We start from the raw sequence: 144,179 nt of genomic DNA on the forward strand, positions 1-144,179 counted from the left end.
ACACTGTCATTACTAGATGATAATGAGTGTTTGCAGAAATTGGCCTTAACTGTCTAGGAACAACAAAATACATTTAGTAATCATGTGTCTGGAACTGCAAGGCAGCAGGAGCCACTGTGTGATGTTGGCTCTCACAGCAGGTTTTTCAAAGGAGTAGCAGCTGCCTAAGCCAGCATCTCTGCTGAGCTCTTCAGCATTCCAAACAGGGAACTAAAGTGCAGCTGGACAAATAACTGCCTAAAGTAGGGAGAGTGGGTCAGGATCTCCAGGGACATGCTACACACAATCTGGAATGTCCAACTGACAGTCATTACAGTGCTCCTAAACATACACAATCCAAACATATGTATTACACGTAGCTAAAAATGGGAGAACCAAAAGATTCTTTTTCTCTTTTCCCCCAGCGGTGATGCTGCATTTCAGGTCAGCTCTTAAAGAGAATTTCAGACTTGGCCAAGAGCATGACAAACCAGGGTACTGCTACAGCCTCCAGGATATTTGGTTCAGTTTTAAGAATAAATGTGTCATTAGGGCCCTCCCTTTAGACAATCAAATAGGCCTCTGACAAATGGCAGCATTCATGGAAATGGGAAGGAGAGAAGAGAAAAAACAAGCATTAAAAAGACAGCTATAGATTAAAAGGTAACAGTGGATAAAAATTCAAAGCAGCAGTGGTCAGGAAGCAAGGAGGAAACAGAAGGGGAAGGATGTCGTAGCAATTGCTGCAAGAGTGAGCTCCTGATTTCACTACAACAGCAGTTCCCCACAGCTGGGCCCTCAGACACAGCTAAATTTCAGCCACTACACAACTAGACCACTTTGGGTCATCACAGAAAATAAAATATAAAAAAATCATTCCCCTTGCTTTGGTCCATGCAAAAGAGATGAACTCAGAGCACACTCCCCCAACACTGTTTTTGCTAAGTCTCTATCCAACACCTATTTCCACCATCCCATCAGCAGTAAAATCTAGATTTCATTAAACAATTTACAAGTTTGGCAAATGCCTTTGACCAGGCCAGGTTTTCAACCACACGGATGCCCCATGGATTTGTGGTTGCCTGGACATTATTAACCTGACATATTTCCCCAAGTAACAAATTGCAACCAAGCTATGTTTATAAATGCAAGCTTTCCTCCCTGATGTCAATTAGCCCAGCTAGGTAATTTAGTTAGGATGCCTTTTCTTGTTCTAAAAGCAACTTTTTTGTTAATAACAGTGCTTTTTGTTCACAAAGCTTAAAATGGTTTGTTGCTTCACTCATTTTCAGTGATGTATACTGCTTATTGCCCTGCAGCCCCATACACCCCTCCCCAATGTTTCAGGAACTCTAGGATGCCAAGGTTTTCCTTCTGAGTCAGTCGGGAAACACCTTTGCAAAAGACTGGCGAAAATTGCTTTTTAGATATGAAAAATGCTAATAACCATTTTTGCGAAGTTTGTTCTTTGGTGTGGGGTTTTTTTGTTTAATTATTCAAGAATTTCCAATTGAAAATAGAAATTAATGCCTGTGTGCAGCACAAGCTGCTAACTTGTCCTCCAAAAATGATGCCACTAACAGTCATGTGAAAATGAGGCAATGCAAAAGGAGACAGACTTTGCTGTATGAGAAAAGGTCACATTTTGACTATTTGCTTTACTGAAGCCTTAGCAATTCTAACACTATTTAGGATACATCATAACTCTTAAATGAGAAGGAGGAAAGATTAGCACTACACAGCAAAGCTGTATAAGATCTGTTCTTTCTCTTCTGCTGGAAATGTCACAAGCATGACCCCATGGAATGAGCTTTGCAGTAGCTGTGAAGGCTTATCAAGACATCCTCAAGAGACACGCTGTCACATTGCAGAGAGCTGTAACCATTGAGAAAGGCCCAATATCACAAAAAGATGGTACTGTTTGCTTTCTGAAGCAGCACAGGATCTTTCTGATTAGGAAAGATTCTTATGCTCCCAAAGATGTGTCTTCAAGTCTGGTTGACTTTAAGTGACTACTATGTTGGTGCTTCAGACAATGACAGTGACTGCAGACGTGAAATAGTCACTTGGCATGCTTAAAATGTAGACACTAACAATTAGATCCAGCTGCACCTTCAGAAACAGAACTAATTAACTGATGCTGAAGTAAAATATGTAAATTGAAATGTATCAAAACAGAGACAACACAGGAATTTCCATCAAAAATCTCAGGGTGCTATCAACAGAATTAATTACAGCATCACTATTTTCCAAAAAGGGAACCAAAGCACTGCATGGCTCTACGACTTGTAAGTTGGAATCTAATGCAGGTCTGCTCAAGTCCTATCAGAAGCTCCATACAGAATGCAGACATCAATATAGAAATAAAAATGGATATAGACATGACTTAATAAAGTGCAGAAGTATTTGCACTTGCTTTATTGTTTTTAAGTGCTTGATTCCTAGTTACTAACTCATGCTTACTCTACAGATAAAAAAACCTGCAGGCACATCTCAGCTTCTGCTTAGTAATAGTTCTGGGTGTCCTAAAGTATGAGCTAGCCCCTGGCAAGTAGGGAGACAGTTTTTTGAATGCTCTTTTAGCAGAACAGAGGAGAGTGGAATTCAACTTGGCAGTTTTACCTCCCAGAGGGAATCCCCTCTGTAAAATGGTAGATCACTAGTTGCCTCTCAAGGGTAGGGCTAAAGGGCTAAACTGAATTGAACCTGGGCAAGATTCTAGCTCAGAACTCTTACTGCAATGATTTAAATAAAGAGGAAAAACCAAACTCGCTTCTCCAAATCAAGCACTAAAGCATTTAATTCTGTTGCTTAACTTCTAAAATATATATCAAAAAAATAAAGTTTATTTTTAACTTCTGATGGCATCAGTGTCTTGGAGGAATTTCTTACACCCCAACAATCCTACTAGAATTAATGTCAGCATCGAGGCAGACTCCAGAATTCAAATGCTACGGAAGCTGTACTGCTTCCTGTAGAGTTTAATTATTCAGAGATGTCAGATGAAATGGGCCTATTACTGTTAGAATTGACCTAAACCAGTTACTTGACTAAGCCCTTCCAGCCCTTACTGACCACAAAAATTCTGTTTTCTTATACAGAAAGAGCCTATTAATGTGTTTTTGTGATTATTAAGTCCCTTTGCAACCTTAAGTTGTAAAATGGAATCTGACTGTACTTGAACGTTTGGCAAAAGCTCATCATTTAACTCAGACTGAAAAATATGCCAGTAGAAGAGTTTCTCTTAACATGCACAATAATTTATGAAGATGGTAGTGAAAAAAAGGGTAGGAGAAAAAATTATTTTTTCCTCTTTTTATCCTTTTGAGACCTCCTGTCCTGGTGAAATAGATAAATACTCACCAAAATCACATTTGCAATAGATAGTGCTTTACTTAATCATATCATGAACAAGTTCTTGGAAATCAAAAATAAAAAAGTATTATTGAAAATCTTTTTCCTCTCCTTTTCCTGGGAAGACCCTAACATTACAGTTTATATTCAGAATACTGTATATGAGTGCTGAAAAGGTTTCAGTATATTTACTTTTTCTCTCTTTTCCCCTTAGAGTGTAGCCATAGAGGCTGAAAGGACTTCTGAATTAAACAGATTAGCTAAAATTGACTTCCTCTGTCTTTACCAGCACTTTTGGTGCAAACACAGACCCACCAGTGTCAGTGGAGGAAGAGTTGGTGTGTGAACTGTTACAGGAGCTTCACCCCTACCCATTGATGGGCCCTGACAATATCTGTCCAAGGGTGTCAAGAGAGCTGAATGACGTTGTTGTGAGGCTGTTCTTCACGAACTTTGAGAAGTTGTGGAGATCCCAAAAGACTACAAGAAGGCTAATGTCACCTCTGTCTACAAGAAGGGCCTAAGGGAGGATGCAGGAAATTACAGGCCCATCAGTAACACTTCATTTCCTGGGAAAGTTAATGAAAGAACCCTCCTGGGGGCTGTCACAAGAAAAATGAATCACGTGATTAGGAAAAGCCAGCATGGATTCAACAAGGGCAAATCGTGCTTGGCAAACCTGATCACCTTCTATGGCAAAGGAACCTGTTTGGTCCAAGTGGGGTGAGAGGTGCACAGTGTCTACCTGGATTTCTCCAGGGCTTTGGATAGTGTTTCCCACAGCCTCCTCCTGGACCAAGGTAGGTGTTACGGTCTAGACAAGTGACTGATGTGGTGGGTGGGAGCTGTCTGGCAGGCAGTACCCAGAGGGTGCTGGTAAGTAGCTCCTTTTCAGACTGGCAACCTGTGTGTGGGGTGCCCCGGGGATGGATACTGGGCCCAGCACTGTTTAGTATCTTCACAAGTGATCTGGATGATGCGATCAACTGCACCCTGAAGTTTGCCAGTGATACCAAACTGAGTGGGGAACTGGACACTTTGGAAGTGAGAGGCACCCTGCAGGAAGACCTGGAGAGGCTGGAAGAGTGGGCTAACAAAAGTTCAACAAGGACAAGTGTAAGGTCACAGAAGCTGCTTGAAAGTAAGGCAAGAGCTAGACAGAGGAGGAAACTTTTTAAATAAACATTACACTTTGACTAGACTCGTCATAAGTACTTTGTTAGAATTATGATTGCTCGGCACAATTCCCTCTTGGATTCCTTTCCTGGATGAGCTGATTCATACACAGCAAGTGAAGCAACTTTATGTTCCAGAGGATGGGGGTCATTCTGCTACTTTTGAAATGCCCTTTGTAGAACCCACCTTTTTCCATTTCAGCCTTTCTGCTGTGCTTTCAAACCACAGCTCCTTTGGGCTCAAAGGTGAATTTCTACAAAAAGAAACTGACTGGAATGTAATATAATCCAAGTCTCCACATACATCACATGAAAAATTTCTCGTGTCAGGTGCTGATTTGTGTTCTAACCAAGCGCCAAGAACACTGGCAAATCTCAACAAATTAAGTGAATGAGACAAGTGGACAACATGACGCGGTCAGACTGCACAATAAATTGTGCTAGGGGAGCCAGGAGATCTTGAATGATAAGGCACCTATGTGCTTCCCTTTATAGTGATTTCTGCCCAGTTCCATAACCTTGGAGTGCAAAAGAAGGTTACTGTATGCCTAGGAGCCTCTGATACCATGCCCAAATCCAGAAAAAACTCCAAGTTCTGAAAATTGCATTATCCCCATGTGCTATAAACCATCAAGTCACTGGTCACACAAGAGACATGCAAATAATGTCTGTCTCACAAGAGAATAATGAAAAGAGAAAGAAAAAAGACAAACTAATTTGGAGGCTAAGAAGGTAAGTGTTCTTGAGGTAAAAAAAGCAACTCTTCCTACTAGTACATCCATGTGGCTATACTAGTCACAAAAATCCCATTCAGCCAAATGTTTCTGTTGAATCCTGCCCTAAGATAATGGTCATTTCTAAAGCAACCATCACCATGTCAGTGCTACACACCACTAGACAAGGAGCTTATATCCAAAGTCCTGGGACCAGAAGGCCCAGGGCAAGTAGCTGAGCTGCTGGGAGCACAAAACAGTCATGGTAAGGACTTATCACAGCATACAGAAATGCTGAATGCTTACAGTGATACAGGGATTTGAAACAAACCCCCCAAAATTTAGGGTCTGCTGGGAAGAGAAAGCAGCTGTACATGAAAAAACAGGTTACAGAAAGGGAACGAATGCAGATCATGTGAATGGACATCCTAGCTTGGCCCACATAACTCCTGCCTAACCTAACCTTGCTTGCTAGTGTTTTATGATTCACTGAGAAAAGTGAAGCAAGTAGCTGTGCTTCAGGAACTGTTTCCTTTAGGTTACTGGGTAAGATGATCAAATTGTGCTGATGGGAAGACTGGCAGCACTCTAGGAACACTATTGGTGAGGAAATGTCTCCTGATAACCACTCACTCCCCTATTGTCTGTAGCATCAGCATGATAATCTTTTCCACAGTAGAACTGGAAACGGTGCCTTTGTGTCACTATCCCAACAGCCAGCTTTAGGATCTACCAGGCAGTGTTACTGCTGCTTCAGAGCATTCAGCACTTGTTAAAGATACTGAGGGGATTAACAGACTTGACCTTACTTTATCATTTCATTTAGTGTAAAGGAAGATTTTTCTCATGGATGCATCAAAGAGATCCAGACCAGTTATTTTAATTACCGAGTCAGAGGTCACTGGTCTTTGAGACATTATTATTTGTTGTTAAAGAACTAACTTATAAAAACCCTTGTCACATAGTAAGTCTGTACTGAACAATGCCAAAATCTAAAGACAGATTTGAACACAAGAAATTTGCAACTTATATATTAGGAGTCAACAGAATGACAGCAGATAGACAGACAGCATAGGAAAGCAACCAGACTACACACGCCAGGCTGACAGTCCCTATTTTGAACATACTGATGCCTGTGTGGCATCAGAACAAGGGTAAACTATAGAGATACAGACAAGGTGATGGGCTAGAAAGGTCTGGCTTCAGATGATCCTGCAGTGACCATATATTATAGGCAGTATCCCTTCTCTTTCTTCCATGAAAGACCACACACAAGAGATACAAGGAAGTGCAAGAAACGTTCTGCTGCACTCCCCAACACTTGACCACTCAAGGCCAGGATATTTTTAAACCCATAAATGTTTGACAAGAGAAAATTTATTTACTTGACAAGTGCCAAAGTAGCTGTGGAGAAAGTGACCCCCATTTTACAGTGCATAGTCAAGAACTCTCTTGCTTTATCCTCCACCCTGTCCAGCTTCCAAAACACTACTGCAGGCTTCCTCAGCACATCAAATTTGGCTTACTCATCTCAAGGAGACAGAGAATTGTTATTCACAAAATGCTCAACACACTCGGCTCCAATTTCAGTGGACTTGGCCTGAAAGCTCCACACTGTTAGAGGTGGAACTGAAAATCAAGCTCCTTTACTGAAACTTTGACTTCCACCTCTGACTAGACTTCAAGGCAAGAACAATAACTTGAGGTGTTGACTGTTCTTCGTGAGTGATCTGCTCCTTGCAATGACAACTACAGCATGCACAGCTGAAGGCAGAACTGCAGCTACAATCACAGACATCTGCAATACTGGGAAAATAGGAAATCTAACCCCCAGAAATCCTTTGCATACCTTCTTTAACCAAATCTGTATATTAAGGTAGGTTATTAACTGTACATTCAGACTTAATTTTGCTGTTTGCAAAATAACCTTCCAGTTTTGAAGAAAGCAGTGGGTGGAGCAAAGGCTTATCTCAGACCTCTGTGAGATTCACCCATTATCAAAGGCACAAACAATGTTCTAGGAGCTGGAACAGAGAGCTGCAGTAAAAGGAGATAAGAAACAGAATAGGACAAAGAGGAATGGGAATATCTTCTGGCCACATGACTAACACCTGCATTTGGCCTTGCAGTATTAGTCAGAGCCATGGAATACATTTTGAAGCCTGCACTGAGTCTGCCAGTTCTCTGCGTGGTGCCGAGACCACAGATGGTCACATCACAACACACCTGCACAACACACAGGGATATTCTGCTGCTGTGAGCAGGGATTCCAGCAAGCCACACTTCTGCTAGACTGAGTAATCCATGTGGGGTTAGCACAGACACCGTACCTGTTACCATGAGGGACAAAGGACTTCGCTTTCCAGAAAATTTCCACTCTGTCAGATTTTCTTTAACCAGTTCTCAGTTTGCCACATATGATATCCAAAGCATATTTGCTGTCACCAATACTACTACACAGACAATTCAATCATGGGAGTCCTGTATGGTTCTTTCATGTATGGTTTGTCATGTGTACAAGCAATCAACATACATGTGATATGAAAAGTGAAGGGAAACTACTGGTCTTTGTCAAGTGCTTCAAAGGAACAACAGATTTCAAGGGCAGCAAACAGCACTGCTGCCTGAGGAAGATGGAAAGAACAGTGCAACTCAGATTGACAGCTGCTCAAAAGCAGCCCTAGCACAGCTGGACTCCATTGCACTTCAAGGTGCAAAATTGGCTCTGAAAGGCACTTGAGTTTATTTAAATGACATACATAAGAAAATGGAAAATGAGAAATAAGTGTGGTCTGAGGTAACACTGAAAGTTTTTCAATGACCTAAAAGGAGAAAGCACTTTCTGAGGTGGTTTTCGTGCTTAGCCTTCAATGGGCTACCAGTGATGGCCTACACAAGTTAGTTATAATTTCTGTCCCAACCTTCCCAGGGATCGAACAATCCTGTAATTCTGACTGACAATACTAAAACCATTACTGATGTTGGGGTACCAATGGGCAACAACACACAAGGTGCTGACAGAGAGAGTAATTCCTTGGGAAGGCGGCGCTGCGATTCTGAGTAATTTGGAAAGAGTCATCACGAAAACCACTTGAACTCGTGTCTTGCCTGACTACAACAATCCTCTCCACAAATCCATTGCTGGATGAGGACCAGACAATAACAACTCCTGTTCTGGATTCACCACACTGTGGGGATATTTTGACTTTAACTGATTCTGCTGTCACTTTAGCACCAGACACTGACAACAGCTCATCAACAACCACCGGCCATTCAGACCCACAGTGCTCAAATTTTAATGGCCAAGTTTTATTGGCAGAATCAGGTTGTCTCTCTTACCAGAGGTGCAGGTACCCATTTGACTTCCAATATTTGGACAGCAAAAGAAATCTCCCTGGCATCTCTTGGCATTGCTATGGCTACAACCAAACCCAGAGAGACAAATAATCCAGTACTGCTTTAAAGTATCATGATCTCTGGCAAGGACAAAACACATAGAGACAACATGCTCCAAGTCATGATGGCCAGTGAGAATGAAATTAAAGAAACAAATGCAGTGGGTTATGGAGCATTTGGAAATTCAGTCACCAATGTCCACAGCAATACAAGACTGCCCATGATGGCTACCACCAGTTTTATCAGAACCTGGCATGAACTGGATGGATCAAGATGTGTATCTGCAGAGAACCCATATTGGCCAAAATTCCGGACACAGATGGACATTTTCATCCCAGCTCTCATGGGAGAATTTGGTCTCAAACATCCCCCTCCACAAATTCTCCTGAAAAACACACCAGTGCTCAGAAAAAGTGACAGATTCACCATTGCCAAGCACAACACGTTAATCAGTCAATACTTCACTGTTGAAATTGTATGGTAACTACAGGAGGAATTTTTCTAAAGATGGAATCCAGAAATTTAGTTTACCTCCAGTTCCAATTCAGTGGCTGCACTCCAGTTTGTTTAGAACCACATGCCACTGGAACTTGTTATCCTACCAAACATTTGTAATGCTACTCTGTCTTTTCAGTATATTTGTTTGTCTGTATCATTCTTTCCCAGTGTTGAGTTGGCCTTTTCTTCTCCAATGGCTAGTTCACTTGCTGGACTTTGCCCAGCCAGGTGAATGTCATTCACTGAATGAGTATTTGGTGAACACTTAATTATTCAGAGCCTTTGCTACACTGTCCTCTCAAAGCTGCTTAAACAGTGAGTAACATTTCCCTGAGTTTACCCTTCACCTGGCTGAGATCATTCCACTAACAAAATTTGGCTCATAGATTTCTGTACCCTTGCAGAAAAGACATCACAGACATCATGAGTATTAAAAGTGGGTTCACTTACGTGAGAAATACTGAGAAGACATAGACCAGAAAGTTGCTAGCCTACACAAGGAGCCAAGCTGCTCTGGTTTCTCAGTGGAAGAGAAGCTGTTTTCCTGTTCGTTTTGGGTTTGGGTGTTTTGGTTTTTTTAACATGGAGGAAGTCAGAACCACTTTGTAAGCATTTTACCACCTGCAAGTCTGCTATTTTTGAACCCACAAAGCTTAGATTAAAATTTTATTCTGCACTGTTAACAGTATGCACTACTTACCCTGGCCCAACTATTATCTTCTGCCTTCATCTAAGAGGCTGGCAGGAGCAGGTATTACACTGGCCTCTGCCACACATGCAGAGTCACTACAGAACACCTTTGCCTACCATGTAGGTCACCACACAGAAGAGCTGTCCAGATTCAGTGTCAGCTTTCATTGTCCTCCTATATCCCACCTCATCACAGAGACAGAAAATTTTTTGCAGCTGCAGAAATCACCTGAAGATCCAAGAGAATGGGCCTCTGTTTGGGCTTGTGCCATCAGAGGAATATGTACAAGTGTTTTACCAGGAATACAGGCCCAGTTATGAGACTCCACTGCTTCTGTTTCACTTAAAGGAGACACTGAAATCTTTTCCTAGCACCTTTCAGGATCCTCCTGCAAAACACTGGACATGTGGTAAAGGAAAGCATTCCCCATATAATCGTTCTTTCAATCCTTCTAGAATTCTTGTTTTCCCCAGATAGCTAGTTTTAGAAGGACTTAAGTCGTAAGGAAAGAGGCTGCTTAAAAGTATGCAAGGAACAGTAATGAACCCTCAAAACAGTTTCCAAGGAGCAACTGGAATTCCTCCTTTGTAGATCGTTGCCCTTCTCTTGCATAGCCAAAGACCAGCAAGGAAAAAAAAGCATGATAAACTACTAATGGCACGGGACTGCTTATGTGGCAAAGCTTATATGCTTCTGTCAGCTAATTCTGGCTGGAAGAACAAAAGGATCCTTTCTCTCTTGGGTTAACACATGGGGTCAGTTCTTTAATTAGAACCATAATGAATTATATATCAGTTTTTTCCCTAGTCTGGTAAACTTCCTGCTAAAAATCAGATACCTATAAAAAGGAAAATCCCTCTCAGCTGGAGCATGTCCTGGATGCTTACTCAGCAAGGCATCACAGTTCTAAAAAAAAGTCACTCAAGATTTTATTCCCACTGCAAACCATATAGTCAGCATACCAAGAAAGCACACAGCATTTTTTCCATTCAAAGAACTAGGCTTCTCAGTCATTTTACTTCTCATTTCTTCAAAGATGTTAGGTAATCTAATCCTTTAGAGAAAAAAAAAAACAAAAAAACATTGGTGGATATTTCCAAATAGATTTCCCATGGAAACCAAATTTAAGCAATTACATTGTACAAGCACATCCATTTTCTTGTAATGAGTTTTGAGCTGTGGGATCCAATTTCATCCAACCTGACCACATCAAGTAAAACAGATGGGAAGTTCCACCTGCTTAGCAGAAAACAGACAACCTTCCAGTGCCCAGTGTGTCAAGTGTTAGACTAGAGAACTATTCAATGTTTATTAGATATCCAACTCTTAAGTGTTGAGACAAAAACCCAAAGAAATTCAGACCACTTTGCAAGAGAGGCCAATGCCACCTTTCACCACATGTGCCTGACTTCCTTGGACTCATCTATTTTATCATAAAGACAAGAGTAGTCAGGAATTCAGCCAAGAAAACTTCAGTGTAGGAACTCTATATTATTCCTGTTCGACCTTGTTCTCAGCTGCATACTGATGCTACTGGGAAGGATGATTTCGGATGGAAAGAAATGGGTTAAAGAGATTGAAGGCAGATATAGAAAAACTACATTTATCATTTTTTTTCAAAGTTGCTATGCTCCACAAGACCCCCAGTTTCTTAAAAATTATTAAAATAGTAAGTGAGTAGGGGTACTGGGTTTCCCAAGTGGGCACCTGGGGCTGACGGTTGTGGTTCAGTACAATACCTAAATATCAGTAGGGTGAATAGACAGTTCTATTTATTCCTTAATTATGTCTATTTATTCATATTCCAAGGGTAATCATCTGAGAAACTGAAAGGGAGGTGTTTGGTGTGTGTGTGTCTCTCCTTTTTGTATATCTTCTTTTTTTAAATTTTTTTTGTGCCTCTGTGTGTGTCCCTTTTCTGAGGATGGGGAAGTTAGCTCAAGTTAATTATCCTCTCCTTTTCTGTGCACCCATTATTAAAAGGAAATTCAGTATAACATCCCATACCACAAACCATCATATTTGTAAGGACAAGCAGCAAATCTTGGAACTTTTTATGATTTGTGTTTCCCATACACTGTAATCTGAAGCAAATTGTTTGTGCTGTACTTGGCTTCATGTAGCATACTATACAAAAATCTGTTGCTGTTTCTACATTATTTGGCATGTATCTCAAAACATTTAAAAGAAGAATTCAACTGCCTTAACCATATTTGCTAGTTACCATAACATTTTTTTTTTGTTTCTAAAAACCAGACATGCCCAAATCCTCTGAACTCGCTATTTATGTTAAAATAACAGCAGCAGTGTATCAACTAACTGCATTTACTCACTTTGCCTGTTGACAACCACAGTCCTGAAAAATCTTCTGCCTTCAATTTAAAGCTCCTTCATACAAGTGTGCTGTCAACACAGCTGGTCAATTTGCCTCTGCTTCTACCTACACAGAAATAATTTTCCTTTCTCAAACTATGCTGCTCTGAAAAACACACAATTATGCTGTTATGCTGAAGGGAATAAAAAACACAGTATTACTCTGACAAGTGAAAAAGGCTCTTCTCCTTTTTTAAGTCATACTATTGACAGCTAGAATACCATTAACCAAGTAAGACAGTGGTTGTTTCAGTTCTGGGACACTGGAACACTGTGGACTACTATCTTGAAGAGTCAAAACCTTGGATAACCACAGGCCTCTGAACCTTATTTCCACTACTTCAATGCAGAATGCTGTTAAATTAGTACTCTTATACCCTTCCTGATAGCACAAGTCAAAAGCTTCTCTTCTGGCAAGGGTTGCTGGGACAGGAATACTGCTCAAACACGAGGCTGCTGTGTTGGCTGATGGCAGTTATTCACCATCCAAAGTTCCTACAGAACCTAAAATGACATTTTCCTTTCAGAAAAGTTTTGACTGTTTACAGTATCACTAAACCCCTGAGCTACTTAGAACCCAGACATCCTGCCTCTCACCTCAAACCTTGTTCCTGTAAGCAGAGTAGATTACACTGTTGTAATCACTGCAATCATGTAATCATGTCAGATCATTGCTGTAGTGCAAACAAGTACAAACACACCCCTCCAAAAAAGTGAAATGGTCTCAATGCCCAGGTATGCTGAAAAACAAGGAAGGAAGGAAAATATCCTCTTCCTTTCACCATAGTGGGGAAACTCTTCAGAAAGGAACCCCCAGTTCTGTGACTTTTTCAAATGCACACAGAAGGATACTGAAAATTTACAACGTGCACAGACCCTTCTGTTGCATATGTCTTAAGAAGGGCAGCCACCACAATGAATGATGCCATGTAAGGCCAAGGAAAATCAGTCACAAGGACACAAAAATACCCAGACCCACCGATCAGTGTACATTAGGTATATTATTTATTTACAGAGTGGAGATGCCTAATCAGTTATAAGGTTAGACACCCAATAATTCAGCCTTTTTTTTGTAAAAGTATATAAATATATACATGAAATTCTATGAAGTAAACATTATTAACTGTGATACAGTTAACATTCACTACTATCCTTATGCTAACAGGCATCTCTTAAAGCTTAAATGCTGATTTCAAGATACCCTCTATAAAACAGCTGTAATCGTACTAAAAGGGCAAAAATTCTGTGCCATATACAAGCTTTCAAAGGGAGACTAGTAAAATGTCTTTGTAATAAAGTTTGCCAGGACAAAAATACTGCTTCATCCCTCCCACTCCCCTACTCTGTAAGAAAAAAATACCCCAAAACAGTTGCAGAACTGCAGGAAGTACTATAAGATTACCTTTCTTTTTTCTTCTTGAATTCTTTTTTAAATTAAAACATTTTTATTTTTATTTATTTATTGTATTTTTATGACATATTAAGGAAGCTGCAAAAAAAATGCAGCTTTATTAAATATTGTTATACAAAAATCTCACCTATGTGTCCATGTGGCTGAAGACATTAGTGGTATTGTACGAGCTATCCCTTTCCCTTGTAATTATATACCTTAACTGGAATGATGGAGAGACTTTATAGAAAAGACATCTGACAGCAACTGAAGAAAGGGACTAGAAAACTATTGGCAGAACAAATAAAACACTTGAGAGCTTCTTGACCTCCTTGCTTCCTTATTTTATGAGCGCTTCTGCTTCAGTATTTTATTTGTCTCTCTGCTGTTCTTCATGTTGGAGATGATTCAGGACATAAAGGATAACTTGATAGCAGAAAATGTACTGATCCTGCAAGGGAAATTACAGAAATGTGAAAAATGCCCGCACCACCTAAGTGCTCTCATGTGCACTTCACAGTTGTACAGCACCTGATTTCGACACTTATTCTACTATTAAATAATAATAACAACAACAATAATAATAATAATAAACAACACACAAAGAAAACAAAAAATCCCGAACAAACAAAAAGGCCACAGTGGAGAAATATTCAACCTCAACTTAAACCAAATACAGATACTCCTCTGCCACTAAAGATATATTTTTGTATGGGACATTTATCCTCCTTTCATACCAAAAACACCTAAAGGAGAGTAGAAATGAAGACAGGAAGTGAATTTCAATGTCTTGCCAACTAATACAGAACTCAGACAGTGCAACTTCTTATCTTAATCTCAGTGATATAGACGTAGAGGTTAATACATGTTTTGGGCTTTGAGGTTGGGATGGGGCTGATAATTTAGTGGTTTAATTTCAGGGGTTTTTTTAAACTATGACTTCATAATTCCTTCATATTCAAAGAAAAACTGCAGATTTTAACAAGACCTTGTGATGACCATCTCTCATGTAAAGTTAATTAGTTCTAGATCTAGATTTTTCTTAAAAGGTTCATTTAACTTCTGGTTGAATATCTCCTCAAAGTAGATTTCAAGACATCTCTGGTAGTATCGGTGATTCATAGCAGCTATAGTTAGGCCTTCTCTTCAGTTTGTAATGCAGTTTTTAGCCATAAAAGGTCAGCTATAAACACATGCTTTTGAAGATGAAAACTTGCTATTATTGTTTTTTTTTAAACACAGATCAAAACAGTACAGCATGTTAAAAATGGCTTGTGTTTCTAACTGTTAAATATATACTGCTACTCATGGGATTTAATTCCTGTGACACAAACGTTGCATTAGAATGCACGAAGACAATCACTGTGTGCATCACAGGAAGTTCTCTGGCTTGTCAGCTGGTTCAGTGTGTACCTGGGGAAGCCAGACTCACCTCTGTCTGAACCATTCCGTGTCTCTGCAGACGCATCGTGCGCACCAGGTCTGAGATGTCAAACTACCAAAACAAGCAGCAAGTTAAGAACTTGAAAAAGACATACATGCATAGAAAAGAAACATCCCCAGCATCAAGCCAAGGAGTAGAACCAGGTGCATTAGTAGTGAAATAAATGATTCACCGTAGCCTATGCCTGCTTGGTAGAAAACCAGCATGTGCTGTCTCTGGGCAATCTGGATGTTGCCCTCCTACATCAGACACTATCCTTCTCTTGTTTTCTTTCTCTGTGCACCGGTCCTCTTGCTTACTTTTATTGGGAGCTGAATGTGCAGAAAGTTGAGCCCCTTGGTGCAACCTAACAAAACTCTTTTTATTTCCCCAGATCTATAAAGTACTAGACATTTAGAGGGTACTTAGTAACCTCACTAAGCTAAGCATGACCGTAGTTCATCTTCTCTACAAGTTCACCAAAAGATTTGCTACATCAGGCTGCTGAAGGACAGAAACATAAGGAAGCTGGCACCCTCCTGTGGATCATCCTAGAAAGCATATCCCTGGTTGTGCTGGAGAAGTTAATTTACATACCCTCATCTGAGATGTTTGTAGTACACTGAGTTTTTGATTCAGTTGCCTAAACAGATACTCTAGTTAGCTTCTAGCTGTCCTGAAACAGTCCATGGATCTCTGACTGACTGAATGCCACAGTGCTCAGCCCCAGTGCTATTTAACATGAAAGTTCCACTGAGTACACACAGTCAGGTAAGGCAGGCATTTTTAACTTTTCCATCTATTGCCAAAGCCACTTAAGATCCCCTGAGCTAACCCAAGGACCAGTGGATATAAGAGCTCTTCTCTCTTGGGGTCATCAATGAAGAAACATTTCATAGGTTTTACACCCTGCTTTATGACACATTAACACATGTCCAGTGTGCTACTGCCAAAAGTATGGCATGTTCTTTAAGCAACTGAATAGCTTCAATGGAACATACTTCCTACAGGTCAAAAGCACAACTGAGCCCATCCTCTGGGATACTCACATCGAGGTCTCTGCTGATTAACCCCAGAACAACATCTATACAAATAAGGGTCCCCGATCGCCCGATGCCTGCACTGCAGTGAGTTATAATGGGTCCCGACTTGTGGACGTGCCGCATGTAAGAGATGAAAGTGAGCAGGTCATCTGGCTGAGAAGGGGTGTCATGGTCAGGCCAGGCGATGAAGTTCAGGTGGGAAACGTGCCGTACTTCACCTGTCTGAGGTTCAAAAACAACAACGACAACATGTAACACATGGCAAGAATAAAAAGAAAAGAGAAAGTTCCCAAAGAAAAATCTCAGAAGAATGGGACTGGCCCAAAGAAGATGTTCTGTATTGCGATAAGAAAAGAGAAACAACGAGCTAAACTGAAAATAACTAGCAAGTAATTTAACAGTATAACGTTCACTGTGCAGACTGAGCTGATCACACAGAGGAATCAACCAGCCAGACTGAATTATCAGTGAATTTCATATCCCTATATATGTTTCTGTGGCCAAACAAAGCCAAAATTTAGAGTCTCATTAGCATAATGAAATCATCTCCTTGCCCAACTAAAAGGTCACGCAGTAGCACAAGCCGCAATGAGGAAGTGTTGCCCAGTCATGCAGTCCTGTTTGACCTCTTGATGTAGACAATGCAGTTGACAGCAGGCAAGCTAGAGGTATAAGGATAAATATGCCAACAACCAGAAAAAGCTCTAAGCATGCAGAATTAGATTCACTTACCTGAATCTCTTCAAGCTCCAGCACTCTAATGATAAAGCCCTTCAGCTGCTGATGTCTCACAAGAGCAAGGCGTAGTCTATCAGTTATCATGGTGGTTTTATTGAGGACATCTGGCCAGTAACGTTGACATTTTATCTTTTCTCCTTCGACCTCCTGAGTCATCATGGCAATCACAGTACAGTTTTGTTCCCAAACCATTTGCCAGAAATCCGCTACAGTAGTAGGAAGAGGTCCTTGGCATGCAATGTAAACGAACTCCTCATTCCCCACCGGCATGCGAATGAAGCTGGCATTGATGTATCCACCTTCAATCCCAAGAGGTACTCTAGTGGTGTCATCTGCAATTCCCACACAATAAAAAGACCTCATGTTATGTGTGCACATAATTAGACCTTCAAACAATAGAGATGTGAGCTTTACACATTCACATAGAACTTATCTCCACAGATCTTACTCAAAAAAATAAATCACTTAAATACTTGATTTAGGATATTAATCAGTACCTCGAATAAAGAAGACATCTAGAGGAGAAATACAAATCATCAGACAGGCAGGATGCATGATTTGAACTGCAGCACCTCTGAAAAACTGAGGTTAATATTTCTCATTCAGAACTAATCTTTGTCAGTTCTTACTTCTTGACACATCTCACACCTAACAATATTTTATGGCAGGAAATTTAATGACAATAGTATACATGTCTGGTTTTCCAATTTTACATGGGTAAAGCTAAAAAAATCTTATCTGGCTCCCTATGTATGCATCACTTAAGACACAGGATCTGCTGACACAACAGAAAAGTCTGTGAACATCTATCCCTAACTACTACAATACAATAATATATTATTCACTGATCTCAAACTGCTTTATAAATGCTTGCTTTAATTTTTTCCCTACTAGGATGGAGAATCAAATCATCTGACTTCTGATCTAATCCATCTGACCATAGAGCTGGTAACAGAATATCAACAGTGAACTTCAGATTAGTTAGGACTTACAAGGAAGTATGTTTTTATATCTGTTCTTTTTCCTGTTCTCCTTTGCCTGTCCTATCAAACACTGATCCAGAGGTTTTAACTCCTGAAGGTTCTGTAAAGAAGAAATTACACATGCATTAGGAAAACACTGAACAGTAACAAGTGTTAAGAGGAATTATATGATGAAGTCATTAACAAATAGAATTGTTAAAAATCAAATCCTAATGTGGCGATGCAAAATAATGCAGTTGTAAGAAGGAATCTAATTTTACACTGCTAAGAAAATGAAACGAAACAAAACAAAACCCCCACCTACTATACAGTAAATATTTTATCTCATTCTCCCAAAAGAGAGATCATATAACATAGCTGACTTAAGACTTTGGAAAGACTGGTTTCATGTTCAGCAGCTAGGTTTCACAGCCTTTATTTACTTGTCTATGCCTGTTAACATCATATTCACTCGGCAATTTACCAGAACCAAGAATGATGTAAACATACTTTTGAATTGAATTGAATTCAAACTAATCTTATCTCTCAGCAGCTAGTAGGGGGAAGGGAGAGAAGTCTTTGGTGTTACTTCTTTTCATGCCTTTTGAGCTGCCAATTAAAGAGCTGTGGTATTCAAGGCAGTGAAGATCCAGCCATTCTATTCTTGTTTCATACATGAAAAAAGGACTTTAAGGGACAAGTAGTTACTCACTTCAATCTCTTTAGAAGGGACTCCCTGTTCCAGCAATCCACGCAACATCCTGATCACTGACTTCAATTTGGCTCCTGAGTACTTGCCTCCAGGGAGCACATTCACAGTTGGGAGTGCAGAGATCTCTTCGTTTGTCACTAGAGGGAAATCTAGCAGAGGAACAAGACTGATTGATATAAATATAAATAAATATTTAAAACTAGGAAACAAGCTGTAGTGCAATGCTGGATTTGCATGTTTCTGTTCACCACTGCACTACAAATGCCTCCATACACCTGAGAGAATATACTTCTCAGATTCAGAGGCAAAACCAAATTAACTAACAAAACCAGTATGACACAAAATCAGCTCTGGTGAATCCAGGAACCAAAGGGAATTTTTTCCTGAAATTCCAATAAATACATTGAAACAAACTTCAAATACATTTCAAATCTAAGTTCTTAAAAAATTGATGAATGCACACAGGCATGAATTCAGATCTCTCCACTTAAGACAGTACAGCCTGTGACTTGGTTTTCAGCACTTATACTCAACATGTATGTAACACATCTGGTTATCACCTGAAAGACAATTTTTTCCAATACAGATTGCCTTCCATCAGGCCTTCAGTGCTTCTCTGAAGAACAATAAAATATACCTGGCATTGTAATTCAAAGTGTTCTAACTCTACTGACAGGCTGCCCAGGGAAGTGGTCACAGCACCAAGCCTGACAGAGTTCAAGAAGCATTTGGACAATACTCTCAGGTACACGGTGTGAATCTTGGGGATGGTCCTATGCAGTGCCAGGAGCTTGACCCAATGATCCTTGTGGGTCCCTTCAACACAGCATATTCTGTGACTTTGTCTGAAGTATTATACAGATTATCCTTTTTTTTTTTAAAATGAATGCAAAGGGCTGCTGTATACGAATTTCAGGAACTGACATTTCTAATGCCATCTCAAAAAAGTGAAGACTAGAGTCTTCCAAACACATCAAACAGTGTAGAGTTACACTCTGCCACATTGAGCAGCAGTGGAGGAATGACAGTCAAGACAAAGAAAAAATATTGCCTAATTTGAGCATGGAGTAGTTGGTATGTGAAGCATCAATCTGATCACAGTCAAATATCTATATTGTTACAGCTTTTGTCAAATAGATACTAAGGAAGAAAGCATCTCAGCTGGTTCCAACTCTTCTATATCTACAGATGCAAAGTTGCCAATACTTGCTCCCATTAACTCTCACACATTTATTACCCAAAGCTGTAGAGATCCTTTCCAGGTGGCTGCTAAGCTGTTTGAATTCTCATTATACCTGCCTTTACACCCTCAAAACAATATCCAAAACACCTTAATATTCACTTCCATCTATTTAATGTGATCCTCAGTTTTCTATTGATTATTTGCTAAATGTTCTTGCCTTTATTTACACGTTCCTGGCTGACTGATTCAATCGGCAGTTCATCACTTCCCCACGTGATTTCATCGTCATCTGCTTGGCTCAAGGAGGGTTGTGGAGGAGATCTGTAAGAGAACAAAGTATGGAAGTAAAAAAGAACACCTAGAAATAACCAACACATTTGCAATCTAGTAAAAAAAGTCTCCAGAAAGTAAATTATAGCTACAAGTATTTCTGGACTAGACCCATACAAGTGATCTCAAAAACCTAACTTCTTTTTTTTTTTTAATATCCTCAGAGGGGACCTAAAAAAAAGTAACAGTGGAAAAAGAGTTGGGAATACATGACTCTAGTAATAACTTTCCAAAGGCTAAGCAACTAAATAGCATCCAATAACAGATTTTTATCATTCATATACTTCAGTACCTACACACTAGAACATCTATTTTCAATTGGAAGTTTTCTAGCTTTGTTGAAGATGGTGATAAACGTATAAAGTATTGGAGGTCATAATGTCACTGCTTGTGCTAAGTCTCAATCCAAAACTTCCCACAAAGTTAAAAACATAAAAGCATAAAAACTTTGACTAAAATTTCACTAAGACTAAGGACTAAAATTATTTCACAAAGAAAAACAATCTTGGGAATTCATACAGTTCAAAGTGGCTCAAAGGGACAAATAGTAACTTGGTCAGGTATGTCCTTAGTACTCCATGTAAAATAAATAAGCCCCAGGCACCCAGTGGGAACCATTGGAAGTATACAGGTGAGTTACAGTGCTCTAAAACCAGAAGAAGTAACACTAATGAATCTTATACAGATTTGAACTGAAGACAACATTGTTTGAATGTTTTCTTCACATACAAGTACCAAATAGTCAGTACAATGCAAATTATGTTATTTGGAGGCATCTGAACACAGTCCAGTGGTTTGCTATAACCATGTATCAAAGAACAAGTAAAACTAGGGCATAGTAAACCACAAAGCTGAATAGTATTCAGGCAAATTATAACCTTTCAAATAAGGAATAGACAGAGAAAATTCAACAAGACATTGCATAGATATTTTACTAGGTTTGTTTTGGTTTGGGGTTGGTTTGTTGTTGTTGCTGTTTTTCTCTTATTATAACATATTCCACTTCAGAGTTTCAGACTCCATAGGTTTGCTTTCAAGCAACACTGGAACAGAAATCTTACCTTTCTGGCACAGCTTTTGCTTCACAATAGTCTTCACAACCATTTACATGCGTTGGCTAGTAGAAGAAATATTTCAAAACACATTAAAGGACATAGTTACAACATCCACCCAGTGCAAACTTTAAACAATTAACAATTACACGGACTATTTCTGAAGGGTACTAAGTTCAAAGCAGCACATAATGAAAGACTTTCCTCTTTTAGACATCTCATTAACCCAAAATAACAGAGGACAAGAACACTAAGCACTTGGAAAAATACTGTGCTGTAACAAGGCCAAAAAACTATGCTAAAATCAATCCTGACTCACAGCAGCACTAGAGCCACCTAAGTTAGAGTCATTTAATTTGACTTTTTTTGGTTTTAATACTTAAAAACCCTTTATGAGATAAGTTTGATAGTGAAAACTGCCTTCTGTCAAGCCATAGTTCCTATACAGAACAGAACAGGGCTTGACCTCTAAATGACACATACTCCCATATGCACCTTCCTCAACAGACACGAAGACTCAAAAGACAAGGTGACATTTCTATCCTTCTCTCAAGAAAAATGCCACAAAACAATTTATACTTCTTAGGCCAACTTGCAAGTTTCCACTGCCAGACTTGGAGAGTTTTACTCGTGGCTCTCCTAGAGCACACTGACACAGAGCCAGATTCCTGATTTGATTTTCAGCTCTACTAACTGGACAGGAAGCTGCAGCAGCGAGGATATGCTGGATAGACAGAGTTCTGCTGATTTGAAACATGAGACAAAACCTAGGCATCTAGTGATTGATGTAAAACAGGACACATAATACTGTAGGGTAAACAACATATAGAAGCTATTCAAGCTAATGAACTTATCCTAGCAAAAAACAGTAGAAGAAATTTCAAATACATGTTTTGGATAGTGAAGTTTACACAGCATTCATTGTGACTGCTTTCCTTCTTTGAGCAGGAAAATCTTAGATTAAATGCCTGAAGTAACATTAACAAGGTAGTTTATTACCACTCTTTTTGAAAAAAATAGTTGCTGGACTTTATATGACAGCGTAAAATAACTATATGCTTTGTTCTTTTATATAGTTAATTTATGACAATCATTTGCTATTTAAATAATAAATGTTTGTACACCATTTAAAGCTACTACTGACAATGATGTTCTCATTTAAAAGACATGTAAAGTTATTTCCAGTAAGGAAAATAAATTCAAAGGGTGTCTGAGAAACCAAAATCGGCAAATGTCTGACAGCTTCTTGCCATCCTACCTCTGAAAAATCTTCAGGTAAAGATGAACCATCACAGTCTGTGTCTTCAGACTTATCTTCTGTCACCTTTCCATTCATCTCTATTGAATAAGAAAATCTGGAGATGCAGCATAAACATACCAAAAGATGTCCAGGAGCCACTCCCTCACAGATGTGAATCCTGTTAACACCTCTCTGGCACTACACAGGGAATACAGGTGCCAGAATAACCAAGAAACATTTTTTAAGTCCCTTTGCTACCAGCATGTTGGAAAAGAGCTCTTACTGTACAGGATAATCAGATTTTAGGCTCCTTTATTTTATAACTGGAACAGCTTTCATGGTATATGAGCTGTTTGCACAGCTAACAGAATATCTGTGTCACAGCATAAATGGATGGACAGGCTGGTACTACTAAGTTATCATATTCTCATGTCAACAGTTTTTCTGCAATTCAGTTACTTTTGGACCAGTGTAGATCTAAATCAGGATTCTACTTGCTCTTTCTATTAACAAAACCTAATTAGGATGTGCCAGATAAAATTTGACTTGTGTCTGTCTGCTATGGTAGCACCCCGCTGCTGTATCTTATGGATTCAATTCACCTTCAGTTGCAAAGGACAGATGCCAGCTACAAGAAATTGGAAGTGGTGGAACTCCAGTGATATTCCTCAGCTGGCACAGCCAGAACCTCAGTAATCCCTGATTTCCAATGTAATAACCAATGACAATAACCCAATGATCTTGAGGTGCATCAAAAGTGCTGAAATAATTATAATTTTGGAAGGTATATCTTGAGTTTTGGAAGAAATCTTTACAGAAGTAGCAAGCATCTCACCTGAATTTTTGGAGCATGCATACATAGGGTGATACCACAAAGGAACTACAAATCCTACTGCTTACTAAATTTCAGGTAATAACAAGTGGAGTTGAGGACATGGAATGAAGGAAGAGAAAGGTGTACAGGCAGAAGTAGGTACTGAAATAAACCCCAGTCATTCTAAAAGAGACAAAGCAGGTTGGAAAACTGTTTGGTTTTCAGAGATCTCAAATTTCCAAATTGTGCAATCTGCTATCAATGAAACATTGAAATGCTTCAGCATTCCAATACAACTGTAGCTGCAGGACCAGGTACCTAAACATCAATTTCACTCAAGAGACAAGAATGCAGAATGGGATTCATTTTCCCAGACTACTTAAAGCAAAATCAAAACAGATTTATCAAACCAGAACCTGATTCATCAAGTTGCATCTGAATCAGCAACTATTTGTCTGTGTTCAACTTGGGAAACTTTCAGTTCACACATCAATTCAGTGTCAACTCTCCCTCTGGACAAATCAACTACTTACTTGGTACCTTCTTTCAAAAAGTGTTTTGCTATTAGTGATATGTTTTTTTAATGGCTCATGTTACCTGGCAGATGATCTTCTGATGCAGCCTTCTTGAGATGCAGAAGACTCTGAGCATCTGAATTTGCATTATTACGATTTAGGAGGTTCTGAGCTTCCTCATCTACAACATCCAACAGATATTGGACAACTTCATTGTGATCATCCTCATCATAATACTCATCATCTGGAATCTCTGTTCCTGAAGAAAAATAGTACAAAATTACAAGTTTTCCCAATATAGGATGGCTTGGGGGAAAAAAAATTAAAAGGGCAGGCACCATGGCATTATCTCTAGATGTTACCATGGCTTGTCTTCATTTCTCTCTAACACAGAATCCAATTTCCATAAATCTACTTTCAACATCAACTAATCCTCTAAAGCAAAGCACACAACTTGGAGATGATCTTCCAAAATTGACTGCCAGCCCAACATTGACTTATTTCAGCATATTCAACAATGTTGTGATTCTCTTGCACACTAAAGACAAAATAATGCTGTCCCCACCTCACCTTCTCTTACCTGATTTGTCCATGTGCTTAGAAAAATCTGATATCTGATTGGTAAATCCTAGGGAAGGTGCATCTCCTGGTCCTGAGAGGTTCATTAGTCCCTTCGTGTGATGGATATTGTTTTCTGTATTTCCCTGAGAAGGTCCTAGGATGCCATTGCCATTTATCTAAGAAAGAAAAGAATAGTTCAAACTAGCTCTTAAAGAGTCTGGCAGTTTGTTGAAGCAGAAACCAACCACTAAAAAGTTCTCTTCTCAGCAACAAAACAATATAATATGAATCAGAGTTTATCTGAGATAGCTGGGTGATGGGTGGGAAGCTTTTAGGTGTGTTAAAATTTGATATGAAAAGAGCAAATAAAAAGATTTTAAAGTACTATGAGAAAAAGAGTACGTGTTGATGAAGAAGCAGCTTCTACAAGAGAGCACATAGTAGTATTTAACATTATTATAAGCTCTACAAAACATATGCAGGCTTCAATACTTTTGGTCCCACAACACAGCATTTCTCAGGAAAAACGAGGGGAGGAAAAAAGAAAACCACCCAGCAAATGTAACATGCAAGCATCTGCATAAACTGTGGGTTGAATGGAGTTTTCTGGATCATAGCCTTGCATCCTTCTCATATTACCACTTGTCTTTCAATAAAGCTGTTCCAAAGAAAGAGCAGATCAATTAAAAAAGGTTTGCGTATTTATTATGATCACTGCTTATTCGTATCAACTGACAATAGTGGGTTTGCATACTTTGATTAATGGATTGTTTAATTAATTTATTTATTTTTTTAAAGTGTGTAAAGTAGATCCTTTTCTCTGGTTAATAATAATAGGCACAACAGAGGAATAGTTACCTTAGGCCCGTAAGTATCAATTGTCTTTACTGTTTTATCACAGGGATCACCACAGGAACAGCCTAAACAAAAATGGGTAAAAAACAACAACCTCACAGCAATTTTTCACAGAAACTAAATTAGTCCCCATCAATTATTTTATGAAAGAAACAAGGTATTTAATAGTATGTTATGACATGAGTAGCATTTCTGCCTGCCTGGTTTCTCAGCACTGCCAAACATATATCTGATTGATTATACTCCATAATGCTTTTTGAATGTTATATTTAATGGGATCAGAAAGCCTGAATGCTAATACAAGTAAGCAACTCTAGGCAAAGAGAAATGTTGATAAATAGTTTAACGAAGTACAGTGGAAATATGCACCTTTGGGAACAGGGTTGATTCCCTTTCCCTTGAAATGTACAAAATACAACCCCACTGTGACCTGTCAATGATTACATGTTTTTTAAAAAACATCATCTGACACCTGGGTCTTTGTTCAAAGGTACCCTTCCCTTCTTGGTAAAGAAAAGAGTGACACCATGACGTCAGAGACCACTGCCTACCCCAGAGGTACCATTACTAGTATTACAAATGAGACCAAGTGGAAGCAGTAGATATTATACACCCAGCTATTAGTGAAGTTCTGGATCTTCATATATTTTATGCTTTTATAAATAAAGGAACCAGTAGATGAAATAAATGAAGACTGAGAGTAACCTTATGTCTTGTCATGACCTATAGATGACAAGTCATCTACAGGAAGGGGGTTTTAAGTGGGATCTTTCAAGATTTGGTTATAGGATTTGCTCCTAATGAATATCTTGACTATGTTTATTGAAACAAAATGAGTAGCATGCTTGGAAAATATGGGGACAACACTACTGTTAGAGTTGCAATAATTTCATTAGGTGAGATCAGTACTCCAAGTTATCAAGATACACTAAAGGAAGCATGAAAAACAAGACTACAATGAATCAAGTCAAATGCTACGGGTCACATTTCAAAAAAAAGTTAATGGTAAATAACTGCATAAGCAGTTGCTCTGCACAGAAGTGCAGGTGGTCAAGGACCCCGAGTTTAAGAAAGTGAACAAGGAACTTGAAGCCCTTTCCAATGTAACAAATTGGTATTTTTATGCCTGAACAGAGGAAACAACATCAACATCATCGCTATTATTAATAACAGTTACAATAATCAACTGATTTTTTTTTAACTCCTTGAAAGACTTAGGCTTGATACTAGAGAGAATTTCTAAACTACATGAGAAACGGAATCATAAAGTAAAGAGACTATTGTTGAATCTCTTTTCATATAGCTTTTAAAAGAAAGATCAAGTAAACAGCTGTTGGAGCTGATCACAGTAAGTTGGACTAGGATAGTATCTTAAGGCCCGTAGCAGTTCCTTCGTTTTTATAAACATGTGCATTTCACTTGCAATGAGAAAGAGCACAAATCTTACCATTAGCTTTAACTGGCCATGGATTTGAGTTTTCAGGGCTTTTGGATTTTGGGAGCACTGCATGACCATCTCTAAGAAAAGAAATATTTACAGAAATCTTTATTAAAAATAAATAAATAAATCACAGTAATCATCACATATCAATGTAAACAGTACTATTGGTAAAATTGCTAATCATGCTTTCCATTATAACAGTTTTGGAACACTTAAGATATTCAATGACAGAGAATAAACAGTGATAGCTAGGTAATTTCCTACTTCAGGGAGCACAGAAGAGTTCATAAGAATTAGACTTTCCCTCTAGATTCTGACAAAAAGATTCAACCCTGCAGCCCCAGGACTTTGTAACTCCTTCCCTTTCTGGGATAAAACACAGTGGGAAGGAGAAAGGGAGAGAAGAAGCAAAGAACAGCAGGCACGGCTGGAAGACTTAAAAAAAATGAAGTGAATGTTTCAGTTTTAGGTAAATATTGAAACAGAGTAACGTAGAGAGAGTTTTTTTTACACTGTTGCCATAAAAGAACAGCAGGGGTCAGTGAAAACACAGCGGCACACTAGTTGTACCACAGGGTTTTGACATTCATCAGTGTGCTGCGACAACCATGTGACAGTAGAACTATTTAAGCACAAACCAACATTTTATCTCATTTTTATGATTATAGAAATCTCAGTAGCAGCTTTAAGAAAAAGGAGTATTTGTATAACCATTTTCATATTTTGAAAACGGTATTTTCATAGAATCATTAAGGTTGGAAGAGTACTCCAAGATCATCAAGTCTAACCTTTGACTGACCACCTTGTGAACTAAACCATTGCACTAAGTACCATGTCCAGTCGTTTTCTGAATGCTTTCAGGAATGGTGACTTCACCACCTCCCTGGGCAGCCCATTCCAATGTTTAACCACCTTTTCAGTGAAAAAATTCTTCCTGATGTCCAACCTGAATCTCCTCTGGCACAGCTTGAGGCCATTGCCTTGTGTCCTGTCACTAGCTTCCTGGGAGAAGAGGCCAATCCCCACCTTGCTATAACCTCCTTTCAGGTAGTTGTAGATAGTGATAAGGGCTTCCCCGAGTCTCCTTTTCTTCAGACTGAACACCTCCAGCTCCCTCAGCTGCCTGTCACAGGACTTATTCTCTAAACCTTTCAGCAGCTCCATTGCCCTTCTCTGGACTTACTCCAGCACCTCGATGTGTTTTTTGAAGTGAGGTCCCAGAACTGGACACAGCACTTGGGATGTGGCCTCACCAGTGCTGAGTACAGAGGTACAATGACTTCCCTGGTCCTGCTGGACACACTTTTTGATCCAGGCCAGGATGCCATTGGCCTTGGCCACCCGGGCACACTGCTGGCTCACATTCAGCCGCTGTCAACAAGCACCCCCAGGTCCTTTTCCACTGGGCCACCTTTCAGCCACTCTTTCCCCACCCTGTAGTGCTGCAGAGGGTTGTTGTGACCCAAGGGCAGGGGGTTTGTCTGAACACTTGTAGTTCATAGCTGGACACAGCCTTGTGTTCCCAAGAAACACAAAGCACAGCAAGTACCAAGTACCCTTCTGCTCCGCTACAGCAAAAAACAGTGAACATACAGATCCTCTCTGTGGCATCAGCCCTCAATAACATGCCACCTGGTATCACTGGGGTGAATTTCCTGTCATATTGGGAACATGTTTTACCCATATACTCATACAATCATGCAAGAAAAATAAAACCTACAGGGAAGCATTTGCTTCCAAAACACACCTGGTTGCTTTGAGTACCACTTTTGGAAGGTATGTTTCCAGCATTCTTCTGGCTTCTTTCAGAGTCATTCCCTGTGTGCTTACTCCATTAATGTAATGGATAATATCTAGTACATGGAGACTCTCATCTCTGGCAGCAACCGATTTGGGAAGAATGTCACTAATATACACAACTTGATAAAGGCTGTCATGACCTCCTGATAACAACAAACCTATGAAGGAAAAGAGGGAGGAAAAAAACCAAATCAAGTTTTCTTTGTAACTGAAGGGGATAACATTGCTTTAGGCCCAAAAGCAGTGTAATTGTGTGTTACCTAGCTCCTCCTTATGGCACATTAGTGTAATATCAGGCAGTAAATGAGGCAACACTGGCATCTTTGGTAACTCCAAAACACGCCCTAGCACTAATCTGACAGTCCTTGGGGCAGCACGGAGAAAGTTTACTGCATCAGTATGGCTCATGTTGGTGACATCAATGTCATTAACCTGCAAAAATAAAAGCAACAGAGATCTCCTTGTTAAGTTCCAAGTAAGACAGCATTGCTGAGGAAGCATTTACTGCTGTTCCTCAACTGCTATCAAATTATGCCTCTCAGAAGGTGCATGCCTTTGTTACTTAACTACATTTGATTTTTTTTTTTGACTCAAAGTTGTCCTTTTCATGCATCTGAAAACATTAATTCTCTCACTTTTATCAGTCGGTCTCCAGGTCGTAGTCTCCCATCACTTTTGGCAGGATCCTGAACAATGTCATGAATGTAGCAGCCAACATTATCATTACCTTTGGTCACTGTGAAACCCAGACTACCCTTTTCTGACTTTGTCATAGTGACTCGGAGCTCTACCTCCTAGGGGAAGAAAACAGCACTTTACAATGCAGACAGTCAGAAGTAACATGAACATTTTACTGAATTTAAGACAGTTAGAAACAGACAACTGATTTACCTACTGATTTAAATGACAGAACCAAATAATGTTCTGTGTGGAGTTAACCTTGGGCCAAAGGCCTATGATTTAAACAAAATTGTGAAGGCCCATGTCAAAACTGCCACCCTATTTTACCTTCATCTAGTTCCATATATAAAAAAGGCTCTGCGTTTTTAAATAACACATCAGGAAGTATTCAGAACAAAATAAGTGAACATTTCTACAGTGAAGTGAACAATCTCCTATAGTGAGATACAATACTATAGCTTATCTTGGAACTGAACACATGGACATGTTTGGCCTGTTTTAATTTGCATTAATTTTGATTTGAAAGATATGGATCTGCCTCATTTGCAGTTAAAAAAAAATCACCGAGCATCAGGAAGGTTTGAGAAAAAGTTCTGAAGGAGGGACTAAGAAAAATACAACTTGTTTCTTGTCAAAATGGAGTAGAAGCTAGAATAGCTTTGTAACCTGAAAGACCTTCACAACTGAGGCATATCAAGGCTCAATTTTAATTTTTTTTTCAATCTTTGAATAGGTTATGTGAGGATATAGAAGCAAAAGTCCCTTCTGATACGCAAGACACTTCTGGGGTGGCAAGAAGCTATCTCAGGAGAGCCTCAAAAATATGCTGCATTCTACAGCAGAGCATAAAGTCTTTGAGATTCATAGTTACAAATACAGTAAAGAAGAGGGTCTACTGATGCCCCTGCTGCCCAAATTTATCCTCTGATATCTGAACAATCAGAAAACTAGAAGTGCAGAAGCAAGATATCTGCCATTTCGGCTTCCTGAGTATGTGGTTTAGAGGTAGATAAATATTTAATGCCAAGGTTTCCAGCATGAAATGAGGCAGGAAATAGACACATACACATCTACCTATGTACACATGGATGCCTCCACATTCACAGAGGGAAGGGTACCAACTCAGTGCCCAGAAAGAAAATGCCTGCAGACATTGCATGAGCAGCTGCAGTTCACTGGTTACAAATGGCACTTTTAGATGCCCAGGACAGTGCAAGTATAACCTGCAACTATCCCATTTGTAAATCAATGTGCCCAACTTCTATCCAGTCACTCTGAATATCACAGCTGAAACAACTTCCAGTTGACCACAGAAGTACAATCTATGGTACTGAAAGACAGAAATAGGAAATTACCGGTTCATATTCTTCAGCATTTTTTTCCAGCTGGGTGAGTAATGAATCCATTCCTCCCAGGTGTGGAGTCAGCTCAGAGGCAGGAGTAGCATAACAGTCATTTATTAAAATGGATGTGGTAACATCAGGTACAGTTCTACAGGTTGGGATCTCTTGCAAATCCAATGGCATATTACTAGAGATAAAATAGAAAAAAAAAAAAACAAGAATAAGTACAACAAGGCTGTGACTCATAAATTAATATATGGACCAATATGGACTTTATGCAGATCTAAAAAGCAAAAAAGTGTTTCCATGAATAGGTCCAATAAAATGTTTTTATAAACATTTTTGGAGTATTATGAGGATCATTACCAACAGCATACCTGTCCTCAAGCTCTGCCTTGCTAGGGATTTCTTGATCAGGATACAGGATGGTGCGAACAGCCTCCTTCTGCCCACTGTGTGCCTCATACTGGTTCTGTGCCCGTGTCTCAGCTTCACCTGAGCTCTGGTACAGTGCAGAACTCCAGTCAAGGCCCACCTGTGCTGCTGAGTCCATCACCTCCTCATCACCACTTCTGCTGCTGTCACTGTAGCTGTCTCTTCTAGAGGGAGATTTTAGCCTTTTCTTGCTCAGATCAGTAGTTTCATTTTCATCTGAACTATCACCTTGTTCTCCATTTGATGGACCAGAAACTTCTCTGCTGACCTCTGGAAATACTTGTTGGGGTGAATGGATGGGTGTCTACAGAGACCAAAAACATTTAATTCATCATAATCCAGTTTTGATGACAAAAGAAAGTTTCAAAGGCTGCATAAAATTACCAAAACCAAGTAGTCAGTGGCTACTTTCATTTAGATGTTTACGAAGTTGTGTAAACATATCAGCTTCACCAAGTTCAGTGCAACTTGACCAAGACACTGTGTGCAAAATTTTGAAATATATACTGCTCAAAATCAGAAAATTCAGAAAATAAGAAGACAAATATACCCCTCGCTTTAGCCTTAGAAAGCCTACTGATAGATGCCTTTAAGCTATGCCCAGCAGTCCTCTAGGCAACTACCATGAAATCCCTTCCAACTAGATCACAATGCTGACACTTACAGAGCAACTGAAGTCAAACCAATCTCACATAGGAAGGAAACAAGGGGGCTTTCAACCAAAAAGCTACACAACATGCTACAAAAACTAAGATAATTCATGCCAAATGGCAATTGTTAACCCAGTTATTAACTCCCATGAGAATGAAGAACAATTTTACCAATAACCATGTATTCCCAAGAATGATGTCAGCTAGCAGACAGACAAAATTTAAAAGCTTCATTTAGGTTTTTATGGCCAAATTCTTGTGTTCATTAACACATCAATCTGTGATAAAGTTATAAACAAAAATTGTCATCTCTTCTTTTAATATATGCACTGTTTTATAAAAGTTATTCCATGCTACAAACAGGTTTATTATAGGACTAGTTATTTGTATTATTTGGTTTTTTAGTTGCTTACCTCTTACTTCAATTTTAACTTAAATTTGTATTTGTACATTTACGTTTCTCTCATCAGACTTTAATTATTTTTATTGTTTGAAAATAATATTAAAATAACTTAGAATCAAAGAATCATAGAATATCCTGAGATGGAAGGGACCCACAAGAATCACTGAAGTCCAACTTCTGGCCCTGCACAGGACAGCCCCAAGAATCACATCATGTGCCTGAAAGTATTGTCCAAACACTTCTTGAACTCTGGCAGGCTTGGTGCTGTGACCACTTCCCTGGGGAACTGAAACTGAAGACTTATCTCCATTAGTTTTACACTTTCCTGTATTATGGAAAGCCTGATTTTCAGGCAAATTGTCCCCTACATTCTCTTTTGTTGAAACACATTTAATTTCCACTCCTTCGAAGTATCCTAAAATGCTCTTCTGTTCTTTCAATTTACTTATTGGAACATATTGAAAATATTCTTTGGGACACCTCTAATTTCAAGTAAATATGGCAACCTTTTTCCTGTTTTTACATGCATCAACACCAGACAAACTGGTGTTTTGCACTATATCCTTCACAGAATCACAGAAATATCCAATTTCTGTTTGATATCAAGTTCAAACCACTAGGCTGCAAAGAAATCTCTGCCACAGAAACAGTGTTTTAAACCAATTTCCCTTAAGACACAAAATGGAGGAAAAAATTATTAAAGCCATGCATTCCTTTCACATTTTCACAAAATGCTTAGTGTACTTCTAAGGGATTCAATTCAAGAACCATATCTCTGTGAGCACCCTCTCCATTTTTCCATCTGCATCTCTTGCATTTAACTAACCCACTCATCAGATCTAATAAATGAACCTTAAATAGCAAATAATTAAAAAAAAAATTAATCACATGCCATACACCTTACCAACAATGAAGGATCGATGTCTGGTAGTATTCCAGATGGTGGCCGACAAAGGAGAAGAGAGACTTCTGGAGACGTTCCCCTCAGAGCAGAGATGACTTCCTATGGCCACAGTCATAGTTAGACACAGCCCCCACAAGACTTGCAAGCCTACCACAACGTGATTTTCACTACTAAAGATACAAACCTGTTGGGATAAACCCTTTAGTGATGCCCCATTCACTTTCAGAATGACATCTCCAATCTCTATTTGCCCACTTTCTGCAGCAGGTTGTCCAGGGAAGAGTTTTTTCACCCTGACAATAGTTGATCCCAGTTGCTCTGGGGTAAGGTTATCTTCATGGCAGAAACTGAACCCAAGGCCTGAGCTATTCTTCAACAGCTTCACCTCAAATGTGTTCTCTGCAAAAGAAACATTAACTTATTATTTCCTACAGCACACTGGCCATGAAAAAAAGTGTCTGGTGCTCTTATTCCAGACATGACAATGGGCAATCTTCCCCCCATGGGATTCTCTCACTTTATTGAAGAAAAGTGTTATTTAAAAGATCCCTCCAAGGTAAAGAGGACAAAAAAGCTGATCATGACTTCTCAGTCTGCTTGCATGCCCTAACAACATCAATATACAGAAAGGCAGAGTGTCTCTGGAATATTATTCACCAGGAAGTCTGTTAAGGAGCCTTTTAAAGCCCAGAGTGACACAACCTTTCTGGTCTGGCAGACAGGATAAATTCCATGCAAGAAGACCCAAAGGTATCTGCAGTGGTTCCACCATCTGGGTAGGCTTCCCTTCACTTCTACAAGTCACCAGCAGAAGAGGCTGAAATATGTCAACCTCTAGTCAGCTACACAAATCCCTCTGGTCTCTTCATGTAGCTCTTGATGTCTTCTTTCATCTAGACAGGAACTGCAGGACCTACAGAAGCTCTCATTTATGTATAAGTAGTTTAACCATCCCTTGGCACTCCTTAGCAGCATCAGATACAGCAGCACCCCTCTTACTCCAACCTTGCTACAGACTTGGTGTGTAAGATCGATGAAATTGGGAAACAACAAGAAATAGTGAGAGAGAGAACAGCTAATAGTAGTTAAACAAAGTAATGAAGGTGTGAAAGGCAATCTCAAAAAGAAATGCAACAGCACAAAGGAAGAGGCTGCATTATGTGCAGGGGCCTGGTATACATTCCTACCAGCTCCATCTCCTGTTGTTTTAAGAATTGAAGAAAAATATTATGAAAACTAAAGGATGCTTTGATGCCTAAGACAATTGTTCCATGTGACCTGACCTGCAGTGACAAAGCTGTAATCTTTGGCATTCGTAGATTCTGCCGCTGGTTTCTCCTGTGGCTCACACTGCCCCACCTGATTTAGAGGTGTGCACTGTGTTGTCACTGGAGCGTGAGCCTTGGCCCCTGAAAGCTGACCTTTTTCCAACAGCAGATGCACCACCTAAAGAGATGAAACATTTTCCAGTTAAATGGCAACAGTCAGGGAGATAGCACAGTCCACAGTACGTGTTTTATTCTAACTTGTAAGTTATGCTGTTTTACAGCAGCATATTTTATAGACATTCCCCTCCCCATATAACCTCCATTTGTTCCTTATTTTAAGGGCTGTTAAGTGACAACCTCCAAAATACACTAGTGGACTTGCAAGATACTTGCCAACACAGAGCAAGAAAGAGTTTTCTTCCAATAAAGATGTGAGAGTGTTAAGAATTGTCAAAGATAGCATCATTTTCACATTTGTACAGGGAGTAAAGTTAAGAGCATTTTACGAAGTGAATACAAATAGTAGTCCTTAGCAGTTCTGAATGTGTACATTCACTGGCTCTTTTCAGGTATGCACACACCTCCACATATGAAGCAGCCACCATAAATAGCACTATTAAATGAGGACATGCCATTGACAGAATCAAGTGCTATCCAAAAGGACCAAGACTCAGGTAAATCTACCAGTGTAGCATGCAAACACAGCTGCATATACGAAGGCCCTTGTCTCCTCAGTGGTGCAGACCTGTAGCATGCTGCTACACCAGCTTTCCAACTTGTGCACCTGGGTTTCCTTCCTATGAAACCTATGAGCTAGGAGAAACCAATTCTATACAGACCTCACCTGCACACAGAGTCAGAATTTCACTAGGGTGGGCAGCAAGACCTGAGGGCTGGGAAGCCAGGGAGGCTAAGAAAAAGCACATCTAAAGTAACCAGCACTGGGGAGAATTCCAATCTCTTTTTGAGAGAATTTCCAGTCTCTTTTCACTCATGAAGAACTACTTTACTACAGATAGGAGCAGAACCAGTAGCCACTTACCTGTCCAGTGTTTCTCAGAGTTTCAACAGCTTGCTTATGGGTAGCACCTTCCAAACTAATCCCATTGACAGAGAGCACACGGTCACCTACAAATGATTGATTAATAATTTAAGAAAAAGTAGGCAGAACATCACCTATAAAACATATACAATGCACAGAAAGCTTCAAGTCTCAGCTAATAAGGACAGTTATTTAAGCAAATTCTCCTTCCTCTCCATACTCTGAGTCAAGAAGAGAACTCTGCAAACAAACTATATGGTTGAACTCAAAGGTCTTTTCCAATCTAAATGATTCTATGATTCTGTGGGATAATCCCATGTCAAAACTAGTGTTAACCAACAGAATGACAACCTGTCACAGACTCTATCTAATAAAGAAATCTTAAGTCTACAGAGAGAATTCTCACTTCAGTAAGGAATGTGGTCTGGCTTACAAACGAGACAACCCATAACAATTACAGCATTTTCTGTATCAAGTTGCCAAGCATGCCAAGCAAGAAGGCCACAAATAATACAAAGCCCTCTCTCTCCATGGTCAGAACAGAGAAGTATTCTCTGTTAACACAAGCTGCTTTAGAAAATAAAAATCCCGCAGCTATCTCCTGTTTTTCCATGCCACAGTCTCGGCACTGTTGGTTCTGCAGTTGTTCTACACTATTTTTTTAATGTTCATCTGCAGAATTATCAATTTAATATTTAAAATGACAACTGCAGTAGCTTGGAAGAACAGCTCTTCTTCCCAGTGAAAAAGGTACAATGACAGGAGGCAAACAAGAGGGTTTGTATCCAGGCCACAGGATACTGAACTGTCTACCACAGACAGTTCCCTGCCCTTTTTTCACATTAAGAGTCCCAAGTGAAAGAATGGAAATATTACCTTTTTCTATTCTGCCATCTGCTTCAGCTGCTCCCTTGGGAATAATTGCTTTCACATAAATACCACCATGCTTTATGCTAGTATTTACACCACCCTAAACAGAAAGTAAAAATAAGATTGTTAGTCTTTTTGCAATTAGAATTCTTAGTAATTAAACACTGTCATACAAGGAAAACTGTACTTAGGAAGCATTTGGGCTACTGGCACGTATTAAAACCAGGTAAACTATCAAAACCAAAATGTTACACCGAGTCTGTTCTTTGCAGTCATGCAATTTACTATAAATGAAGTTGGGGTGGGAAGACTGTAAAAACACAATGCATGAGAGTGTAAATGCACCCAACACAAACAAATGTCCTTCAGCAGAAATGTGTCTGCATTATGTCAGACTTCACATGCTTGCATGCATACCAAAGCTCAGAGATGTGCAGGAGCACAGCATGCCAAAGCAGAAGATGCACACCCATGCAGTGTCCTACTCCAATACAACTTCTCTGATGCAACAGGAAATTAAGGAGTGCTGCTTTCTCCTAGCTCAGACAAGTTTGAAGGTCTAAGCTGAAAAAAATCTGCTCAAACTGAACTGACATTGTTTTTGGAGGGCCTTAGCCTTTCTGCTGATTGCCAGGGGCTGGACTAGATGATCTTTAAATGTCCCTTCTATCCCAAACCGCTGTGTGATTCTGGCTCACTGCTGCTCCACAAACTTGGAGGGAAGAGGGAGACCAACAGTGTATTAATGTTCACTCTCAAAGTACATAGTGAAACATGTGAAAACTTAAAACAGTTAATTGCACACCTCTCCTCATCACCACCATACAGGACAGCAGGGTAGGGGTAAGAATGGAGGCTGAAAAAACAAAGGTCCATAAAGACACCACTTGGTCACTCTCTAAGGGAAATCTTTGCATCAGCTGGTATCTTCTAACATCTTTTACAAACCCAATGCACACAGCAGGCCTGATGCTGCTCAATAATGAATTCCTGCTGAACCTTTGTTCCTCCAAGTTATAAGCTTGACAAAGCAACATGACTTTGAAGAGTCTGGTGACCAATCCACCAGTGAAAATAGTTGAATATGAAAATACCAAAATGTATTTTTCAATACAAGAACAGAAGCAGCGGAAAATGTGTGCATTTCAGATACAAATTATTCTCTTCTTCCCTGAAGTGCCACTCTGCAGTATGACAGGCTCTAAACATAAAACCACCTTCAAAGTCTTATAGCCTGAAGAGAAATTAGTCTTTAAAGATATACTTTTGTCTCGTATTCCAAGAAAGCAGTGTCAGCCAGGTCTCATTTGGATCTGAGTAGGTTTTGCTTTCTGCCTTTTATCCAGCAGAGGGAGAACACTGAACACAGTATATGTGTGTGAGCGTGCATGGATACTCTTAAATGACACTACCACTTCCACTGCCTGCGGTGTCAGTCAGAGAGGGGCTCATTTCTTTCCTTGTAAATTTGCCACAATATTAGGTAGCAAGGGACAAAGACCATCTTTCTTTTTGTACTCACAAAGCAGCATCTGTGATAAGAGTCTATAAGGACTTTGGGGCTCCACCATAGAATAAAAAACAAGAATTACTTAAAGGGCAGATGACAAGAAAAGGGATATAAAATAGTATTACTTTTCAGCTTTGGTAAGATTAATCACACATCAGTAAAACTATATACTGAACAGTGACTTCAGAAAGTATTGTGCTTCCTTGTAATTTAGCAATTTAATGGGTTGCTGGGAGTAGAGAAAAAGAGAAAACATCTAAAAACCTTGTCAAACAGTACCGTGACACTTATTCCCAAGCCGTTATCTTTTTTGGCTAGTTCAACCTCAAAGATATCTCCAGGTTTAAGAAGTGCTGCAGTAACCCTTTTAGAATTCACTTTGTTTGCTGTAGTCGCTGAGAAAGATTCCTTTATAAAAAAAAAAGGAAAAAGAAAAAAGAAACAAACAAAACAAAAAGAGACAATGATTTGCCATTAGAACAGATGTTTACAGCTAAGACCCTAAAGGGTGGGGGTTTTAGTCAGACACAGCCAGAAGGAGTCCACATGGCAAAGTACCAATTAGTAAGACTCTTAAGGGTCACTAGCACAGAAATATGCTTGGCATTTAGCAACCAAGTCTTTATTGTCAAAGTGACTTGGTCACAGAACACCAAAACGACAGTTTCAGTATTATAGCAGCCTAGAGCCTGTTGGATTAATTCACAGGAGGTGCCACAACTTACTTGAATAACCTCCATCAGCTGAAAAGAGGAATCACTGTAAATTGAAAATTAATTTGCGGTACTTGCCACTGTGCACTTTTGGAAAGGTGAAGCAGTAGGCTGTCTGCTCACAGCATGGCTGCTCGCTGAACTTTACTACACAAGCAGTCTTCCACAGATTAGATCAATCCCAAAAGACAATGAGTTCTACTGCTACTCACTCCAAATGCATGACTCCTATTTTAATCTAGGAAAAATTTCATTTATCTGCCAGGTGAATAAACTTACCTCTAGGGATGGTCACTAGATTATGATCATATTGGACAAACACATAAAATTGAAAGGAGGTTTTCTACAGCCTCAACAAGTGCACTGTATGTTCATCCCAATGTACATGCCCATCTCGTGACATTGGAAAGTTGGAAAGTTGTTTCAAGTTACTGAAGTGATTTTCTCCATTTATTTTGAACCAAATCACCAAGCTATTAGAAATTAGCTATCAGGATTTGCTGCACATTAGGCTAGGCTGTTCTTCCCCCACATCCTTTCACCTTGCTGACACCCAGAGACAGCTAGTTCACTACCGCTACCATCCTGATGGGAAATATTCATATGAAATCCACTATGCCTTTTTAGCTGGCTGTTGCTCCTGACTGCCAGAGTAAGTTGCTTCATCCATGTCAGAATCCCCTCGGTCAGAATATTCCACAGGCTCCACTACCCCAGGCCTTTTATTTTTCGCTCGAGTACTGTCTGATGAGGATCTTCTCTTCTCGTTCATTTTAGAAACCCCAGGCTGGAAATCACTGTAAAGCTGAGGATCCTGCTGGGCTCTGCCACTTGCATGTTTGCCAAAGAAGCTGGTTGGCTGGCTCTGAGACAGGCTGGCACTCTCAGTTCTGGAATCCTGGGAGCTCATGCTTCCATCTCGCTTGCCTCCTGACAAGCCAGACAAGCTCCCCGAAACAGGCCTCTGGTGACCACGGGACCGGTTGTGCTCTTCGGAAGAGGACTCTGCCTCATTGTCCTGCACCGACGATGGCCTCCTCAAATAACCCCTGCTTCCATTACTGATATGAGCAGTGTTAGATGATGCTGAAAACCAGGAGACAAGACAGACATCAGAAGCTGGTAACATCTTATCTACAGCATGACACGAATTTCTCAGCTTACAACCACATAAGGTTTTACCCCTTCATATTATGCAGAACACTTTCTGTTTACGCTGCACCTGGTGTGTCCTCACCAAAGGTTACTTCATCATTCTGCCTCAGAACACAATTTCAAGCACAGACTAGCTGGGCTTGCTTACAGAATTGACTGCAGTTCCATACCTTTGGATAGCTTGTCCTTGGGCTGAGAGATAACAAGTGTCACATCTTCAGGTGCGTTCTCCAGAATTTCCAGTGCTGCGTGGTGGCTGACACCTTCTAAACTCGTGCTGTTTATGGATATTAGTCGGTGTCCTGCACAAAGGGGTTTGTTTAGATACAATCTAACATCTACATTTTTATTCATCAGTGAGAATGTGCAGTACAGATCTGAAAACCTGTACATAATGCACGGATTAAAAATTACTAAAATTCAAGTGATGCTGGAATAGGGAACCAAATCCCAAACCAAACCACAAGAACTGGTCATGAATATTTCCAGTTTTTAAACCAGTCAAACCTTTCCATATTATGATTTGTACCTTTTCCTACTACGCTATAGTTATGGGTATAGTATATTGTTATATTCACTTTTTCCAAAATCAAAGTATGAATACTGAGTTTTAAAAATTTTAAATTATAAAGCATCTGTAACAGAGACAATAGAAAATAAAGCCCTTATCTTTATATGTAAGTTTAATTTTCTGTTGCTTCAAGCTTTATCATTTTTACTTACATTTGAATGATTTTTGGTTTTTTATAGTTTAACAAAGAGGTATCACTAGTTTTTCAGAAGTTATCTGGAAGGTAACTGGAAGGTCAACATTGTAAGGGATTGTGACACCCACAGCCATAGTGGAATTGGTTTGGCCTTTTCCAACATGTATACACCTCTTGCTATTTATACCATTCACCTGGTTTTAGAGATCCTTCCAAATCAGCTGGCCCTCCAGGAATAACTGAATGAATAAAAATTCCCAGATCAAGTTTCCCTGTCTTCTCTCCACCGACTATTTGAAAGCCTACGAAAAAAGGTCCAAAGCAGGCCACAGTGTCAGTGATCACAGCACAGCTTAAAACAATACAAGTCCATATTTCAGAGCAGACAAAAACTTAGTCATTCTACTATATGTAAACTAAAACAAAACATCTCAAATTTAAGTCTACATGAAAATAAACAGCAAAGCTTTTTGACTAAGCTTTATTTCATACTCTGTTTTGAGCAATTGATTCAGACTTTGTCTCCCTGGTTGCCCAGGACACTCCAGCAAAGGCTACAGAAGACAACTCTGGCAAGAGAGACATGTACAAACAGATGATATGAAATGCACATTCACTGACCAGATGAAATTTGTTTTCTATTACTTAAAAATTTCTGGTTTTCTCCCGTTAGATGTTTCATGTAAATGTTTGACCCTGGTCTTAAGATCTGAGTTTTTCAACTCCCTGTTTTCTTTTGAGACTTCTAATCTATTTTTGCTCATTCTACCAGATAAACCTGGGAAGGAAGTTCAAGAAGAAAAAAAAAAAATCAGGTCTTCTCTATTCCAGCTAAAACAGCAAAATACCACAAATTGCATGGGGAAGAAAGAAGAGAAACAGTGCATTTCTTCTAAATTTCCTTCCTTTTTGGTCAACTCTTAAGTTACAGTGCAGTGTAAACACTAAGCATTACTGTCTTGTAGGCCTTTTCCCCCTCTTCAAATTTACACTACAGTCCTATTTTGAATGACAGACAGAACAATGTCCTTAAGGATACTTTAGAAAGCCTTCCTAAAGCACAATACTGACACCAAATTTTTCATTACTCATACAGCGAAAAATTATGTGGGTTTATGAAAAAAACCTCAGTGGCAGAGGAAGGAATGGAATGTAAATGTCTCATCTCCCAGGCTCCTTAAACCTCAAATTAGTGTTCCATCTGATATTACAGGAGTAAGAAAAACACTCCACAATTAGCTCATAATGGTTTTATTATGTCTTTTTTTTTGTTCAGCTGTCACAGTTGTGAAGTGTCCACACAGACAAAATTCAATATTGAACACAGAGATAAACTTTAAAGGTTAACTTCTAGGATGACTAGCTCACAATGTAAGTATTATCCTACATTTACAATATGGAAAAACTGAGAAACAAACTTGCTTAACATCACTCAGTACATCACCAGCAATAACTATCAAAATAGTCCAGGCTTCAGCATGTTAAATGCCTTCAAAATCCAGCTACTGTCTGCACTGCTTTCCTCAGTCCTACAATAAATACTTTAAATACAGACCAGAAAGCTTTATTTTGTTTTTGGCTTCAAGAAATACATGTCAACAACAATATTAAAGCCACTTACCTAAGCCCAATTTTTCATCCTTTTTCAAGTTCACCAAAGTGATCTCTCTCTCTGGTGTGGCAACTCTGTTCTGTGTTGTTTGCAGAGAGTCAACTGTAAAGCCAACATTTAGTGATCAGACAGTAGCTGAACACTTCCCTTCAGGTTTGCCTTGAAGTTCTTTTCCATCAAAAAAGATCACTTCTCTGATAACCTGAAAAGCTGTTTTGATCTAGTGGGTCCAACTTTCGTCTTCTAAGTCATGTCCAAATACAGAAAAAAACCTCTACCACCCTTATAACTTGCTCCCACCTTCAGCAGTTAAAATCTTTTATTCCTCCTAAGAAAAGCACCTGGCATAGTCTCATGGAGTGACAACACAACTGAGTCCTAGAATCTTCAAATTTATTATTCTCAGTTCAGCAAAGTGTTTAGATCTGTGTTTATGTGCCCTGCTCAGGTTGGGAGGAGGTAAACACATTGGTAAAGAAGAAACAGAACACGTGGAACAATGAAGCATTTTACAAGTGACAAACAAACTGACTGACTTAATTCTACAGGTATAGCACTTATCCACTTACCGCTCTCTTTCAACGTTGCTGATGACAGATTTTCTGAAGTATTCATGCTAATACCTGTGACATGAATGGACATATTAGATGCTGTTATCAATTTTTTTTAAATACAGAAACTATTAAGAAGTATTACAGACTTACACAGTACAGATGGGCTCGTTCACAATACCAGATTACTTGTTTTAAAAATGAATAAACATAAAACTAGTTTTGCATTGGCAAATCCAAATTACTCATGTACTTTGGTTGTAGTTCAAGGTTCAGATAGATGGCAGCTCATGCAAAGGCAATGAATTAAAGGAAGGACAGAGGTTTGGCCTTTACAGCCATGATTAACTTCACATAAAATTAATGGAACTTCAAGCAATGAAGTCAAAGACTGAATTTTCTAACAGTATTGGACGAATATGTTGAACCTAATAAACCAACACAACAGGAGTCCTGTAAGATTTTGTAAAGGAACAAATAAGCTGCTGCAGAAACAAGCAACTTGAACTATTTCTGTTTAAAATGGTTTGCATATAGGATATTTTCTTTGAAATGATCAATGTCAAGCAAATCTGGCCCTACTTTAAAGAGAATAAAATAATAAATATACCAAGTTATGAAAGTAAATGAGGTAAGGTGATTCGAGCTTTTCAGGAAAGCAGTCTCGGCCTTTTCCAAATCTATGAACCCTAAAGTTTTATCTGATGAGTTTCATCACACAAAGAATGTACATCCCCCAGCACAGGCAGTGTGATTCAGCAGGACTTTCTGACATGTAGTTAATATCCTTATCAGAACTGCTGCCCAGAAGATTATGGGTAAGCACATGCTAACATTAACTGTAAAACTAAAAGCAACCAGTCACTACAGAAACTGCGTATCTCATCTCACTCTTCAGAAGTTTATGTTCTCAGTACTGAAAAAACATGGTTCTCAAGTCAATTCAGGTTTAAAGCACAGTGGGGGCAGATGTGGTATGTTACACTCTGCTTTGTTTGCTTTTTTTCTTTTTTTTGAGTTTGTTTATACTGACCCCCATCCCCATAAACCTAACCTTTTTCCTCTTTTTCTGTTCTGTAACCACAGCCAAGCAGAACAGCAAGATAAGCTTGCAAATATTTCAGTCATTGTAGTTTCTATTGTTATAACAGGGATCCTTCTAGAACCAGAAACTGATGACACACAGGTATTAAAAATTAATGTTCAATAACCCAACATGTTAGTTTTAAGTCTACTTAGCTGCTCTGAATCTTTTTTTCTTTTTTTTTTTAATGTGAACTCTGTATTTTTACTGTCTAGTAAGACTACTTGTGTGCACTCCAATCCTCGCCAAGAAAACGAGGTAAGTACATCTGGCTTACCTCACTACAAAAGTGTTTTTGTGCAACACCCAATGCACTGCAAAAAAAATTGTACCTGATTCATTACATCTGAACAAAAAAAACAGACCAAAAAACCCTGTTGATTAACTCAGAGGTACTAGCTAACATCCAGCTTATAGCTGAACCGAGTCACTTCCAAAAAACTCACTCCCTACGTCCTCTCCACAGAGAACACTAACAATGTTCAAGCTTGACAAGCAGACTGTGAAGACTAGCAAATGGCACCCTGAAGTGCCAAAATGGAAGATGTTTTCTGCAACAGCATTTACTGTTAAGTACCAACACTTTGCACACCTGTGTACAGACTGGTGTTGACCAAAGGAGGATTTTTTTGATTCACTGCAACAATTACACAAGAACAACAGGCAATACGCCTGGATTGCTTTAACATGTGATACTCTGTTCCCATTTTCAAATCAAAATATTACCATTGGTTAATAAATATATCAAAGCATTACACCCAAAGCAATTTTAGAGGTTAGTTAGTAAATACAGTAATATCATTTTTTGCATGCTGACCTACAACATAGGCTTGACCGGTATCTTCAATGGATGATGAGTCTGATTCATTTTTCTTTCTTTCAGGGCTTCTACTTAAACCTGCATGAGATTTTGAACTTAAAGGGGAGAAGGAGAGAAGGGGAACCAGACAGAGGGAAGAGGAAGTTGGGAGAGGGAAGGATCAATGTAATAAAATAATGGTATGAATAATAAATCAAAACTGATGCAAAATGTACATTGACTGTACACAAAGATACTGCAGGGTGGTCAGAGAGACTCTTACTTGCTCGGTTTTAGTGCTCCTGCTGCTGATCCAGTATCAAATTTTGGCATTTGCTGAAAGACTCTTCCCATTATATCTTCTATTTTTTTAGGGGAAGAGTCCAGAGCAGTAATAATATTTTTCTTTTGGGGGTAGACAGAGATGTGACTCTGACTCAGATCGTGAAACGACTTGCTCATAACTCTGGGCCTTTCCTCCCACGGACTCTTCTCATTCTTGTCCCTTGAAGAGCCAGGAAGAGGCTGGAAGAGTGAGAGCTCAGAGCAGGACAGTCTCTTCAGAATCTCTGCTTGAACAGACAGGGGTCGAACAGCGAGGCGGTTCAAAGTGCTGCTGGCCAGGCTGCCAGTACTGATGGCTCGTCCCATGTTGAAACCTTTGACAGAGTCTGCATGAAGATTTAGGTTCCTAAATGAAGCCCTTTCTGTGGAAATTAAAAAAAAAAACAAAACCAAAAATAACCCCCAAACAATTTAAGTTATTCAGTAGAGCTAGTGTGACCTCCTTGTGTAAAGCATGCTTTTAAAACAACCAACATAAAATACATCTTCCCTAGATGCTTAGAAGTACATACCATGATCAGACACATATTAACACCCACCACGTAGTTTGCTCAGGAAGCGAAGTTTGGAGTTCCTGACACTACACTAACCTGATTGTCTACTATACCAAAGTCCAAAAACACAGAATAGCAGAATATTTATCCCTTTATTAGCATGAAGACTCACATTCCCTGTTAAACTGCTGTGCCTTATACACAGGCACATGATCTCTTTCTGCAAAACAAATAATACCCTCAGGCCAAGTGACCTGGAAGACTACACTTCCTTTAACCTCCTCATACAAGCCTTCTCCAAAACCTGAACAAATAGGGCTCCTCCATCTCCACAGTATCACATCCTACCAAACTTCCATCTATTCATTGCTTAGTTTTCTTCACAAGTCCCTGCACATTTACAGTACAGCTGCAAGGTCACGGGGGCTTGGCAGCATCTCTGCCTGGTTAAAGAGCATCACTTCACTCAGGTGCACTTGAGAACCTCCCTGCCAGAAACATCCTAAGCCTTCTAGCACAGAACAGAAAGTGTTGACTGGGGTTTGCCAGACTTTTTGACACATTAACAAGGATTCCCTTAAGCAGCAGAGGGAGACAGGTTTTGGACTGTAATTAAATTACTGTCAGCTGAGTCGTGGGAACTGTCTGGGTGGATGTTCTTAGCTGAAAGCGAATGCAAGATAATAAAACTTAGTCTAACCCCCATCTTAATTCAGAGCAAAGCTGAGCAGGGCTCATTTCCATTATCCTAACTGCCTCCTAAGGCTAGCAGTTAAGTTCCTGTGGCTTGGCTCTCACACAGAAACTTGATAAGCTGTGGTAACTTGTTGGCTGGTTAGACACTTTAAAGGAAATCAGGCCACCTGAACCCTTCATAAACTTCCCTGATGTCTTGGAATGGGCTCACAAGGAAGTCTGAGGAAAGGCAATCCCCAGCTGCATACATATTTTTGATTTAGGATTAACTGGTATTTTCTTTAAACCGTACAAACATTTCTGAAATAAGTTGCTTTAGGAAGCTGCACTGTAACTTAAAAGGAAAATATTACTTTTGGTACAAATCATCCATTAGCTTTAATGGTAAATACTCTGGCATTTAGGAAAGAGCATATTTGGCCAATGCAACCTTAGCCCTGGCATTCCAAAAGACATTCCTTCCTCCTATACCTAGGGCAGGAATTAACTCAGCAGTAACTAGTAACAGTAACAGGCATACAGATTGAGCAGATTTAGTTGTGGAAGGTACGTTTTTCTCCTTTTTAAAGGTGAATTAGTACACAACTGCCACTTTCTTATCCACACCAAACACCTCCTCTAGCCACAGCCACCAGACTAAATGAGGTACAAAAGTATGATTTTCCTCAATCAGACCAGAAATCCACAAATCCCAGTTTCCTGACTCTGACAGAAAGCATCAATAACACCTGATCTTGCTGTGTTCCCATCCTGGGGAAGAATGCCTTAATAAAATATTCTAATATCTCTTCTCTTAACACTGTATTTACCCTCTGCAAACATCAAACTGAATTTCTATGGATTTCAGATGAACACTTTCACACCTTCTGCCAACCCCATAACTGAAAATTCTCATGTGCTCAAAACTAATTCTCCATAAGGTTGACTCAACCCTCACTTCATTTTTGTGGTTTTCCATATGCCCTTTCTGGAACCTAAACACTCATCTTAAAACTCAGTGCTTGGTTCTGTTCACTGCATGGCCACAGAAGCTGTGCAAAAAGGAAACCACCATTCCTCATGCTATAGTTTATCTTATTTCTTATATACCATAAAACTGCTAGTATTTTTTCTTTTTTTTTTTTTTTAAACTTGTGTCTCATCTCCTCCTATTCATGCAGAAAGATTATTCAAGAGGCATTTTCCTTCTATTTTCCAGGTCTAAGTCTTTCTATTATATTTACATGTACTAAAATGGTTTCCCCCCAGGTCACTGAGGACGTACAACAAGTGAAAAACATGTCATGTACCTCACAGGGGCTATAAAGGCCTTATGCCTCCATTCTCAGTTATGTTCCATGAAAATTTGTTCACTGTCACTATGCATGCCAGGCCTTGCTCCTTGTCTCAAAATATTTTTCCCATTCACTGACTGAAATCAGAGTGAGTCTTACAATACACTGCAATACTGTATTTCTAAATAATCTTCCAAAGAACAATTATCTTCTGTACTCTGCTACTCCATCTCATGAACACTGCAAGGCACATGTTTGTGTTCACTGTGTTGTTAACCCAGATCAGTAAGGTTATGACAAAAGCAATTTTTTTGGTTTAGTTGTTTTTACTTTTAATAACCAGTGTAATGGAATTAACCATAATGCTGATTTTTTTGCTTCTGATTATGAATGATTGGCAGAATTTGAGACCTCTGAATTCCAGGTGATCTGCACTGCACAGAGGCAAACTATTGTTTCCCAGACTCCCACGGCATAACATACTCCATCTGTTAAAAGCAACCCAGTTTGCCTAGCTAAGAAAGCCTCTTGTGTATGGTTTTTCTCTGCAATTTAGGATAAGCAAACACTAAATCAGAGAATGGCATAAAGACTTGAAGTCACTTGGTCTATTTCTCGGCCTGAAGTTGGCTGAGCCCAAGAGAACAGAAAAAAGGCTGCATAGTTGCCACATGCCTTTTCCCACACCCACCCCTTCTCTCTGTTTTTTTTTTTTTTTTAAATTAGAGATGGCAATATCTGCAGCAATGGGGTCAAACTCCATCCCAGCTACACTTGTGGAAGTCTGGATTAACAGCAACTGGAATGCAGACAGATAAAAACAGGGAACAAAGAAAGAATGAGCAGACAGACTGACCAAAGCAGCACTTCCAGACCATGTTGAAGGCCAGCCAGCCAAGTGAGCTCTGCTCCAAACAGCGAAGAAATTAGTACAGGGTTTTTTTTTTTCAATGATTACATTCTCCAGTTAATATTTTCTATCTAAAAAGAATGTCTTTACATTTCCTACTTTACTCACAAATTATGAATGAAGTGGCAATTACGAAGGACATAGTATCAATGTTGTTCCTAAGTAGGTCCACGAAGCATTATGTGGAATAAAGAGAGTTATACCCACAGCTTAAAGATGCAGCATCATGAAATGCTCCCAATTTTATCTGTCCTCCCAGGATCACACCATTATATCCATAATTCCACACTATCAAACCAATTCCTTTCACATTAAGCAAAAGGTAAAAGTCCTTTTATTGAAATATCTTGATGTTATTTCTTTAGAAAAAGGCCATTAATCAAAGGGGAAAGCACTATTAGTGAGCTATTTGTAGATTCCTTTTAGTTTAGAGGAGCTGCTGTGCCAGCTTTGTTGTGTTCTCCCAATTCCTTTCCCAACTCCCCCTAAACAAAATCTAAACAAACTTAGCTAGTAGAGTCTCTCCATAGTATAAACCCTCCAAATGTAGAGCTACACATATGTAGCACTCAGAATTACTGAAGTTCAGCTTTTCTCCTTACAAAAATACATACAGATTGCTATTAAAGACCAACACAGTATCACAGTCCTTACCAATGTCCTGAGTGTCTTGATTGCTCTGCCTGGTTCTCATCTGTAGCTGGAACTTATGCTGGGAAGAGCAGAGATGCAAAAGGTACTGGCAAGTCTTACTATTGTCAGTCTGAAAGGCATGCTTGATACCATCTGATGTGTTCTGCAAAGTTATTTTCTTCTTCTACACAATGGAGAAAGAAAAAAGTTGAAGACAATTATTTCTTTTAGCCTACACACAATTTTGCATTTGCTTGTGCACAGTTATAGCATTCAAACTTTCCTGAAGCAAATGATGCACTGATGGGAGATATTTCTGTTAAAATAGGAGTCGAAAGTAATTTGAGATTTACAAAGTATCTCTTTAAAGCTACTTCTGGGCTAGCTGAGATGGTGCTTTATTATTATTTAATCCGTCTCTGTTACTGTTGGTGTTGAGTAGTGACAACCAGCCCTATTACATCTTGCAGGATGGGGTTTTCAAAAGCCCCTGAAGAAGTCACATGGGGTGCTGCCACTCAAGAGAAAAAGAACTAGAAGCCCATCTAATTATGAAATCTATCAGTTAATGTTTCAGGTCTTGAATTTACCTTTTTAGTAATTTTTAAACTTCAGTTTCTCAATTCTAATTAAAATCATATGAAACATGCTGTAGCTTTTCAATAAGGTATCAGCCAGAATTAGAACTACTGTTTTCAATACCTACATAAAGGTAAGCACTTGAAGCTCAATGCCTCATTAAAAACTGACACATGATCACCAGACTATGATGCACCCACTGAAGTTGGCTAGTATTGTCCAGATCAAGTGTCAGCCTTTGTTATCTGTTATCATTTAACTTAACTACTCTTGGAAATATAACAACTTAAAAGCAACACAGGTTTAACTCCTACTGCTTTTTCCAGTACTCAGTCCTCTAAAGCAAGGATTCTCAGTTTGGTGCTCCTTCACCATCCATGCCCCACACAGCAGCATGGGCAGATTGCCCAGAAATGCAGTAAAGGGGCAAAGCTTCTCCCCAAGCTTAGAGTAGCCCTTGATCTATCCTTGTAATAGCTCTTTCCTTAGAAGGCAGGGAAGCCGCATATCACATCAATACAGATTTGCCAAAACACAGGTGGTGCTAAACTCTGTTCTGAGGCTGGAATCTCAACAGCATGGAATGCAAGCTAATAGAAAGAAAAAAATCTCTAAAACATCACAACTCCCATTTCAATCCCATAATACAACAGCCACACAAAATGCAGTCTGATAATGCTGTTAGAATGGCAGCCAAATTTGCAAAAATAACGAACACAAGGCTCACAGTAAAGGGAGACACAAACACAGATGTGTAGACAGAGAGAGAGGAAAAGAGGCCAACTTACACTAAAGGATATTTTCTTTGTCTCTCTCCATGGGAAGCGTAGTACAGGTGTACGGGCACCATTGTGAACTTCAAAAATAACAACTCCTTTGCAGCACACTCCCAGAAGGATACCTGTTTGGGATCTCTTCTCAGGCAACACATGATGAAGGTGAACCCCATATTCTGTAAGCCTCTGACACAACTGTACAGATCAATGCAATGAAACTTCTGTGAGTATGAAGTTAAGGCCAATACAAGTTTTCATACCTCTGTACAAATATTATACTTCTCTAAAAATATTTTCATGTATGTATATATGTGTAGATTTTAGTAAACCAACTGTTATCAAGTAACTGTAACTAGCCAGATGCACTTGTTATTGACACATTTTTAAAACACAGAACTAAATTAACATTGCAATTCTGTGATCACATTAAGGTATCCTAACCACCAAAAGATGGAGTTTCACTCAGCACTCCCAGTCATTCGTTTCTGTTGTCTCTTCACTACTGGTGTAAGAGAGTGATGTAATGAAATCAAAGGAGGGAATCTAATTGCTCCCCCCACCCCCAGTAAGGCTGGGTTTAGCTAGGATCCAGTCCCCTATTCTTGTTTCCTATGGTTAAGTTACAAGAACACTTCTGTGAAATGATGAACAGGCTCAGAAGGGGCCAGGTCAGCCAAGTGCCTCTTCGCGTACTCAAAGAGATTGTGGAAGTACAGCGTGACTGTGGAATTTCAATGTAGTGGTTATTCGGTGTTTCAGCAACAAACCTTCACCCACCAACTCATTTGCAGTCATTGTATCAAGGCAGAACCTAATTATTATCTCAAAAGCAACAGCAGCAAACACTGTAATTAGATTTCTCAATGGTCCTTTTAGAAAAACCCAAATGTATCTGTGATAATAGTTTTCCTATCACCTTACACAGTACCTACACAAGAAATTCTCCTTGGCAGTGCTTCCATGAACAGTATTATCTGTAAGAAAAGTTTTCATAATTTAAATATTTTTTTCTCCTCTAAAGAAAGCACAAAAGATAGGGGAATGCAGGTTGTGCTGCCTCATTAACACAGCTTCCTTCAGAGAAAACACAAGAATAAATAGTTGCTTGTAGCTAGCATGAGCTAAAACACGAAGACTACTGATTGCAAAAAAGTGAGAGAACTTCCCATCTGTTACCATTTATTTTTTGCTTGTTATGATGTGTCTTTTGCAAAAAAAAAAAAAAAAAATCTTTTCAGCTTTCTTCCTTTCAGTGTTACTCAGACTGAGCTGTTTTCCTGGGCTTTGGCTATCCATGCACCCATATTCCAAACAGGAAATTCTTAAGTTACAGATTAAGGAAGCAAATTGCTGCCCACCTACCTTCAGAAATTCTAACTCAGTCTCTTTTTCAGATGCACCCACGTAAGCGCTGTGTAATTTTGGCAGCTCCTCCTTGATGTAGGACAGATCCAGCTTCTCCATCACTCTCGCGGGGACATAGTGTTCTAGTCTGAAATACGACATGCCATGCACCTACAACATGAAACATTTTTGTGATGGCACCTCCACATACTACCCTGTGAGCACAAATGAAGCATAAACATTCATTTTGACAAAGAATTGTACGTTACGAATCATAGGATCAAATGATTCTGAGTAACGGGAGGGAATCAGAATCTCAGCCCTGACCCAGAGCTTAACTTCACATCTGTTTCTTCATATTCAAGCCTGACTCTACTTCCACTGAAAAGAAGGGGTTCAACACCCAGATGTTGAACTAAAGTCTGCAACAACCTGTGTTAGACTGAAAGAACACTTGCTCACAGCAAAACCTGCCAACAGCACATCAGCTGAGCTTCCAGTCCAGCACAGAGCTGTAAAGCATGTGTGGTAGATCACAGTCTTTTAATAAGCAGCAAGATCACAGTTTCAAAGGTGAAACGGATGATGTACCTCTGCCTGGTAATCTCCATACTCAGCTTGGAGAGCTAGGGATGCTAATAACAAGGCTGTCTCATCATCACAGTGCATCCTGTCTTCTAGGATATCCTTTCGCAGCTGTAGGTAATACTGGTGACAGGTCAGCGTATGCCTAGGACAGGAAAATAAAACAGAAACCATGAAAAAAATCCCCCACACTATCTTTGGCACTCTTCCTGTTATAGCAAATTTCCAGTATTTGATTAATAGCCAGTTTCTGTCCATAAATTTAGGGCTCAAGGGGTTAAAAAAGAATTTCATACACTCACTGTATCAGACTGACATCATCCACAAAAAACTTTATGCGAAAAAACAGAGTGAAGTTGACAGGAGGCTTGTTCTTTTTCTTTGGTTCTTCTTTCCATCCTTCTGGAGCTACTTTACTTAGCTTTATGTCAGGATCAACGAAGAAAAATTCATTGTCTGCCATGAATGTTAAAGGGAAGCACATTGGTAAAAACATTAAAACCAAATATATTTTCCAGTTGGAGGATAAAAACCATATTTATAACTCTAAATAGGAAGGTTTTCTCTTGACTAGTAATGACTTATAAGCACAATATATATTATAGGGAATACTGAATAGGGGCTGAAGACATAATTTTATAGTTATCCTGAAAACACCAATATGGAAAAAAAATATTAAGTTACCTTCTTGGATAATAGGAGTTAGGGGTTTTTTTTAAATGTACAAGTTCTTATCCCAGAGGAAATCCAAAATCTGTCAGTCCTTTCTTCCCTTACTATTTCTGTCCAATTTACATTTCTGAAAAGTGTTTAAGAGTACCAGCAGCCTGTCACGGAGTAAGCTTGTGAGCTGCTAATAGCTTCTATGTCATGCCAATACTGTAAAGGCTACAATTCTTCAACAGCCTGTGAGACAGGCCAACAAGAAACTTGGATTAGTTTTCCCAGAATGACCTTCTACCCAGTGGGGAAAAAGAGTATTCAATCAATAGCAAAAACTAATAGCTCAGGAGCAACTCCCTCTATAGCTCAGGAGCAACTCCCTCTATAGGCATCTCCCTCTATAGCAGGAGCCTTCCTCTGCATCACAAAGGGTTTGCCTCCACCACAGGCTGCAGCATTCCTAAGCTGTACTAACCCAAAGCCCTTTTGTGTCCTCTGAGGGAGGCAGTCTCTCAACACCATGTAGCTAATTCCTCTTATTCTGTACCTGTCAAATACATCAAATCATTATTCTTACCTCTTAAAGTAGCCAATCCAAAGAAATGATGCTCCACCAAGCCAATATGGGCAACAACCATATCAAAGACATCTTTACATATTGTTTTGGTATCACAGGTCAGCTCCAGCTTCTGCCCGCTTAGAAGCATCACATTCACTTTTCGCCTGGTGTCATCGCTCTTTCCTTTCTTAGTCTGCATTTTGTGAAATTAAATTCTCTCAACATTCACACTTGTGATAAAACCACATTTGTTGGTTTCACACACTTCCCCTGCCTCAGATGGCTGAACAGCCCCTTTCTTACCAAGATAGACTTCGGTAGATCCAAGGAGACGAACGGCTCAATCGTCATTTTCACAAACTCTGGGCCAAAGAAATTCTGCAAATCACAAAAGAGTATGAATGAACACTGCGGTGCTGGAACAAGAGGTTGAGGCACAGTTAACTCCAAATGCAAAAGAGAAACCGAAGTCTGAAATTAGAAAATTGCACTGAATTCCTTCACTGAAGTGCTAAGCCTAAATAACATGATTTTGCCAGCATGAGTGCCAGACACCACCGGCAAGTTACAGTGTCGGTGACATTATTACACTGTATATTTTCCTTCCTTTGCCGGACAAAAAGCAAATGGTGGAGTATTTGTCTTCCTTTTAAATACATGAGTTGTATACTGGGACCATCTGGGCTTATCTTGGTAAGGAACTGCCTGACAGCACTAAGATTTTCCGCACTGGTGACAATTCCAGCTTGACAAATCTCTGCCTATGACACACAAGTCTCATCTCTTGAAGTCTGAAATGTTTCAGCCTAGTTCTATCTATCAAGTAGATATCCTGGCCAATTTCTGTCTGCCTGTAGACAAATAAATGTTCTAATAATTCACCCTATAAACTACAGGAGTTTCTCTGTCCAAACTGTTATAGGAAGTCCTCTACCCACTTCAATATCACAAGTGGGCCAAGATTCACCTTTTGAGGGAAAACCTTCATTGGCAACTGCCTACTACCTCCTGTGTACCAAATGCAAAACATTTGCACATAAACCTCTTAGGGTTTGGAGGGCAGAGAGGGGAACCACCCTGGTTAATTAAAGCCCACATGAACTAACTCATCAGAATGCTATGGATTGGAGACAGATACAGGAGCTATTACCCTGTATTAGGGCAGCAAATCCCTGAGTCTTGTTTCAAGTTTTCTTATCCTTATTAAAAGAAAAAAATATCCAGTTCACAGAAAGTAGCAGCAGAGGGCATCAAGCCATCATCTCTTTTACACATCAGACATTCTATTTACCTATATACCTGTCTCCCTCTTTCTCTGTAATCTTATATTTTGTTCACATGCCAAGACAGTTGGGAAAGCAAAGGGGAGTTTGCATGGGGATTCAGGGTGAACCTAAGGGCCAAATGAATCCTCTCTCTCTTTCTTTACCTTCCCAATTTGTTCATTTAATAACCTTTGATGCTGGTGGGACAGATCCATATTCCACTAAGAGAAATGCAAATGAAGTGGCTGAAAAGACCACAGAATACAGAAGAAAATCTACACCTTACCTTTGTTAGGACACTATATTGTTTAATTGATACAACTGTCAAGCCTTGTTGCCTGTTTTAGCATCTCTTGATACCACTTTAGGCTCTGCAGCCACTAATGGCAAAAAATCTCATAACTTCACCCTGTGAGAGTAGTCCTTTCTCATCAGGGCAACAACAAACACCTAGTATTTAATTGCTGATGATTATTTATTACAGGACCCAGTTCATGAGTCCCACATACTAGAGTTTCAGTCAAGCCACTGCTCTGTTTGGATGAAAATAAGAGTTCACCTGAGATCAGGGCATTACCCTCAGTTTTCTTTGTGTCATGGCTGTTTCCAGGGCTATTTCTCTCAGTGGATCTCTGGTGATGTCGAGCACTGAGGATCTAATTGCATCTCCTGGGTAGAGGTTAGGTCGAGACTGCCTGAGAGCCATTCTAGCCTGCAGTTGCATCATTTCTTCTTCCTGACGCTTCAACATCACTTCTTGACTTATTAGTTTGCCTTCAAATGGTGCTTCATGTTGCCTATAGGATAGTCAGAGGGGATGACAGACATTAATAGGTATGCCTAAGACATTCTGCTGCTTTAAGCACATTCCCAAGTGGAAACACGGAACACAAAAACTAGTTATCAAACAGAACATGGAACACATTTATTAAGCAGCCAGGAGGTTAGCCCTGTGCATCAATATAGAAATTGAGCAAACATGCCAAGTTCCTAGAGCTGCCTGTCATTTATTCATATTAAAATAAAGGTTCAGCTGCAGTGGAAAAAATACTTGACACTACCAACCCAGTGAATCAGCACAAAACCAGTGAGGCACACAGGAGGAAGAAAAATATCAATGCTTTAAAAACATCTTAATTTCTGTGTTCAAGCAGGGACTGTGAAAAAGGTATGCTCAAAAATATACTGTTGAAGAAATAAACTGAAATGATAGTGTCCTTTATATTGCTCCAAACACTTTCTATGTTTGCATGGGCCTGCTATTTATTCCCTGATTTCTCCTGAGCAGAAGTATAGCCTGAGATATTTACATAAATATTTCATATGTATTAACATTCTACATACTTAATTATTCTAAATATCATCCTCTAATGTTTTCATAATCTTATTTTGCTTAAAATAGTTCCTTTTCTTTTAAATTCCCAAGAACAGCCTGACTGATACACAGTCACCACAAAGACTAATTTAGAGTCTAAATTGATAATCTGAAGGAAAAGACAAGAAAAAAGCTAACAAAAACCGCATCAGTATTCCAGAAAAACACAGCAATCTATCCTCAAGTTCTTTTCTCAACAGCTATGGATCCCAAAAATCCTATCAGTTTTATTCTCTGTGGAAGGAAAGAATTTCATGTCCCATTTTGGGTGAACAAAAGCCATTTTTTAATTTGAAAAATGAAAAAGGTGGTTAAGAAATGAGAAGAACAGAGAAATCCAAGCAATTCTAAGCTCAGTGTTTACCATACATCTAAACTGAGCAATGAAAAACATGAAAAAGCAAAGAAAATGTTTAGAAGCCTGCATATCATTGCATTTAAGTTGAGAAATACAGATAAATTTAGAGTAAGTCCCGCAGTGATACTGATATACAGTCCTTTATAGTAAGGTAATCTACAGACTCAAAGACATTCCATTTATATAACCTACTTTTCAATTTATTTCAGAAGAACCTAAAAGATATGATTGATGAATGAGAAATCACTTAATAAACCTGTCCAGACAGTAGAGTTTTCTACGCTTGGTGGATATGATTTCAAATTCTATTTTCATCTTGTTACAAAGTTACTAATGAATACCAGTATTATGAACAGTGCACCACCTTCTCTTTATTTTTTTAATAGTCAGGTGTCATTGGTTAGCATATAAAACCAGCATTAAAATAAGAAATATACAAGAAGAGAATGATGCTTAAATGAATTTCAAATGAAATTTCAGGGAAGACACAAAGTAATTAGAGAAAAATGTATTAATGTAAGCCCACTGTTCTTTCCATTGTGCAGGGCTTTCACAGCATTGTTTCCCTTCTCTCTCCTCTGTTTCTTTCTGCAACAGACTTAATCATGTGCACCTAAAAGGACAAAGTAATGAGGAAAGGTCTCAGACCTGCTAAGACATGTGCACATGCTTAGCTTTTCACCATGAAGAAACCTATTAGGATTGACATATATGGGAATATTGACAATGAACCAAGTTAAATACACCCACAAGAGCCCTTCAGATCAAGGTCTAAGGATGGGCTCTGAAATAAAACAAAAACAAACACTTTCTGAACATAAATATCTATGAATTATCAAAGGCTATAAGAAAACGACAGACATGTTGCAACTGGCTCTATCTGAAAATGCTTGCTACTGTGAAAACATCTACTGCAGAAAAAAAATCTTGCCTTTTTAATAACATACAGCTCTATGTAATAGAGGCAATGAAGTTTTTGTCCTTAGGTTGCTTTTATCATCTTTGTTGACATGTGCTAGTTTCTCTGAAAATTGGAGTGGGTGTGGGGTGTCCGTGGAGGAAGCTCAAAAACCTAATGGTTTAAAATTCTTCCTAACTTAGCACTGTCACCAACCATAAATCTGCATCCTTCGGCATCCTGGGTAAGCAAAATTTACTCTGGCTTGGTCAGACTGCCAGTTTTCTATGGGGGGGTTACAGCACAATTCACTCTTTGGGTTCCAAGACAAGGAAATACTGTTGACATATATGGGTAGAGCTCTTTCGTGAAGTTCGGAATATGCAAGTATTGTTACTCCAACAACAACAACAAAAAAGTCTAAATTACATTCCTAGTAGATAACATCATAAGAGTGTGTTTTGTGTGGTGCTTCATCAGACAAGTAGTTGGCTGCTACTCTGTATTTTCAGCAGTGTCTGACTGTAAATGAGAACCTCACAGTTACTTATTAACCTGAAGATGGTAGGGGAGCAGTCACCTGGAAGGCTGATGCCTTTAAAAAATGGAAGAGAATTAACTCTTCCCCTAGTGTACTTACCAAGAAATTAGCAGGTATTGGATCAGAGAAGGAAGTTGGAAGAAGGGAAGCAGGTAGGCATTCTCTAATGATTAGTGCAGTGGAAAGGTCAGGAATGGACTGAGAAAGGATGGATGTCTTTTGGTAAGGTAGGAAGGATATGAAAAATGAAGTCTACTGGAAGGAAAAGGCAACAGAAGGAAGAGATCCATGTCAGCTGCTGCTCCTAGAGAGAAAAAGGAAGAAACAGTAAAGGAAGAAAAAGAAAACAAAAGAAAAAAAAAGGGGAAAAAAAGGAAAAAAATAAGGAATATAAGAAGCAAAGAGGAAACAAGAGACAAGCCATTGCCACAAGGAATGTACTCCAAGAAGTTTAAAGGATAACAACAGTCACAGACCACGAGAAGGGTTTGAATATACTCTGGTTGTACTACTGAACATCTATGGCTTCTGCTAATTTAAGAACAGGTCACCTCTCCCAAACAGCACAAGCTGCTCTGGCTGATAACTGAACAGCTTCACTGCTCTCTTTTTTTTTTTTTAAAAAGACTCCCTCAAATACAAATCCCCCTATTTGATTTACAACTCAACTTTATAAGGATAATTCCATGGATAATTACACAGACTGACTAAGAACATATCACAGGATCAGAAAAATTAGTATGTACTGAAGTACAGATGATATCTCTCTAACAGAGAGTAAAACACCAAAACATGCTCCAAAGTGCTGAAGGAATTTAAGAAATGGATTAAGCTGCATATACTTCCCCAAATCTTGGAATTATATGAGCAGCCAAAGCATGTAAACTCTGAGAATCTGCTCCTTGGAACTACTTGTTATCACTAGTTTTACTTTGAGAGCCGAGGGGTTTTAAGTTATAAAAAACACAGTCTGTTCCAAGACAGGGCATTTTAAAGCAGCAACATGCAAAGTTCTGGATAAAAATACTAAGTTACTTTCTTAGAAATTCCCTGCTTAGCTAACTACCCTATTGGATTGCATTCCTTTTACACTTGTTAGCACTGGAAAGTTTTAATAGTTGCTGTAGTAAGACAGAGAGAGCACACTGTTTTCTCTTCAGAACACATAATTAATAGGTATTATATAACTATTACTACAGGACTGAATTCTGCTTTGGCTGCTTTTCTGTTTCTGAACAGGTCTAAAAAAAAGGTTAGTAAAATCAAGCCTTCGCCCTCACTTTTTTGGTATTGGATATACATACTACTCTGGTACTTAGGTTAATAAAAAACTTATTCACCTTATGAAAATGGGGAAACAGTTATGAAAATCAGTAAAGAACTATCTGTGGTACTGTACCATGACATTTCTGTGCAAGTGCAGAGTGGTATCTTTTAGCACAAGCACAGAGAAAAGAACAAGTAGAAACAGGAGATTCAAAAAAATATTATTATTATTTTAAAGATAAGACTGTATAGTTACATAAATGTAAAATTCATTCTATTACTAAACACAACAGGTAAGTCTATGCTACAGTTGCAAATCAAGATTTTCCTTCTAGATTTCTCATGTATACAAATTATGTCCATTAAAGGTACCAGTCTCAACATAGTAATAAAAAATAATGTGAAACGAACCATGAGAAACCCTGTACTGTTTTACCTTGCCATTTTCACTCACATAATAGGTCCAATTCATTTACAGCAACAACTCATTTACAATGTGACTCATTTACATACCACATACTACTTTCTGTTTCTGAAACATTTTGTAAATAGAAACAAAAGTTCTCTATAAGCATCCACAAATTACTGCTGTTTTATTTTGAAGCACAGTTACAGCGCTGAATGGGCTATTTGCTGGGTTCAAGACAAAGCAGAATGAAGGTTGACTTGGGAGTTTTCATCAAAAGGGAAAAAAAACCCCAACTATGATACATAAGTTATGAAAGCTATATGCTCATTCTGTACACACAGTAGTAACAGTCTGCCTTGTCATTTTAGAGTGGTGCTAAGACAGCATAAAACACCAAGTAGAAATTTACAGTTCTTGAACAGGGTTACACAGGTTATAAACCAATATCCCACCCCCTTGAAAGTCTGCCCTAAAAGCACACATATTAACCAAAATCCTCTTATGTGAAGGCAGGATGGATTTCTAAGACTGCTTGGACACTGCAGATTAACATATATGACGTTACACAGGTAGATCCCATATTCCTGACAACAAACCAGTATGGACTTAGTTAAGCAATGCCTAAATACTTCTTCCCTGCAAGAAATGCCAATATGTACATTTCTAGATTACTTTGCATTTCTCAGGCAAAGTGCAAGTAGTAAGAAAACCAATAAGCATAAACCAATGCATCAGATAACTGAAAGCTGCAAGATTTCCAAGTAACTGTTCCCTTGTTCACCTGCAGCGAGATACAGTTCATTTGAGACCCTGCCTTACTCAGATCCATTTATGGCACACAATACAGTGCAAGAAGCAGACACTCATTTACTTTCATCTCCATGTTCAAAGCATAGCTCTAAGTCCCATTCACTGCACATTACCCTAGGTGTTAAAAGAATGTGGAGGACATATTTGTCAGTCTTGCCATATCACCCGACACAGCTCCAATCTTCAGACATCTCCAGGTTTCTTTAATAGAATAGAACAGCATTCCCCTCCAGCTTATGCCAAAAATATCCTAATATCGAGCACAGCAGCAATCTTTCTCTTGGTCTACAGCATACAAAGCAAAAAGCTGCCCATTGTTGTAATGTGATGAAGAGGGAAGAAGGGAAGGAAAGAAATGTGTCTTTATTTTTCTTTCCTTACAACAAAAATAACTTGCATCATTTTGATATAATATTCCAATTAGGTATCTTGCAGGGACCAGAAGAAAATTTTCCATCCAAAGGTCAGTGTCAATAAAAATTCTCAAAGCTTTAGAATAAAACCACTCTCAAAACATAACAGGTATGGCAACATATGCTTCTGCTGTAAAAAGGTGCTGTATTAAGGTGATGTTCAAAGTAGAACCTACTTTTTAAAGCTGTAGGGATGAACAGCACTTGAAAAAATAAAACCTCAAAAGATGTAATATTTGAATACACAGCACAGCAAAGTAATTTCCAAAAAGCATAAACTATTACTGAATTGGCCTGTCTAATCAGTGCTGAGGTGTTAAAAAAAATTAATTCAAACACAAAAACATAAAGTAAGAGTTCTTCAGAATAGCCAACCAAATTTATAGTTTTTGACTTATTTCAAAGAAATAAACATTATAATTGCCTTATTAAATGAAAGAAATGCAAGTTAATCTGTATTAATATCAATACTTTCTAAACATTTATTTTAGAAAAGTACAATAAAAAAATAATTAAATATTTCCAAGCAGACCGTAGCCCCTGCTCTTCTGACAGATATAACAATTTGATAAGAGTTCAACCCAGTCTCCAATAAATATGGGAACTGAATCTGGACTCCTAACTTACCTCTACATCACAGTGCATCATGAGACTTTTACTTCAGAATGCAATATATAGTTCTATTTTCATGCCAGTACAAAGTGCCATTTTTTTAACCTTAAGCAGAAGTTGGGATGGGAGTGAAAAACTTTACTTGCAGATTTAGAATAGGTTCTTTGATAAAGACAGAGCACTTCAAGACATACTGTTTTCACGGAGTTTACCTTGCTCTCTGAGAATTAGCTTGACTTGATGTGGAGATATCATCAGCACCTGATAACACACCACTGGCATCATCTCTCTTGAAGCCTTCATTTCTTCTCACTAACAAACCAAAAGACAAATTAATACCTGACTGACAAGAAAGTGCACAGAGTAATCCCATCTAAAAATCAAGGACTTTTCAGTCATATGAGATTACTTAGAAGGAATCAAATTCATGTGTTCTGCACAATGGCATTACAGTATCAAACAAACCAGTATTACGAAGTTCATTTCAGTTTTCAAAGCTATCTTACAGTTTTCCCCCAACAAAGATAGCTGATGGTCCTTTAAAGAAGAATACTAAGGAAAGCCTAAAAGAAATCACAATTAAAAAAAACCCCACATCCAATTGCAAAGACACCTTCCCAAGGTAACACATTTCCTCATCAGCCATGAGTTGAGTCATATACATACATACATGGCAGAGACATCATAAGAAACCACTCCAGAACAGAAAGAGAGCAGCTAACTCATTATGCATCCAGTTCACAAGAAGGGAGGTAAGAAACCAGGCACTGAACTCCTGATTTTTATCCCTGGATTCTCACTCCTGATCATAATTCATAAAAAAAAATTATTTTTTCTTTTGGCAATATACTAACCTGCCATTCTCTTCATAGTAGTTACCTTCTTTGCTGACATATCTTCCTGTAGCAGCAGCTGAGATGCTGCACTTAGAGCTTGATTTTGCAAACTACTGCTCTTGTACTGTAGCCCCAGTAAACAGAGCTGGCAGGAGAGCTCTTGCAGAACACATTACAGCTGCACTGACTTCGAAATAGGTCTTTTTGACAGTCATTTCACTGAGTTCAGAAATACTACTACTGGTAGCCAGAAAGTAGCTTTATCTTGCCTGTAAAACTTAGGAGTTGTTGACTTTGGACTGGAACACCTAAGCAGTCTGTTCTAAATGGCGAGCAAGTGAAGGGAAATGCATTACAGGAGCCTCAATACTTGTTACTGCTCCTTATGCTTCTGGCTCAGTAAGCAGAAGGATAGACAACCCCAAAGAAGGTTGAGAGAGCAGTCAGTACAGGGAGGCTGTGCTGGCATTCTGTACATACAGAATACATACAGTGCAGCTATACTCTAGTTGCCTATCTATTGTTTTCTTTACTAATTTTTCACGACATGATTTGCCTCCATTACTTATAATGATTCACCAAGATGGTTTTTCCTGCCATATATCAGCGAACAACACTTTGTACCATTTACTGCTTTTTCAAGCCACTGATTTAATAGAAATTACTTAAATTTATCATACTAACAGCCTGTACTATACATAGTACTTTTGCATTACACTGAAATCCTTGGCATATAAACTATCAACAAACTTAACCCTCATAGCAAAACTCACTGATATAAAAATAATTAAACCATGTATGTCCCAAAGCTTTTGAAATTTACTGTCATTGTACACTTATAACTTGATCGGTTTTGTGCCTCTGAAGACAGCATGAAGTTTAAAAAAACCACTCTAGTAAAAAGTTAACCATTTCCAGCTTTTCCTACCAAGTTCCCTCCCAGAGTGCTAAATGTCAAAGTCATTTCTGAACAGACTGACAATTATGCTGATCTGTACACAATGTTGTAATTACATCATCTTACAACTTTGTATCAGTGGTAATTATCAAGCCTCCTACTAAAGACTGAACTTGATACTTTTGGGGTCTGTTTTTCATCTTGAACTTTTTTCTTTAGGTTTTTTGTTTGTCTGTTTGGTTGGCTTGGTGGGGGTTTTTTTCCCTTTTTTAAACATAGGTCTTACCTTGCCTGAAATCTGGTTCTGAAGAAATAACAGATGGACTTTCACTTGAAGTACTATAAACGTCGCTGTGATAAGACTTGTACCTTCTCAAAGGCTCTGAAAGTTTAAATCAGGGTATCAGAAATGCAAAAACCAAACACAAATGAACGTTTGAAATTTTTAAATATATTTTCAAAACATGTTAAAATGCCCATCTGTGGCCATGGAGTCTAAAAGCAAACACTGCTGTGCAGTTCCATCCTGTTCCTGTAGTCTGAGGGTTCTGTGGTCTGCCAGGCCCCTCTTGGCTATCCTAACAGAGCCACCTCCTCTGAACTTCTCTCTCATCATCACTTAGAAGTTAAAACTAATATTTTAAAAACCCCAACAAAACCCAAGATGAAAACTGATCCCTCCTGCAAACAAAACTGATATAAACATTTCACGTGCACCTCCAGTGTGTAAAGCAACTACCATAACTTGGTGCCTGGTTTCTTCATGATGTAAAAAAGAAAAATATCCACACAGACAAAGCAGGCACTGGAAAATTAATATTCAGCTCATCTTTGACATCCACAAAATATGATTAACAATCAATTAGTAAACCCCTAGAGGATATTTAATTAACCAGAACAGCTAAACTGATGTGATGAGAAATCAATACAGCAGTCTCACTTCCTACTCTCAGGGGATTATTAAAATAACATACTGGAGCACAGGATTCCACAGAAGGGGGCATGTACTTGACATTTGCAACAATCTCCCAGAACTTTGGCACAAGCCAACAAACAAGCAAAAAATGTGCATAAAAGCAGAACACAAAGCAATCTTCAGAATACCAATGCTTCACTGTCAAAGTCAGAGAAAACTTCTGGTGTCTTTCTCTGTTGAAGGTTGCTTCTGGTCTGACTATAGTTCATGTTTTTGAAAACAGAAGTGATGATAAAAACACATGTAACTGCTGTGAAAACAAGTGTGAGTCACTATAGCAAGGAACATACAATGCAAGAATACAAAATGGGGAATACATGAGCAGGTATGCCTGGAGGCTGCAAAAAGGAAATTGGAAGTTCCAACTTCCCACATCCAGAAAACAAAACGCCTGGTGAAAAATTCTGAGAGAACAATAAACCTGCAGCATAACTTGTGTTAGGTCAGAGAACAAGTTAGTCAACAATATTACTCAGACTTCATACAGAAGCAGGGAAAATTCCAAATAGGAAAAAAGCATTAAAAGATATAAGATAATGCAGTAGAACAAGACTGAAGACTCGTTCATGTTCACATTGGACTATCTGTTTTCAGAACCTTCCTTCTCAACAGCCAGGATCAGCTCACTTGAGCTGTGCAGGGATTCTTTAAGAAAACTGGGAAAAGCAAGCAAAGTTGCCAATGAACCCATGAAACCAACAGCTCCCAGCAGCCCACCCCAGTTGCACAGTTTAGCAGCATAAAACCCAATTAACATTTCACATTACTCTCAGAAATGAGCAATATGGTTTGCATATATGCAAACTAATCTACAGCAAGATGAAGAGAATTCACTGGTGGAGGGGTGTGGGAGCAGTGAGGTTGCTTCAATCTTTCACAATGGCTACTTTCAGCATTCTGGATTTTACAACAAAGAAATCTACCCCCAGTCTAGCAATTACTTGCCTAACAAGGGAAATAAAAACCAAATTCAGTGGGTAGCTTTTGGAGATTTATTTTTAAACTGCTCCCAGCCCTATAAGTGAGGCATCAATCCAAACATGATACTGGGGCTACAATACCAAAACATTTAACTAGAACCAGATCTCTTGTTTCCCAGTAGTTTTATTAGCTGTAGGTTTTTCAAGTCTACTGAACTGACTTTGAAGCAAGATGATAGAAAGGGAACAATAAAATATGACATGAGACTTTAAACAGATTTATTTTTTTCCACTTAGTCAGCAGCCTAGGCTTCTCAAATTGCACAGAAATTATGGTTACGTTCTGGTTCTCCAAGACATTAAAATTTTGGGGAGAAAAAAAAAAAAAGTAATGTGGTAAAACAGAAATAGGCAGCTAAAACATGAGACAAGTGTTTGTACATGGTGGTGTGATACGTGACTCTGGAGGGTGTTTGACTTCCCCTGACTCCCTGTTAGCAGGAGCTGCTGTCCTGCTGTAGGCCAAGGAGCAAGTCCATGAGCCAAGAAACATAAATAAAGATTTCCAATCACTGTTTATCTCACTGTCTTCACAGACCTCCACCGAAGTCCCAACTAGGCTCAAACCTATTATCCCAGCATTCACAAGGAGAGGACCACCCTCCTGTCTTGTCACACCCTTCTCCCTAACCAAGACCATACAACTTAACTCAGTAATGCAAGCAAACATATTCTTCTCATCTGCTGGAGGCATTGTACAACCTTTCCATGCAGGGCTGCACTGATGACTATCGAGCAAAGTTTACAGGCAATTTGGAAGCTACATCCTGAAATTCCACGTAAATGCTCTAGATTTTTCTTCACTTTGCTCAGTGTAGAGAAAATATATACAGATGTGAACTGTTTGCTGCTGGGGCATCTTCTCTTTGGTAACTGCCTTCCAGTTTGTTGCTGGTCTATGTCTATGTACACCTCCTACACATCCCCCCAACACTGTACTTCCTCTTAACCAAACAATCTTTTCTAGGGCATGAACAGAATATGCACTGCAGACCTGTAAATACTCAATTAAAATGTAAATATTGAGACTATTTTATCTATAATGCTCACAAAGTTACCCAAATAATTTATGCTCTCTTGTCTCCTCCAGCAAGTTCTCCTCAATTCTAACATATTATATTAGGATTTAACTTCAAAGAAGGCACTTGGATCACGTCCAAGCTAAACTTCTAATTAAGAACTGGCTTTTTCAAGGGTCACAAAGTTACAATTCTGGGATCAAATTAAAGTTAAGCTTTTGATACAGAATTTTCAAAAATGAGGACAAACTTCTAACCTGTCTGGCTGGGAAGAAGCTGCAAGACAATATCAACAAAAGCTAAAGACAACAACAAAACAACCTGTCTCCCATATTTGTAATTTTCCCTGGGAATTTTGAATGGTCTTGGTTTGTTGTCTTGGTTTCTTGTTTGTATGCGTTTTCTTCGATTTCTGGTGACTGAAGAGAGACTTCAGAATTGATTTAACTTCCATAAACATCAAACACATTGTAGCAAAACCAATTCTATCAGTTACCCTTCTTAACACTTCAGTATTTAGATTACAGTCTCTTACTGTACTTTGAACCATTTTGTACTTCAGTGGAAAATGAAACCTGAGTTTAAGCATGCTTTAAGAGTCTGTAACTCAAAATAAATATATCAAACTTGTACTAATAATCTAAGTTAACACGTGGTAGCACCACAATGCAAAGGTAAATGAAGCATTACAACTTGAAGAATCTGTTTCTGTGCTGCTTAGTGCTGCAGTGGTGTTTTTATTCAAACTCCCTATCAAAAGCAGCAGAGCACAACCCCACAGGCACCTCATGCAGTACAAAGTAACAAAACACAGTATTTACGCAAGGCGAGACATGCAAGCCCAGACAAGTAATTTACAGAAAGCCTCACCTCAGCCAACTTCAACAGAAATCAGAGAACTACATTTAGCTTGGAATTTCATTATCCTGAACACGAGTCACATTAGATAGCCAGGTTTTCAAATACACATCATTACAGAATTATTACTGGCTGCATGGAGAAGGTGGAAGAACTAAACCGACAGTTTCATGACAGGGAGGGAGCTCTTGTGTGTCCTTTGAGGTTTACTGGTGGGTGTCTCTATTACAGGAGAGTGTACCATAATACCATTTAAAACACATTAACTGTCGTTTAGGAGAGGCTAAGACTTGCTGCTTTCCCAAGAGTTTAATCAATTTTCCTCTTTTCATATAAGAAAGCTTGAATTACGCAAGGCAGCATAGGTTTAACAGGAAGAACACAAGAGATCCAGATCAAACCCCTGGTAAGGATTCACATCCAACAACTGTCAAAGGAAACAGATCCATTAAGCCTCTCAGGGGAGCATTTTAACCTCCAAGGTTTCCACCACCCATGTTCTAAATGAAAAAGCTGTATTCCACATGCAGCCCAAGTCATCAGCTATCCAGGCAAATCCCCAGGGAGCCTAATGGACATCTGATGCAGAGGGCCTAGCAGGATCTAATCTATAGAGAGAAAAGTAGCCCTGTAAAACTGCAGAAAACACACACCTCTAATGCTAGGCTGAAAAGGAAAACAGCAAGATTAACCACAACAACTCCAGGGTTTGGAAAGAACTCAGGGTCCTGTCCTCAGAAAGACACCCTTCTTTTCTGGATCTGGATCATGCCACCTAGGGTAAGGTATGTAAATGAACACAGGCACAAACTGAGAGTTTGTACCATAAAGTTGTTTGCTTGTTTTAATTTAAATGTTTTATCCAACTGATAAAGTTGACTAAAAATTGACAATCCCAGACTGTGTGAGCTGCTGCAAGTTCAACAGATGAGATAAAATGGATGCCCATTCTGCTGTGTAGTTATAGAACTGTCAGAGCTGTTTTACTACCTGATGTTAAGCTATGTAATTCAGAACAAAATAATAGTGGTTGATGCCAGAGAACTTATATTTTAGAGAAATCCCACAAACATCTTTCTTTTTCCCTGAAAACCAATTGCTGTAACCCCAGTAAAATTAACAACTGAAGTTTTCCAACTGAAATAGTACCAGCCCATTATCCTAACTTTCAGATTCCTTAGTATGATTTCTGAATACTGTTCAACCGGAACCTTATCTTTACCAGGCATACCAACCACATGAGAATCCATTGTGCCACCACTGAATTTAAATCATACTGCAGCACAGCGATCCTGAGACATGTGCAAACTGCACCTTCCTTTGCTTTCACATGCAAACAGATGTACCACTGAGGATGACTCCCATGGCCCACAGATGAACTGAGTACATTCAATTCAAGATAAAAAAGAAGGTATGCACACTTCATTGAATTTACAGTAGTAAGTTTGTAAAGCTGCTACTCCTTTTTCTGCCCTAAATCCAATCTTCCATTTAACCCACTTCTTCAGAGGTTCCCAAATTCAAATCTCTGGGGCTTAATTTGCTGGAATAAATTTGCTACCAACAGGTGCCTGATTACCTGCAGAAATTCTTCCTTGTTCAAAGATGCAACTTCAAACTAAGAGAGCTTTTCAAACCCAGGCATTTAGAGTATCCTTAGCTATAACTTTCCCAGTTAAACACAGGTTGTCATAATATGGGAGTTTTATAAATGGGGTTCAGATAAGTCTTCCAGGTAGCTAATGAAAACAGTTTTGTGAGAAAAAGACACAGAAGACTTAGAAGGCAGAGATCCACCTCTAGAAACATGGAATATTACTGTCTCTTCTTCCTGACTATATGAACCGAGAGCAATAAGTGGACAAAAAACCCCAAAACCTGAGGACTTAATAATTTCAGTGGGAAAAAAATAAAGGTAAAAAGAGGAATAAACACAACTTGAGGCTCTAGAATTCACCTGGTTCCCAACTGCAAAAACATTTAACAAAGGCTTAAGAATATTACCAAACTACCCCCATTCCTGGATTCAGCATTCCAGAGCTTCAGCAAGATCAGTTTTTTTGGTATCCTGAAATCTTTTTCCACCCTGTCTGCTATTTCAACCCACAGCCAACTACATTACTAGTCTCCTAACTGGTTCTGTGCTCCTGTATCCCACCAGGACACAGGCAATCTTTATGTCTTGCTACCTCGTGCATCTCATTTACAACATCCTCATAAACAAATCTGAATTTAAAAAAAAAAAAAGATACTCATTCACTCAAATAACATATAAACCCATTCACTTTGAATTATGCATACACTCAAAACAAGGGTAGAGGGAGCTGCCTAAGCAAAAGGAGAGATTCATACAAGGCCACCATACAAGGCCTTACTATTGTGCCATTTGGAGGTAGGTCTGAGATAAACAAGGAATCAGTTTTGTGGGTGAGAAGGCAAAGAAAGCTGGAGAAAGGGAGAATAGATGACACTTTCAGGCTCTTGAGGGACAAGGCAGGCTTGCAAAATGAAAACGGTAGAATGTTATTTTCTCTCTGAAACAGGACACTATCAGCCGGTGCCAAGCAACAATTCCCAAGTTTCAAAAGAACAACAAAAACAAAATCTGCTCTCCTGGTAAGGTAAACTGCTTGGGTTTAACACTTAACAACTTCACAGCTCTAAATAATTCTGTCTAATCTCACAAAACCTCCATAACAAAGCAAGAGTGAACAAAACAGCAAAGATGCAGAACTTACTCCCCCGTCTCCTGGCAAGATTAACACATGCTTTTGGAGTCTGTTCTTAGTGATCAGAATTGTCTATACCTGAAATCAAATAGCAGGTTTTCCCTTGCCTCTATCTGGCTAAGTAGCACCTAACCATAAACAATCATCTTCAACAGACAAGAGATAAACAACCTCAAGCCTGAAACTGTACAGCAGATTAATATAAAACAGCAAGTTCAAGAGCAAGGCAGTTGCAATGACACTGGAAGGCTTGCGAGGCTAAATCTGAGATGTTCTGACAGCAGATTATAGTGCACTTCAGATGGTCTGCAGCTCACTACAAAGTACTACAGCACAGCTGTAATTAAAGCTCTGTCATTCTTTCCACTATAAACTCTGCTTTTTCATGAGTTTATAATTTGGATTGTAAAAATCTGTTCTGAGTGAAAGCTTGGCAAACCAGAGCCTGTGCATAAGAACATTTTCTTTTTCCAAGGCAGTCAGCTCCTTAAGGTTTTACAAATAACAAAAAAGTTTGCCAGCTTAAACCCAAAATAAGTTAAAGAAAAATAAGCCACATGTCACTTAAATTCCTTTGTAGTTTGAGGGAAGTTTTATCTGGCCAAGTTCAACCCACAGAGAGTCCAATGTCACTTCAAATTCCAAAACAGAAAAACAACCTACGGCCAAAAGCAGAGGCTTAATACAATTTACACAGGTTTAACTGTGACCTAGACCTGGGCTCAAGTGAACTGGAAATATCCCCCAGACCTCCGAAAAAGAAGGCTGATTGTGTCCTTTCTACTACAGCCAACCATAAATAACCCTGTTTACCATGACTCCTTGTTCATTCCTCCCCCTCCAAACTGAACTGAACCCTCACTCCAAACTACGTGGTCTTACAAAATAACTTATTCTCCTTCTCCGTTTTTCCTTCCCTTACCCCTTTTGTTTGAAGTCATGCTGTAGACACAGAGAAAGAACAGTATTTGCTGTCATTTTCTGTGGACTTCTTTCCACTGCTTCTATTGGTGCCCCCCTATCTGCTATGTGACCACCAGCTGTAGGTAGTAGGATACTCTTGCATCACAAGCACTGTCCAAGAAACTGCCACTACCTTTATCAAGACAGTTGACATATTTTACACCACAGCTTTCCACACAGTTGCTCATATCTCTCAGTTAGGCTGGGTTTATGTCAGAAGAGCAATTCCACACACACTTGACACTGACACGGGGACCTATCTTTCTACCTACTAAGTGCTTCAAAACTGCATACAACAGCAATGCACAAAAACACTCAAAACTGTATTGTTCATTTCTTTGACAGATGAAACTAGCAAATGACTCTTTATGAAAGATCTCAAGGGACTTGTCTGTTGTAAAGAAAATGTGAGATAAGGAATGGTAAAACACGGAACAAAAAAAGGAAAATGAAAGGGAAAGAAGTCTTAACAGACTAACAGACTTCATGTATTAAGACTTTCATGAATCTGCTCACTAAGGCAGAACAGATACTTCCAGTCAGGCTTCTCAAGCCCTATAAAACATAAGAGCAACTAACTTCTATGTGAAAAAGTATTTGTCATCCATCTTACTAAAATATACTTTAAACTGCCTCTCATTAAAAGTTCATATTCACAACTAGGTTCTGGTCCCAGACTTTTCTTTAAGTAGTTAACTGACCAAAACCACCCCAACAATGGAGAGCTTAAAATAAAATAGTAAAGTATGCACTCCTAACTTCAATTCAAGAGCGAAACACATGTACCTTCCTTGAAAGTAGACAAAACTCTGAAACCCAGCTATCTGCTGCAAAAGTATCTTGGTTTTTTTCTATCAGGTAGTGACTGTGAATTCAGAAGGATGGGCAATGAGTCATTAGCTATTGCCTCAATCTTCCGTGTACCCATTTGTCACTCAGCTTCTGTGACTATTAAATCCCAGTTCCCAGTTTACTTTGACTGCACTTTCACCCATTCCCTTTATGAATCCAGTAGTTTCATACACCTGACCTATCTCAGTTTGCAAGGCACGGGCATGTTTTGTTTTCTGCCATCTCCCAATCTGCTTGAATGAGAATGATAAACCCATTGCTCATCAATGGGTTTGGCCACGCTTTTGGTTTTGCTCTTGTGCAACACAAACCTGCACAAAGCTGCACTCCTGAACAACAAGGCTATTGAGCTTTCCCAATACTAGGAGTGGCCTCCTCCTAAACTTTTTCAGCTGCCTATCTCCAGCTATCCCAGTTGACTCACATACTTGAGATGGTCCCCTTTGATTTCAGACTCTTATACCAAAACCCAACTAACCTTCCCCTGTACCTCAGACATCTCCTATAGAGATAAACAATGTTATCTCCACAGTGCTGCTTTCACCTGCGTTCATTCCTTCACATTATAACATAACTCTCATCGGAAGATGCTAATTTGACAGCACTAAAGAACTCCAGCTGCACAGAAATCACAGCAGCTTTTTAAACTGCCTATGCCACTCCAGTAACACTCCTCCTTTCTGGAGCAAAAGGCTCACATGCACAGGAAAGAACTGGCTTGCCATGCTAATTGCAGTACAAGCATCTCCCAAGGTGGCCACAAAGGGCATGAGCAGGCATTTTTAGAAATTCAACCTTGACAAAAGGCTTTATCATCTCTCCTTAATAAGGAGGTGTTTACACCTCAGGCAGAAAAAGGAGGCCAAAGCAGGGTGTGTTTTCACACAGTTACTTCTGACACACAACAGGCAGGCAGGCATGGGCTTTCAAGCGTATGGATTTTTGAATAAATGACTGACTTAATTCTGTACATACAGCTCTCATACCATATACCTTACATGACCAAGTTATGCTTTTTTGCTCAGCACAAGCAGGATCCAACTCTGTTGTTAGCTTCTATCCAACTGTCTCAAACTTACAACCCCTGCAAATCACATCACATTTACAAAACAAACAAAACATGCAGTTCCACTTACAGGGTTATGCATAAAGATAATTTTATAAGTTCCACAGAACTTATTAAAAAAAACTTGTAAAAAAGAAAGTTGTTTCACAGAACAACTACAAAGACTTGTTTTTTCCCCATGCATTCTTGTCATGAACTGATGGAACTTGTTGTCAAGTATTCCCACTGAAGTAAAGACCTGAACATGAGGCCTCTAAAAAATTCATATTTAAGGGCTTAAGTCTAGAATTATACAGCACAAAAACTGAGAGATCTGGAGATGAAATTCTGCCTTTCCTCTGGAGCATAAGTTCATTGCTAATAGCTGGAGATGAGGATCTTCCTTCAAGGAAAATTATTTGACAACTGGCTGTTACCAACTTGTTTTTCTTTCTAATTTTAATTGATCAACTTGATACTGGTTGACTTACAGAGATCAACTATTCTCACTGAGTAAACAATCTGGGCAAGCACATTTATCTTCATTGGCAACAGATGCTTCAGTGATTTCAACTATGTGAAAAAGACAAAGCAAAGATCTCTGCAGTTTCAAGAGCTGCTACAAGAGAACTCAATTTTATCACAATGAACACTTTTTTTGATGACTGGAATATTTAGAAAATCAAAAAGCTTCACCAACCTTCTACATTCATAGCTTCCCTCAGAAGCTGCAACTTCTTCTGTCTCTCTCTTATCCTGTCAAAGGCACTTGATATTGCTGCAGAAGTTGATGTCTCAGGCACATGGCGCGTTTGGTCCAGTTTTTGTGGTCCGAAGACATCCAGTGCTATGCTCCCATCAGAGTACCTTGCTTCCTTGTTTCTAGTAGTAGTAGAAGTCCGTACTGTAAATGTTTCACACTGATGGCTGTGCCTGTGAGAGCCTCCAGCATGGTTCCTCTCAGCTGCCTTGTCAGTAGTGCAAAGCAAATCTGTGGAAGAAGCCCATATTTTCCTTTTGGGAGGGACATCTGTATGAAGGTGACCTTTTTTCTCAAACTCACTGGTTTTACATCTGTGAGGACAGAAAACATCTTCCTGTCCTGAGTTATAATCTGCAGAAATGCCCTGGAAAAACTCTTCTTCGTCTTGTGTTCCTCTAATGGACAGAAATCCCATAGACTTGCTAAGTCCTTTGTTAAGTGTGGTCTGCTGAGAGAAGTGACCTCTGTGATCATCAGGTGCATCAGTTGCCGATGTTTTTCCTGGAATAAGGAGACATTTCATACATGTAATTTTCTGCTTAATACACAGTAGTCCAACACAACTGTATACTGAATACACACTTTAGCATTGATTTTGTCATCCAAAATATACTTAAAGGGCTGCCTCAGTCAACAAAGACAGAACTCCAACTACTTCATATGACGAGCATTTTATTTCTTTTATTTCTGAAGTGCTCAAGAAAAATGTAAGGCCTACTATAATTCAGTATTAACACAGAAAAACTCCAAGCTATCACATACATGCTGGAAGCTGTTTTCTCATTAGTTCTATTTTTAAAATAGTCTGGATTATCATCAAAAATACTACTTAATAATCAAACTGAAATCAGCCATTCCTGTCACACCCAAATACACCGCCTACAGTTTTCAATAACAAGTCCAGGTTTGTTCTATAGATTTACAGATTCCTTGAAATAGCGTCAGTAGTAAGAAAAGAATGATTGTGTACTTAGGAATGATAAGAATCCTGGATCTTCCTCTAATGACTATTTTTGGTGATGACAGTATCTCCAGATAAAGAATATTCCTAAAACAAAACCAATCAAGCTTCCAAGATCAAAGTGACTCTACGAACCTGCACCTTCCATTTTCATCAATAAATAGATCCACCAATACTTAGGAACAGTCTCTCTTCTCCCTCTCCCTTACAAATAAATTATTTCCAGAATAAAAGAAACTGTCAGAGGTGGAATAATACCAATGAAATATGTAGTCTCTGAAGAATATAATTTCATGGTCATCGAGAAGTTTTAATGATCATGTATGTCTCAGGCATAAAATTTTAGCCTGATTTTACAAAACTAATTACAAACATCAGTAAGTATAATCAAATTTCTTAATATTAACAGATAATCTGCAAGTTTACCTTTCATGTTCTTAAGTCTTTCTGAGGTCAAAGTTAAAGGATTATGATTATAACCATAAGAGTAATATCTCACAGAAAACCTAAAGACTACCCAACTGCTAGCAAACTAAAATTTTTTAATGCTTCTTCATTATTAGAGTGGTAAAAATCCCACGTCTATTGCAGATATCACATAGGCAATAATATCTCCAACTGATCAAGTGCACTGAAAAAATTCTTATGGATTCTAAACTTTCCAATTTGCAGGATACACACTGCATCAGTGTGGCAATCTCCACTTTATCAGTGATATTCTCGAATAGAAAAACCAACTAAAAATATTCTGTGCTGGGTTGCCTAAGCAATGCCTGCTCACCCAGGTGGAGTCAGTATGGCATGTGATATTTTCCTTAAAGCTAGCTCCCTCTGTACAGTGATATTCCCATGTTCATCCTCTAAGAAGCAGCAGATACTGCAAAAGCAAGCAGTCATTCAAAGTAAATTACTGTGCTGTATCTACTGCTTTTAAAGACGGCTATATAGTGCTTTCTGTTGCTCTTCCAAAGTCGATTGAAATGAACTGTCCCCCTCACACAACAGGCTCCTGATGATCTTTATCTAGAGTGTTATCCTTTCAAACTGAATTTCAAAGAATGCTTTAGGGATGTTCGTAAATGTAGTCAGTAATGCTTTAAAAGCTTTCTGCTTTTAAAAGTGTAAACAACTTTCAACTCTGATACTCGAAGAGGGGCTGGGCTGAGCTGTTAGTTTTCAGTTTCTACTTCTTTGATATTTAAGTAGCAATCAAAATAAGCAAGACTAAAGCCAAATGCAACCAAGCAACTTCTTCATTCTTACCAACACACAAAATACATGACAGCAAAATGTTCAGGTTCAGATTGTCCTGTAAGAAACTACACAGTTCCCACACGCTCTAGCCAAGACAATTAAAAAAAACCACTTTGCCGATGAGAATGAATTCATCTTCTAAAAGGATCTGACACATACATTTTACAAATATAGCTTTAATCCTAAACTAAACATAATTATCTTTGTGGTCAGGTAAATATTATGTTATTATCTTATTCTCAGACTGTACATCCTCCTAAGGCTGGTGAACTACCTATAATATTCACACACACAAAAAAGTCTTTAAAAATAGCTGTTCATTGTGAAGTTCCCACTATTCATCTAAAGCAGCAGCACATTATCCATTCCACAAACACATACTTCACATTCATGTGCATGCACCAAGGACAAACATTCCTATACAGGATTCTAACTCACTCATTTGTGAGACAAAAAACTAAACACTGCAGTTTAGTTTTATAGATAATCACCAAAAACACAAATCCAAAGGAGCTCCAAGAATCCTCCCCAGAGATGAGAGTTCCAAGATAATTCTAGGCAGAATAAAACCAAAACAACCTCCTCTACAGAGTTTTCACATATTTTTTTAAATTTAAAAAAAACCCAAAACAAACAACCATTTCTGCAACACTGAAAGTATTTACATGCTGAAACCTTATTGAACAAAACAAGGGCAAACAAAGCAGAAAAAAAAGCCCAAAATAAGCAGACAGCTGCAACTCCAATATACTACCAAGGATATACATTCAGGATTACTCAGTACATCATCGGTCATGACTCAGAACATTCCTGGTTCAAAAGATCATTTAGGCCTCCTCACATTGAAGCATTATCTTGCTGCAATTAATCCAACCACATCCAATGAAAAGAGTCACAGCTGTATTTTAGTACCAGTGGGTATCCTCACCACAGCAAGCCCAGAGACATAAAACTATCTGTTGTGTGCTGGTAAGAACTGCAGTGGAAGAGCTCAGCTCTCAGTGAGAGTGCTTGAGAGTGCTATAACATCCTCCTCACCAAAGCTGTAGTTTCCATGGACTTGGAGCATTCAGACCAGATGTAACAGAAACTATTTCCAGTTCATGCAGAGGTGCAAAAGACACAAGTTCCTTTGCCTTGACACGCAAGAAATGCCGTCTATTATTCCCCAAGTCCAAGTCATCCACCCACCTGGGGCTTCCTCAGGAGGAAAAGCAAACACCATGAACATTATCTCATCAGCAGTGACTAGGAAAGTATTCACTGCTACAGCTTTGCCACTCAACCAGCTAACTGCATGATGAGACAGGAGGTGAGCTGTCCCACCAGGAAGCAGAGCAGGAGGCATTACACTGCCACACTGCTCTTCCACTCTCCAGGTCTAACTCATATCCACATTGACTTATGTAGCCAGCATAAGATTTTAACATAGTACCAAAAGGAATCTACAGCTGGCCTTAGTATTCAGTCTTGAGACTGCAAAATTCTCTAGGACATCTTTCATCATTCCTTTGTTACTCTCCCCACTCCCACATTTCACCAGTCTCGGCAATTCTTCCCACCTTTGCAAAACCCCACCCCTCTCTGCATAACAGCATTTCAACAAGCTCTGCCCAAACTGACTCACAGTGCCAACATGAGCTGTTTAAAAAATCATCCTCAGAGAAGGTTAAAGAAGTGATTTTGGGGCAAGGGATGCACAGCCTGCTCAAGTTGGGCATCTTGAGAGGGCAAACTGAAACAAAGCAGCACTCTGAGATCTGTACTTTATACCAGTCAAAAATGCATGCTGCTCTTGGCACCAGAAAGCAGAGGCCAAGGATAAAGGACAAGACTTCTCAGTACAGAAGCAACTCAATTGCAGATACAAGCAGTAAAATTGGATTAGGCAACCAGCAACCAGTCCAGGCCAATTTGTTCTATTTTTAGTGACATAAATCTGTCCTCATCCCTTCTTACTTTTTTGAAGTACTATTACAGACTTTGAAAGTCACAAAATCAACTGTTAAGGTATTTTCCCTTTTTTTATCTTGGACTTCCTCAACACACTACCTCATCATTAATTAGATCAAGGGTCTTAAGTGACTGCAGTAAGTCTCTTTCAGCACAAGGCTCATATGTCTACCTTTCATCTAACAGTACACTTTCAAAACAGAGCAGACTGGAATAATATGCCCTTCTTTAACACATGGATTTTCAGTTGAATGGCATACTCTAATCCAAATGCTTTAAGCCAATATGTAGTTTATCCTTCAACTTTTCTTCCTGTGGCTTTTATGATGAAATGAGTGGAAAAATAAAGGGAAGAACTACCAGCAAAAATCTATATATAGAAAATAAAGAACCAGCTAATGATCAAATGAACCTGACTGCATAATGGAGCTTGTATGGCTTTGAATTATAATGTATGGGTAGACTCATATTATGATCTTTCTTTAAAAAAAAGGAGGCTTGTATTTTCAATGGAAACTCTGGAGACCTCTCCCAAGTACCTTGGCCCCACTAAAGACACTAAGTATTTCGCCTGAGACCACACAGAGCTACTCCATGCTTCAGTCACCCACATGTATAACAGGACAGAGAAATGCTTCCCTGCTTGTCAGTGATGGTGACAGAAGGAGCCATCAGCAACTAAAATGCTACAGCAGATAAGTAACTTCAAAAGGCATACTTTCCCCCTCCTCAGTTACTTCTCTGTTGAACTAAACTCTTCTTGCTCGTCTGAGTGTATGGGTTCTTGATTTCACATATCGCCCTTGGGTGTTTATCCTCTACTTGATGTTACATTAGTGTAATTATTTATAATTACTGTAAATAATTCAAATGCAATTATAGTAACTGCATGATTCCAAAGTATATTATATACAGTGAGGGAATATATACAATAAAAATAGCAATTAATCACTAGGACTCCACAATTAAATTCCCTTGTGGCGCTAAAATGAAAATCTAGTTTTCCACACACGCCTTCAACTGCCAGATGTTCCATCTGCTAAAGAACCATAGATCTGCTTCCTTCTTCCTTTGGTGTCTTCAGCTATGAATGCAACTATACCCTCTTTACACCAGTGTCATTCACAGACCATCTTTCACTTACACTGACAGTAATCTGGTTGATTTTCCTCTGAGCAAGAGGAAACTAAAGACTAAATCCAGTCTATCTGCAATTATTTGTGTACCAGCTTGATCACAAAGGCAATTAATCAAATACTATGTAAAAGCAAACACAGTTACTACCTCCACATACTGTATCTGTTTTTACTGAATAAACGCAGCTCAACTTTCTTTAAAGTCTTTCTGACTCCTCTTTCTTCTCTTTGCACAAAATGGAATATCTTTTTCATCTCTATTACAAATTTCAACTTGTGGATATATGTACATACACGAGAGTGGGGGGTGGTTAGGAAGAGATGGGGGCTGGGAAGGCAGAGAGAGATTGCCCACATGTGCATGAAAGCACACAAGCACAAGATTGGAAAGTCTGAAGACAGGAAATCATTATACAGGAGTTTAAAAAACATCTCCCACACCATCTTTGTGCAGAAAACAAAGCAACAGAAAAAACTCTTTCTCCCAAGACAACGTGGTTAGTTTCTCAAACATGAGTGGGTAGCTGGTGGAGGAGTTGGGTTTGCAATCCCTTTGGGGCAGGCTAAGAGCCAAACAGAAGACAACAGAGCCAGATGTGGCCTGTGGGTTGACTGCTAGGAATGGCACCTCCTCGTTTCTTTTACTTTCTAAATAGCTGAGAAAAATCCAAGTTTCAGACAGAAGTACTCCTAAACAATGCATTCTTTGTGAAGAAAGAAATGAACTGGACACAAGGACTGCTGAAAGCACTGGAAGTAATGACCAACTTATAAATCCTGTATAACAATTTGCATTCTGCTTTGGACTGACACAGTTCTTCTATCAAAAACCACCAAACAGCTCCGGAAACCAGGCATTTTGTTCAGAACAGTGGTAGTGATCCTTGCCAAGTAGCACTTCATAATTCATAAATGCAACATTTTACCTCTTCCCTTCCTCAGGCAACCATTGCTTTTTCCCCCTCAGGTTTATGGGTCAATTTTTTGGGGGTATGTTTCTCAACCAGGTAGGCAAAAGGTCCACCTAGCTATTCCCTCCCTGGATTTCTGCACACCCCAGGAAAAGCTCAATGATGCAGCTGCTTTTCTGCTCAGAGACAGCCTTTGACATCTCTGGTTTGGTTTCCTCACTGATCTTTGAGTCCACTCTTGTTTTGTCTTCAGAGTTCCAAGTTTGTCCTCAGCACCACTGCAACAGCATTTCCAACACTCCCAGGCTAGAAACTCCATATAGCAGTAGCTACTATACTTAAATTTAAAAGATTTCTACCAAGGCAAACCACCAGTACTGCTAGATGCAAACAGAAACACTTACTGGAAGAAAACAGGCATAGTTTTTGGAGTGCAAAAAAGTAATTTTTTTTTTTATTCAACAAGAAACCTTCATCTGGCTTTCATTTGGTTTTGCTGAACTCTGGAAGTTATTCTCCACCTACTCAATTCTTTTTTTTCTAGTACTGAGGAGACAGGGGAAATAAAAGAAAAAAAAAAGACTATTTCCAGATGAGGTAATTTTCAAGTCAATGGAACTAAGTTTGTGCTGTAGCTTTTGATAGCTTAAATCTGTGTGCTTGGATTTAGCAACATAATGCATAAGCTACTTCAGTTCACACATGGAGATCATCACCATAAACTGCTTCTTTATAGACTAGAAGCTGCATTTTCACCCAGAACAGGAACTAAAATAGAATCCACAATCAATTTCCCTAGATCAAAAGCAAAAGGGTACATTTTTTTTTTGTCAGAGTTTTTTCTGGACAGCTACATTGGTAATTGACATCATGAAGAACAGTAAGTAAGCACTAGCATTTCTTGTTAAAATTAAAATCAACTTCACTGAGCCTCAGCATCTTTTATTCAGTTTAGAGCACTTACTATTTTTGCTGCATCTGATAGCGTATATAGTCTCATGAAACAGGGAGTTGATCAACATCAACAATTTTGATCTCTATTTCCAAATATTTCCTGTTGTGCACAGTTAAGGTGAACTTTGCAAATAAACACACAAGGTGCAAGATTTCAATTATTAGATGGCTGGGAAGAGGGCTGCCAGGCAAGTACAAGTTATGGAGATTTCAACTTGGCTTTAAATAGGCTACACAACCTTTTGAAGGATAGTTCGTGGTGAAGAGTAACCCAGTGAATTAACTCTTGCTTTACATTTGAAAGAGTTTAGCACTTATTTACTCTTTCATCACATCAGAAGAATTTTATCAAGCTAGTCAAGTAACTTCCACAAATAATTCTTGATGTAAAGACTCTTAAGGCCTAAAGTGTTTTGAGTACAAAAATTAAATAACACTCCTTGGTTCAGATGACTCATGACAGGTCTTACTGCTTCTACTTCTGCTGGCTAAGTCAGTTCCTAAACACTGTGTTCCAAGTATGACCTGACTAAAAGCAAACATTCTGTAATATTAATTTAGAATAAATTATTTCTGCAGTCAGCCCTGCCATAAAACTCATTCACCAAGATAGCCACAGAAAATGAGTCACGAAAGAGACAAAACATAAATTTAACTGGGGAGAACATTAACAAAAAGCTATTCATGAATTTAATAATTATCTTCAAGACATAAAGATGGAAATGAATAGCTGTAAATATCCAACCTTGTCACCTAAGAAGAGCAAAAAATTTGATTGAAACAGATGAGGTAGAAAAATATTTCGAAACGTTTATCCTAAGTCAACAATAAAGCCCCGGTGATGATAACTGTGGATTAATACTGTGTGGAAAACTGATCCTAAAAATAATGAAATTCAATTAAGGCAAGAATCATAGCAATTTCCAAAGACTCCAAATATCTAAGGTATTAGCTGGCTACTCTCCAATTAGAAGCACATCTCTCTTACTGAACCATCTCTATATTCATGAACTTAGCTTGATTTATCAGCTGTCTTAAGTTACCTGCTCAGTGTATCACACTGATACCCCTAAGCTGACAATAAACACCATACCCCAATGTTGCTTTTTTCCCCAAAAGACAGCTATTTGATTCATTGTGAATTCTCTTTAAGATTTTCACAATGGCTCAACAGAACTTCACCTCAGTAAGTATCAGACCAGTCTTCTGTCCTCTCCAGAAAAGCCTTCTGCTCACCACCTTTATTTCCTTAAATACATCAGTAAAATAACTAGTAAAGTCAGACACATCCTTATGTGCACCCCCCCTTGCCCTCTCCAATTGTCTCAGTGCTAAACTTGACCAAAATGTCTCCTAAGAGGTAGTTAAACCCAAACACTTGGATAAAAGATAACTGACATAACTTTAACTTATTAGAAAGGCAGTTCACTCAAAACCATAATCCTGTCTGATAGTTTCCTACCTTTCTAAATGTTTGCCATTTTGCAAATGCTGTAAGAGGTGTTTATTTCAGCTGCACACAGCAGAAGAACAGCACAGTGATAACTGAAGGAAAAAGGACTCCATACTTTTCTGAGCTGAAGCTCTTTTGGTTTCTTTTCTTTTACCATTACATTTTTCTTAAACTCTCATCTGGCCTTCTACTTGTGGCTCCTCAATCTATGAGATTATCAGTATAATAATTAGCATTACATTCTACAGCTCACTTTCACAGAAATTTAAAGCAGTGCCCTCAGGGCAGCTGATCCATGCTACCATTGACAGAATTTGCACCAGCAAACCAGCACACCATTGCAGAAAAAGAAATAACAAGCATTAAACTGCCCTAAATCAAATGTGAGCTGCCTCATAAATATCAGACACCCATTTCACTGGGTCCTCACCAACTTTCAAATACATGTCTCAGTATACATAACATCAGCATAAAAATGGAACTGAAAACAGCTGGAACTGGTTTGGTTATGTGAGAGGTACTGGTTTGTATTTTACAATTCCCTGAGGTTTCAGCAAAGTGGAGATCAAGGAACGTATCTAAGATCAAAATAAAAAGAAGTAAGATGATGCTATTAAGACACACCAGGAAACATGACTGATAACAGATGTAGAATTGGGAAAGGTTTTGGAGAAGTTAAGAAGGTTGTAAACCTTCTAAGGAAAGGGAGAAAAAGAATGACTTACACAGGTAGTGAATTTGATATAGAGAAATTGGAAGAGGTTGAGTGGAAGCAGGACTGGCAGAGCTTAAAATATAAAGGAATGAGTGACCTCCATTTATCTTCTCTTCTGAAAAAAAGACTCGTAACAGACCAGACTTGGAGCAATGCAGACAATGTAATGTTTGCAGTGGAACAGTGAGGCACAAATATTTATTCCGTGGGGTGCCACACATTATCTGTAACACTCTACACATGCATGCAATTTTAATCAGCTTAAGAGGAACAGGTGTTAGAGGATGGGGACTCTCTGCCCCCCCATCTCGACAGCCAACTCTGTAGTCTGGGGGTCATCAAGTTCACTCATTTCAAAAATATTATTTGAGTAATGTGCTGTTCCCTAAAAAAGAGAGGCCTTTCAGAAACTGAGTGATTTTGACCAAGGCTGTTTAAAACCCTGTGTTGAATTCACTGGTTGATAGCAGCTGAGCCAAGTGGACTCCTCAGTCTCCAAGAATCCCTAGTTTTGCTTGTTCTTCCCCAGCCCAGTGATTTCACAAGCACACACACTGCAGGGAACCTGTTCTGCTTGGCACCTGGAAATCCTAGGCAGAGCCAGAAGGCAAGTGAGCACATAGCAGCAAGACACACATTCAGCTCCACAGCCCTTCAGAGATTCAGACACTGCATCCTAACTGAACGTTTTTGTAATTAAAATATAAATCAACTACTCTCAAACATTTCAGGAGTCATACATATAAGTGATTCAAAAAAAGCAAGGATAAGAGGGAAGAATATCCTAGCTGTGACTTTCAAGTCAGAGAAAACAATAAAAAACCAGCAATTGGATCATCTAGTCTTATTTCCTTTAACTAAAAGACATACTTCTCAGAGAAAGTTTCAGACATTACAGGGATGTTATTCACCCTAGCACTGAACCAGACAGCCATGGAGACAGTGGCTGGAGATACTACAACAATCTCCAAAGTTTAGTACAACCTAAAATAAAAGCTTTTTTGTTGAGATATACTGAAGAAGTTGGGGACAAACGTTACTTCTGGAGAAATAAAAATCTGCTAAAAGGTTTAAGCAAAGCTGTGGGTAGGAAAACAAATGGAAAAAGAAACAACACCCCTCAAACCAGACAAACATTTGAAAATAGAAGTTAAAGGTTTTCTAAGAAAATGAAAAGCAAACCAGCAAAAGACTGTGCAGAGAAAATGAAACTAGAAACAACAAAGGAAAGAATAATCAGGGTTTGCTAATGCAGTGAAAACAGACTTAGACAACCCTGCACGTCTCCAAAACTTAACAAATATTTTGATCGTCACCAAAACATGGTTTATTATGATCATGGAATAAAAAACAGAATAAATAATGGAAAGGGAGTATGGAAATGACAAAGCTTGAGATAGTAAGGTATTGTGCTCAAATAAAGTTCTTGAAAAACATATGGAATAGGGTAGTACTGACAAAAGAACAGAAGTGTGTAAAGAAACTATGAATATGGCAACACTGGAGACTGGGAAAAATAGAGTTAAAGAATAAACTAAAAATTTAACAACCAGAACAATAAGGTTCTGGTTCAACCCTTAAAATTGGTGGAAACCAGGGTAAGAATTAATTTTAAGAGCTTAAGAAATTCAGAAAAGGCAGACATGACATAGTTTACAAATAAAATTAACTAGGTAGATCCTGTGTTCCTACAGAGCTCCCTATTGTTGCAGAAATATTCTGGAAAAGAAGAAAAAAAAAAGCCAGTAAGAAAACAAAGCCCCTGAGAAAGCAGTGAATTTGTGCCAGAAAATGAAGCAACAGCTTGTACCAGAAACTGTTCCTAAACACATAGTGATGTACTGGAAGGGCTGGCAATCACTGACATAAGGTTTTTATATCAAACAGTAGCCTAATCTAGGACTCATCTCAAAAAAGAATCAACAAAGGAAGACCACCAGTGCCTTGCCAGACTTGTGTCTAACCTTTGCAGTTCGCATTGTCACAACTCCGTGGATTATTTCAGTTCCTGCAATTCACTGCACTGTTGCTTGACACAAAACTAAACAGAGGAGCAACTCAAGCACACCACCAACATAGATGTTCCAAGTTTACTAGTGGTAAAGAGGCAGCAAGATGATGTGAGGCAGATGAAAACCCTCTGTCCCTGATAACTTACAGTGGTGAGTATTTGTGGGTGATGTCGCATGCTGGCACCAAAATACTCCCATTTTGAAAAAATGAACCCTTTAGGGCAAAAGTGGTCTCACCTGAATATAACATGTCACTGTCTGCATCACAGAGATTTAAGAGCGGTCCAAGATGATGACCTATAAAATGCTCCTGCCCAGCCCCACAGTTCTTCCAGAAAAATTTGAGACCAGTCTTTTGGAAGAATACATCCTCTTGTCTGAAAAGCCTAGCACAGAGCTGATGCTGCTGATGCTGCCACTGACCTTAAACAACAACATCTATGACCTTACACAGTGACAAGTCATGGCCAGCATCAGCAGTCATCCTACGTCACTTTATCCTTTTTCCTCCACAGTGGCAACAGCAACTGTTTGCCTCCTCCTTGTCCTGCCACTGTCATCTTTCCTTACTCCCCTGAAGTAACAGTACAACCCTACCTGGCCTCCATATCCACCATCAAAGCACAGCAGAACTGTGATAGAACATATAATATCTCTCTTCAGAAGAAAAAGAGGAGGCAGCAAAAAAGCTTTGTGTGCAGGGAAAAGAGACCAGGGCTGCCCGGGAATCTGGAAAAGAGGCTTTGTGCAATTAGAGCTATGAAGAAAAAGCAGAGTCCATAGGAAAGAGGGAACAAAGAAAAGCTGCTTCCTGTCCCTCCAGCTGACTGACCTTCAGCTGAAGATTTCCCTTCTCCACAAACAAAACTTCTGGCCAAGAACCTTTAAAACCTTTTCTCACTACCACAAGTGAACTGAAAAAAGCCAAGTCTTTTCTGGAAACAATCATTCCCCTGTCACCATCACCAACACTTAGCTAGACACTGAACCATCAGAGTTCTGTGAATGTAAGCAAGTCCTCCTCTATTCCATTTCTTTGGTCACAAAATCTACCCAAACTTGGTCTTCCAGAAGGCTGTATTTTTTTTTTAGCCATAACCCTTACTGCAACGAAGCACTTACCTGTGGGAAGCCCTTTTCCCCTCAGCCTCTCCCGAATAGCCTGGCTCCTGTCTGGCTGCAATTTTCTATCTCCATTGCAAGACAGTTGATCCATCTGCAAAAAAAGGCAGTAACACAAAGTTAAATACTGCAAGAGCTCACGTTAACATGAAACAAGCATCGTTTATGTAAATGAACAACACTAGTCAGTGTCAAATATTTAAGTTCAAGTGCGGAATGGCAGTTCAAACCTTTTCGTAAAAAAAAAAAAAGGTTAATCAGTGAGAATATCCCCTAGAATTATCTATATTTGAATAGTTTGTGCATTATTTTACTACGTGTTTGGTCTACCTTTTTTCCACTAAGAATAAATTAAGTTCACAAACATGTAACTTCGATACATTCCATCTCTACAGCAAACTGAAGGGACAGCAACACACAAAAACCATCTTCCATGACTGCAACATGACTAGAACTTGTGATTGGCCTGAGGAGCTTTCTGTGTAACAGGAAGTAGTCTTGTACCCCCCCACAATTTATTGCACATGTAAAATCCCATGCACACATTTGGGCCCCTCAGGCCCATTCCTTTCCTTTCAGGCTTAATTACTCCTTACTTTTTTTAAAAAAAATCACTACTTCCCTAAGAAAAGCTATTTCACATGTACAATCATTGAAAAAAGGTCTTATTTGCTACAACAAAACATTCTTAGTGAGATCTTTCAATATGGCAGGAGCACAATTTGGGACAGCAGCTTAGCTGGGAGAAGGGAAGGAGAAATCAAGCAGACTTCTATCCATTACAGTTACAATGCAACTCAATTAACATTAAACAGACTGAATCAGCCTTGTGCTGTATTGCCCTTTACGAAGCACATTAACATGGAAAATGAAAATATTCAAAAGGGACCTCTCAGCTGTACTTCACAGACCACCAAATGACCAGTTACAGAGCTAAGACCTCTCAAGCCTTTGATAAGGCAAATCAAGATTAGAGGCAAACCAATCTTGGAATAGCAAGTTTCACTCTGCTTCTGAAAAAACAAATTTATATGTTTTTCTCATTAACTTAAATTCCAGGACACATACAGAACATTAAAACCAGCAGGGATGGCTAGCTGAGGTGCAGAAAAACACAGCAGCACAGCTATGTCATTGTTCTGTCAACTCAGTTCTATTCAGCTATTTTTTTTTGGCCTCCTTGCAAAAGCCAACGCAGTGACATGTTATGAATTAAAAGGTTACTGGCAGAGGAAATTAGCAAAGCTTCAGCACTGGGTAACCACCAGTAGCCCAGCTCCTTCATTATCAACATGGTACAGGGAGACAGGAACACATTTGCTGGATTCAGCTCCCCACTGGATTTCAGTACAAGCATTTGGGACCACTGCAGCTGTCTCTGGCAGGCCAGTCTAGATTAGTTTGTCACACTAACCCCATACTCTCACTGAAAGCCTGCTGACAAGAATAAGGGGAGGAAAGGTAGAAAATTTGCTAAGCAGAAAGAGCTATGAAGAACTTGGAGAAAAATGACTCACTTTCCACAGTAGCTGTTTCTATAGCTTCTGGCCTGATTTAAAGATCTTTATTTTAACAGAATCACTGATTAAGGCCCTGTAGCCCTTTATTTTACTCAATCACAGATCAGCTCCACTTGGCAACTAAACAAGACTTCAGACATCACAGCGAGGAGACATAACCTCAGGGACTAGACAATGCTTTGTGGAGCTCAGGTTCAGCAATATTTCTGGAGGCCTGGCTTAATCAGCTGCTGCCAAATATTAGACAAATGCAGGGACCTCTCACATTCTGCAAGCATTTCCAAACCACATTTATGAAGAAACTATCGAACAATCAGATCATAATTTTTTTAAGAAAGGAAGTATCACCAAATCAAAGTTTTTCACCTGATTTTAGTGCTGCCTCTCTAGGCACCAAAATTTTTACACTGGCATAACCCCTGTGAGATAAAAAAATTGGATGATATAAAACCAGATAACATTCAGGACCATCACAGGTTATCACTTCAGCAATAACAAACTGCTCAGCATTTGTTTTAATTATAAACAGAACGCAAGGAAAGCAAGTAATGGTCAGAGAATAATCTGACAATATTGCCAATTTATTGTGCTCATCTTTAAAAAGAGTAGAAAGGAAGATCCTGAGAACTACTGACCTCTCAGCCTCACCTCTGTGCCTGGGAAGATCATGGAACAGGTCCTCCTAGGAGCTATGCTAAGGCACAAGGAGGACAGGGAGGTGATTTGCGACAGCCATCATGGCTTCAACCAAGGGCAAGTCCTGCCTGACCAACCCAGTGGCCTTCTATGATGGGGTGACTATATCAGTGGACAGGGGAAGGGCTATAAATGTCATTTACCTGGAATTCTATAAAGCCTTTGACACGGTCCCCCACAACATCCTTCTCCAAATTGGAGGGAGATGGATTCGATGGGTGGGCTGTTAGATAGATAAGAAAGTGGTTGGATAGTCACATCCAGAGGGTCAGCGGCTCAGAGTATCAATGGGCATCAGTGACAAGTGGTGTCCCTCAGGGCTCTGCATTGGGACCAGTGTTATTTAATACCATCATTAATGACAAAGACGAAGGGATCAAGTGCATCCTCAGCAAATTTGCAGATGACACCAAGCTCAGTGGAGCAGTTGACACACCTGAAGGATGGGATATCATCCAGAGGGATTTGGACAAGCTCAAAAAGTGGGTTCATGGGAATCTCATGAAGTTTAAACAAGGCTAAGTGCAAGGTGCTGCACTCGAGTCGTGGCAACCCCAGTATCTATCCAGGTTGGGGAATGAACAGATTAAGAGTAGCCCTGCCAAGGGAACTTGAGGGTGCTGGTGGGTGGGAGACTGGACATGATCCAGCAATGTGCACTCACAGCCCAGAAAGCCAATAATGTCCTGGGCTGCACAAAAAGCAGCATGGCCAGCAGGGCGAGGATTCTGCCCCTCTACTCCACTCTGGTGAGACCCCACCTGGAATGCTGCATCCAGCTCTGGGGTCCCCAGCACAGGAAGAACAGGGATCTATCTGTTGGAGCAAGTCCAGAGGAGGGACATGAAGTTGATTAGAGGGATGGGGTACCTCTCCTATGAGGAAAGGCAGAGAGAATTGGGTCTGTTCAGCCTGAAGAAGAGAAGGCTTAGGGGTGACCTAATTGTGGCCTTCCTGAAGGGAGCCTACAAGAAAGATGGAGAGAAGCTTTTTACAAGGCCTATAGTGACAGGAGAAAGAGGAATGGTTTCAAACTGAAAGAGAGTAGATTTAGATTAGATATGAGGAAGAAATTCTTTACTGAGAGGATGGTGAAGCACTGGAACAGGCTGCTCATGAAAACTGTGGATGCCCTACCCCTGAAAGTGTTCAGGGCCAGGCTGGATGGAGCTCTGAGCACCTGGTCTAGTACAAGGTGTCCCTGACCATGGCAGGGAGGCTGGAACTGGATGATCTTTAAGGTCCCTTCCAACCCAAACTATTCTTTGATTCTATGACAACTTATGGTCTTCCTTTATAACTTGAAACAATTTAACTATTCTGAAGTTATGCTGTAATGTAATGATTTAGGTGAAGACAGAAGTTGTCTTTCAGGAATAGTAACTTTGCAAGATGAGTTCATGTAGCTTCTTTGACTTCTAAAAACAGTTTGACAGATTGGTCATCATTAGACAATAAAATCCTCCACAATTCTCATATCCAGGAGCTGAGTAGAAGTGCAAGAGAACTGGCACACTGCCTAAAGAGTCCTTCTTTCTGTTAATAAGCAACTCTCCAAAAGGCAAACATAACTAAGATAAAGAAAACTCACAGCAATCATTTTTGAAGCATTTCAAGTAGCAACAAGTCTAAGGCTTGCTCTAGAGTTCATCATCTTGTTCTGTGTCTCCTCATTTTTTTTTTAATGAAGACATAGTTCACAAAATTATCTTCCTCGGAAACTCGTGAATGCATGTTTCAGGAGGAATTGTCAAGTGCACAAACTTGTAACATGGGGAGAGAAGCAGTTCTTTTGACCCTTCTCAAAACTGCAACATATCAAGACAAAGAATGACTGCAGAGTGACTGTGAGTTAGCACTTCTGCTCTCTTCCTGCTCATCTCTATTATTTCTCAAACACTGACACAGACTTACCCCAGACAGGCTTCCCAGAACCAGTCTGACCAACTGTTTCACATATGAAAAAGAAGGGGCACAGTTACTGTTCCTTATGTGGGCACTGCAAGCATCCAGAACAGTCCGTACGGATACACGGGCATAAATGACATCTTCACACATGCCGAGGAGGATGCTGTTGAGATGGTCTCCAAGTTTGATAGGCTAGTGACAAACAAGAACAGGAGAAACAGGAAAAATCAGTATGAACAGTGACTTGTTGAACACTCAGAAACCAAAGACATTCAACAACGTAAAATATCTATTCATGAGACTTATTGCCAACGTTAACTGAGTGTTGATTTGAGAGTCCCCATCTAGGTGGTGAAAAAATAGTGGCTGTAGAACAGGAGACAGGCATTCAGCATCTAGACTCAATTCACACTCGCAACGTTCTAGCCCAAACAAGCTGCCTGATCTGCAAGGTCAGATTCAGAGCAAGTTTTCTCCCTTGATTTCGAACATTTTGCCAGCCAGTCACAAGTATAAAATTCAATTCGCACTACAATCATTTTGTACAACCCTCTATGCTCATATTGTGTAGTTCCTCACCTCACCAATATTTTGCAGCAGATGTGTTAGCATTTCCAAATTCCAGAGACATCATAAAACAATACCAACAAAAAGTAAGGAATAAAATAACAAAGCCATTGGTTAAGGAAGCAGAGCTTCATAACTGCAGGACAACACCCATTCAGTTAAAAAAAAAAAAAAGTAAATCTAGATTTATTTCTATTCTACCCATTCAGTTAATGCAGCACACTGAACGTGGAATATCCCTCCTCAGGGTATGCAGCAGTCGGCGATAACACTTGTTCTCAGATGCCGCGGGCACTTGGGACTTGAGCTTTCTGATCTGCAGCTCTCCCAAACTGGGTGGTTACCCACAAAGTACAAGCATTGTCATGCTTTTTGCATCACAGAGCACTTCAAATAATTACAGTCTTCCAATCTTCCCTGCATGAGTACTCTTAAGGTGTACCATAAAAAAAAAAATGCTCTGGACCACCCTGATTTAATTAACATAGGCTTTTCCCATCTATCACTTCTAACTAATCATAAAAAAATCACTCCCGTATTCAATTGCACTCCCAGCAGAGAAGCAGCTCATTAACTAACACAGGTAGACAAATATAGAAAATGTATTAAAAACCAGGAAAACCTTTACATGCACATTAACATTTAAAAGTAATGCCATACACAAGACTGCCCTTTTGCCTCCACTAACTCCACAGGGCAGAGGCACCACATGAGAATATCCCAAAGATAAATTCTTTCCAGGCATACCTCACCACACCATCTTTGGGAAAATACTGTTCTATGAACAGGTAGAGTGTGCCTTCCCACTGCATTACTGAGAAGCTACACTCTAATACCAAAGAAAGAAACAAATCCAGGACTAAAATTAATGCCTACTTTCTGCTCAACACCTCTACCTACTTTAAGTCCCTCTCCCACTACTGCTAAATACTGTTCCTTTCTTGTCCTACAAGACAGGACATTAAAGAAAGTGGATTGCTGTCTAAGAAATTACTGGGGTTTTTGGGACAGGTACGGTAAGCATTATGAATAGGTACCCCTAAACAGTCAGAGCTTCAGACTGTTTTATTTTCACCTTCAGGCAGCTACTTCCAAATAAGTACAACTGAGAACCCAACTACCACTCTGATACTGAAAGTATTAAGAACTGGATCCTTAAATTGTGGAAGAGCCTTTCCAAACTTCCTTCCTTATCTTTACACACAACACCAACTAGTAGGATCAAACTCAAATATGAACCACAAATTTATTCTCTCCTTGAGCTGCACAATCCTGCAGTTCCAAGTCCATCATTATGTGCTTTTTCAAATGTATTTAATTTTCTTTTCATTCTTTTAGACATTTACTTCTAAAAGTTTAATTGGGGGCAGGAAAGGAGCATCCAGGAAGATGATGAATCACATTATCTTCAGTCAGTTGTGGAAAGACAGTCTAGGAGTTCTGCTGGGTGTGTAAAATAACCCCACTGAGCAATAACACCCAGCTCTAAGCAGTCTGCAACTCTGTCTGCATTGACTGACAAGTCAATAGCAAGAGTCTACTCCCTGTTCCAAACAATTCATACCCTTTCTTGGCTATTGTGAAACCTAAGCATCTGTATGTGCCAAGTCCAGATTCACAGAACTTACGGCAGCATAGAGAACAAGTGTTTTATTATGTGTAAAACAACAATGTTATTTCAATATTTGTTTTTATATAAGCCTAAACCAAAACAAATTATTTTCTCCTTTGTCAGCAGCCTCAACTGTTCTTTCAGCCTGTGGCACTACAGGACAGACTAGCTCAGATATATCTTCATGGAAACCAAGATAAATGTACTATCAGCACCTTCTTCCTGCGAGACAACACCACCATCATCCTTACACACTTCACGGGACAGAAATCCTCTTTGCTGTGCAGGTGACCACACACTGGAACAGATTGCCCATAGAGGCTGTGGAATCTCCCTGACTGGAGATATTCAAGAATTGTCTGGACACAACCCTGTGCCGTGTGCTCTGGGATGACCCTGCTCGAGCAGGGTGCTTGGACCAGATGACTCACTGTGGCCCCTTGCAATCCTAACCATTCTGTAAAATCCTGTGAAGTTCTCTTCACTGTCTCATTACGAGATGCTATGTTAACTCCAATGTTGTGCTAACTCTGATGCAGTCAGTCAAACTATCAAGTCTGAAGTTGCACTATTAAATAAAACCAAACCTAAACTTACCTGACTTTGAGGAACTTCGTGGTCAGCTCCCCAAAAGAGTGCCATACCAAGAGAATAAATATGGACCTGTCATAAGACACAAGACATTCGTCAACTCATTGAACACAACTGGAAACGCAAAGCACAACTTTAAAGGAGAGCAACTAACTTAACATCATTTTGCCTATAAATATATCTCTGGTATTTTAAGCTCAGTTGTCTTTCAAATCCTTTACCATGAGGGTCAGAGAAGAAAATTCTACTGCTACAGAACATACTGCATCTAACCAGTGCCTCTGTCTTCTCTGTTTCATTTCAAGCTTTCATTTCACATTGAAGCCACAAACTCATGTAATCCATGTGATCAGCCTGGTGTGAGATAGACTATATGGTTGTGTCCAAGGATCCTCAAAACTTTACTCTGAAGGCAAGGCAGACCCTTAGGATGGCTCAAACAGTGGGCTACTATCATCAGGAGATCCCAAAGACTGGGATCAAAGGAAAAAAAAGGAATGAACATAAGAATATAAACATATAAAGAAGTAACTATTACTGATATTTTAAGATACAAATACATTAATCATTACATGTATAATTAACAATTAATATCAACATTAATGACATTAATATATCTTTAACATATTAAGCCCATCAGTGCAGGGAATAAAACCTTCAAATATTGCAGAATTAAGAGCACAAGCATAGGCTGTCACTGTAGGTGAGTGCCAAAACAAAACAGGTAAGTAAGTTGGGGGAAAAAAAAGCAGTTTTTTCTGGACTGTATAACACTGTAACATACACTAGTGATGGTTCTTTCTACCAAGCTATTAGTAATATTTATGCTACCTAAAGCAACAAGTTTATTAAATAATTCTGAAGGCAATGAACAACAGTTACAGGGACAGTGATAAATTAAATGTTCACTGAAGTCACCTTCTTCACCAACTAAAAGCAAAACATCTTAAGTTCTAGATATATAAATTTACAAGATCTGTGCTGACTCAGGTGCTTCACATACAGATTTTAAAAACTCAGGTGTAAACTGAGTGTACAAAAGGTAATGAATGGACCCAAGAGAACATAGAAATTATAAAAATTTTCTTCTTCCCACACTAAATTTGTAGAGTTGTTAAAAATCACACATGTAGAACTAGCTTAAGGTCATACAAGTGAATTTTCTGTATTGAGGAGGCTCTTAGCCTATTCAAGACAACAAAATATATTCTCAAAACTCAGAAAAAGAGTAACGCAAATATTTCTCTTTTTAGACAAGTGTCATGGTTTGAGATAGTTGTGATCGTGTATATAATGTATTGTAGTATTTATTTGTACAGTCATTGTAATATATTCCCTTTCCCCCATTTGGAGTCTGGTGTGTTTTGTCTGAAAAACCCAACTCACATTAGGTTGAGATGTGGGAGGGGGCTTAGACTAGGGAATTAGGATTTTTGAGAAATCTCAAACCATGACAACAAGATAACAAGATTGCTTGCAAGTCATCATACTATTACTGCAGTCTATAGGGAATTAATCCCAAACACAAGTATCATGTATTTTTAGATTTCCACCATTAACCAGAAAAAAGTTTCCTTTTTATGTATTCGAGAGCAACACACAGCTCTGTGGCAGGGTAAAGAAGCAATTACTAAATATACTTAGAAAAAAAATGTCATTAAAATTGTTCTTGTAAATTCAACAGGCTTTATTCATATAAAACAGAAATTCAACGTACTCAGAGAAGCCCCCCCATACGACATTTCTGCCGCTAAAATCTTGTGGGATGGTCTCTGCCTAGCACAGAGTATGAGTCAGCACAGGACAGAAAGGTTTCCATCAGTCTAAGGCAGATACTGCTGGCACACTCTTCCTTACTGCTGTGATTCAGTCCCACTGAAGATGGAGCAATGAGCCCACACAGATTTGCAAGAAGGATATTCAGGTAGAGAAAAAAAAAACAGAGAAACAATGCTTTTCTTTGTGATAAAGCCGGAGCAAACCTGCAGAGAATTTCTCTGAGACTGTGCTCGATTTCCCCTCAAGAAGGGAAAACAAGGAGGCAAATTTTGTTGCCCATGACATGTTCAGGCAGGATTGCAGCAATACACACAGGTGTAGATGCAATGTACACAGCGCAGTACACAGGTGCAGGTGACACACTGCTTTATCCTAGACACAAATAGGTAGCCAGCATTGTGTAGCTAACACAGGCTCACCCACCAGCCTCCTCTCCCAGAGGCCAACAATGTATAAGGTCTCTCTGCTACATGCAAAGTACAGGTTAGGTCAGTAGTCAGAGGCATGCATCGAAGGGTTCTCAGGTAATATCACTGCCCCATTCAACCAGAAACATTATCTTTCAAATACTGAGAAAACTGGTTTATTACCCATTACCCTTTCAACTGAAATACTAGAAAGTCTTCCATACATATCCAGATATACTGGATATAAACTCCACAACTCCATCTGTCCCCCAACAGTGCAAGAACAGCAATTAAAGTGTCTATAATTCTAATTAGAGACATGGTCATGTTAATTCTAATTAGAGACATGGTCATGGTCCTAAGTCTGTCAGTGTTCAAGAAGCGTTTGAACAACAGTCAGATACATTATTTCACTTTTAGGTTGCCCTCTTTGGAATCTAGATTTGGACTTGACAATCCTCATGAATGTCTTTCAACTCAGGATATACTACCACTCTATGATTCTGAGCTTCAACATAACAAAAGATACAAAAGATATTTCCAAAACCAAGACTTGAAGTCAGACCCCTAAACTAAAACATAAACTAAACCTAAACTAAGCCTAAACTACTAATCTACCTAAAAACAACTTTCAAAATAAAAGCATTTATTCAAAAATTCTAGTTAACTTTTTTACTATGATACTTTTAATATTTTACAAAATAAATCAACATCAAACTCATTTCCAAAATTAATCTTCCATTGTAATTTAGAGTGGCTTGGTTATTTCATTTCCAATAAGCTTGCAGTTACCTCAGATTTATTTGGGATTCAAATTGACTGTGTTTTAGAATCAAAAGGGTACTAATTTCCTATCTTTTTTTTTCTAATATTTATTGTTGAATACACTGTAATTTGTCTTAGCGAGCACAGTCCTAACTCAAAACACAAATGCAACTCTGTCACTGTCTGTTAAAAGGCCTTGAAAACAAGGCATTTTTCTGCCTTCAGCAACTTTTAGAAGAATAACCAAAAAGGAAAACACCAAAGATTTCCAGTAAATTAATTCAGTGAACTACAGCCAGTTGTTACAGAACAAGGAAAAAAAAGGTCTAAATATGTTAAAAGTTACCACAGTCAGCAAAACAAGATCTAAGAAACATGAAGTCAACACATTTCTTGCAAGCAACCAGTGTGTACCACCCAATACTCAGTTTAATATGAATGCAAGAGGAAGCAGTCAAAAAAAGAGGGATGCACATATAACTTATTTATCAGCCCTAATAACTTCAACTTATAAAGCCATAAAAAGGACAAAAGTTTTTGTACAAAGTAATGTTTTAGGGAGCTTTCTTCTTCTATATAAGCAAGTAAGCAAATCACCTGGCATCCAGCAAGCAGAGTTATACTGATACCAGGAAAGAAATTCACAGCACCATAATCAGAGAGGATTAATTAGCATTGCACATGCACAGAATGCCACTTGATGTGCTCTGTGTTGGAGCTTACAGGCCACAGAGGTCCCTCTGTGTAATTCCTTCCTAAAGATCAAGAAACATCACAGCGTGGCTTTTAATAGTAACAGCCCTCTATTTATTTCAAAAAGAAAGAAGTAGCATACTGAATACTGGCATAGAACAAAGAATGCAATCAGCTCTGAAGAAGGTCACATACTTGTCACTTCAAAACTTTTTCCTGCATTTTTAAAGGCCTGTTTTGTACATTAACTTCGGAGTTGGCACTAGAGGTAACATTACTATCTTCAAAAGTGTTGTCCCTCTTGAAAGAAGATAAACAATTCCAACAGTATGACCAAAGAACTTGGCAGCTGCATCCTACATAACAGAACCCAAATTTGCATTTATGTCAGTGTCATTTTTACTTCTCTATTAAACCTTTCAACCTAGGTTGCCAATTGTTTATAGTTTTCTCATAGATAAAATTATAAATATATTTTATGATACCATTAATTTTGACAATATTGGGGGGCAAGAGGGATCTCTAAAGGGCTTGAGAGTAACTGAGGAAACCAATTTTCAGTAGCTATTCAGTAATAGAGTCCTAAAGAAAATTGACTCTATACAAGGTTAGAAGAAAAAAAGCTGCAAACACAAAATATTCAACACAGAAAAACATGTTTTAATAGTCCTTATGCACACAACAGCTATCGATGCCAATACCACTTTCCTCTGGAGTAAGAGCATGTTGCTGTTCTTCCTGGAGGAAGACTGCCAAATGTCATAATTGTTCCCAGATTACAAAACTGGCTGTGGTTAGCTTCCCTCTCCAAGGATTATTGATCCAGAGAAGCCAAGGAGATACAAACAGAGCTCCACTTCCTTTTTTACTCCCACTTCTAAATATCTTTGACTAAGCCAAGGGAATGGTTTTCCAGAGAAAGTGTCACCATTTGCAACAAATTCTTGTTAAAACATCTGAGAAGCCTGTCATTTTGACTGTGCCTATCAATGACCTGGAGGAGATCACATATACAAACCTAACCTGTCTGAACATCTCCCCTTGGGGAAGAGCTAAAAAAGAAAGGTGGAAAGGAGTAATTTTGCATGTAACTGAGGAGCACTTACGCTAATTAAAACAAACGTTTTCTTTTGAGATCAGTGCAGGAATATTCCTTTTGTCAAAGCCCTGGACTGCTTGAGTAACTCCTTTGCTTACCTCTCAGATGCATTTTAAAAAAAAAAAAAAATTCTGAAAATTACAATTGGTGATGTCACTGAAATGTTTTACAAAAAGAAGGTGAAGTGTTGTTTAAGACTAGTTTTAAGGTCAGTTATTCTGTGCAGCCACTGCCCAAATATGACTCTCAGTAGCATATATGTGACTGGGACCTGTAGAGACTGTTCTTCATAACTGCATACAACCATAACCACTACCCTAGTTTTATGAACAAAAACGAAGCAGGAGGATCCCTCCCCCTCACAGAACAAACTACACATACAAATCACAAACCACAGGGACACAAAAAAGACAGTTTAAAGCTCCTTTGTGAAGGGATCAGCAGCAACACACAACAGCTGTCTGGCGAGGAAGAGGTACTGTACCTTCTCAACGTCTGACAGAGATGACAGCGAATGGTTCTGCAGAACCTCTGGTGCTGTGAAGGCTCGCAGGTCTTGCTGGGAGACATTTTCATCAGTAAATGATACACTGCCAGATGGAAGCAGCAGGAGAGACCATGGAGAAATGATGAATCCCAGAGCAGTAGGATCAGCTGTAGTTGAAAAGTAAAAAAAAAAAAAAACCACCCTGAAATTAAATCCATGTAGTTTGATGCCCTTGCTTGATTTTATTTTACTATCAGCCTATATATTATTAGTGGAAGAGACTCACACTTCCTTTTCCACCTGTGGTGTTTCATAACCACAACAACCACCTCAATTTTAATCACACTGAGGAGTAACACCTATCTTTTTTGACTATACTTTGCTATTGCTCATACCAGCAAGCTCAGGGAGAGCCTGCTAAAATACAAGCTCTCCTGTCCTCAAGTTATTTCATTTATGTTACAGCTGACATACAAATTGCCTATTTTTTGTAGTGCACATGTCATTAAAGCTAATTCCTATCATAGGAATGGGGTTTACTCTTAAACTAACATAGCGCTACTGCTGCAGCAATGGTTTGAAGAGAGAAGACAAAATAAGTAGAGATGAAATGCTGCTTATTACAGTGGCAGACAGAACTACACAAAACAGAAATGGTTTTGGGTCCTTTTTAGTCTAAAGTGAAAAAATATTACAAATGTGAAAAAGGAAAGAATGATTCTAGGAGCAGTAGAAGTGAGCAAAGAAAACCTGAAACCTTAGTAAGATTGCCCATTCAAAACCTGTGAATACATAGTTGAAAACAGCAAAACAAGCACCGAAATAGCAGGACCAAAAGTGACCAAGAAAACTTCCTACACCCTGAATAGGCAATTTGCCAGCTAGGTTTTTGATGTCAGATAATACTGCTGTGAAACTTCTGGCCACAGACTTCCCCTAAAAAAAATAGGAAGGGGCTAGGGGCCAGGCTGCACCCACAGGAGAAGGTATTAAACCCTCAAATGTACCTAGAATTAAGGCAGGAAAAGGAGAGACCATTTCCTTAAGTCCAAATATTTTTTTCTACACTTCGAACATGAATCAGCTCAGTTTCAATGAAGGAGGCACAAGCTCTTAGCCAAATAAAAATAAAAGTTAATTTTCATTTGTCCATAGGCAAAGAGGCAATTGCTCTGTCTTCTGCTACATGATATATCAAAGATATGAGAAAACACACATTTGAATGCCAAGTCCTTCTTTTCCTTCTACATAGTAAGCAACAACAGCAGAACAATAATATCCTCCTTCAGCTCCACCATTAACAACATTTTCCACTCTCCAATCGGCTCAGGATGTTCCTACAGTGCTGATTCCTAGACTGCTCAATTATCTTGTAATCTAGAATATTTCTAATCTCCTAGGAAATGTATTAAATTACAGCTTGCAGGTATCAGATGTAAAAGGATCTACCAGGTAAGTCCTTCAATTTTGTAACCCCATTTCCTCTGAAACAAAGCAGAACAACTGCTGCTCACTGTTGTGGTAGTAAGTTGTGATGTTAAACAAAAGAAATGTAAAGGTGAACAGACCTATCCAATTATATGAACACAAGAAAAGCAAAGCTACAAAACAGTTTTAGGAAGATGACCATAGCTAGCCATTGACTTTCAAATATAACCCTGTGTGTATACACCACTGATACAAAAATAATCCAAACAAGCAACACCTTAAAATATGGTAAGTTTTCTTATAAGTCCCAACTCAGGAACCTTAAGTAATGTGGAGGCTTTAACCTAATTTCACATTTTGTATGACAAATACTTTAAACACATAAAAACTCTTCATATTCTGAAAAAAGAGTTAATGAGATAAAAATTTGATTTAGTTTTAAGAACAATTTTAAAAATCCCCACATTTAGTCTGAAGTCTTCCCAATACTAATTTCAACAAACTCAGGAGTGTGCATCTGTTCCCTACAGATAGAGTCTGAATTTATTGATCCACCCACACTCAACAATCTTCATGACCTGAAGTAATGTAAAATGAATGTGATTAATTACAGAAAAAGAGCTGACTTTGCCAGACTTGTTTTGTCAACATTTTCTTAAATTCCTTATTATTAGCTTGTAACTAATATAGCAGATCATACTATCAAACTTTGGGAATCTATCCTACCGTTCCAAAGGAGAGTAGAATAACTCATTCTTCACTTCCTCCCTTAAGGCATGCATTGTAAACCAAAATAACTGTCTCAAAGTTCCAACCAGATAGATTTAACTTAAGAAAATATTTTTCAGTAACACTACTACCCTTTAACATGTTTTCAGGATAATTTACCAGAGCAGTAAGAGAAACACACTCCTGAAAATACAGGGGAAAAAGAAAAAAAAAAAAAGAAAAGAAAAAGTTTAAAACCCATTTTTCTAAAAGCACTGGAATTCAGGATATGGTTGCTGGTCAATTCTCTATCCAACAGGCTTTCAACTGTGCTAGAGCCAGCCTTCTGAGTTAACTCCAGAACTATGCAACTTGGTAACAAAACACTTGTGAGAGCACAGTTTAAAACAAGCAGTGCCAAGACAGAGATAAATAGTGTGGTCTTACTAAAAGTGAGACAGTGAACTGGCTTTAAATGCAATAAAAACAGAAATAATCTTCAGCTACAGAGCATCTGCCAAACAAATGAAAGGAAAAAAAAATTCTTTACATGCTTTAACAGGATACAAGTAGCCAAAGATAAAAAGACCCACCACATTATAAGAGACATTAAATTAATATAGGATATTTGAAATTCATCTGTTTTACAATATATGGATCTATTTTACTATATTGATGGCAGGTAATTTTGAATTCCCAAACTACATTCACAATTGGAGCTCCTTCAGTTCTGTCTTTTCCCTGCTTCTCTCTTAGGCCACAGCCATTGGCAAAAATGGTCAGCAGGGATGCACATTTCACTTCTCTCAGAACACAAAACGAGTATCTTAAAAAAGCACAGAACAACTCAAAAATATACACAAGGTTTCCAGCAGACATCTTGCTTCATTCTACAGCCCTCACTGAGACAAGTAAGATTTGTCCTAGAGCAAAGGAACCTGAAAATTTGTATGCTCAGGCCAGGCTGGAGGCAGGCAGACCACTGACACATCCCTAGCCATGCCAGGATTATGCCAGCACAAGGGACCACTTATGCTGTAAATCCTACATTCCTTTGGGCTGGTGCAGCATGTCCCTGCATGCCTGGTGTGCAGGGGAAGCAGCACTGAGCACTTCTGCTCCCTCTGCCTTGGGCACAAAGGGATGGAAACCAGCAGCACAAGGGGAAACACTGAGGGACTAACTGAACACTGTCCTGAGAACTCTGGAGCAAGAAACAGGGTGAACTATTAAATCCTGAGATCACACACATTGTTCCCAAGTTGCTTCCCAGTCAGCATAACACCACATTAGACTTTGTTGTTATGCTGACAACATCCAGTAGAGAGTTCTGGAAAGAGCACCAGTAGTAACTGAGCCTCATTTGGTGCAGGGTGAAGAGTGGAGGATGGAGGAAGGGATAAGGAATATAAAGTAATGAATTTTTAAAAACCCAACAAAATTACAAAAGCCCAGTCTCTTTCCTTCTCAGCAACCAAAAGATCAAATACTACCAGGAGGTGAGAAAAAGTAAAACCATTCCTTAACAGATATTGGTAAGGGGGAAAAGCCATCATTTAATGCCTGCCAGCAAGGACTGGGTGGAAAATGATGATTTGGTTTTTTCGCCTTCCTAGTGCGTTTTCCCTCTTGTCAATCAAAGCAATCTACTTCCTCCTCCATCCCAACTACATCTGTGATTATTTGGGACCCACCATTAGTCCCATCAACACAGTTCACACTTTACCTTCCTTTTTTTCATTAGACTTGCTCAAGCTAAGCAGGTACAATAGTATGTCAACAAGATTTACAGGTCCCCAAAAACCACAGTCTTCCTTCTTCACATCCACTTTTTGATGATGTAACTTCTCTTTACATAAATCATTTCCCACATACAAATTTGCAAGACAGTCAACTTGCCAAGTGTCTTTCTCTGCTCAACACGTCTTTCTAATATCAGACACATTTTTCTCCTTCTCTTCCTCCTTCCTTTAGATACGTGTCTCCAAACATAAGGTCCAACTATTTTCAGAATCCTCAGTACACACTTTAGCATAGGAGTGGCCTAAGCAAGATGAAGTCTTTTCCACTTTCAAGTTTTGATAAATCTTTTTCTAGTTAAACCTACCAAATTAGAGGGACGCTTGTTTTATAACTCTCAGCAGCAGTGAGCACAGCACAGCACTCCCCTTACGCTTATACACTCACATTTGAGATTACTTCAAAGACTTCTTCCTTTGACCTCATGGAGTACTGAGTGCAAGATACAGCATGTCTGAAACAGCTGATACACCCTTTCAACAACAAAATAGTTATTGCAGATAATTAAACAGATGTAAGAGAAGGGCAGGTCTGGTATCGGCCTTTTCAAATCTCCAGATTAATCTCAACATTACTACTAAAACTGATGTCAGATCTGCAACTGAGTCCTAGATTGTGTTTCTCCTTCATTTAACAGCTTATAATATGCTGACAGAACAGCTACCAGAGCTGATCTTCTAAATCACTGATCAGCAACTGGGCATTTCCATCTAAGCTTTCACTGCTTATAATGATTGAAATAAATTTGTGAAATATTTTTAAGGAGTTCAACATCTGTTAGAATTGTAAATATTAATAGGGATGAAAATATGAACACTTCTGTATCAGTCACTGAATTAGACATGGTGTGATATAGAATTAACCACGTAAGACATGGATTTTCATTCTGTGCTTCTTTTACTAAGTGGTTTGATGGATAAGAAGCTAGACTCACTAAAAGACACACAGAGCTTTTATATATCAAGAAGTCATCAAATCTGCAACAGAAGCTTGTTTTGGGAATTTTTCCCTAATTTCCAGAAACCAGTTTAAAAAAAGAAATTAATTGAAGAACAGGTTCTCAGTTGACAGAGTAATAGCAAGATTCCCAACTTCAAACAAACTACCAAAACTCTACTAGGATTAGATACACAAATAAATGGTTACTTGGGCTGGTAATCCCTTTAAGTGTGTGTGGTTGCTGGGCTGGTGAGGGGAGGCTGCCAACAGATGGCAATTTAAGAGTTGATGATTTCCACGGCCTTTTTATCCACCTCATTACAAAACAGCTGGAGCACAGACTGTTGAACAATATGCCTTATTTTATTTTTTTTTAAAGAAACTTAGTGTACAAAACAGTCATCAAAGCTTAAAATTTGTTACAGAATGGCATGAGCAGGGACTTCAGAGCTATACACCTGCACTTCCACAGTAGTTCTTTCACACCATATGCATGGAAGAAATGGGTCTGAAATTTGACCAAGGAAACCAAGATTTCTCTAGGAAATCTCTTTGCTACAAGTCTTCCATAAATAATGAAAAAAATTTGAGTCAGACAAGCCTACAGGAACCTTTGCACTCTCTGTTCCTGCACATCCATAATGCATCTTTACAAGCCAGCATAGAAGCAATATTCAAGATGACCAAAAAAGGTTTCTAGATTGCTTCCTTTGTGAAGGCAAATCTTCATTAAAGACTGCCCGGTTATCCAAATCTTGCTGGGAGGAATTAGATTGCCTTTATCAACCTTAGTTACACAGTAAAGCTCTTTCATTTGAGTGTCTCTTGACGTGCCTTTTACCACAGGCTATATCCCAGGTTAATTAATAGCATGCCACTGAAAATAGTTTGCTGAACTAGCAGAAAAACAACTCAATAAAACAGCTTCATCTCCAAGAAGAGACAGATTCTTCTGGCACTGATTTTATCTGAATGTGTGTTTTGGTCTTCACTGATAGGAAGTGAGATCAGAAGCTTCTGCCACCTTAGCCAGTCTTGGCTGGCAAACATTCTCCTGCCTTAAAAAGCACACATCAGAAGTCCTGAGGCAGATTTCCCTTTTGTGCTCACATCTTTCAGGACTTGTCCTTCTGAAGGAGGGCTGTGTTCTCGTTGCCAATGCTTGCATGCAGTCTTCATAGTTATTGTGATAACTCTTCTCTGAGCTACTCTCAGGACAAGAAAGGGTGAGCCCTTATTTTCAGTGGGGACTTCCTTGGAAAGAATTTAGACCTAGTATAAAGTGGTCTAAATTAAGTGGTTTCACTATTATATACTCATACAACTATGATCTTGCAGGTGGATTACAAGATGGAGCTCCATGTGTCAGTTCCTGTAAAGTTTACAAGAGTAAACCTCTAATCATTCAAGATCTCTCTTTAATCAAGATTTTAACAGCCTGCCCTCTCAAAAGAAGTAATTCTTCTGATTGTCTCCGAGAGACAACAAAGAGTGAAAGAGAGAGAAAGAAGATGCCAGCTTTCCCCTTCTTGCAGTATGAGAAGCAGCAGGACAGGACAGTTGATTAAACTGCAACAATAAACTCAGCATTCCTAACAGAGAACACTTCTTACCACACATGGGCTGTGAGCTTGCTGGTAAAGGGAAAAGGGTAAATTTGCATAGGATATCAAAACCACCCATAATTCACTTACCAAGAAATATTTTGAATAAGTTGATAAAATTAATATTTATAATGCTAAGTCAAATTCGATCAGAAATCAAGCACCATATAGCAGCTTCTGCTCACATCTGCCTTCTTTGGAGTCTGTGAAGTATCCAACAGAGACTACTTTCACAGGTTGTGCAATGCATAAGACAGATCTAATGTCTGATTTGACAGATCATCTAAACCAAATCTTAAAAAAAAAAAACGAACCCAAACCAACTTAGATGTTGAATCTTGATGAAATTCTAAATCAAATACATGCAAAAAGTACAAAATATTTTGCCCTCAATAACAAAGATGTGACCCCTGCAGAGCAATGTGGTAAAACAGTGAATATTTTCAGAGTGTGAGCCATTTGATTTTTCATAAATAAAACTGATTAAGCTTACATATGCATGTTTTTATACAAAGAGATGACTCCCATAAATATGCTGAAATACTAAGATGCATCATGGGAACATATGTTATCTGAGACCAGGTTAAAGATGCTACTGAAGTTCAGTATCTGAGTTAAGCTTTTATTGCTATAAAAAGCAAAAAAGGGAAGGAAGGGCCTTAAGGATTTACAAATGTTAAAGAAAAGAAAGGAAAACATAAGGAAGAAGAATAGCTCCATACTCAGACTTAGTGCTAAAATGTACATTATTAGCAATATGGCCAATGCTCAGCTTAGAGCCTACTAAATTGGGGGAGTGAAGGAGAAATACTGACTTCCACTCTTCTGAAGTACAAGATGACACCACATTTCTCTCAGTAGCTATATAAGTGTTGCTACTTGAATTCTGGGGAATGATACCTCCTCTGGTCAAGTTTTCTGTTGCTCACCTTTGTCTTGCTTGAGGCTACACTTCTTCAGAGCAGACTGGTCACAACTGCACTGTACTGTACCTATTTCTACATCCCCTTCAGTACCAAAGTGCTCCAATGGTCTCAGACTTATTCATCACTTTTTTTTTTTAATGTTTCCATCTCATTTCAATGAGTCTAAAATAATGCAAAAACCCTGTGGTAGATTCCTACCAAAGTAATCACCACATGAAACTGGATGTGCCACAGATTCTGACAGAACATGAGGTGAAAACATCCTTTGGGCTGGGGTGCAGCTAGGTACTTACCTAAAGACAACCTAGGAGCAAGTTGTTATCTGGGTTTAGAGCCCAGGAAGGACAAGGCAGTTTACTTATATGACACCTACACATAACCAAGATGTTTCCAGTTCTGTACACATCAGTCTTTAAAAATGCTTACCTTTTCTGAATAGTTCTTGAAGGCTCTCTGCACTTTGATTCAAAATAGCCCATATTTCCTCTTCCTGCAATGGTCCCCCCCGAACCTCCAGAGCCTCTGCCAGTGACACATGCATGTTACCTGGGAAATGAAACAGATTGATTTAAGACTACATAAGAGTTATCTTCTTCTTGCATGCACTGTTCAAGTAGTAATAGCCCATTTTCAATTCTCAGTCACAAAAATTCTCTAACATTAATAGAACCCATCAAATATAAATAATAAAAAATATTCTCCATGGCAATGAAGAACTTTGATTACCTGCTACCATGAAGAAATAAAACTTGGGTTAAGACAACAACCATCCATAATAATACTGCAGGCTCTAAATCAATAAACTCAACAAGCTGGCATTAGTCCATATGCTATGGGTAAGAGTTTGCTCTGTTTATAAAAATGACTGACTGCTTAGTAGTTACAGGTTCATTAAAATAAATCAGTTTTTAACATTATTTTGACAGGTTTAAGCTGTTGTTAGGAATATATTTTCACAGGGTGAGTTTGTTATTTCTCAAAGACTCCAAAGTTGCTGCTGGAAATGGAAAAGACAGTCCCATAGGCAATGCTTATTGCCTGGAGATCAGTAACTGGCATCAACAGCTTTCATGACCCAATGGTACTGCTGGAGGCTCCTCCCTCTTCCTTTAAATCTCCAGCCAGAGCCTCCCCATCAGCATGCAATCCTGGCTCAGATGTACACTCATGGATATTCACCTAACGATTTGCAAGGAGGACAGGCTGACTACCTATATTTAGTTTCCCAAATGTCTAGGCAGTTTCGTGCCTTCCATGTGTTTTTACTTACATATAACCAGGTTTATACACGTGATGGCAACATAAAAGGCTGAATATGCTGCTGTTTCTATCTGAAAACATGAGCTTTGAAGATACTTGCTGAAGTAACTACCCAGAGCCTTTTCAGCTAGAATTTCTAACTACAGTATTGAAAAATTACATATTGCTGGCTGCTTTTCAGCACAGTTTATTTTCCCTTATTTCACAACTTGCCAGTTTCCAGCATTCAATTATTCTGCCTATTAGTAAGCCAGATCTATTTTCAACAATTAATGTTCAAAAGTCATCACCAAAAGATCTGCAAGGCAAAGCAGATCCAGAATACATTTAAAAGAAAGATGAAATCTGAATTCCCAAAGAGAAAAATAAATAAGCCATTCAAAATGAATATGTCTGTATGGAAAACCCATACAGACTTCTTATAAATGGATGAAAAACCGGAGATAAATGTGTTTCTAGTCAGCATGGGATTCACCTACACCTGGTACAGAGTGAGTATCTGGTCTATCATCTGTCCCAGGGAATTCTGTGATTTCATGGCACAGTCTGAAATTTCAGTATGTATATCTAGAATCACACTGTCTGGATTATTCAGATTAAAAGATCTCATCTTGTCCTAGGGACCAAAAATACATGAACTGCAAATGAAAAATTTTTGTGCTAAATATTCTAAAGGAGTATGCTGATCATAATGCCATCAACAACAATCCCCTCTAAAATCCTTCTTTGTCACTCCCCTTTTCCCCATCCTGCAAAATCCCAAATCCTTTCAGCTGTGATTAAATAGTGTGGACTGTTCTGTAGCAGATATAAGCCAATTCCCCATTTAACAACACAAGAGAAACCAAAAGCATGTCTGCTGAGGCTCCCAAAAACATTACATCCACAGTAAAAGAATCCTACACAAAAAAATTTCTCGATCACAGTAAGAAGCCTCTGAGTATCCACCCAGCCACCCAGGCCTCAGCTGCAGCAGTAAAAGCAACAACATCTGCTTGCATATTACAGACAGCAGTAGTTTGAGAAATAATCAAACACACAACACACCAAACCCAAAACACTTTAAACTGATTTTGAAAGCCCAAGGAGAATCCATCAAAAAACAGTAGTTACAAACGGAGCCACGTGAAAAACGGCACAAACTGGGATTTGAGTGGGACTCTTATTGAAACGAATCTGTTTCAGTAACTTTTTAGTAACTTTCTCTGAAACTCTGTAACTTTTCTGCCTGGAAAGTATCTTTAAGCTGCAGTGCTTGTCTGTCCCAGCATTGAATGGGCCACACCACTGGCTGTAAAGATTAAAGAACCTTTCACAAAAAACCCTTCTCTCACCAAGGAACTGACTGAAGCAAGCTGGGATAAAGCTGTTGAGGGGCAAATCCCTGGTCAGATTTCTCCACCTGTACAGCCCACCTGGAACCAATTTAACACGATGGAGCTGACAGTGGAAGTGCCTCGCACAATACATATTTTTCCCCACGTTTGTTTGTGTCAGATTTTTTTCACAAGGAATTTTCACAAGAAATTTCACAAGAAATTTTTAGGAATGCTAATGTTAGCAATGCATAATTTTTCCAAATTCGCTGTCTTCTTAGATTCTGGGAATCTTCAGTAGTACCTGGTCCCTTGTGAATACAGAAACTTAAATGCTTAATAAATACAAAAGCTTTTGGGTTTGTGCAACACCCGAGCATTTGCATAAATTGCAACATAAGGACAGTATCAAGTAATTTTTGTGAGAGAAAAACACATAAAGTTTTTGTAGAATACCATATCAAAACTATAGACTGCCTATCTTCTCATCTAATTGCAGTTATGTCAGCAGCTATACAGTTGTAAAACATTCCATCTAAAATATATATCATCATTTAAAATGTGTATTTAAACTCCTATGTATAAGAACTCCAAAAAAAGAAGCTGGGTGATACCAACAGGGGACAACAGACTAAGAACAGCAACCTCTTGAAATGCAGGAAAGACAGAATAAAGACAAATTATCTCTGCTGGGGGTAAACTTTCAGCTGATTTCAACTGAGCAAAGAGGAGGCAATCCAAGGAGAGAGGGTGAGCAGATTTCAGGAAGGCGCACAGAATTCAAAACTGCAAGTAAAACAAAGGCTCTTCTCTTGTACAAACAGTACAAGTGAGTCTGTTTCAAATATCCAAAGATGCTCCTGGCAGTCCCTGTGTTTTTCAGTGTTTCAGGTTTACTGGTAAAGAAATCTAGATGCACTGGCAGAGTTCTCAATGGACTCTTAGTCATATTCCAACAGGCCATTTTTCTTGCAATGTTCCTCTCCCTGATGGAATCCTGTGCCCTGCTTCTTTCACTCCTTGTAATGAGAATGGACAGATTAAAGAACACTGAAAGGTGCATCAAGGACGAGTCCACTTCCCTTTTTCTTAGGACAGCATTATGATGGCATCTTAGTACAAAGCCACACCAACACTTTGCTGGAAATGGGATTGGGAAGCTTACAAAGTGAAACCCATCCTGTTTCTGCACCTTGCCTCACGAGGTGAGAAGTCCAGATGTAGTCATGGTCAGGAGGAACACCAAAGGGTTAGGTGGTGATATGAACTCCACATGAACTGTTAGGGCATGGATTACCCGTACACCCAAAACCCAGGCATGATCAGAGCCACTGAACATCCGAACAGGGACACTCACACAGCACAGAGCACAACACAGTGTCAGAAGACAGTGGACAAATGAAAATAGTTAACAGTGGAGATGCACAGACATGAAGCTGGAAGGTTGCTTTCTCTGGGACAGAATTTACTCCCAGACCAACAGGAGCACTCTTTCCACAGGAAAGGAATCACGACATGTGGAGGCAGCTTTTACACTCCAGGACAAGAGAGTAAATTCAGGCGTAAATCATTTGTATCAACAAGCTCTGCATGTGATTTCTCACCCTCCACACAGCTCAGCCCTAAGCCATGCAGGCAGTGCAGTTACAGGAAAAAGTGCTGCTTAAGCCAGAGGCCTCTCCCGTGTCTCAGGTGCTTCCTTTGAAAAGCCTATGTGCCTCATGAGGAGCAGCTGACAGCTTCTCCCTCTAAGACAGACAACTCACACACTCCCTGACAAGTGGGATGGGTACTTCTGTCTCTTGCCTGTAAATCAAGCTCAGTAAACTCCTCGCCCCTGCCCTTTAAAGTCCCAGTAACCCACATTAAGAGTTCAACACCTATGGAATACGCAAACAGTGCCAACATGGCACATGAGGTGGCCTCCCACTTGCTCTGTCCAAAGTACAAAGGAAAGCACATTTGCAAGAGATATACTTTTTGTCTACAACTTGCAAAGTCTCCAAAACACTTTTAAATTATGTATGCAAAACAGAAGTTAAATGCTCAAAATTCTCATTTCCCACAATCACCACCATTTTTCCTTGCACATTTAAAATTTGAAATTGAAGGTCTCTAAGAGCAACCAAGAATTAGGAAAATTTTAATGGTCTATTCTTTCTAAATTTTACTGAACTGTTGCCAGCCAAAATATTAACAAGCTATTGCTATAACTGTGATTAATAAAGACTGTAATAGCAGACATTTTTGTCAAAAACTTTCCAAAACCAGACTGAAAGTCAAAAGATTACACTGCTTCAACTTAGCAGATGCTGGACAAATTCATGCTTTGGTATCAGTAACACATATCCTTTGCCCTTTTCCTTACCTTGTGCATCAGCATTTTTCCCCACGTTGTAACTTCAGAGTGAAAACTTTCAGTCAAAAGCTATGTTTTAACAACATCAGCTAACTGAAATGCCTGCAATCCCCCATATTTGAATCCTATACTTGATATCTCATCAGAATATGCTGCCAAGAAAGATGGAGAGCAGCTGCTCTAGGCACACACTCTGTTTTTAGATATGCTAGAGGTAGTGGAAAAAAAATCTAGAATATAAAAACACTGTTAGAATCTCTAGATAATCGCATAAAATGGTCTGGTATTCATTTTTATCCTTCAACAAAATTTAAAACAGAGAAGAGATAGCAGGAAGGCTCTATATACCTCCAAAATACTTTCTGCGTGAAAAAGCCCACCTTATTTCTTCCACAGAAAACACTGTTACCTGACTTTATTTGTCCCAAATACAGGCAATATTGCCCCTTTGCTTCACAGGTATACTTAGGCAAAAAGTGGTAGTTTCCAAGGAACACTTTTCTCTTAGCAGATAAGCCAAGAGCCCCTTCTAGGCCTCTTCCCTGTAGATGGCAATGCCTGAAGCAGAAGAACCTTTAACAAGACAATTCTGTCCAAGAGAGCCTCTTAAAATTCACCTTTCTCAGGCCATGATTAGCAGCCTGAAAATAGAACACTGACACTTTCATTCAGCACTCACTGAGCTTGGAGTGCTTTCTGAAAGTACTCAACATGCACAAACCTCAGTGACACTGAACTGGAGTTAGACCTGAACAGTTTCGAAAGTCTGGTCTCTCCCACTTCAGAACCTAAGCATCTTAAGTCATTATCATGCCCTCTAATTTCAGAATCCTGGCATCTATTCAATTTATTTACATTGACCCACATCTTACACCCCCGAACAAGACCTGGACTACATCTACCAATTACTTTATCCCCTATAATACTGTTGCTGAAACTGCACTTAAGTGCAGAACCCTGGAGCCAAGTTAGAAAGCTTGTGCTTCAGTAGTCTTTGAAACCTTATTTTCAAATACACACATAAAATGTGGTTTCCTATACCTGCAGGTCTAATTTGCATAGACAGTCCAGAAAATAAGGCATTATTTGCAAATAGACAAGTCAAGCACGCAATCAAGGCACATACACAAGCTAATCAAGTCAACTATGTTTAAAGAATTATTTATTTTTTTTTAGAATCTTGCTCTCAAGTCAATTACTGCACATTATTCTCAATTACTCTCTTGAAGGATAAGGACACAAACCCTTGTGTCATAACTATTTTTTTCATTTGTCCAATAGACACAAAGAAGGGACAAAAATCCCCACAAGATCCAAATCTCATCTCCCACCTCTTTTTTAAGTCTCTAAAGACATGCCCAGAAATCAGGTGAACCAAAGTTTTTGTGAAAAAACCCACACTTTCATGGTGCTTTTCATTCAACCTGCTTCCTGATAATAACACTATTCCTTTCTCCTTCATTTTGGAGAGGTCAGCAGAGATTAGTATTACAAGCCAAGCACTTTTGCCCTCCCCTCCCACTGTGGAAGAGATTAGCTTCTTCCACTCACATTTTTCCTTCAATGTTCTCCTCTTTTTCTCTCCTGCAGGCAGACAGGATGAAATGTCAGCAAAACAGTCTCATGCTCCTGGGCAAATTCTCTAACTATAATCAAGAAAATTTCTTGAAAATTGCATTTCCTCTTCAAACTGATAGCCTGCTGGTTGAGCTCAGACCTCCTAAGTAAGGAACAGAAACTTGCTCAAATTTGTGGTAAAACACAAAGAATGTGAGAACGCTCCCAGAAATATAAATGTTGGCCTTTTATTTGAGCATACACAGATGAACAGATGAGATGTTGGCATTTCTCCTTTCAAAGCCTTAAATCAGTCTTACATTCCCATATCTGAAAGACAGAAGAATGTGACATACTGAGAATCTTGGCTCGCACCTCCAGGACAAGCAGTGTTTATTTTACTCAAAAGTACTTGCCTTCTTTCCTGGAAGGTGGAAAGAAACCAGCTTTTGGCACTGGACTGAACTCCCAATGGAAGACAAGCAAGGGTTAGTGCTGACTTCCTCCCTTGCTCTTCTGTCTCTCTATCACCAGAACCAGATAAACTTGTTTATCTGAAGCTTCGTGTAAGGCAAACTAGTAAATCCAGTCCAAAATGTATATAATGATCATGAAAGTCATGTTTTCTAGGCAACTGTAGAATGCTTTTTTATACATGAGGGTAGCTGATGTTTCACATTTGATATTAAAATTTTATTCAGAAGAGTATATAATTATCACTACAAAGTAAGCTTAATCCACATAAATCGCAGCATGACTCTTGTATCCCTCTCTTTGTTTAATTGTCGGTGTAAGATTCTTGGGCAACTCCCTTATTTTGCTGTTGATCTGCTCCACCTTGGAGAGGCATGTCTCCTTGATGCATTTCTCATACTTGCAACTTTCATTTTAATTGCTAAGTAGGAACAGAGGACCTGTGACTAAGGCAAGCTTTAGAAACGAAAAGCAAAAATTTCAGGTCTACAAACTAGCTTGGCAATAGTAACATTTTCAAATAGTGGATGAACCAATAACATCCTTATTCACACGAATTCACAGATGAAACTCTTCTAATGACCTGAAATAATCAGAAGCAAACCACATCTTACTATTGACAACATAATTCCATTATGGAGTGATGATATACTGTCTATCAGATAAAAGGCACTAAGAATGGCACCTCCAGCTTTAGTCCAGCAGTTATTCCATTGTTGCATGCAAGAGCTACACATTCCTCACATACTATAGAAAGGTCATGACTGAAGTCTGTCCTTACTTGCAGCTCTCAGCGCTGCTGAGGAGGGAATCAAATCTATTGTCAGGGGAACAGAAATAGTAGCAGGCACATGATTTAAATACATGGAGTCACTAGGAAGCATTATTCTAAGTCATTAAGTACTACTTCCCACCATCTGTGGCATTCTAAAGCTATCTACAAATAAGACACTGAGGCTCTGGTGAGCAAGTCAAATAAGCAGTGGCAATTGTACAGTGACTGCTTTTTCATTCACTACAATATTATTTTCTTTATAATCAATCCACAATGTTTGAGAAGAATAATGCTCAAATATTTAACACAAAGATATAAATTACCACAGACTGCAAATTCAGTGACTCTACAAGTAAGTTCCACTGATTTAACAGGTACTCATAAAGTCAGTACTGCACAGCAGATAACTTCACTAATGGATAAACTTACTCCAGAGTAGATTTTGAAAAGCTTAGTTTAAGGCCCCTTCTGTGGTAACGAAGTGATACAACTTTTACTACACTGGATAAATTCTCTAGTACAGAAAGGTTCACATTCTGTCAGATGTTAATCCTTTCAGTCTCAGTAACAGAGAAAGGTATTTTGCTTTATAAATGCCTCTTCTTGGTAAGACAGCCCCTGCAGTAACGTAATAACCAGTATAACAAAGGCAGCACAACTAGATCAGCAAGAAATTAAGCCAAGACAGTAAGAATTCTTTATTTTCTTCAATGTGGCACTAGAAAGTCTTCCAGACAGGTCTAGAAATACTAGGTTAATGTGTTAATACAGGGGGAGGGAGGGGAAATCATTAATACCCACCAACTTTAGTAATAAGGAAAAGTGTTAGGTTTGTAGTATATTTGTAAGTAACTTAGAAGTCAACACACTCTTAACAAGTACAAAGATTGTCCCTACCATATGTTACTTCGAAGCCATATTTTAAATTTATATATTCATATCTAATCCTTCAACAAATGGCTTTTGTTGTCATTATGGTGAGTAAACTACATGGTTCACTTGGGTTTTGAGACTTCTTCCTCCTGGGGGAGAAAGGTGGATTTGAGCATAACAATCTTTGTCAGCCTCACATGTTTGACTATTAGACATTTTGGAAAAAGAAATTAGCAGAAGAGATACCTCACTATGGCACCCAAGCAGTCTCTCCATAGTTAGAACAACCTCATGTATGGCACTTGAGAAAATGCACTAGTTTCAGAAACAGTTCTGTTGTGTTCTTGGTTTGAAAGCAGCACCCTTACACACTGATCACAGGAAAGCGAGCTGCTAGCAGGGAGCATGACTTGTGTACTCAACCAAAATGCATGTCTGGTATTCAGAGTATGGTTCAGACTAAAAGCTATTTCATGTGTCCTGCCTGGGAAGGAAACAATACTCAATAAGAGAAATAAAACTGGCTGAGTAACAGAACCAAGTCTGACAATGACATCTACCTGTATCCGGTTCCTCCAGCGCTGCTTTACCTTACATGTTGTCATGGTTTGAATCTTGTTTTCCCCCAGAGGCTAGAAAAGTGGTAGACCCCAAGGGGTGGAAACCCCTGGAAGTTTTGGAGTTCTGTCCAATGGGCGCTCCTGCAAAAATGTCAACATCCCACAAGCTCACCGGAAAAGAAGAGTTGTAGTTTGGTTGTTGCAGGAGAGGTGGCCATGTTGTAGAGCCACGAGGAAGGGGCTCTGAGCCCCTTGGGCCCTCTGGGGCCTCCCAGCCCCTGGCTGGGGGGCTGCAGGGACCTGGAGCAGCATAAAGCTGGGCTAGGTGCCTGTGGTTATGCTGGGAGATGTTTTCTCCATGGGCGCAGAGCAGCAGCCGGCTCTGACCAGAGAAACGGTGGCAGAGAGCCAGAGCAGATAACACCTGAACTGAAGGAGCAGCAGAAACAACATGCGGCACCGCAGAGAGAAGACTCCTGGAAAGAGAGCCGAGGAGAAAGAGAGCCAGCAGTCTGAGAGACAGAGTTCTGGGGGTAAGACTGTACCAGATCCCCTAAAACTCCCTTGAGACCCCTCTTGGAGAAGAGGGACATGGACTCCTATTTAGGAGAAGAGTTTTAGACATGCAGCACCGGAGAGAGAGAGGAGCTGAGAAGCTCAGAGCGTCCTGGAGCTGGACCGGGACGGCCAGAGGAATGCGGGGGGAGTTGACCTTGGCTCTCCCCCCCTTGCACTGCTGCCACGGTGGCAGCCTGAGAGACAGGGCACAGAGGCCCTGCAAGGAGCTGAGTCTCCTGGAGATACCAGACCGTCACGAAGACCCCCCTGTGTCTTCGTGATATGACGTGGTGATACAACCTTGTCTGGGGTTACGAAGCCCACGGAAGACCCCTCGGTTGGAGGCGATGGGGCCGAGAGAGGCTTGAATACCTCCCTCGTGGATGCTGGCAGAAATCCAGCTATCAGCTGCTGCATGTGGAGAAGACAGACAGACTGCTGCCTCAGAAGATGCTGCTGTTCAAAGACTGAAAGGGATCTGCCCTTCTTTCCCTCCTGGACTTTTATTTGGAGGGGAGAAGAGATCTGATCCACTGTAAATACATATGTCATGGTAGAGATAGTTTGTGATCATGTGTATAATGTGATATGGTATTTATTTGTACAGTCATTGTAATATATTCCCTTTCCCCCACTTTGAGTCTAGTGTGTGTTTTGTCTGGAAAAACCCATCTCACATTAGGTTGAGATGTGGGAGGGGGGATGGAGCTAGGGAATTAGATTTTGGGGCTATCTCAAACCATGACACATGTATACAGGTAAAGAAGCTGCACTACTACAACACAAGGATTTTTGTTTAAGTAATCATTTAGTTTAATATGGAAGCTAAAAAACTCCCACATGGATCACCCCATTTAGCAATATTTCTAATTACTGCACTTGCATGTTCGTTTGGTTTTCGCCATGAAAATTATAATAAAAATACAATAATAAAAGTTACTACCTAGCCAGTATTGTCTTCAGCTAATCAGTTGCTACGAATGCTCCAATGGCTTTCTTACCCAATGCCCTAAACTGAACTACATCCTCATACACATTTTTTCTGCTTGTGACTTGGTGGAAACAGTTGATGAGAGTCCAAATAATTACTGATGGAGATAGACCATCTCCCAAATACAACACTCTTTTCAGACATGATCCTAAATGATGGTTTAGTTTCTGGTAATCGTCAGGAATAATTCTGAGGAAGCCCTACAGCTGGGGAAGAAGTATTCTCAAACTTCAGGATGCCTGAGGGCACTATCCATCAGGAGGGTCTATTGTGCACCATTTCTGCAGTCTTTGGTGCTCAAAAAAGTAATATTCCCAAATCCCTGGAAATGTAGACTTCTTGAAGCAACTGCATAGGCTCTACAACACAGGCAACACAGAAACACAGGATTTGCAGCAGAAAAAATGTGTTACCTGCTCAGTTAGGATTTCTTTGGTTCATTTCTGGTGAAAAAAATAAAAAAGATATGGCATAAGGAATAGAACATTGCAAGGTCTGCAGATAGATGACACCATGGATATCTTATCTGTGAACTCACCTGTCTGGGTGTAAAGCCATTATTCACACAAGTGATGACTAATTCTTATTGTGAAAGTCTGAATTTCTACCCTGAAAAACAGACAAGATGGAACATAGGCCTACATTTCAGCTGTCAAGAAGTGTACACACAAGAAAAGCTATGTCTTAAGGACCAAGGCATAAGGTGAGAGATCCTTGCTCTACTTATCTGAATTAGTTTGAAATACAAGCTAATTCAAGCACAGTAGCAAATTATCAAGAGTACTGCATTTTCTTCACTCTTCTGTAGCAGGGGAAAAAAAAAGTAATTTTGTTCTCAGAGAGCTTTTCTCTACTCAGACATGGTAGTACGAGATGTAAGATTTATAATTTTTACACGCGCCAAATGTAACTTAAATTGTCTATGATACATTATCCTCCTATTAGATGTGAAAATCTTCACAAAAATTGATACTAAAACAACTCAAGCAGGGAGAAATCAGTGACTAACTTTATATAGCAACTTCATACATTTCCAATGCAGAACCAACCTCTAGAGATCTACCTCTTCATAACTGAGATACCTGATTGTACTCTATTTGTCATACTGACACCCGATCAGGAAACATGGACACTTCGAGGAAATGGCACAGCTGTGAACAGCCAGCTGGTTGGATTTGACTTGTCCATGGAACAACAAGCAATAAGCTCCTGCTTCAAATTAGGGCAACCTGATTCTAAGGAAATGAGAAGCACTGGCAAGTGAGTTTACATACCTGGCTCTCTGAACTTTCCATTGGCCCTCAGGAAGGACGTGCTTTTTACAGTGCTCGCTCTTTGATAAAGAGTGTGCAGTGTCTCCACACATATGCATATACATATGCATGTATTATGTTACCATCCAGCTATATAAAATGTGTATGCTCATTTGTGTGCATGTATATATTTCATATAGACTAAACAATTCCCTTTTGTTTTAAGTTTCTGCTTAAGGACAAGATAAAAACCCCGAAGGACGAACAGACTTGTAAAAAACCCTGAAGGACAAACGGCCGGAACACTGATCTGTTTTGGAAAGTCAGCAGGAACTACCTGAAAGCCTTGTTAGAGGGTCCCTAGAGCCTATTAAAGGATTTGGCCAAGGCAGATTTAAATAAGATTCTGTAAGTGTTTGTAAAAAACAGATGGGGTACCAGCAGATGGGCTGCAACTCTAATACAGACCTCCATCTGTCCAGAAACCAGCTCTTCGCTCTACAGGTGCCGTACTGCAAGTGTAGCACTAACAAGTCTCAAAGGGTAGAACCATTTCCTGAGAAGCACTTCAAAGGCATCCATCATCTGTTTATAGCCCTGTCCTCATAAGAGACTTCACAGCAAGTTCTTCTCTCCAAAAGCGACTAACATTCCAGAGAAAAAGTTACCTATTTAACTGCTACTTCTTGAAAGTACTTAACTGCTGCTCAAGTGATATCAAAGATGTTTCCCTTTCCTGAAGTGATGTTGAGCTGAAGATAAGACTGTTGGAAATTCATTAACATCGTCCTCGAACAGGATACATCTCATTTTTTTCACCCAGGAACTAAGAATGTCATTTAGGCGATTTAGCAGAAAGGTCCAGACATGAACTATACGAAAAAGTATTTGGTGAAATCATTAATGAAAATAACCCAATGGGATAATAGAGAAGATAACAGAGCTCTGAGTCATACAGTGCAAACATGGAGATTTCTTCTTCTGCCTAACACCTGCTTGTCCCAAGCACAGAAACTGTGACAACTAAGGTGATCATTCATCCTCTCAGATTTCAGATCCCTTCTTTCTGCACTTCCCTCCACACTCACGCATACAGATATTAATTTAAGACTAAAGCTGTGCATGTTCTCTGCTTACACACTCCCAACCAGTAATCAATTTGCAGGACACACAAAAATCTGAGAGAGTGCAGAAAACATGCCATGTACACTTCCATGCTATGAAACAGACCCATGGCCCAGAAAATGGAAGACAAGCTTTACAGGAAGGATATTATTCCCTACTGGTTCATTATAGGATTTCCCAAATTCTCAGTCAGCTGCTGCTGGTATTTTCATACTGCAGTATTTCTCAAGTTCTTTAGCTTCTCTGTTAAATCTATCATTATCAAGGACTCTAAGCACATTACTTGCCACTGTCTTGCAGCTATTGAAAAAATACAGCCTTTTTTTTAAAAGCAGATTTTCTCTATCCAACTATCCATAGCTGATCCTTTTCCTTCAACTGATAACACACATCAAAATCTACCTATTGTTTGCCCACTAACCTCTTTAGACGTGGTGTAGACCAAGTACTGAGAACAGTACAGCCTGTGTGACAACTATCACCAACTAATTTAGCAGCATGTACAGAGACAGCTATCAGTTCAAAGATTTCACACAAGACATGAAGATTTTTGGTCCTGGATGCTTGTTTTTTTAAATGAGCTCTTTATGGAGGCCAAAACCTTCCCAAGCAGCTTATACCATCTTGTTTAAATCCTGCAATTAGGAGGGTTTAACTCCAGATTAATTAGTAGACAAAGCCACTTGAAGACTTGGAATGCCTATGGTTAGGAAATCACGATCTTGCTCCAAAACATGAGTTGACACAGCACATATGGCTTTGTAGCAAAATCATACAAGTTAATCAGAACCTGACCAGTTAACCTGAGTCCCTCAGCCTGTCACTCTGCTCACCACACTTCAGAAAAATATATAATTATATACTGCATGATTCAGTACATGTTTACAACTGAACAATTGTTAAATTGACTACACTGCCCCTTGAACAAATTTCTAACACACACCCAATTTATGATTCATCTTAAATTCAGTGGTTACACATAATTTATTCAGTCCTACAGCCATGATATTTTCCATGTCTTAGCTGCCCTCAAAGGTGATGTGATTATTAGTCCTTTTCCTGTTAGATGGGAAAACATGCCATTTCTCCTCCACAAAAGATTAATCTACCTGTTACTGCTGCTCAGCCTTGAATGCTTACCAAACTTATGGTTTCTGAGCCAAGGATGGGATTTGGAGTGTAAGAAAGACCCTCATCACAACAAACATAAGCTTCAGTATCAACTGATAGCAACATGAAAAATCTGCAAGAGTGATTTATACAACTCCTCAGTAGACCTTCCACACAAAACAGACTTCCTGATCTATAGTAAAGACAGACAGATAGCCATGATATAACAGACTTGATTTAACTTCACACACCAGAGTGGAGAAAGAACTCCATCTGATCATTATCACTATTATAGCACACCATAATATTTTGGTACTTGGAGAGATTACAGGACAGAACAAGCTAAGGAAGATGGCATTGCCAACAAAACAGGAAAAACAAGCTAGCAGCACCTCCTCCCATGACATAACACCAAGCCTGCTATCACCAAAAAAATAAGAGTTCAGGGAAGTTTTGCTTTGTCTGGATGATAAACATTCATATTAGTAGATGACAGGACAAAGAGCCATATTACACCCTTGGGCTGCACAACAAAGGCAAACTAGCAGAAACTTTTCCTCTACAGGCCTAGAAACTATGAAAGAAAAGCGAGTCACAGCATTATCCCTCTTAAAAACATTCCTATGAATAGTAATGGAAAGCTAGACAGACTGAGGACATACACAGATAATGCCTATGTACAAATTATACTTGCCGTACTGCAACAGAACCAATCTCTCAACCCACTGCCCTAGTGAGGGATTAAGTGAAAGAAAAATAAAAGGATAATATAACAGCACTTGAATCTTTTATTGATGCAGGTGGACCACAGAGAGTTAGACCTGTTAAGGAATGTATCATATTTTGCTGCCTTCTTAATCACTTTGATAATTTCATGTACAGCAGCTTGACTTTGCAACAGTCATTACATGGAGACCCAAGAAAACACTAACTACAACCACCTAAAACAAACTGAAACAACAAACAAACACCTAAAAAAAAAAATTTCCTCCCTTCAAAACCTGAGAGCCCATCCTATACAATACAGTCTGCAAACAATACACCAACTTCCATCCTTTCCATGCCTGTCTAGAACTTTTACAACAATCCAAATTTTCTTCTGGTCCTGAATATCGTACTTCAATTTTAGTCCTGAAAACTTAAAAAAAAAGGATATGGTTTAAAAAAAATTTATTTTCATTTTCAGTATATAAATGACATAAACTTCTAAGAGAAAGTTCTGCTTTTATGAAAAAAAATTTCACAAATCTGTGTCAGAAAAGAGATGGGATGAACCACTTCAACTCTTATTCCGATCTTCCATTCCTAAATAAATACTTTGGAAAAGATGTGAAAGAGATTATTCATTGACACAGCACATGGAAAATCCATAAATGTAATGCTTCAAACAACACTTGGGCAGTCATCTGAAACAGATTTCAAAACTTTCTAATGTTCTACCAAGTGTAAAAACATTTTCAAATTTGATACATGTTGTTTCACTACCATGCACTCCCTTATAAACTTTGCTTACAAAATACTGAATTTGAATGATAGTTTATCAAACTGGACCAGTTGTACTGGTTTATCTCATCCTGCATTCACATTTACCTGAGAAAAAACAGCACTAACAATCAGTGAGAAGTATCAAGTGTTCACCACTCACAGAAATACCCAGTCTGGTATTAAAGAAAGGAGGCAAGGAGAAACAAAAAGAAAAGGAGGGAAGGAACAAAATTCTGCAATCTTGAGATTTAAATCTCAGAGACAGGAGAACGTAATGTATTCTTAGCCCACAGTGGGAAGAGCTATCCAGATTCCTCACTGTGCAGAAGCACAGAAGCTGGAACCGGGACCTCATCAGACAGCTGAGAAAGAAGAAAGTGTGCTTGCAATAAAGCATATATATACTGTTTCAGCCAAGGAAGAAATACCTAACTGAGACAAAGTAGCAGTTAGGAGCATTGGTAACTTTCACACAATAGTAATAAATTAAAGAATCATTATGGAGGCTAAGATGGCAAAACTTAGGCATCCTGTGGATCATTACTAATCAATTACAGAATAAAAGCACTTTTTCCTCAAATAATTGTTTTGAGTGCTTTGATGATTTGGCTTTACACTACTGACTCTTTTTCATCCTCATATCTAGAGGTTGAATATTATATCAGTCATTTAGGGGGAAATAAATGCATAGGACCATTCACGGGCTGCATTTTCAAAGGTATAGATTAAAATTCTGAGCTTTGGCAAAAAAATTAACTGAAGGCTAAGTTAGCTGGCAGGTGTTTTTTTTAGTGATCATCTACAATAATTACTTCTGTAAAAGCAGGTGTAAGACTTCGCCCTTATTTTACACCATCAGTTTACACAAACAGGCAATAAAAAAACCCAGTTTCTCCAATTGATAGAGGCAGGGGTGGGAAAAAGGAAGGAAAAGGAAACCCAAACTTTCCCCACCCAGAAGTCATATACAATTTACAGTCGATCTATATATCCAAGAGCCTCTTGGCCACTAATTAGAGTTTTTGTCACAGAGAAAACTCTGAGTTCCATAAATTCTTTGAAAACAGTTTAAAGAATTTTAACTAAAGAATTTTAACTAAAGAATTTTTTGTACCTTGGGGATACAAAATTATTATAAAAAGCAATTGCTCTTATTAGATGCGTATTCCTTTCTAGCACAACCGCTGTGTTGTGCTGTTTGTCAGTAGGGTTTTTTTAACTGGCATTTATAGCCTGTCATTGAAAATACATCATAAGCCTTGAAATGAATGTTGTGTACATAAAAAGTAAATATATATATATTTATATATATATATATATATATAAATTATTAAAGTCTAGACAGGCAGTAGTTTCTCTTCCATTTTTCTAAAACCACTGAAGAGGGAAGCAGAACAAACAGATTTTCCATCAGCAGCAGACTTCCCAACCAGCAGTTCATATTACGGTGAAAAGTTAAATTCTGTGGTCTTCAGTTCTTTAATATTCTCAAAGCAAAGGCAATGGGTGGGACAGACTCGGTGACAAATAATGTGTATATCAAAGAGTTCAGTTTATGTCAAGCATGAAAATATTTTCTATAATGTTGCAAACTATATTCTGCACTGTGCAAGCACCAGGGAAATTTCACACACCATGTTAAATTCAATTTGCTGATTCTATTCTGCTCTCTGATACTGTGTAGTTAAAGACAAAAATTCTACCAGTATCTGACAATACCACAAAACTAATGGCTTGGCATTGAAAAAGGCCTATTTCAGTATGCAAGGCCAAAAAGCACACACAGCACACCAGCACACATGCTGGTATCAACAGAGTACAATCTGATGTTGAGGCAAGCAAGAACAAAAAGAATGCCTCTTGTCATTGCAGAATGTCTTTCATTTCTTAAGCAACATGTTTCTCATCTGCAGAAGTAATCCAACTACTTATGTCTCCACAAGTTGATTTTTGTTGTGCTCTTTCATGTGATAGCATTTAGAATGACAATTACTTATATAATCTATTTTACCATTTTATCAAGTAGTATATTTTCACTTTCCTCCTCAACAACAACTAATACTACAACTGAAACTTTGTGATATCACAAAGATGTTCCTGTCTTTTTCTCCCCTCTCCCTGAGCAACCATTTTTGCTCTAGAGTTGTATGTATAAAAATTAATTCCCTTCATTACTTGACCATCCACCATTTAATCCCTCCATAAGCAGTCTGAAGAGAGGGGAATAAAGATTCCACGACAGAAGGATGAAAAAACAAGCAAGGCACTTCAGCTTGAACCAGATAGCTAAACATTTACATTTCTTCAGCTAGGTAGAAACTTCTCCCTTCTTTTAGGTACAGCCATGACCACTGCAGATACCTCTAATCCAGAGCACTGACCAAAGTGCAACCAACACACTGTTGTAATACAGACCTTCATGGACAGTACAGTAGTTCCCAGAGCTTGGATTCCTTAGACTCCTAAGGTTTTTCTCTGAACAGCCCAAGTCAGCCCACGTGGACACACACAAGCTTCAAATGTAGAACACAAAAGATTTCTTATTAGGCTTCTTCTTTTTTTTTTTTTTTTGGTTAAAAAAAGGGTTAAAGAAGTTCTCAATCTGGAAGAGCTTCTCATTTCTTTTGGTATTTAGAAACCTAAGCAATGTTCAATACAAGAAGTACTGTACTGTATCAGGCTTCCTCTCCAATCCCCTTTCCTGGCAATCAGCAGTTTGCTGAGTTCCTGAGCTAAAGGGTAGAGCTGCACAGTCAAATCTAATAGTCACTAATGATCTCTGTTCACTTGTCTAATCCCTTTCTGAACACATTTTCACTTTCACTCCACATGACATTTTGCTCCAGTAACGTAGATGCAATTAAGCAGTTCACTTTTGTTTGCTGTGAAAACAGTAACTTATTTCTCAAATTTCACTAGAGAAGAACATGCTGAAGGTCTTGAAGGATGCAGTCATGCCTCAAAGTCGCCTGACTATTGTCAACCACCAGCAAATGTCTGCAGCTACCAAAAATAACAGAAAATGTTTTCTTCCAACAAATCCAAACAATCTTCCAGCATACTAAATATTTTCTCCACTGGAGACACTGCATGCAAATAAAATACTATTAAAACATTGTTAGGATTTTCCTTAGGATTTTGTGACAAAACGACAAAAAGTAGGCTTAAGGTTTTCTTCCTTTACATAGTTTATTCTCAAATACACAGAGGATAGAATTCTGGGAAACACTGTTCTTACTAAAACTGTTTGACAATAGATTAAAACAAACACTAGTGCTAATGTGATACAATGGTATCAAAAATCCTCTGAAAACAAACAAGAATAAAAAAAAAAAAACCAAACACTAATTTATAGAATGCATCACACTTCTCAAACATCCAAGTCTTGTGCCCATCATGGTGAGCACACACATTTTAATTTGACATAGAGGAGCTCTACACAGCTATTTCAGTAATTCAGTTTTACGTGTTAGCCCACGTGCTTAAAGCTCCAGGCTGATTTGGCTGTTCCATACATGTGATAACCTCACTGCAAAGCCACTCAATAAATGAGTCTATATAGCTGATGAAACAAATTTTCAGCACTGCCAGCTAGCAAATCTTTATAATCAGATAATCTTCAAATTCTTTATTAAGGTCATTCAAGGGATTCAATGACAGGGCACAATGAAAAATTAAGCTGTACAAATTTAAGGTTCTTGAATATTAGCTTGTTTTACTAAGCATGTATATTTGTCAGATAAATAGTATCAGAAGAAACTTCTTTCAGGAAACCTAAGCCTAAAGTTTTGGCATTTCCTCAAAAATTTATTGTGTATATTTCTTGCAGTTCTTATTAAATGGATCATTATAGCAGACTTCCCAGGCAAATGTCTGATTTTCAGAGTTGAACCTTATACATAAAAAGGGGTAAGAAGGCAAACAGTTCTAAAAACCCTACAAAACCCCAAGAAAACAAACAAATAAAATACCACAATACACAACAGATAATTATTAACCCTCGAAGGCCTTAAACATGACCACTAAGCTGGGAACACCGAAAGTACCTGCAGCTTTGAAGGTCTGAAAATTCATCCCTACCTTTATGAGGAAGAAACCTCTGCTCACAGGAGCCTCCACCACCAGTTCATAAGATAAGGACATTCTGGTAAAGCCCATAAACCTAACTAGAGGGAACTGAAGGTGTCCCAGCACACCTTGAATAAGCCCAACCTTTTTCTTCTCCCTCCCTTCCCTTCTCCACCTCCCTTTTTGCCCAAACTGTTCTCTCTGCCAAAAAATATTGATTTTCTAACACCATTTTCACAAGCTAGACCTTATTGGTCCAAGTTTTCCAGGTGCTGTGTAGGTATTCTAGCTACCTTGTAAAATAATTTCTTTCTTTTTCAGATACAAGCCATTTAACAGCTCACAACTGCTATTCCTCTACAGAACAGTTTTTTCATTTACAGACATATGCTGCATTGTCTATTTTCATGTTACATATCAATAAGGATGGCAATAACATTTGTTTTCTACTTGCATCCTACTCAGATTTCCAGTGAAGTTAGCAGGGAGATCCTCATCGTTCTTCAGGGTGTATCAACTCAGATGCCAAACACCAGCATGCAAAAACATCAAAGTTATTTTTATGGAAAAATATCATCAAAATCTTCATTTTCCCCAGACTGCAACTTTTTTTTTTTAATATTTCGGTGGATTCATTAGATGTGCTATTTTTTTTTTGCTGCCACTTTTTGTACTATTTTCTAGCACTGATTAATAAGCTGAATTTTTCTTCAAGTGTTTCTGAAGCTCTTCTCAAATGGTTAAGAGGAAATTCCTTCAAAGTCAAGGCCACTGGTCTAAGAACAGAGAAAAGATGACTGAAGATACACAAAAGCTCTAAAAGACAGAGTCTATGAAGGTTGGACAGAATCTCTATCCTCCTAGAAACCTATCCAAGACAAATCCTTTACTGAAAATTGTAGAAAGAGCATATGGACAAAAGAATTTCTGATTAATGCATGCATATAGGTAGTACTCTCTTATTTCCTAAATATCAAAGTAATGTGAAAAAGTCCAATTTTGAGACTTACAGAAGATGAAAGCAAGCCAGCTTCAGAAGAACAAACAAAAAAATACACCTCAATCATTGAAAAATAGTTAAAACACACTAAGGCACTTGAAAGAAATACCATAAGAGAAACCTCTGAAGGAGAAAGCAGTATTTATCACCTGTTGAAACACCCCATTTAAGGAAGTTACACACAGTCTTTAATTAGGCTGCTGGAGGGATAACTCCCCATAAACCTAACCACACAATTGTCCAGTCAGCGACGTACACTGCAGAGATGTCTCTCAAAGTAACACGTGTGCTGTTACTCACTGACATTAAAAAGCAAAGAATTAAAGTGGCACTTGTACAGCCATATCAACCATTTGCTTGCCTGGGACTCAAACTCCCACATTAATTCACTGAAGGAAAATACAACTTTGCCTTGACTTGGGAAAAGAGAACTATTATTTCACTGACCATAATCCTAAGCACTAGGAGGGGATTTTCCACTTACTGATTTTACAGTAAGGATACTAAAAGGCAAAACTATCGCTCCACTTCCCTTCTCTAAGTTTTCTTTTTGTTGAAACACTAAATTATGTGAAGAGAGAAGTGGCCATAATATATTGTTGCACTTGATGAATTATGGTGAGAGAAGAAAAATGAGCAAGATGCTTTACAGTATCGATGCTCTGATGAGCAAACTAGGTAAAAAAGTTATATAAAGTTTGACTATTTATGTATAGTTAAAAATCAAAATGCTCCACTTTTTTGCCTCTCTGTTCCTCAAGGCAATATGCAAGTCCAAATCTTTCATCATTTAAACCAGGCATGACTTTGCTAGGAAGCACAACTATTTCTAACAATTGAAGTTTCGAACTCCAATTTAGCTCTCTTTTTAGTCCATGTAATCTTTTAAAATTACAATATATAGAAGTGGCTAGCAGAAAAAGTCAACAGTCCCATCAAGGAAGATGGAACACATTTAACACCAAATAAGGTTGCTTGCAAGTTTGAGTTTTGTAGTTAATATTTATTTCAACAGAAATGTTCTACGGGGTCTCTGAAAAACTGCTTTGCAACATAGTTTTATGAGTCAAGTCCCATTACTTTTCTCTGGTGACCTTAAGAAATCCCTGGAAGCACCTGTGTCACAGGTTTAGTGGGGTGGTTTTTTATGATCCCTGTGTAGTCATTCACATCTATAATGTGAAAACACGGTACAATATATGCACACTGTTGAGATGCTAAAGAAATTAATACTAAAAAGGAAAAAATCCTCATCTGAAACATAAAGTTAATCACTGGGAACCAATTCCCCTGCTCAAACAGGGAGCTGCAAATGAGAGTGTCTACAAGGCCTGAGATGATGAGATAAGCCATGTTCTGTCCATACTCAGTAATAACTTAGAAAACCTTTGCACTCAGTTCCTCAGGTTTTTTCTCTGACAGGTTTTGAGAACCTGCCGACTACACAAGCACAACACTGGCTATTACATGAATAAAGATAGACTATAGAACAGACACCAGACTCAGAGAAGCTTACATCTCCAAGCATGTAACTTTACTATAAAAATTATTTCCACTAACAAACTTTTATGACTTTCAACATCTATTCTAAAATAGCGTTTTAAGTTGACAAAAAGTGCAACAATTTCCAAGACACTGGCATAACTGTGCTATTACAATGAACTAGTACAGTCAGTTTTATACAGCACACACCATGGTGCTAAGATTCCAATACACAGGGACATCCTGGAATGTGCATGGAAGACTACTGTCATCTGGCTGCTGGAGAACATCAGCTGCACCTACACACATATACAGATATAGCCAAAACAGCTTTTATTGCTGTTGTGAAACTGGATATGAAACACAGGAGAACCTGGTATTTCCACTGATTTATCCAGTTAGAGTTTAGCATTCGTTATGATGAAAAGCACATTCTACCTTCAAAAAATGAGGTATTTATATGATCTAACAGCATTCTACCCTCGACAAATTATGTAGCAAGGAACTAAAGCATATTTCCAGGAGAGAGACTCTGCTTAAGTTCTTTTACTTGAGAAATAGAGTTAAATAGGAGTGTTTCCTAATAAATTCAGCATCAATTTTAAGCTTACAGCACAAATACAAGTTGCAACAGTGTTGTTTAAGAGAAGTCACCCAAGTAGCCTTTCAGCCCGGGATTTTTTTTTCTAAATAAAACAGACTTCACATACACCACTTCTGAGGTATCTCTCCACATGTGCCTGAAACCAAGTACCTACACAACATACACACAGTCAGAGAAGATGCCAATACCACATGGAAACCATTTTCAGATTCACTTTCAAAAATTTCAGCAAGCTCTACGGGATGTTCTCTCCCATATTTCTCCCACAGATACAAGGACTCTTTAATAAGACAATTTTCAAGAAACAAACAAAAAATCTTTATCCAGAGAAGGATAAAGAAACTATGAATCTCCAGCAAACCATATCCTACCCCTGACAAAGTTGAAGTACAGACAAATTAAAAGTCTCAAAGTCTACTAAAAAAAGTGGGGGTTTTAGACAGTGTCAGATTAATTCATGAAGAAGTTTGTGTTCAGTTCCAAATTTGTGCACTTAAATTTTCATCATTCTCAGGTCAGTCAATTCTTCCCCCCCCGCTTAACTTTTAGCTACAAAACAGGAGATAAACCTTCCCTTTCTTTTCCAAGGACCCTATATTACCTAATTTAAGGTCTGACTAAAGCAGGAACCATGAGCTGACACAACATCTAGTCCTAAATCTGACATTACCCTATCATCTACAAATCCTTAATAACACTCAATGTCCTGCAAAACTACATTATTCCCAATAAATACCAGCGATCAAAAATCAGTTTTAATACTGGGTCTCCTTTAACTCTTGACATATTACATGCAGACATTTCTGTGGTTCATTAAATTTACACATAAAAGATAAAGAACAACAGATGAAACCCTGAGAACAAAGCCTTCTCACCTCTGTCAATCTTCCTACACAGAGTCATAACTGGAGTAGATCTCTATCCTGGCAATTGGATTTCAAATTCACAAGGCATATCATTGTCCCAAGGCGGCCTACTCAATTCATTGCCTTTTATGAAAGCATTTTAATAGATAATGATGCACAAAGAATAGGCCTAGTTCCTCAACAGGTATTTAACTGGCCCAGGAGAAAGAGAAGCCAGGACAAAATGAAAACGGCACCAAAGAGTCGCCTTCTGCCCTTCCCATCTGTAAATGCCAGCTTCATTCTCTGTACTTCAGGAGGAGGTGGGGCTGGGAAACACTTCTTTCTGAAGTTCCACCCTTCTTTACAGATGCACAGATTTCATTAATAGTTAACTGGCGACATACAACATTAACTTCCTCTGGTATTCATAGCCTTCCATCCACGCTTGTCCCATGGTAAGCAACAGCCCAGGGCAACTGCTTACAAATACTTTCTGCACCATGACACAGTACCCCAAGACTTGCTTTTCAATCTCTTCGTCCCACTAACTAGCTCATTTTAAAACAGCAAAACTCCAGTCAATTTTTCTGTAAGCAGAGACAAAAAAAGGGTGATTGACAGACTGTTGGGCTGATGACCAACACTCCTTCTCAAGGGTCCAAAATGCAGCAGCCAGATCAATACTTACATGTTCTTAGGTTTAACAGACTCCTGGTGAACTCACTTTGAGTTTTACCATCAGTAGACTACAGGTTCTAGGCTCGTCACACAAGTAAGCTGGAAAGTTCTTCAAAAGAAAATCACTCCCCTTAAAGAGTTGACCTTACTCTTGTTCAAGTTAATAAGTCTTGGAACAACCACTAGAGAGACTCTTGAGTGTAAGGTCTCCTTAACTGTGAAGAACTTTGAACAAGAGAATGCCTATATTAACAAGGCCTTCTGGGCCATACTGTCATGTATTTTAACATATAAATATTTGAAGCCATTTAACATACAGCAGTATTCAGAGACTTCAGTGATAAAGAAGAGCTTTGTCAAACTGACTGGCACTTCAACAATAAATGCCATTTAAGAGTCTGCCCAGTCTCATTTTATCTGTCTAATTACTTACCTCTCTTGCAGGAATAGCATGCCATTAAGGTTTGCTGATTAAGATTTGAAGGCACTTTGAAGATTTATTGTACTATACAACCACTAATTATTATTGTTCATACCTCCATTTGGTTGGGAGAAAAATAGCTTTGTGCCAAATAATTTCTGCTCCACATGTAAAAATAAAAATATTTGCTCTGCTGTGCTCTTTGAAAAGTAAACAGATAAAAGACAGCATTTTAGAAAAATGCAGCCCTTCTCTGTGATACTCACTCTATAAGACCCATACAGCTGAAAAAGATCCCACCATAAAGGAAAGAAAAAAAACCACGAAGGAACACGACAACTTTCTTCCCACTGGAACAAGCAAATGCAACATTTGTGCCTTGGTAACTTCCCACTCGCAGGAATGCAATCTCCTCCCTTTCCTAGGCTTCTTCACTACTTCCCTTCAAGGCATCGAAAATGACAATGCTATGCACAAGTTACAATGCTACATACAAGTTATCACAGGCTCGTGATGACCAGTTGCAGGGGTTATTTACCACTTATCCACACAGCCTGTTTTTACTTTCAAGGGCCTGTGAAGCCACGAATAGACTACTGGATCACATCCTCTCCAGAGGCTCTCTTATCCTGGTGAAAATACACGCTGTGCACTCACTTATCCCTTAACATTCAGCTCATCCTTCTCACAGATACTTCCTTGTTCCATACCTGCTCTTCCATCCACTCAAGTGTCCCGGAGCCTGTGGTTCCCACAGCCTTCAATTCCACTCAACAACAGTCTCAGAATGGAGAGATTTTTTTTTTTAATTAAGCTCTTATAACAACACCCTGTGATACAGCCTGTCTCCTTTCACATCTGGTATGTTCAAAAGTATTTACTTTTATTGCACCTTTAACTTGAAAAACCAACAACCAACCACACTCTGAAGAGAAACAAATCACTACAAAAACCCTCATGTAAAGAAGGTTCAATTTTTTTATCATGCACAGGCAAAAGAAAAGTCCCAGTATGGAAGAAATATAAGTCATGTGTTTTTCCAGTCACCAGACAGGACTGTTAGGTTAAAAAGGAGTAATAAAATATCTCTAAAAGTTAGAGTGCATATTTGTCTCTCTCTTGCTGACATTCACTTCTTTCCTTAAATTGTTACTTACATTTTAAAACTCAGGGAAAGGTTTTGCTTGTTGGCAAAAAGACACTCCAAGTGAAACACATATGCTCAATGTGAAAGCTGAATAGATAGGTACGTTTGATAGCACTAGGAGTGGTAGCAAATTCTGTTGTAACTGCACTACCAAAAGATCCTATAACTAGATTTACTCTTTCCTCATCAGGATTTCTTGCACAAGAACCAAATTATTTAAGTTGTTTTCCTATTTGTTTCTCTATCCTCATTGATTTTAACTCTTGAAGAAATATCTTTAGAACAGATTTCTGGTCTTCCAAACACAGAATTGCACAGGCAGAGTTCAGTCGGAGGCCTGATGTTTAATTTGAACACAGGAAGCAGTCCTGCTCTGGAAACATTACTTTGGGTATTAAAGGTCGTCATTTCACTAACCTGAGCCCAAACAAATGACCCGAGAGTCATGACACCTCGGAACATACATATACAATGATTGCCTTCTCACATGAGGTTAAGCCCCCAGGAAAATGTCTGTGTATTCTGACCCAATTTCGCTGTACAGTTTCATAAAACACGTTCTCTTCCCTGAAAAGGCTTCATGAACTGATCTCGGTTACTGCCCCGGCTAGTTCCACATGCAAAGGCTTTCATATTCCCTTCTCCAAAACTCACACCTTAATAAGATGGCTAGACACAGATTACCAGCAACCAACCTTACAGTTTCCATGTCCTACATTTACTTCTGATCCTACCTACAAAACCAAACCGGTTCCCAAATGTTTCCCCAGTAAACAGGAGGGGTACAGAACAGCTCCTGGCGGTTCCCTATGAAGTCACTGCCTTTGTTGTTTTAAACACGCAATTTAAAGAGAATGACACAATCTAGAATATGAGAGAGATTATCCTGCGGTCTGCGGAGGTGTCGATTGCTGGGAGATAAAAAGCCAATGAAACCTACGCTATTTCTCATCACCGGCCAACAGATTTATACTTCGGTTCTGCTCCTCCAAAAAGGTTAATAAGGAAAAAAGTTTTTTCCCTCTGTTAAGATGTCCGAGGGGTGGGGGGGCTGCTTTGTTTGGCTGGCGCAAGCAAAGCCGAGCCCTTCTCCGCCGGCAGAAGTGTGTCCCGCTGCTGCCGAGAGCCCAGGGCGGACCCCTCGGGGACCCGGCGGCGATCCAGCGGGGCAACCAACCACCCACCCGCCAGCTTCCCTGCCGGCCTTTTCTCTTTCTCTCTCTCTCCCGGCACCTCTCCCGCCGGCACCCCCGCCGTCCTGCGAAAGCGGGCCAGGCGGTCACCCACAAACCCACCGGCGGCCCATCCAAATTCCATCCATCCAATTTCCATTCCCGGCCTCGGGGAACAGGGACCCCCTCGCTGGAGGGCCGCCCGCCAGGCTCCCCCCCCGGAAACCTCAGGGCGGCGCTGCCGGGCTCTGGCGGAGCCCGCGAACCTACCGCCAACTCCAGAAAGCGACGATGGGGCGCCGGAGGGCGCGGGGGAGCCCAGGAAAGCCCGAGAGAGGGGCCCGAACTTCGCCCTCCCCCCTTCGCAAAGGCTTGTGGCTGGCGGCCTGCCCCAGGGGAAGCGGGCGGCAGGAGGGAGGCAGCCGGCGGGGCAAAGCATTTTCTCCTGCCCCGCCGGGCCCGGCCAAGGCCCCCGTTCGTGCGGGGGGCGGAGGCGGCGGGGGCGCTGCCCGCCCGCGGCCGCTCCCTTGCCTCCCTTCCCTTCCCTCCTCCTTCCCCGTTCCATCCCCTTTCCTTCCCGCTGTGGCCACGGCCGGGGGGCCCGCCCGTCAGCAGCGCCCCTCCGATGCGGGCCCCCGGTTACCTACGCGGCCCGGCCCGGCCCCGCCGGGGGGGGGGGCCCCCCCCGGCCCCCCTCCCCGCTGGGCCCGCTCCGCTCCCACCGTTTCGGCCCCGCCGCGGTCGGCTGCCCCTCCGGGCGGGGGGGGGGGGGGGCCAAGGCCAGCGAGGGGGGAGGCGGGCACGGCCAACCGGCCCAACCGCCCCGGGGACCGCCCGCGGCCCTCCCTGGCTTTTCGCCCACTTCTCCGCTCCCTTTCCCGCCCCCGAGGCGGCCGGGCAGATGCTGACACACGCCCGGCCCCGCCCGCTCCCGCAGCGCCCGGACCGGCCCCGGCCCCTTCCCGCCCTCGCTCGAAAGTCACTTGAGAATTGATTCTCTCGGAGGTGAACTTCAGCCCTGGTGAGGGCAGTCTGTTCTTGGCCCCAAAGGCATTTGGTTTGGTTTGGTTTGGTTTTCTCGGGGATGATCTTACTTCTGGCTGCTCCCCATCCTTGGCAGTCTTGGTCCTCAAACGTACACAAAAGCCGTAATGGCAAGGCTTTCAAATACGGCCCATTGTTTGGAGCCTGTGAGACAAACCATGGTGAGGAAAAGTTCCACTTGATGATATGAAAAGTTGATTTTTATTTTTTTTTAAAATAAGGCTTCTTTTTCCCTCATGGATGTGAAATCCACTGTGGGAACCCCACTTGTGCATTGGGGCTGGAGCCTCTCAGGGTTCCTCTGGGGCTTCTGCAGTAGCTCCCTGCAGTCTCCCTGTGTGGAGACAAGACGATAGGAAAAGTACTTTTAGTTGCAAAGAATACTGCCCCCACATGTGTGTCCCTGAATTCAGGCTACGTGAAAATGAACTTTTTCAGAATGATATTCTGAAAGACTAATTTCTATTTTAAATAAATAAATTGTTGAAACAGTTGCTTTAGAAAAAATAAGAAATGTTTGGCATAACTGTTTCATAACTAAATACCTAACTAAAGCATTAAGGACTCAGCATGAAAGTGAGTTTACCATAACTTAATAGTGTCAGTGACTTTGTGTAAGTCATAACAAAAATAAAGATGATGAGTAGAACTAATTTACATTGTAAGAAGCTACAGTAACCTGAGATGTTGTTAGTTATGTAATTTAAATATAATTTTCTTGTAATACAAGTTCCTTAAGTTGATAACTATCTACTTTTATTTTAAGGTGAACTGGGTATCTTGGTATCTGTGTTTCCAACAAGAGCTCATTTTAGGCTCTGTACATTTATACATTCCCGGGCAAGGGCCCACCTCCTCTTTCTACAGCTTAGTGTCTTACTGAAATAAGAGGAGTTTTTATAGATGTTAATGATCTGTAATAGATTTTATCCTAAAACTCTGCTTCCATGCTTCAGTTCAATTTATAGTGGCTATAACCTGTGTTACTGTATGTTCTGTCTTCTTTACTTTATGTGAAGATGGGGCACAGAAGAAACTCTTTGTAGGAATACGATTTTTTTTCAAAGTTACATTATTAATTCAAGTAAACAGAATGAATGGGATTTAGAGATGTGTTAAAACCCAATACACATAACAAGGAAATAATGTATACTTGTACTAGAATATGTCTCTGAATACAAAAGTCTCCTCTTCAGAGAGTCACCTCTCTTAAAAGACTGTAAATTTGATGGTAATTTAGTTTCCTCTAAAGAAGATTTAGTTCCTCGTTCTTCATTCTACTAATGAGCATCTGTTTGGGATAGAATTTTCCTTGGCCTTGTAAATGTATGTGAATGCCTTAACAATTATCTCATTAGACTATTTGATTATTTTTTTTTAATTAAATATCTTCAACAAGGAAACTTGGAGCTTAGGATCAATGAAAAATATAATTTCCATCTCCACCTACTGTGCATTTTACAGGGATGCAAATATATGGAAAATATTGTCATAACTTTAGAAACTTCTTACATCACTGACTAAAAGAAAGACATAGCACATTGTGCACAAAGAGTGAGCTGCTCAGAAAGAAACAGCAAAGAGAAACAGCTACCACAAAGATTAAATCTCTGAGAAAGATCAAGACAGTACAGTGACTATCTGGGGTTTTCAAAAGTGACAATTAATTTTGGGCATTTTCCAGTTTTGGTGCGCAGACAGGGACTTTATTTTCAAAAAGTACAGAACAAGTGATATCTGAAGTTTGGCAGCTTGATTCACAGATCCCTTTAGAACTATTGGTCATTTTATGTCATCTGGCTAAAGGACAATCAAGGATAGGGAAAACACTGCCTACAAACATTTGATGAGGCTCAATGCCAGTGGGAGGAAGTTCTTTTGGCCCCCCAGTGAAATCCATCTGTAGGCTAATGCCAGTGAAGTTTGAATTGAGCTTGTTGGCCCTATACTGGTACAGGTGCGGAAAAAGAGGCCTGAAATATATTTAGGAGTATAGTTACATAAGTACCAGGTAAAAAAAGAAAAAAAAATTGGGTCTTTACTAGGAAAGTATTTCTTACATCAAGTCCTACAGGTCTTGAGGACAATCTTCAAGAAAATCTAATTTACCAAAGCTAATTAGCTTTAGATACTTAAAACCAGACTGGTTGAAATAGTAGTAAATATACAGTAGAGAACAATCTTGCCCAGACAGAAACTACTTGTTCGAACTGGTTCTTTCTACATTTAACTTTGGAGTCTATCTTAATGAAGGTTTTGTTTGGGAATATTACAGTCAAGAGTTAAATCAGAGCAGCGGAAGAGAGACATTAAAATGTATAGGGAGAGTAGGAGAAAAGGACTTGTTTTTATTTGAGATTTGAAATGAGATGAAGGGTCACCGAGGCTGAGAAGTACACAAAGGCTGTCCCAGACTGCAGCCTGTTTTGAAGAAAAGGCTCTCACATCAACAGAAGCTAGACTGTGTGGAGGGACAGACCAAAGTCTAGACAAGTTGCCAGGGGGCCAGAGGGGCACAGAGAAGAGAGATTTTTTCTTTTCCAAAACTGTAGTGTTTCTATAATTCTGTAATTTCTATACTTCTATAATTGATGACTCTCGGTTGACCAAATTTTAAATGCCAGGCAGAGAGGCTTCTGAATATTCCTTTGTTTTAGCTCTCCAACATGTCAAAGCATTGTGGTTATCTTCAATGAATTCATTCCTCTTGCTGCAACACAACTTAGCATCATCCTATGTGCAAGTGCTAGTACAACTTTTGCTAAACACAGGAAGAGCTTCTCAAACAGAGCACTTTAAACAGAGAAGGTGCTGATTGTACAAATGACAGTTCACATATTTTGCCATGATCATCAGTACTCATGTCAACAAGAAATTCTGTTTATCTATTGGTAAATTCTATAATTTGAGGCTCATCCTTTATTTTTGTTTTTAATTTCATGCAATGAAAGTTGCACAATTACAGTTTCAGTAGGTGGATGTCTACAGGCAACAATCTAATGTGTTGTTCCAGCGTTTACAGCTTGTGCACTATTATATTACACTTCCTGAGCTGTTGAAATTACTAAGGCTACACACGTAAATTTTCCTGCTTAATCAAATCTCACTTTGTTAAGGTTATAGAAATGACTGGAAACTAAGTTTTTCATGTTCATCTTTAAGGATTGCATAGGTTTGCTATTTTTGACCAGCAAATACATGCGTATTCAGATGCATGATCTTAAACCTAACTGGAGGGGGTGGGAACTGAATGTATTAATTGCAGACTTTTCATTAAAAGGTAGCAAAACCAGTAAAAGTTAGCATACCAAGTCAACATAACCCAACTTTTTTTTCAGAACTTTTTTGGCATTGATTGTTGACATCTGTAAAACTTTTTTGCAGTTTCTGTCACGATAGCATTCACTCACATTGACAGCATGTCAGTGATAGCATTCACACTGGTTGTAGCAACAGTTTAACAAACTCTGGTCCTGAAAATTGTGCTCAGTACTTTTTTTATGCCTTTTGTGTTCCCAGTGCCATCATTCCACAGGCAATAGCTGGGTTGTTGTATTTCCTAGTAATAGCAAAGCATACGTAAACAAATGGCTGACATTAAAGATCATGAAATATCTCAGTGAAGATTAAAATATCTATGGATGAAGCAATAATAATAAGAGATGCTGATGCAAACATGTCTGTTGAATCATTAAAAGTTTTGGAAAACCAGGAAAAAAAAATTTGAAGATAGGCTCCAGGGCAATAGAGTGAGAGAGCCACAGAATTAAAGTAGAATCCCTGTACAAACTACTAAATGAACTAAGGGTCAGAAGAAAACAAAAAGTAAGAAAATATATCAAATGCTTTAAAAATATTGTACTCCCTTTAATAGTGCTTGAATTTATTTCCATACTCATAAGAAATCTCTTCTATCTGCCTGTAAATCTCTTGAGGGCATCATTTTGTACAAGAGTTCCACCAGAGTTGATCCAGAGTAATTACATTGAAACCTGTAGAATTACTCCAATGTTACAGTGACCATAATTTGGCTTCATAGGTGACAATTATTGTGACCCCTGCTTACTCTATAAACCATTGTAATTTACATTTCTACTCATATTTGCCATAAACACTTGTGAATTATTTGACAGAAAAGCTGTCTTGTTCATAAGACTTGCCTCTCTCTTCGTAAGGATTATTTTAGTATACTTTTTAAAGTGGTACAAAACTGGGCTTTTAAATGCTATGTTCTGGAATATCTTATGATAGTTTTTTACCTAGTCAAACCAAACTTATTTTGTCAAACTTAAAGGTATGAGTTCCACCCCAGAAGTTAACAACCTTTTCACACAGTTGTGCCCACTGAAGTGGATTAATTTTATTGGAAGATTTAACTGTACATGCTTTTGCATTGTTGGACACTTCTTTCCAACTTCCATTTAGCTGTGTCACACTGCTTCTCTTAATAATGTTTCACTGCTTTGTTTACTGGAAATTATTTTTGAAGTGTAAAGCAGATGGAGCAGTATGATCGACAGTCTTCGTGTTGCTTTTGTACTATGTATTTCCACAACTTCAAATATAAACAGATTTTCTAACAGTCATTAGCCCCAAAGAGAAATTTCTTTAGTATCCCCTGGCCATAAATTACTTCTAGAACAAGCAGAGACAGAAAAGGGTTTGCAATAGAAACACGCCCTTGGAAAAACTTCTCACTTCTTAGAGATGGGTCATTGTTTAATTCTCATGAAGGAAACACTTTACAATTGGGGTGAAATGTTAATGAATTGCTTAATTTTAAATTCTGAGTTTATAATCCTAATTATATCTTTTTATGTATGGCTGGTAATATTTTGGCATCTATAACTCCTGCCTCTTGAAGCTTTCAAAGCAGGTTGCTATATGGATTTGCTAAATCTCACAACACATGGAAATGTAACATTATTCATATTTCAAAGAAGGAAAAGCTGAAACATGACTTGATATATTCGAGGTTACACAGGAAAGTTCTTGCAAAGTACTGGAAGTTTTGTCTTCCAGTCCCACACTCTTCCTGCAGAAGAGCTGGTATTCCAGAAGGAATCAGACTCTTGCTTAGTGTCTGGAAGGTTTTCCTCTGGCTACACATAGCAATAGTTATTAATCTATTTTCACTACCTTTCATACTATATCCTGTATTTTTTTTTAATTTAAAACATGCCCTTTTCTCCCTGCAACTGTGGAGATTGTCAGGTAGAAGACTTTCTTATTTAAATTTCAAAGGGCTTCTTTGTAAAATACTTCCTTATGGTGGAACCACTAGTTTATGCTTTTAAGTAAAATCTTTACTCAGCATGTTTAAAAATTACAGGGCATTGCACACAAGGAGCATTTCAGGCCACATTTGCAAGCAAATTTAGTGTGTACAAGTGCAGTCAGAGCATAAGAATGTTCTGATCTTTTGAGTAACTTCCGTTGTTCTGAGGTTGCAACTCTTTGGCTTGACACTAACTAATGGTACACGAGCCACCTAAAAATCAAAGGAACTGTATCTCATTCTTTTTGTTTGGCAGCTTGTATTTTTAAGAACCCAAGCATAAAATGTACCATGTATACTTCCTTATCACATGACTAATTACAGTCCAACTACTTTGCACTCATGGAATGCATCTTATTATGTCGATTCCAATCAGTCATCAGCATTACCCACACAACTGTGGCTGAATCCATTAAGAGGAGAAACAGCAACACAGAGTCAATCGAAGCAACAGCACGTGGTGGTACCTTCCTTTTCATAACATCCTTAAAGTTACAAGTGCTTTGATGCATCCTCTTTCCCCAGTCAGCCACGGCACAATATCACCAGTGAACAGAGACAGAAGTGTACACCAGCAAAAGCACCAAGTGTTCTTGTATCACACATCTGAGACAGCACATACACACTACAGAGGTAAGGCAAATTCAGGCTTTAGCTGCTCCTTCTGCCTGGTTTAGTCCTGACATAAAGATTGAAAGCAAGAGCTGAAGGGGCCGGATCCACAGCGAACAAACTAGGTATGTGTTGCAAGGTCTGAGCACTTCACCGAAATCTGAGTTTCTGGGGCTGAGCTGCTGTGTGTCCAGGGCCCATGGAGGGAGATGTGCCTGGGAGGGCTGGGTGAAAAGCCTGCAACAGGAGAGCAGAACCCAGTAGGGTCAGAGCATGGGTTGATGCCACAGTCTGAGGAGCAGGTAAGGGAGCTGTCAGACAGACAGGCTCGAGGCACAGGGCTTGTCTGCCACATTTGCAGCACCTCTGGAGGCAGGCACATCCATGATACACAGAGTTGGGAATAGGAGAATCTACTCATTCAGGTGTCTGCTCTGTGTCTGGACAAGACAATCTGTGCCATGACATTTGAATCATGACAAAACAGAGCCACCAGTGAGACATTGTCTGTCTTTTATTACCGCTGGTACAAAGAATAATCTTACTCTAAAACGATAGCCCTTGAAGCTTTTAAAAGTGTTTAATTCCTGTTTAAGTGGAAAACATGTCATTTTTTTCTGTTCCTTGTGCTAGTATTTGATTGCATTGTCCACATCTCTGTGTAATTTGTCTAATTTATCCCATTGCATGGAAATAGAAAATAATAGTGCCCTAGGAAAGGCACCCTTATCACAAATGAAAATATGTTGAAGGGATATGTTCAAATCATACAGCATGCAAATCATAACCACATTACCAATTAAAGATGGAAAAAAAAAAGGAATTTGTCATAAACAAAGTGCTTTTATTACTTGGATTATACTATTGTGTAGCTCCAAATAACACTTAGTCCCCTGTGATACATATCATAGTCTACCTGAGCTCAGAATTGGGAAACTGCTATTATTTACTGAGAAAAATATTGGCATATGTTTTTCCAAAACATATTTTCTGACCTTCAAGTACCAAAAGTCCACAGAGAAGTACCCTGACAACTTCAAGAACAGCAGACAAATAGAGGGTGTTTAGCATCCGTTACTAATCTCTTGTTTTTCAAAAGAAAAAATATTCAAACCCAAACCCAGTCTGACCAAATCTATCTCTAACTTACTTGGTTTGTGTGACAGTTTAAAATGAAGCTTAAGATAAGGGGATTAACATATACTATGGGATCAGATGCTGGTCCAAACCCTTTGCTGGATTCAACTGGGGAGAATTCTCTTTTCTATTACAGGAAACTATTTGGCGTCAATTGTTTCCTTTACAACTTTTAAATAGACCCATTGTCTCCAAGGCTTATCAGGGAGAGATTTAAACAAGCAAACTTCACCATATGTTCTGCACATGCAGGAAACAAAATATGAAAGAGTATATTTTTTATTTCTTATTTTAATCTCAATGAACTGATCATTACTAGATAACCATAGGAATACATTAGATATGAAATCACCAGAGGGAAAGAACCACATTTTTTAAGCTGTGTAAGAGTGGGAGTAAAAACATAAATTATTTATCTGAAGATCACTGAAAATTTGAAGAACTTATATTTTCACAGTTCCTGGAGAAACATATTAGTATTTTTAAAAATAGTCTCCAAGATTTGTATTCCCTGCTGGTATGGCTGCCTTATTCCAATACGAGCACTGTATTTTCTCTAAAAAAAGTCTGACAAGTTCCATTATTATGTTGTCATTTTTCTTTCTCCTAAAGAGAAGCAGACATGGCATTACTTGATTTTAATATGAATAAACTATCTTCTTTTTGACAGTAGGCTAGCTGGTGTCAGGGGTTCAAGAAACTTACCTGGTTAGTGGAACAAGGCTGAGAATTGAAGCTACATTAGCTCAAAAGTTTCTGAAGTGTTTCACTAGAGAAGTCTGCCCTCTGATTTATGACTTCTCTGCATGTAAATTTTTAAGTGGTCTGATCACTAGTGTGCATAAATAAACATGAGCCTGTGGAGGGCTCATTTTGTTCAAAACAAGTGTAGTTTGGTTATTCGGTCCTTGAAATGTTTCAAGCAGACAAAGTGACTGCACACCCAGGTCAAATGTTGTGGTTGCTCTTCCATGAGCAGACAACCCAAATTCGGGAGCTAAAAGGAGATGTACATTGCAATTAAGAAAAACCAAGATTTTTTTGCTTGTTGGGCCTTAAATTGGAGGCCTTTGAGTATCACTATGCATAAAATGGTCCTTAGAAGAAAAATACTTACAGACAAAAAACAAGGGAAGACCAGAGCAGTCTTTAAATGTAATTTGGAAAAGGCAAAAATGGAGGAATTCCTTCCAAAACTCCACTGTGTGGGCAGGTATTTCTTTCTTCTCAAATCATTTCTGGCTAAGAGTTGTCCTTGTCTTTCTTGAGGAAGAAAAAAACCAAAACAAAACCAAAAAACCAATCAAAAAACCAAACCTGTGCTGAGATCTTAATAATTTAAAAAAAAATACTACATACATGAGCCATCAATAAATCAGCAGTCATTTGAGCTGTGCACATTAACTTCCTCTTGGCACACTCCAACCTACAGCAGGGGTTTCCTCTTACATCACTGTGCCTGCAGTCTTCTTCCCTGGTGCAAATTAGCATGGTACGGGACATTTCACTGGATAACTGACTTAAACATTTCTGGATTTAGGGAAGTTAGAATGCTGTGGCATGACCACACTCCTGCTCCAGGACTGTAGACAAGATGACTTCATTCTTGGTTGCCTTCTTAGCCATTTCTGTGCCCAAGGAATACTTACTGCTGCAGGGTTTGTAATTCTCTACAGAGATGTTTCATCTTTTGACTTGAAACATGCTGTATATTTCCATCCACTGGCTCATCTCTTTCCATCCCTTTTCTGTCCTGGTCTGGCTGGGAGGTCCTTTCATCAGTGGTGCAGCATTCACTTTATTTTATACGTAGAAAATATAATTTTAAAGCAGTTTTTGTTTAATTGCATTAGTCTACTCCAATGCCAATATGTCTTCCTACCTAATACCTCTGATGTTCAAATATGGTATGAAGCATAGGAAACATAACACGAATTATTCTGTTTTAGAAGATGGACTGCAATGTGGATTTTCTCCAAAGGGAGATGTTTCAAGCAAGTTAATTTACTGATACTGCCGTAAATACACTGAAGGCAATGGAGCTGCACTGATTAACTATGCCTGCTAAAGCTCAGACTGACGTCCATGCTACCATTAGTTGTGTAATTATTACCCAAGAAGGGTTTCAGAGGATATTTTTTATGACACTGCTGGAGAACTTTCTATTACAGAATGCTAGCAAAACAGTATCTGAAAGCAGGTATTTTAATGTTCTTGCCCACTTGTAACTGGCTTAACACTGTAGACACTCTATTCTGCCTCAGAAATATGCTTTACTGCAAACTACTGACTGTTCCACAGATACTTTAAATCAAGTATTTAAATCTTCAGGAAAAGAAATCTGAAACTCAAATGATTTTGTTAATTTTATCTTGGCAATGCTGCAGAATGAAATGTATTTCTTTACACAAAGGACTGCAGCATCTGATGCACATCTGTTCTGCTCTGAAGAAAACAAAGCAGCTCCCTTTTCAGTGTGTTCATCTTTTTCATCGTTAAAGCAAATAATGAACAAAATCAGATAATCTAAGGCACGTGAAATTAGCATACTATTTAATCTTTCAGTTTAATATCTTGCCATCTGCATGCCTATGTGCTAGGCCTGTTTTTTATTTTATATAATAGGCTTCAAGTACTTGCAGTGAAGCTGCACTTCCTTGGGGCAGCTGGCACACCATTACCATGAATGCTGTGACCAAAACCTCCATCTCCTTCCACACACCAGAACAGACAGTTTTCTGGAAAAACACCATGGTCCTATAATGCTATTTAAATAAACAGAGAGGTGTGGTTGAAATTCTGGTATTATTCACACAAAATATTTTAATACATGTATTTCTTCTGTACCATCTTTTACTTCCTTTGTAGTTAAATTTACCTGCAGTCTCTTGCTAGCTCTTGCGTGCTTTAGCATCCATAAATGAGTTAATAATAAATCTCTTACCTCTGTTTCTTCATTTTGTAGGCATGCAAGCTATCTCTTTATAATTTATAATGAGTTCATATCTGACTTCACAGATTCTTAAATACCAGGAGGTCCAGGCAAATTTTAATTCAGACTGTGTGCAGGATAATAAAAATTTGCATCATCAGCATAACAAAAGTATTTTAATGAACATCTTAGTGCTGTTATTTGCAACACCTTTGATAATTTTGTATTTCTGAGAAAAGCAGGTGGGGAAGAGGGGGGGATTGGTTTTCTGCACATGATTTTGAGTGGTGCTGTAGCCATCTTGGGAAGTTTAGCTCCAAATGTAGGAGGCTGAATTTGCAACTTGTTTAAGGTGTGCTCACAGATGGCCAGTCCTGATTTGTAGCACTTCTACTAAGACAAGTGAGGAATCACAGACAGTAACACATGAAGTAGGAGCACACTGTAGATACCAAAATCAACATCCTGACAGCCTAAACATATGTATATATATGTATATGTCACATATAAAATATTAGCTATTAAAGCAACAGGACACACTGTGGTTGTGCTGTTTGTGCCAACTGATCTATCTTTGACTAAAAAAGTGATGTAACTAATGTCAATATAGAATGAGTTTCATATTTCCCTCCTTAGAATTTGATTTGATGTCCTGGTGGTGTTGAAACTTCAGAATGCTGTTGGAAATGTTAGATATTTCATTCATGTCTAATATACTAACCAAAGCTGCAAAATAACAAATGGCCAAGATAAAACATGAAAAGCATTTAATTTTTTTTTAAACTGAGAGTATCTTCCTATTTCCATTCCAATTCAATCTTTCATTAAATAAATATTACAGCTTTGTATAAGAAGTATTTATGCACAGTATTTGGAGGAAAACCAAAGTGAGTTCTGGTTGTAAATGGATTTCATCAGTTTAAAAAACAGTTGTAATCAAAGCACTAAAGTAAGCACAGGGAACATTTTTATACCATTCCTCAATACCAAAGTATTAGAAAAGAAACAAAATAGAATTAACCTTGGCAGTAAATTGTTTTCTACTTCAGCGTATTATTCAATCTTCAATTATCTTGTCAAGGAAGTGGCTGAAAATATTGTATCATGTCAAATATTTACCACCACAAGCCAGAGTATTACCACAATACAGAAACTAACTATATCCAGTATATCTAAATTGCAAGGCAAAGTATTTTTTATTTGCTTCACTGTCGTCCAGAGAGCAATTGCCCAACATGACTGCACTGCATTTGATAGTGCTCTTGAAAAGCAGGGCTTGAGAGGTGAAAGTGCATGAAGCAGTCCACACTAGGATTCTATGATTTTAAAGACTTGCTTTTATTTTCAATCACATACACACAGTAGTTATTC

At 39.1% G+C, this 144,179-nt stretch overlaps 1 protein-coding gene and 1 long non-coding RNA gene across 3 annotated transcripts in view; both read right to left on the minus strand.

The window, feature by feature from the left end:
- Positions 1–13,183: 13,183 nt before the first annotated feature.
- Positions 13,184–105,230, minus strand: PTPN13 (protein tyrosine phosphatase non-receptor type 13). 2 transcript variants are annotated; one of them, XM_018073649.3, is made up of 47 exons: positions 105,116–105,230; positions 97,282–97,451; positions 92,061–92,126; positions 89,291–89,476; positions 85,161–85,254; positions 72,627–73,190; positions 62,791–62,886; positions 60,983–61,082; positions 54,666–54,885; positions 53,127–53,201; positions 52,842–53,016; positions 51,904–52,057; positions 51,608–51,746; positions 51,035–51,187; positions 49,685–49,867; positions 48,339–48,501; positions 44,249–44,672; positions 43,984–44,081; positions 42,101–42,154; positions 41,541–41,633; positions 40,114–40,221; positions 39,383–39,514; positions 38,677–39,143; positions 37,624–37,752; positions 35,841–35,934; positions 34,965–35,050; positions 33,938–34,100; positions 32,839–33,053; positions 32,655–32,753; positions 30,640–31,001; positions 30,275–30,449; positions 28,874–29,032; positions 28,499–28,670; positions 28,186–28,396; positions 26,445–26,515; positions 25,001–25,062; positions 24,162–24,318; positions 23,664–23,840; positions 22,271–22,350; positions 21,022–21,077; positions 19,848–19,951; positions 18,448–18,596; positions 17,766–17,856; positions 16,768–17,105; positions 16,042–16,257; positions 15,002–15,064; positions 13,184–14,020 (listed from the first exon to the last, which is right to left on the minus strand). In XM_018073649.3, the coding sequence occupies exons 1-47, from the start codon at positions 105,228–105,230 to the stop codon at positions 13,940–13,942; spliced, it is 7,539 nt and encodes a 2,512-aa protein (XP_017929138.2). In that variant the 3' UTR covers positions 13,184–13,939. The 2 variants fall into 2 exon arrangements, with proteins under 2 accessions (XP_017929138.2, XP_017929133.2); XM_018073644.3 differs by having other exon boundaries at positions 37,609–37,752.
- Positions 105,231–143,985: 38,755 nt separating this feature from the next.
- LOC115307474 overlaps positions 143,986–144,179 on the minus strand; it is a 7,532-nt gene continuing 7,338 nt past the window's right edge. Inside the window, exon 3 of the long non-coding RNA XR_003915804.1 lies at positions 143,986–144,179. This exon is cut by the window's right edge and continues 224 nt beyond it. This is a non-coding gene — a long non-coding RNA (uncharacterized LOC115307474).

Source organism: Manacus vitellinus, unplaced genomic scaffold, assembly GCF_001715985.3.
Source record: "Manacus vitellinus isolate BGI_N305 unplaced genomic scaffold, ASM171598v3 scaffold_0_pilon, whole genome shotgun sequence".
Taxonomy (NCBI): Eukaryota; Metazoa; Chordata; class Aves; order Passeriformes; family Pipridae; genus Manacus; species Manacus vitellinus.

What these genes read in the sequence shown, in the direction of transcription:
- PTPN13 (XM_018073644.3), bottom strand. Translation starts at nt 105,230, where the DNA reads ATGCATGTGTCACTGGCAGAGGCTCTGGAGGTTCGGGGGGGACCATTG. An exon ending in ACGAAGTTCCTCAAAGTCAG is followed by an intron (nt 89,477 to 92,060) that starts GTAAGTTTAGGT and finishes GTTTGTCACTAG; the next exon opens with CCTATCAAACTTGGAGACCA. An exon ending in CAAAGAAAATATCCTTTAGT is followed by an intron (nt 48,502 to 49,684) that starts GTAAGTTGGCCT and finishes TCCATTGTGTAG; the next exon opens with AAGAAGAAAATAACTTTGCA.